General features: G+C 40.6%; 3 protein-coding genes and 2 non-coding genes across 5 annotated transcripts; 1 reads left to right on the top strand and 4 right to left on the bottom strand.

The window, feature by feature from the left end:
• Positions 1-42,789: 42,789 nt before the first annotated feature.
• On the top strand, positions 42,790-100,817 carry LOC122765052 (contactin-associated protein-like 4). The gene is made up of 14 exons (XM_044019117.1): positions 42,790-42,967; positions 66,146-66,256; positions 73,334-73,527; positions 77,427-77,574; positions 80,820-81,029; positions 85,713-85,888; positions 85,981-86,127; positions 88,486-88,753; positions 89,713-89,862; positions 90,378-90,549; positions 97,052-97,158; positions 97,829-97,948; positions 98,806-99,006; positions 100,783-100,817. The coding sequence occupies exons 1-14, from the start codon at positions 42,883-42,885 to the stop codon at positions 100,815-100,817; spliced, it is 2,124 nt and encodes a 707-aa protein (XP_043875052.1). The 5' UTR covers positions 42,790-42,882.
• Positions 92,679-92,766, bottom strand: trnal-caa. The gene has a single exon. It is a non-coding gene; the product is annotated as a tRNA-Leu (tRNA).
• trnal-uaa lies at positions 93,087-93,169 on the bottom strand. The gene has a single exon. It is a non-coding gene; the product is annotated as a tRNA-Leu (tRNA).
• A 731-nt stretch (positions 100,818-101,548) lies between the features above and the next one.
• On the bottom strand, positions 101,549-117,414 carry LOC122765614 (aspartate--tRNA ligase, cytoplasmic-like). Its single transcript, XM_044020008.1, has 9 exons — positions 117,283-117,414; positions 114,808-114,910; positions 111,992-112,021; positions 111,223-111,280; positions 109,631-109,723; positions 108,390-108,492; positions 104,677-104,779; positions 104,110-104,190; positions 101,549-101,638 (listed from the first exon to the last, which is right to left on the bottom strand). Exons 1-9 carry the CDS (start codon positions 117,303-117,305, stop codon positions 101,558-101,560), a joined length of 675 nt encoding a protein of 224 aa, XP_043875943.1. The 5' UTR covers positions 117,306-117,414; the 3' UTR covers positions 101,549-101,557.
• Positions 117,415-120,454: 3,040 nt separating this feature from the next.
• Positions 120,455-122,430, bottom strand: LOC122784942 (C-X-C chemokine receptor type 4-like). The gene is made up of 2 exons (XM_044050388.1): positions 122,321-122,430; positions 120,455-122,035 (listed from the first exon to the last, which is right to left on the bottom strand). Exons 1-2 carry the CDS (start codon positions 122,333-122,335, stop codon positions 120,911-120,913), a joined length of 1,140 nt encoding a protein of 379 aa, XP_043906323.1. The 5' UTR covers positions 122,336-122,430; the 3' UTR covers positions 120,455-120,910.
• Between the last annotated feature and the right edge of the window lie 11,016 nt (positions 122,431-133,446).

Below are 133,446 nucleotides of genomic sequence, written 5' to 3'. Positions count from 1 at the left end.
GAATATGACGTGTTTGTACTGTATCTTTCCTGGGTAAATGACAGCTTTGCTTTAGAGTTTAGACACTAAGCGAGAAAGACGTTAGAGGCGGAACAAGGAGAAGGGATGTGGATTATTATTTTACAAGAAAATCTTTTTGTCTTTCAGTACTCATTGTGTTCCCATTTTTATTTTCTGTTTGATTTTAAAAGATTTTTTTCTTCTCTTTCTCTCTGCATCCATCTCTGCCCCCTTTCTCTTCTTTCTCCCCTGATATACTGGACTAATGCTCTTTTGAACACATCAGGTTAAAGGGATCATTTAAAGGCGCTAACCCAGCAAGCTTGCTGACATGGCTGCAAGCAGTGACGCTAAGAAGAAAAGAAAGACTTATCAAAAGGCTGACCTAATAAAATCTATGCCTGATTTAGACTACGATATGTTTGTTTGAAAAAGAATGCCACTTTATCTTGACGTCAGACAGCCTTTTTTCCTGGAATCTGAATTTGAATTTTATTTTATTTAACTGCTCACTCCCTGCACCAAAGTCCATAGAGAGAATGTGCAATTTTACATCACAGCACACAGGCGTTGCTGATCCACTGCTGATCAGAACGCTCCGATATCTTATTTTGTGACTTCAGTAAGTGAAATCCTTTGTTTGGATTTACTTAAGAGACACAAACTTAGCTGATAACAAGGCAGCAGTAGACTAACAACTCCTGAACACTAGCTTTCTATTTGGAGAACGTGAGAGTGAACGGTTTACAAACTTCTCTTTCCAGTCAGAAAAGTCTGCCTGACCGTGAGATAAAGCACTGTGCCTGCCTTAAACTGGTTCTTGGCACAGTTGGGTCTCTGTGTGACGGCACCGCATACAACCACACTTCAACCAAACTTGAACTATCCCTTTAACAGAACTCCGTATTATATATCTGCATGCCACCTTCTCCTCTTGGCTTTTTAGAACAAATCATCTCACAGTGGTCAGAACATAAACCTGAAAACCAACACTGGTACTCAGCTGTTGCTTTTCTCCTCATGGATACAAAGCAAACGGCCCTTGAACGTGTCTCCATTGATACATTTGTACAGTGTATATGTTTGTGTGTGTGTGCATGTGTGTCTGTGTGTGTGGGGGGAGGGGGGAGGTTGGATGGATGAATGAATTTACTGACAACATGTTGTACAAATAGTAAATATAAGTACATTTGCCTGGAGTGTTAAGAATAAGGTAAAGAGGGTGAAGTGACGTGAGGTGTGAAGTAATGAACTGTGTATGAGGTGGTTTACCTGTGAATCAGGTAGATGGAAGGTTGTGAATGTAAGTTTGCAAAGTAAATGCTGTCGGCTTTATCAAACTGGAATAAAGACCTTTAATAGAGGGGCATATTCTTTGTGGTTTTTTAATGGGTTTTACTGTGTCAATCTTCAGAAATCACTGCAGCCAGATACATGATGTGGAATTTTGTGGATGACATGTTTGGCTGTTTTTCTTTTTTCACAGGTGAAATGGGGAGGCTGCTTTTTTCGGTGACATCTGAAAACACCAGTTCTTTAGGCCTCAGAGCGGGAGTTGAGATCCTCATGAATGACGTCGCGACCCGTCGCCACTTTGTCTGAACGATTGTGGACTTTTAAAGGCCAATAGAGTGACAGCAGTTTGAAGCACGAACAAGCAGAGAGCAGATGAATCAGCCAATAGCCCTGTAACCCACCCACCCCCCACCCCACAAACACACACACACACACACACACACTCCAGAGGAAAAAAGTTTCACTGTCATGGTATTAGAAAAACATTTGCAATTTTCAAGTTGCAAACTGAACACTACGTTCATTTTTATACAGTATAAAAGTGTCATGAGTGAAAATGGAGCGTTTTAATTTCAACACCAGTTCCATTTAAAACACAATAAAATGTTGCATTAGAATATGTTATAGCAGTCTTTTCCACCTTGTGTTTGCATGTTAACTGCTGTTGCTGTTATTACCTACTTAGTCTCAGAATAGTGTAAACCTTCACTGGAGGCACAACAGAGTTTTTGCTTTCCTTGCATGTTCTCATACTTTTTCCTTCTTCTTTTTTTAAGTGCCGCCCTAATTGTAAATCGCTCCACTTATAGTGTTGCACCTTTAGAAATGAGGTCAGGACAACCGCAGATTCCTCTGGTGATTTGACCTGAATAAAGTCTTATTCAGAGGAGTTTTAATTCTATTCAGGTATGTGGATTTTTTTTTTCTCCTACACATTAACCAGATAATATCATGTACACGTGCATTATGTGGTCATTATGATCAGGACGCATTCAGCAGTCACACTCAGCATTCAGCAGAGAAATGTATCCTGGATGGTTTATAGAATTGTTGGCTTGAATAAAAGCTGAATTTATATTTTGAAAAGGACGTAAAGTCATGATAAGAGCCTATAACTATTACTGTGGAATACTCTGGTTGTTTTGGGGGGGGTGTTCAGTCCACTGCATATTATACCAGACAGAAAAATAATACAAAAAGCAGCCGCCGATAACCGCTGTGAATTATTTAAATGTTATTGCAGTTCATGTGAATATTCTGTATTTTAATGACACGAAGGTATCAGACACTGGCGATGGAGCCGAGAACTTTACGCCTCATGTAGCCACCTGCAGCGTTTATGTATAATTAATTTCATGTTTTTTTAATTGGGACAGATACAGTAACATCTATTCTTTGTGAGCTTGTGCTTTACAGAATGAAGAGGATCTTTTGTTAATGGTAAAAGTACATAATATTAATAAAAAATAACTGTTGCTGTGGTTGTATGTCCAGGTTCTCCAGGCCCAGTTTCAGGCTCTGATCGGTCAGTGACTCCCTGCAGGGCCTTTTCCAGCTCAACACCCACACTTCACTTCCTTTCAGCCTCAGTGCTTCGTGGCTCCTGCTGATAGAGATAAACTGATGCTGTATATGTGGCTGCATGGGGAATGTCAAACACAGGAATCTGGCCTGGATTGCTGGAAAGGTTTGAGTGCACATCACTAACAGTTTGTAGTTCTTAACACTGACTCTATGCTCGAACTGTGGATAGTATGTAGAATACACTGCCCAGTTCTGCTGGAGAGCGGTCTGAACTCACCACAAACACAGTCCAGCACAGGTAGCAAGAAGTGAACATGGAGGTTTTTAAAAACAAGGAGGCAAAACAGTTCTGACAAGACGAGGTGAGGGAATTGAAAAAAACGGGAAGAACGGGAATGAGGCTGGCGCAGATTCAGGGATGGAGAGAGGTTGAAAACACCAAACAACCTGGCAGCTGATGAGGGGATTGGGAGCAGGAGAGCAGGTTCATGAGCGAGAATCAGGCGATTGCAAGGAAGGAAAGCTGCAGGACAGGAGGGACAGATTTCAAGACAGGCAGACCTTTATTTACTGAGATTGAGAACCTATTTTTGGTGACTTGGTGATTCTACCCCACATTACAGACAGAAAAGAAAAAAAAAAGGATTTGAGGAATCAAATTTCATAACTCGCACGACTAAAAATAGTGACATCTTTGGGAATCTGCCTCCAGTTTCTACATACAGTACCACAGGATTTTTAAATCGGACTCCAGATCACAGAAACTCATGTGATTTACCGTTTGCAAGTTACGGTTCTAATCAAAGGTATGCAACATCCGTTTCCCGGTCAACTCACTCTCATTGGTTATTTGCTCGTTTCAGCTCACACCCCAATTTGTGTTCAGTCGTATATATATCGATACCTGACACTACAGGATCGTTTGGCCAGATAATCTGTTCAAATTGGCCTAAAATCACAATTGTCGGAGGGGACTGATCGGGACTGAAATCTGGCCAATTGTCCTCTAATGTGGGACGGGTTTTAGGTGTGAAAGTTGCAGCTCTGAATGTAAGGAATGTCTGTTATTCGTGTAACTGTCCAACGGTCACTTGACAGGCATCAAACTGGACTTTGACGTTGTTGGATCAGAAATGCAAGACATAGCAGTAAAATAACAGCCATGCATTGAACAGGTATTGCACTTTGAGGTGTTTTCTGACTGAATGTCTGACTGTCTATTGCATTAATGAACACGATTTCCCACATTCATTTATCTTTCATTGAACGGCCACAGAGGACGAGAGATGACAGTGACAGGTTGTGTCTGTGTGTGTTCAGAGGAACTGTCCCTTCCATCCGTACACGCAGATCCAGACAGGACCTCCGCTGTGACGACTACTTCTGCATGGTAATGATGACATCTCCCCTTTGGAGCTCCAAACACGCACTCAAACTCACACTGACTGGATCTGCTGCAGAGGTTCATCTGTGACTCCTGTTAGCAGCTCTGCATGATGATTACACTCCCTCCCCACAGACATCTCTGTTGCCAGCACCAGCTCACCACTCTGCTCTTAACACAGGCTGAATGCCAGAGCAGCCAGGTGGCCTGTTCTGGCATTCAGGTGTGTTAAAACACAGTGCACTTCAACTCTTTTCCACCAAATACCCCCAAATCCCTGTGACCTTGACGCTATCTTGTTAACCAGCCTCTGGTTTCTACCAGTAATGGTGCGTTTGGACAAGATGTCGACCAGTGACAGATTTTCAGAAGGCCAATAGAATACCAATTTGAAGCATGAAGAACCCCATAGAGGATGATTCTTTTAATGGCTACTTCACATTGTCAAAGGGAATAAAAACAACATCAGTCAAGAAACTGAGCAATGTTTCATCAGTGAATAGAACAATACTACCTAATTAGCATAGCATCTATGTCTACATGGTGGCAGCAGCAGCAGCATGTGTTTGTTTCGTGGACAGCATGCGTGTTTGCAGAAGTATTAAAACTTCTGAGTGTCACTGAATTCACCTCACAGCCTGGAGTGTGTTTTTGTTTGTTTTCTTCAAGTGGAGAATTTAGTTTATCTATCTTATCTATGTATTGTTTAACAACATGGTTTAACACCATTGATAATTATTGTGCGTCATTTCAGTGTTTAGAATCACTGCTTCTTCTTTGAGCCGAACATATTCTAATATAATTTTATGGACATTTACTCTCCGAATATGGCTATCCATTACAACTGCACTGTTTCATTTTTATTTTTGAAATCAGACTTTTATCAGCAACATGAATTCTCATTCATATTTTTGTTTTTCAGAATAAAAGCTCTGAATTCTTTAACAAAAAAAAAAAAAATTAAAAACTTTTTAATTCATCTGCCAGGCAAGGTGCTGATGCAGTTGCTGACCCCTGTGTTAAACAGTTGTTTTGGTTATTAATCATTTTCAGCTAAAGTGCCTTTTAAATGAGCAAATTTGACCCATAATGTGTGCGAGGTGTGCTACTTACCTCCATGCAGAGCAGTGATGTGCGTCTTTACATGTCAGGTGCAGTGCAGCCAGGGTAATTAATCAGTCATACTGCAAAACATTTGCATAACTCAATTTATTTATTTATTTTTCAATGCAAAAGTGGGAGTAAATGCAAATGTCATGTCAGCCGTACCAAAAAGTGACGTGAATCTTAGGACGTATGCCAGAATTGCATCATTTGCTTTGTTTCAAAACCAAACTATGGCCAGTTTCAATAACTGATATTAATTACTCAGGCGATGCTTGAAGGAAACAAAAAAACACGGCCACAGCAGATTCTGCTCAGGATGTTCTCATCCTCTGAGCACCGCTCTGAATTTCCCCTTCTATTTATCGCTTATCAGAAAACTCTGAATAAATCTCACACCCTGCTCCTTCAGACCCGTGTTCTATTTCCCCTGAATCTGCTCTCCTTCACCGGAGCGACTCAAAATAACATCTATTTCTCTTTTCAAATGAAAGTCGTGGCGTTGCATTTTTCCACATGTAGAAAATGCAAACGCACAACTTCCATTTGCCCACGTACCGGAAAATAGCATTCAGGTGGTTTTAACTGCTGCTGGAGAGGATTTCTGCAGAAAGGAGGAGCAGGTGGAACCTTTGTGGATGTTTTTGATGACCTGCTGATGCAGCGGTGGGATTTCAGGTGGTCATTAACAAGTAACACAACACACAGGTGGACTCGTGTTTACAAGTGCTGCAACTAAAGGTAAATAATCACTGACTTTCAACAACTGCATTAATCTGCAAATGCTTCATGTAAGATTAAAAGAAGACTTGCTGAGGTTTGGACAACATTAGGCTACAACTTACATGAATGAATTATGTGTTGATTCATTTCTCAATTATGAGTCGTTTTGTCCATGTTCATCAGTTCTCACGACATTACCAAATGTCTTGTTTTTCCTACAAACCAACAATTTTCCCATTTCTAGTTTCTTTGTTGCATGGAGCAAAGAAACAGGACAAAAATATAATTAAAATTCATATTTAACAGGCTCAAATTTCAAAAAAGTTCCATCCAATCAATCGTGGAAACAGTTGCTAGTTTTTATCTATGCATTTTCATGATTTTTTTTTAACTTCTTTCCTATGTTTTGTTTGTTTGTTTTTATATTAACTATATTTCAACCCTATTTTAAGCACGTGCAAATGTGTGCTATAAATAACCCTTTGACCTTGATTATAGACAATTGCAAATGAATGAACTGTTAAAATAATAGTTTTAAAACCTATTCCAAATGATTAGGTGTCTGTGTTGTTGTTGTTTCATTGTTCAGTGAGTAATATGAAGTAGTATAATCCCTGCTGTAGGTGTTTGAGCAGTGTACTTGTTTCGCCGGCTGAAAATGAAAACACGCACGTAATGACTTCACACAGAAAATCGATTGGCTCCTAACTATTTAATTGCTTGGAGCAAAGGTGGCAAGTTTTCTCCTGACATTTTGGTTTGATGTCATGCTCGTCAGCGGAGAGGTGGAGAAGCCGAGTTGCCGAGTTAATGAGATTCATCAAGAAAACGCCAAGCTGCTGATCCACTGTGACATTTGTGGCGCTGCGGGTTGATCGATACGCGGATACAGACCCTCCCCGCAGACTGAGCAATAAAACAAAAACACAACAGAAGTGACTTTAAATGAGTTTCCTGTCGGGAGAAACTTTTTCCTGGTAGAGATGATGCGCAACAGAATGGATTGAACATTTGGATTATGTGAAATGATGCATGGTTTTTTTAAAAAAGCGTGGTTAAATGAGGCTTTGGCATATGATCAACACTGATGCCGTCGTGCTTGTCGCTGACAACATACCAACACCTGCCAGCAGTGACAGAAGGGAAAAACTGATTGTAGCCACTTAAAGCAGAACTTTGCAGGATGTTTACTCGGATTTAACAGCGTTGGGAGTCTTTGTGATGGTTAAATGTCTTGTAGTGGGGAGATTGTGGGCTGTCTAACACTGTCTGTTAGAGGAAAAGCAAGGTCAGAGTCCTCAGAATCACGAGGAAAGAAGCAGGGAAAACCGAAGTGAGCGATCTGAGCTGTCCAATAAAATCATTCGACTTAACTCATCACTGACTCCAGAGGTTGCATCACTGGTCATCTCACCTGATAATGACAGATCACCATAAAATCAGGACTTCAGTTCTTGAAGACGTTTCCCCTCTCATCCCTTTGGTTTTCAAACCCTTGGTGGCGCCTTGGGGTCATTAACTTACCGCCATGTGAGTTGCTAAGGTCATATGATTCATTAGGGTCATTCTTGATTACCATGAGAGTCTTTAAAGTCACGTGGTGTCAAAGAGCTTTGTAGGTGGCTGACAATCAGTGTTTGAATCCACCTTTCTGTTCAAGGAAAGTCGCTCTGAATGCACATAGATGGCTTCCTCTACTCTCTCTCTCTCTCTCTCTCTCAAACCATCTGTCTTCTCTGCCCAAAATACGAACGTTGGCATCCTCGAAAGAGTGTCCCTTTTCCTGTAGATGCAGGTGTACGGCTGAGTCTTGTCCCCAAAACATTGGTGTTGGTTATTTGTTATAAAAAGATTATTTAAATACCACTGTGAAAAGAATATCTGGAACACTTTTAATGACATGACAAGTCGCTGGCTGCTGCTCAACAGACCGTGTTTTCTTCTACAAATCAGCCGAGCGCTCCAACTGTACGAAAGACTCTTAACCTGAGGTCAAATTAAGATGTTCAGTGATGGTGGTGGTGGTGACGCAGTGAATAACACTTTCTGCAGCAGCCGGAGAGTAAAACTGTCTCCGTCCATGTTAAACATTAGGAAATAATAGAGCCGATTAGCACCAGTGTCAAAAATCTTCCGGATTTATCCCACTGTAATTCCACTATGTACTGCACAGACTAATGTGAGGCTGATTGGTCACTGCTCATGCTTTGCTTTTGTTTTTTTGGTGGTGTTGTTGTTGGAGCCGTTGAACCTCGTGTGAAATCATTAAATAAATGCTGCATATCGTCACAGCATCTGTTAACATCGCACGCTCGGTTAGATCGCTGAGCTTCCTGCTCCGCGGGGAGGCTGTCGAATAAAAGCAGGACCAATTGACACGTTGTGATTTCACATGCTCAGTTAAGTTTGTCCACGGTGTCGGCGTCGTGCCGCCGCTGTCTTGCCTGATTACTCCCGGCAAGTTCCACCTCACCAGTCCTTTACTGTCAACAAGTGCTGGCAGCAAATATCACACGCTTTGATTCCTGGAGTCATTTACATAATGGCTGCCTCTCTGACACATTAAACCGTCTTTCTTTGCTCCTGTCCTTTTAAAAGTACAGTAGCTGTAGCACAATAACCTCACGGCACAATTTAAATCTCTCACACCGACTCGGGCAAAACCCAAAAGCAGTGAGAGGAAAGGTGATTTCAAAACACTGTCATGAAAGTCTTTAAATGTGAAGCAGCTGACAGGTGACTTCCTGTGCTGAGGCTGTGCAGGTGAATCCTGGAAGAAGAGATTTGTCTGCGTTGCTTCAGGCTGACATTTACTATTAATAGTTGGAGAAAACAAATGTGCTGTGAGCTGAAGAGCTTCCCCTCACAGCTATTCTTCTTAGGACACCGCATTGACTTCCATTCATTTGGACGGCCTCAACAAAGCCTTATCCCGTTTAACCCTTACCTTAACCTAACCTCAACTCAAATAAGCTTATCCAGAGGACTGGTCCTGACAAGGTCAGTGTTTCAGTGCCACAAAAGGTTCTAAAGCAGAAACAAATTCCCTCGCCCCTTACCCTAACCTTAACCATCACTTAACTAAGTGTCTAACCCTTATCCTAAAACCATGTCTTAACCCTGAAAAGGCCCTTTAAAGTTGTGGGGCCCAGACAAAATGTCTCCACAAGCTCGAAAATGTCCTCTCAAACATAGGTTACAGACATACACCGATTTACATTCATTTCCTGGAGACTTACTCTAACCGTAAACCATAACTACTACTGGCCTAATCCTAATCCTGACCCTTATCTTAACCTTAACCTAACTTTAAAACATGTCTTCACCTAAAAATGTAGTCATTTATGTTATGGGGACTGTATTTTTGCCCTCATAAGAAGACACATAATGTGACTGTGTAAACAGATGTTGGTCCCCACAACATGAGGAATACCAGGTACACACACACACACAGATGATGTAATGACAGTGACCCGCCCTTCCTCACCTTCAATGTCTTCTTCAGACCATGAAGTGGAAAAGACAGACAACTCTTCTGTGTGTTTGTTTGTGTCTGCAGAGCCGCTCTGAAAGGAAAAGACATTTCCCTCCATGTTTCATTCACTAATCACAGTTTAGCTGAATCCTTCCAGAGCGCGACACGACTCTCCTGGAAATTACAGCAGTGTGGATTAAATGAGGGAGACTCTTCTTCTTTCTTTCTTTTTCACTCTGTGTAAAGCAAGTTAACAGGTTTAACTCTGGAGCCAAGAATAATGCTGCCATCAAAGCTGCAGGATCAAACGAGAGAAATGAAAAGAAAAGCATGCGGAGACACAGAGAGACAGAGAGAGAGAGAGTCAGTCTCCCTGAGTTATGTAAATTTCCACTAATCTTTTTTCCATTATAGATGGTGATGCAGCTGTGCTGCTGTTTACTGCTGATAATCCTTTGAAAGAGTTTATCAGTTGAGTCAGACAGAAAGTGTTGGCTCTAACTGGTTTTACTGGGAGCTGTAGTTTTACTCTTTGTCTCTGCACCAACAGGAAGGGGCGGGCATGTGAGGAGGAGGAGGAGGAGGAGGCGACAGGAGCAGCAGAGAGAGACGAGCATCACTGCCTCGGTGTCACCGTACGTACGAACATGCTGCTCACTGCACTCTCTCATCTGCAGCGGCTCAGTGTAACAGACAATCCCAGTGGAAACAAAAGCACAGAGCGTAGAGGAGATGCTCCACCTGTTGATCTCGTCTGTCACTTCATCAGAAACTTCCTTCAGACTTGAGCTCAGGAGACTAAAAGTTTCAACACAAAGTAAAAAGCCCCTGATATCATCACTGTTGTAGGTTGTAAAACTCGCGGCCTGCTGACCACATGTGGCCCCCCCGTTCTATCTTTTGCGACCAACCACTTGAGTGAGACCTCCACATTAAACCTGCCAACAAGGAGCTAGACTACTGACGAAATTTAAAACGAAATATGATTTTTGGTACGATTTTTAGTTCACATCATCCACCTCTATTTACTATTTCACATAACTGACCCCCTCACGACCAAACATGATTTTCATTGACCCCCCCAGGTCATCTGAGTTTGACCCTTTAATGAAAATATTGATTAGTTTCATACTTGGAGGTGCCGTCATTGGAATTGTTGAGTTATAAACTATCCTTAATAGTGTGTGCTACATACTCTTAATATTTATTGTGCATTATTTCAGTTTTAAGAATTACTGCTTCTTCTTTGAGCCTAAAATATGCAAATAAACACTTGAATTTATTTGTCAACATAATTTATTTCAATCAGCACTTTTTTGTGAAGATAATAAAATAATTTAATCTGGTGGACCAATTGCTGACCACTGATTTAGAGTGTCTAATTTACATAATCCCCTAATCTGCATGTTTTTGGACTGTCGGAGGAAACCCACGCACACACGGGGAGAACATGCAAACTCTGTGCTTGTTCTGACCGCGTCGTGAACCCGGGTCTCCACTGTAGGGCACTGTTTCCTCACTGTTTCCTGTGTGGGGGGTTTCTCTGGGTTCTCTGATTTCCCTCCCACAGTCCAGAATCATGCAGAGATTAATTGGATTTCCCTTTGACCTGTCCAGGGTGTACCCAATCTTGTACTCGCCAGTCCAAGCTGATACCGGCAGCCCTGCGACCCTCATGTGGAGGATAAAGCGGAAGACGATGGACGGATGGATGGATTACCCACCGCAATCATCAAACTCTCCTCAATTCAGGTAAGAATTTGCATAATTAATGATTTGAATGTCTGCCGCTTGAAGATTCTCTCATCACTTTGTTCACAGTGAAAGACAAAGTGTTTCCATTGAAACCTCCAACATGTACATGTGAGTACAGTGTGTGTATGTGTGTGTGTGAATCTATTTTCTGATTCTTTACATTCCCAACAATTGTCAGTTCCTTAAATTCAACGTCTGCCATTCCAGCGAGCCATGAAATCCTCACAGTCAGCTCTCTCTGTATTCAGTCACTTTTTAAAAAAAAAAAAAAAAAAATCCAGTACACTTTAATCAGTGGCTTTCGGGGTAAATCCTCCTCAGTTACTACACTCACTATATGGCTTCCTCTCTGTGTGTTTGCTCAGGCGTCGCATGCAGGACAGAGACCGTTTGATGACTTAAGCCACTCGTAGTGCAGATTATAATTACTCCTCAGGACGGTCGCAAAATGAAGCCGAAGCAAAGCTTTTAATGCTTTTACAGTCTTAGACTCTTATGTGAATTGTAAATCAAAGATTTTATTCCACACAAGTACACAGCAGTAATATTTACTGTTAGAATGTGGAAACGATCTGTATGTGTACAATGTTATACTGTTAATGCCAATAAACAACAGAGCTGGACTGATATCAGAGAAATAAAAAAAAACACTTGAGTGCTTTTACTTTGAAACAGGAACAGGGCGTGCTGTGTTTGTGACACATGAGACAGAAATATGTGAAGAAAGATATTTTTACTTTGCAGGTTGTAGTTTGACTGAAAACTCAAAGAAGTGTCTGCGAAAAAGCTTCAGAAGAGAATTCTCAGGTTGTCTCATAGTTTTGTTTGTTTTCAGATGAAGGACGCCGAGTACATGCTTTACAAACACCACACAGACGCGGAATAATAAGGCCAACAACACCAAAAAACATCGAACACTTCCGCTCTAAATTAAGAAGATAAATGTACATCGCTGTAGCATCCAGTCAAAGAAAGGGGGAGCCATTACCGATGGTAAAAAAGTTTATTGATTTCGAAGAAAATACACAACATTAGCATTTACGTAGCAAATAACATAGCAGTGATATCAGATGGAGCTCCATCACTAAGTAAGCTAGCGGACACAAAAGTTCACATAGCTAGCATTAAATCAAAGACACAAAACAATATTTACCTTGTTGGCACTCTTGATAGATGCTAATAATCTTTCTGACTGTTATCTTAAATGCGTTGTCTCTTAATCTTTGTAATGTTTATCCTGTAACGTTTCTCCGTTTTCTTCGTATTTTTTCGCTGTTAAGTTGCATCAACGCCACACACCTACAGACTTTCAAAATAAACTTCCGTTTAAACAGGAAATAGCGAACTGTCACGTCGACGATAGCTAAAAACACTTATAACTTGACATATTAACATGCAGATGGGCCTTTACAATTGCAATGATCATTATTATAATATAAATAAAGATATTAGCGGTGCTAACCTGGTCCCCACAATGCTGGTCTAAACAAAGACATTACTTTACTGTGCATTACTGAAGGTAATGTTTCTATTTTGACATGCTAAAACATATTGGACCTTTAAAAACATGTAATCCTGTTTGTAAAAGCAAGGTACTCTAACTGCGGTACGTGCTGTGAGCTTCCTCTGGTGGTGATTGGAGGAAAATCAGAAATACTGTTCTCGGGTGAAGCGGAGAAATTTTGAGGTGAAATGGAAACAAAAAATAATAATAATAATTAGAGTCACCTTATCTCACGATCCATCCTGATCTAATTTCACTATACTAGTGTGTGTATACAAGTATACAGTATGTGAGGTAAAATCAAGATTTTCATGTGGACAAAGCTGAGACTAAAATGCCTGTAAACGGCTCATATTGGCTGTTTTTTTTTAATTATGTTTTGTTTTTCTTATCAGCCGACCCATTCATGAGTTGATTTAAATAAAGTTACTAGCAACTGTTGAGGCATCTGTGCTTTAAACAACTCAATAATAAGCCGCAGCTCTGAAGCTCCACACAGACTCACTGATGCCGCAAACGTGTGGCTCTCCGAGGACTTCAATATCGGCGGCAGCCGAGTGTTGATAGTAAACAAGACTCGTCATGAGCTTGATTTCTCATTCTTCCTGCACAACAAGTCCAAGGTCGTTTCATCGGCAGCAGCAGCAGCAGCAACAACAACAACAACAACAGGAGGTGTTTGTGTCCAGTGGGAGTTGGACTTACTCGGTGACTGCAGCCTGCCTCCGAGGACGGACATTCTGCAGGCGTCTCCTTCGAGAGTCACTTAGCATTCACACAAGCTCGCCGTCGCTCTAACTCGGGATAATTAGACAAATATTTGGAACAGGAGAACACTTTCACGTACGCGGTGCACTTTCAGAACTTTCGCTGACGTCCAAAGCTGTTTCTCCTTTTCAATCTGTGGAGGAATGAAACAGAGTGTGCTGCGCTGGAGAACAGAGGGAGGATGGTGATGTATCCCAAACCTGCTGTCTGCCTGAAGGAAGCCTGAGGCCAGTTACTGCTCACTGCTGTGGACATGGATTCTACATAATATACACTGCATAGACAAAAGTATTTGGCTGCACCTGTTAAGTATTCAGAAATCACGCGTTTTAATCAGGCTTTGGTCTTTTAGCCTCTGATCTCCAATGAAGGACAGTCTCTTTTTTTGGACAATTTTATACTTCAACAGTTTGAGGAAGGTCCTTTTCTGTTCCAACATGACTGATGTTGGAACAGAAACAACATCAGTCATGACAAAGAAAAAATACTGGTTTGACTTTGAGTTTGGTGTGGAAGAACTTGACTGGCCCGCACAGAGCCCTGACCCCAACCCCATCGAGCACCTTTTGGGATGAACTGGAACAGAGATCGTGAGCCAGGCCACCTCGTCCAACATCAGTGCCTGACCTCATAAATGTCCTACACAATGAATGGACACAAATTCACTTCAAAATCTTGAGGAAAGTCTTCCACCCATGTGAAACCCATGCTCCTGGTGGTTTGTCCTTTCAGGCTGCTGTAGAGAAATTATTAAAGCTCAACATTAGCCTGAAGTGCACATAAAAGGCTTATTCTAAGGTTACAAAAGCAAAACAATATACATTTTAAAGTGATTATACACTTATGAAAATGTACTTCTGGGTAGTATATTCAAGTTGTGCTCATAAACTAAAGTGTTGCACACTGGACCTTTGAGTGGTGTGAAGAATCTCTGTCTTCAGCACCACAATTCTCACAGACGGGAGATTTGAACAGCCACACAGCGTCTTACAGTTTTGGTATTTGACGCAGTTGTGCTGTGGGGTTTATTTCCAACTGGAAATATAATGTCTACAGTCTCGAGATGCGGAGGAATGTTGCATAAAAGCATCCACTTAGCAGTTTTAATTCTCCTTTAAGGCCATTTTTGTACTCGATCTTTCAATTTAATCCCCCGTGGTGGATTTTAAACATTTTTTTTTTAAAAAATGAGAGGACATGAAAAGAGAACAGTAGGGGAGGGGAGGGAGAGGAGTGGATGGTAAAATTAGGGAATAAACCAGGGGGGAAAAAAGGAAACAAGAGCAGGAGACCAAAGAGCAGACGCTGAAGGGAAAGAGCGCACAGGAGGAGGTGAGGAGAAGCAGCATGTTGACTTCACTCCTCTCATTATAAAGGTCATTAGTGGTTCCTCTCCTCTGGTGCTGATTAATAACATAATGTAGATTAAAGACTACTTAACACAAGACCTTTGAATTATAGTTTAGAGAAAATAAGGTCATCACAGGGAGAGAGGCGGCGAACACAACTTTCTCCCCTTTAATAAAAACTGCAGATTAGTACAAGTCTGCAGCTACGTGATTTTCACTCGACGGTGAGATGAAAGAGGAGGAGTGAACCGATATTCGGTGAGAGAAGTCCACTGTTTTATCGACATGTTAAGTCTCTGCATTTTAATCTCTGTACCATCACCACAGCTACACCTCAGGTGCTGATGTGGCTAAATGACGCGGACTGATTCTCACCTCGTCTCCATCTGGTTTGACGCTCAGTTCCACCATTTCTTCTCCTCGTTCTGTCTAATTTCATGAACACTCACGGCACATTGGACTCTCCCCCTCTCTCTCTAGTATTCAGCAGAACACCTGGCTACGTTAAAATTTTAATTCCACTCTCGGCAGTGTTCATCGTGTGTGTAATTGTCCTCTTTCTTTACTGGCTGACTTTGCCTGGAGCTCAGAGTAAATAGAAAACTTCCGCAGTCACGTTCAGACTGTGTGATATGACCAAAAATGTCACCTCGCGGCTCCTGTATGTCCCTGAGAGCGGTTTCTCCTCCGTGTAAACTGGGTCTAAATAGCTTTGCAGCAGCAGCTGTTGTCCTTCCATCTCTGTGATTATTTACCGTATCTGTTTGGAGATTGTTTTGATCTCTCTCTCTCTCTGCTTTCATGGCTCTAATTCACAGACACTTGCCTCGCTGGTTGACACGACTCTTGGCTTTGGTGGAAAAAAAGGACTCGGCAAATTTGACCGCGAGTGTGAGAGTGGATGGGTGTTTGTCTATATGTGGCCCTGCGATGGACTGGCGGCCTGTCCAGGGTGTGACCCTGCCCATCGCCCTATGTCAGCACCCGCCGCGACCCTCATGTGGAGGATACAGCGGTAGACAGTCTCGTATAAAGTACTTGAAAGCGATACTTGAGTAAAAGTACAAGTATCTTACCAGAAAATGACTTTGGTAGAAGTTAAAGTCACCTTTTAGAATATTACTTGAGTAAAAGTCTTAAAGTAGAGACCAGAGCCTCGATGTCAGACATGGTGCAGACAACGAGCCGCTGGGAAACACCCAGCGTTGGTTCTTACCGCAGGTGTGGCGTCCTCGGATGTATTAACCAAGCTTTACTACCCTACACACCTCTGTGCTTCTTTTGCTTTGGTATGGACATTTACGTCATACTTCCTCTAGAGGGCAGTGCCAAGTACCAAGTTGTAAACATTGGCGACCATTGAAGAGGTTATTTTATTGGGCTTGCTCCGAAATAGACTGAAACCTTGCGGTGGAATGTAAGTCGTCCCATTAATTGGGAATATTAATGGTACTTTTTTGAAACCCTGCATATAGGCTCTTCTTTATCATTTTCCAGCGTTATTACTCCATCCTTGCGAGGCATACGATGACAGATGAAAGGCTCCTTTCGTCTCCGTCTGTTGTGTCGAGCCATGGGAGCTTCCTTTGTATTTTAACGTTGCAGATAATGGTGGCACTTTGAGAGCTTTTCCCCACCAAGTACCACCAGAGGAACAATTTGAGAACCATGGGTTTAGATAATCCACTACAAACATTTATGCTAAATGCATGGCATAGCATTGTACTGGGAATTACCGTATATATCTTTGCAAAGAATCGAGCAGACGCTGAAGAAATTATGTTCAGACTGATGCCCGTCGGAGCCAAAGCCAACAAAAACCTGGAGCGAATGCCGTTTAAAAATATAACCACATTGAAAGAAATGCCTGTTTAAACCCGGGATAAAAGAGTTTTTGTGATGAATGGGAATGGGATATTTGTCACAGCAGGTGCAAAGAAACCCAGTATATTATATTTCCTTCTTCTTACTTTGCCTGCGTTCCCTTTCAAATCATTAATTAAACCTGCATCTAATATACACCCCACGGACAGAGCGCTCTCATGTTGTTCATGTTGTTGTGGTTGTTAAATTCTCCACAGGGAAAATGTTGGCACTAAATTAAACACAACAGGGATTCTAACGTCTGCGTGGAATCTAAACAAATATTTGATTGATTGCAGAGAATGCAAGTTTCTCTCTTTATTATTATGTACTGTTACAACATCTTTCTCTCAGAGGATGTCAAATAGAACACTGCTTGACTGCTCCAGACATTTTTATGTCCAAGTGATTACTAAGTCCGACACACCTGAAGCCAGCTGGTATTCTGGTTTTTGTGTGTGGACCAGACACAGTTAAAGTGATTCCCACCCCATTACACATGGTCAAAAAACCTGTAAAACCCCAGGCTACTGTATTCTGTCTACAGTACTCTGTTGAGCTCTACAGTAGTATTGAGGAGCTCTAAAGTGTACTGTATTCTGTCTACAGTACTCTAGAGCTCTATAGTGGACTGTACTCTGTCTACAGTACTCTGTAGAGCTCTGCAGTGTAGTGTATTCTGTCTACAGCACTCTGTTGAGCTCTATAGTGGACTGTACTCTGTCTACAGTACTCTGTAGAGCTCTGCAGTGTACTATATTCTGTCTACAGTACTCTGTTGAACTCTACAGTGGGCTGTACTCTGTCTACAGTACTCTGTAGAGCTCTACAGTGGACTGTACTCTGTCTACAGTGCTCTGTTGAGCTCTATAGTGGACTGTACTCTGTCTACAGTACTCTGTAGAGCTCTGCAGTGTACTGTATTCTGTCTACAGTGCTCTGTTGAGCTCTACAGTGGACTGTACTCTGTCTACAGTACGCTGAAATAGATTTCACCAGTGGGATTCACTCCTGATGAATCCTGGCATTTTCAACTTGGAATATGATAACTGTTATTCAGTATTACACTGTAGTACTGTACTGTATAGTAATGTAGAACTCCACATTGTACTGTAATCTGTCTACAGTACTACTGCAGGAGCTCTACAGTGTACTGTATTCTGTCTACAGTACTCTGTAGAGCTCTACATTGGAATGTACTCTGTCTACAGTACTCTCTTGAGCTCTACAGTGGACTGTACTTTGTCTACGGTACTCTGTTGAGCTCTACAGTGGACTGTACTTTGTCTACAGTACTCTGTTGAGCTCTACAGTGGACTGTACTCCGTCTACAGTACTCTATAGAGCTCTACAGTGGACTGTATTCTGTCTACAGTACTCTGTAGAGCTCTACAGTGGACTGTACTCTGTCTACAGTACTCTCTTGAGCTCTACAGTGGACTGTACTTTGTCTACGGTACTCTGTTGAGCTCCCCAGTGGACTGTATGCTGTCTACAGTACTCTCTTGAGCTCTTCAGTGGACTGTACTCCATCTACAGTACTCTGTAGAGCTCTACAGTGGACTGTATTCTGTCTACAGTACTCTGTAGAGCTCTCCAGTGGACTGCAGACAGAATACAGTCCACTGTAGAGCTCTATCCTTGATAGGATAAGGTAACTCAAAATAGTAAAAAGGTGAACAAAATGTCCACTATAGAGGACACAAATGAATGGGCTGGGTCTCAGGGGGAAATGAAGTATCAGACGGTGCATTTGTTCTAACCTGGCCTGCTCTCTTTGATCCTGGTGAGTAACTATCCTCGATTATATGATGTAATTTGCTCTGGTCTTATTTATGTTTCTCACCGGAAAAAATGAGAAGCTGCATTTGAACATTCTGTGCCAAACTAAAATTAGATTTAGCCTTTTTCTTGTATATCCACATTTCTATAGTCACTGAGTTTTACATCACTTTAGAAACGCTGATAAATGTAGAAGTGGTGATAATGTAAATGTCACATAACATCACATCATATGAATCTCTCACCTGGACGTGAAAAAGAGGGTTGGTAGTGAGCTGTAACACAAGAAAGTGAGACGTTTGTCACACAGTGGTCCACAGTCAAAGACGAACCACTGAGGAAAAAACACAATTCTTAACATCACCCTCTTTTCCCTCTTCTCAACCAAAAATGCAACAACCACAACAACAAACGATGACCACTATCATATTCATATGCACATCTATAGACATTAAAATAAGTAACATTCAGGAACATAAGCTCGCATGTAGCCAGGGTTTAACCGAAATGTACAAGTGCAACTGAGTTTTAATCCTGGACAGCATCCAGGAGGTGAAGAGCTAGATAGAAGAGGAGACTTGTGCTGTGCTTTAATTATAGAAAACTAAAAAATAAATAAATAAATACAATGAAATGCATCGATTTCGGAGCTGTACCAGCTAGAACTGTTTAGAGATTTACTGATTAGTTAGGAATATGCTGTCATTAGGTGTACCTAATAAAGTGGCTGGTGAATGTATCTCACTGAAACACTTGTTTCCTGGTTATTGTTCCAGCAGCTGAATACAGTGGGGTCACATCTCAGCTTCTTTTACACTGACACAATGGCAGCCTTGCTCGTGGGCTCCTCTGCAGTTCATCTGTCGACTGGACGAGTGACATTGGACCTTGATAGTGTGTGTCTCCCAGAGGAACCTGCTGGACACACAGCTTCCAGTGTCTCGTCTGCTCCGCCTTCTATTTCCTACACAAACACCTGGACAAAAAAAAGAAACCCCACCTGTATTCTTCCTCCGCTGTCCTCCCTCTGTCTCTGCCACTCTTTCATCCCGTCAGCGTTGGAATAAGGGACAGGAAAGTTGTCTGAATCGTTCTAAATGTCTCACTCGTCCATCTCGCATTACCTTGCGCTCTCTGTCCTCCTGTTTTATTTTCACTGCCGCTTCTTTTGCCCTAAGTTGAAATCCATTACTGCACCTGAAAGCGCTGGGTTTCTATACTGTGTCTTTATGAGGTCATCGATGCCCTGATATCTGAAAGGAGCCATTATAACCTTGGAATAGTTTTCACTCAGATGCAGCTAGACATCGCCTATACAAGAGAAATGCAACCATTCATACTCATAAATGATGTTATTGAGTTTCTTTGGCCGCGTGTCAGCCTCTGAAAGCACCTGAAACAAAAAAAAAAGCCTTATTTAATTAAATGATGTAATCACCATTTATTAAATACAATCTGATTGGGATATGAATTCTGTCTCCCAAACACTATTGCTAAAATATCAAAATACATCAAACCATCACCTGTTGAAAGCAATATCTGAAAATTTAAAGTTCATAACGCAAGTCTATAGAGAGCATAAGTGTTTTTAGCTCTCGGGGACAGAAGAACTGCTGGTTTACTGTTTCCTCTCTGATAAGTTTGAGTCAATGACGTTAATTTGAATAAAAAAAGATTTTAGACGCAAAAGTTAACCTTTTAGTTCCGCACAGAATTATGAACTCATTCCTTGTGCAATACTGCAAATTATAACGCTGTCTTCCCAGAGTGCACTATTGTACTTTATCTTGTTTTCATATTGTTTTTGTTTCTTATTTCATAGTCTTTATTTCCTTACCTTATTTCGACCTTCGACATATTTGTGATTGTTGGCTGCTGTAACACTGCAAAGGATCTTATCTTATTTTATTATACATTTCAGCTCTACAGCTCTGTCACAGGAAGCGTCATCGTGATATTTGACCAATCAGCGGAGGCCTGCAACTCTGGAAACTTCAGTGCAGTTCCGGAAGGCAAAAATTACGGCCATACGTCTCAGTTTTCTCCTTCATCTAAGGTAAAATCTCAAAGACTAATGATGTGAAATTGATGAAATCAGTGTTTTGGAAACAGCTAAAACATGGAGGACAGGGGTCTCCAAGGACCAGGACTGGGTAACACTGTTCTAAAATGATCTATAGTGTTCTAAAATAATGTTCTTTTCATTTTATTTGTGTTTTTTTATATATATATGTACGTATATATATATATATATATACATATATAAAAATGTATATATATATATTCTTTTTGGATTATTGTTATTATTATTTTTCCACAGATAAACAAGAAACCATATATAGCACCTGGAATGTTCCTCTAATAACACAAAGGGTTAAGAAGTTTCGGGACAATATCATGTACCCTATCGATGGAGGCAGCAGTGGGTCAACATCACCTGTGTCCTTTTCTCTGTGGACACAGGTGGAAGGTGAGTGAGTCAGTACCTGTCACACTCTGGACCACAAATGCTTTTTCTGCTCTAGTATAGTTGAGTCAGAGTGAGTAAGTGCCCTGAGCAATTACACACAGGTGTGATAATGGTGGAAGATACCATGTCTCAGTGGGTCGTGGGGGTTGTTGTCTGTCTGATTCATTCATTTATGTTCATGTTTCGAAGTTATTTAAGTAGTGATTTCTATCATGTCATATCTTGTAGATAAAATACAGACACTAAAGGGGTTTAAGGTTTATAACACCTGACCTGACCTTCTTTCAAATCCTGAAGCGAGACAGTTTTAAACACAGTTTTTTTTTTCTACCAGGAGAGCGACAGAGAGAGGAGAAGACTGACAGACACTGACAGACAGACAGGTATTTAAAAGCTCTGCCCGCTTCATTCTCCGTGCCCTAATAACAAAGGTGAAAGCTTTTAGTCAGGATGTATTTTAATGGTTGCTTTTTATTTTCCGATGATGAGCAGCGCAGTCTACATAATGAACCAGAACTATTCTTTATCCTTTATGTCTCATGAGCCATGTCTGATTTATGTCTTCAGCCAGAGGTCAGAAGTGTTATGTCTTCAGATATTGTCCTATCTGTCCACAATTCAAGGTCACTAAAAAGATATTTATTAATTATAAATCTGTCACAAACATTCACCTGGATACAAGGACGTAAAAAAAACTTTTTTTTTTCCCTTTCAAATTTTACTCGACGTTCGCACGGACTCAGAAATGATTGGATTTGGTGGTCGAAGGTTCAAAGTTAAGGTTACACGACCTCACAAAACATGCTGCACTGTCACAGGAATGCTTTTGATTGACTTTCCTCACATTTGGTACAGAAGGTCACTGGGTAAATGGTCAAAGATGCAACGCCACGGTGACCTGAAGAACACCTGTAGAGACTTGAATCATTCACTGAGACATGAGGATAAACTGATTACAGTTAAGGCCACGTGGACCCTGTAAAAAACACCTTTTGTCTTTGTCAATGCTTTATATTTAGAATGTCTCAAATGTGGTGTTTTAGTGGGATGTTTGTGGATGTTGGCCTCCTAACGAGACTGCGACACATTTGCCCTCATGGCTAAGATAAAATGTACTTTTATTGATCTCCTAAAGGGAGAATTCAGATTGACACAAAAGGTCTGTCACTTAATGACTTGAGGTTAATGAGGGTGTTTGAAAAAGCGTGATTTCTGTTGCGTTTTTAGCAAAGGTCAGTAAATAGGATGTGATGAAACAGATTCCCAGCAGTAAAAACACACTAACGCAAATCATTAAGCTTTTATTAGCTGAATTGCTAAAAGCCCTACACATCAATAGCAGGTCTGGGCTTTCTGCCATGTATAGATGTATAAATAGCCTCCATAAACCTGGGACCGGCTGCCTGATAGGTCAGGATTTACAGCGGGAAGAGAGTGCCTGAAGATGTGAAGAAGCAAAGTGACCACAAACGAGATAATTGCTGTGTGATAGCTGTGTGAGGACGTCGATGGCAGTCGAGGCGTTGATAATTCTTTCAGGTTCGAGACTGCTTCGCTGTGATCTGTTTCTTTTTTTTAATCTGGCTCCATCGTAGACCAGACGAGACACTCAGACTGTGTCAAATATGTGATCATTACACGGCGGGTGGAAAGACTCTGTGATGTCCACAGACCCACAGTCCTCTGCTCTAGGTTTATCACGTGGTGAGATGAAGCTGTGAATCCATGCATTAGATTAGAGCCACAATTAAATGATTTCCATTATCAATAAATCAATCAGTATTTAGCCACGTACAGAAAACACAAAGCCAATGACAAACAGCGCAGTTTAATAACTGTATCCCAGCTGTTTATAGTTTGATTTTATCTCTCTAACGTTAATCTTTGAACCGTCAGGTCAACAGACTGGAAGTTCTTGTTTGGTCACCGTCATAAAGACGTACGTTACATAACTGGTGTTACGCTCTGACATAACAATAACTCCTGTATGAGAAACACAATATCCACCAGGTAAACACTTCTCTCTTTATTGTTTTGCACATAATAATGCAATTCTTATGAGCTATAAATCAAGGCGCTGTTGTTCTGTGACAACCTCATACTCGTGGTGGAGAGAATCAAAAGCAAGACTTATGCCGGGATCAGACAACACAAATTCAGGCTGATTTTTCAAGCGATTTGATACAGATTTGGACGGAATTGAAGAACAGAGATTTGGTGTCTGGGACACTCTGCGACACCCTGATGAGAAGTCTGGCATGTTACCATTTCTTCTGTTTTCTAGAGCCGCAACTAACGATTGTTTTCATAATCGATGGATCTGTCGATTATTTCCTCGATGAATCGTTTGGTCCATAAAATATCAGAAAACCTTTAAAAATGTCGATCGGTGTTCGTCACACCTGGAAATGATGATGTTCTAAAATGTAAAAAAATGATTAACTTTTAATGATTTCTTTCTAATCCAGAGCAGACCATGAAAGATGGATTTATTTAAACTCGGTACTGTGTGTATTAGTTGGTCGTCCCTGGGTTCATTATATTTCAACTTTGACTAATTACTAGTTTGTGATTGCCGCACTCAAAAAGGTCTGAACTATTTAATGTCAGTAACAGGGTTCACTTCGATATGTATTCAAGAGAGAAAAACACGCATGATGTGGGGTGAGATATTTCCTCTCTCTCGGCTCGGGTCAGGGCTCTAATTAATTCTGCTGTGACAAAAAGGGAATATTAAGCAGCTTATTAGTCCTGAGTGAGTGTAACGATGAATAAATGAGGCGCTGAGTCACGGCTGTTGTTTAAAATGTGTTTGCATCGAAAGATTCAGGAAAACCAGGACGATGTCAGTAAGAGGAAAAGGAACACGTAGAACAAAAGAAACCACTTTCTCTTCTCTTGTCTCCAGAGAACACCATATTAGCACATTATTTGCCTTCCTGCCCCCGAAGCAGAAATGATCAATTAAGCGTTTGAACCTGCAGCCGCTGGAGCGCAAAGGGCTGCAGACTGATTCAGTGGAGTCATTAGTGTCTCCATTTATTCCACACTCAGCGGTTCAGCTACCAACTTTCAAACAGCTCGCGGACTAAGCGAGCACGTGCAGAGAAAAGTCACAAATGGAGCTGCACAGGTCAAATGTTAAGTTACCAAATCAATAAGTGACATTTTGATAGTGAGCGTTGTGACGGTCCTGAGCTCTGGGAAACTGCTGCTGTCTGAATTGTCTGATGATTGCTTGACCTTTTGTTTCAATTGTTCTCCGTCAGTCTGAGCGTTAGTGTCAGTGTAGATGGAGTCGGACCTTTGATGGGCCTGAGCAGGAATTACAACACAGAATTTTAAAAGAGGTTCAAGGACAGAGGTGGAAGTTAATGGATTACATTTACTCACGTTACTGTAATTTACTAGTTATTTCTTTTTGTATTTGTAATTTGTAATTTAACTTTTACTCAAGTATGGTACTATAAGTACTTTAATTTGCTACATTCTAAATCACATCTGTTATAGAGTAAAAAAAAAGCCTGAATTAAAAAGATAAAATAAATCATGCACTGGAAACACTGGCAAGTAATGATGAGGACAGGTGAACTGAGGACGATGAGGACAGTAATGATGAGGACAGGTGAACCACCGAATGATGTGAACAAGTGATGAGGACAGGTGAAGTGATGAGGACAGGTGAACAAGTGATGAGGACAGGTGAATGAATGATGAGGACAGGTGAATGAATGATGAGGACAAGTGAATGAATGATGAGGACAGGTGAATGAATGATGAGGACAGGTGAGCGAATGATGAGGACAGGTAAATGAATGATGAGGACAGGTAAATGAATGATGAATGATGAGGACAGGTGAACAAGTGATGAGGACAGGTGAATGATGAGACAGGTGAATGAATGATGAGGACAGGTGAGCAGTGATGAGGACAGGTGAACGAATGATGAGGACAGGTGAGCGAATGATCAGGACAGGTGAATGAAAGACAAGGACAGGTGAATGAATGATGAGGACAGGTGAATGAATGATCAGGACAGGTGAAAAATGAGAACAGGTGAATGAATGACGGGGACAGGTGAATGATCAGGATAGGTGAAAAATGAGGGCAGGTGAATGAATGATGAGGACAGGTGAATTAACTTTAATTAAGGTCCGTCAGTAAGTGAGAATGATCAAATATTTGTGACCTTTGACCCATTTAGACTGATACATTATGTTTACATGTTATATTTTGTAGCACTTTAATTTGTGAAGGTTTGTTTGCCTTTAGTTAAAAACAATTCATGTGAGATTTGTGTTCCCTTGTCCTTTTTGTACTACACAAGAAAGAACCTTGTTAAAAAAGTAACTTTAACTCTTCTTCACTTTAACTTGAGTGCATTTTCAGACCAGTACTTGTACCTGTACTTAAGTAAAATGGTATCAGAATAGTGGAACGTTTACTTGAGTAGAATATTTCAGTTACTTTTTCCACCTCTGTTCAAGGATGATTTGTAAGCACTAACGCATGCACACGTTTACTTCTGATCACTTCAGTCATTCAGCTGCTTTTTCTCTTGTTGTCTCACTTTTATTTGGCGCAGACGTGTGAATGTGTTGATGTCATTTCCTGTCGGGATCCGCCGACACAAACCTCTGCTGAAACATCTGTAATGGAGGTAAATTACTGTGTGGAAACATCCTCACCTGCCGTGGAATTAAGGTCACAGAGACACCTGAAACCTATCAGTGGTGGTTGCACTGACAACCGGCGGCGTCTGTCTGTCAGTGCTCAGTAATGGATGTTTTCGTGGGAGAAGCTGTTTGCTCGGATCAGTTCTGCCGCTATGGGCGAGAGATTTGGTGAAGGAGGAAACATGTGGAATATGTGACGGGAAGAAACTCAGCAGAGGAAAAAAACAAACAAAATGACCGACGCATAGTGGAAGAGGAGGAGTGAGCGAGATGAAAGAGAGGATGAGCTCATGGACGGATGAATAGAAATGGACTGAATGAGATCATTGTCGACACAGTGAAACGAGCAGAGGAGAATATGGACAGTGTTGCCTGAAGGAGCTGTCAATGTTTTTAGAATTGTTAGAAAGAAGCACAGGCGGGAAATAGTTTATCTGTTATTCATCTAATTTTTGATTGTCTATTATTATCACCATCATCTATCAATCTGAGAGAATAATGAACACGTTAATCCCATTGTTTGAAATTCAGGGACAGCTGTTGTACTGAACATGAGCACGACTGTGACGCGGTCACAGGTGTCACAGCTGTGTTTATATTCAACACAACAGCCCGACGTCAAGTGTGATATTGTTTTTCTGCTTAAATCTTTCAGAATTAGACGCTGCAACAGATGATGATGTATCACTCTTTTTACTTTAACCCGTTACACTGTACAAAAATACGTCCAGAACTGGACCAACTGGTTTGTATGTTTCCAGTAACTGAGTATAAAAGCCAAAGAATTCTTTATTCTATAATATTAAGACTTTATTCTCATAACATTAAGACTTTATCTCGTAATATTTCCCGACTTTATTCTCATAACATTACGACTTCATTCTCATAATATTACGACTTTATTCTCGTAACATTCTGACTTTATTCTCGTAATATTACAACTTCATTCTCATAATATTACGACTTTATTCTCCAAAGATTAAATACTTATTTTCTCTTCAGTTTGGCTCTAAAACGTCGTAACTGTGCAACCAGAAGAAAAATGGTCCTTTTTTAAAATGTGTTTTAGTAAACCTGCACATATTTCCCACATGTTGCAATAGTGGCTGAGAAATAATGACACGATCATCATAGCATTGCTAAAGCAACAAATCTTATGGTGGACTTTTGCACTAAATTAATAAAACGACCCTGTGACATAAAACCCTCAGACTTCTTGTTCAGATATTTAGTGAACGGATTAAACAGAGAGTATCTTGGTTAAATCACATGACAGAGCAGTAACTCTGTCATCATGTTGTCCAGTGATCTGTGGTTAAATTCTGTCATATTAGCAGTCTGCAGATCCGTAGTCGCTCGGTCCTAATAGCAGGTTATTAGCCCGACGTCGTGGCAGCTTCCCTCTCTTAGCAGACTTGTGTTCTGGATGAGAGCATCCGTCAGTCGCAGGTGATGGATCTGAGATGCTCGCGCGCTGTCAGGACTCTGAAGATTCCCACTGTGAAGCTCAGGGTCTAATATCACGCTTCACAGCTCCCCTCAGGGTTTCACAGCTGGATACAAACCTTGAGAGTCAGACGTTTAATAGTACGGGCAGGTGTTTAGAGCAAGATGAGAGGCAAGGCGGTCCACAGTCACAGAGTCTGAGAGCATGTAACAGAATGTAAAGAAAAATCAGTCAATAATACAGAATCTGGAGCTGTCTTTAGCTCTATTCAGAGAGGATTAGTTTTACATGGAGAGGTTGGATTAAAACATTATAATCAGAGCTTCTCAGTGATTTCTGTCCTTTCCATGTGTTACTAATCTTTGTCAGTAAAGACTTTTACCTTGGGGTAAAAATATCATGTTTACAAGTAGTTTTCTGTGAATTCCCAAGCACCGAGGCTCTTGAAGAAGCATTCGTTTGGCACCAAGCACTTGTCAGAGGACAAATCACAGGATTTCTTGTTGCTGTAGGTAAATAAATGGTGTGGTTATGCATCATGGTTTTCAAACATTTCCTTCATGGTCCACTTTCACGTTTAAGGCGTTTTCCGCTTTTGTCAGCACTACGTTGACGTGTGTCTGCGCTTACAGTATCAGGAACCAGTGTAGCTGGGTCAATAATTCATTCAATCATGATTTATGTTGTATTTAATTTGATATATTTTGGATGAACTCAATTCAAGAAATGACTGACTGTGCCTTTAAATAGCCTGTACCTAAAATAGTTTGTTATAGTTACATTTCTTCATGAGAATGTCTAGATGAGTTCCTACTTTATCTGTTGCAGCTGGGGCCTCATTTAACGGCGCACCTGCTGACGGTTCTGTGTCTTAACCCAAAGTACTGTGGATGTTGGAAGGGGGAGAGAGATTGCTGCGTGTGTGTGTGTGTGTGTGGGTGTGTGTCACTGTTCACAGTGCTCTTTGCTGCCTGGGCGCAGAATCAACTCTTTAGTATCTCCGAAATTCTGTGTCTGGTGTATGGAATTAGATTTGTGTCAATACTTTCAAACAACACTTTTCACGAAGCAAATAAAATATTGATTTAATCATTCAAAAATATTGATTTATTGTTTGAAAATACACTTGTTATTTGCACTCCCTCACTTATTATTTGCACTCCCTCACTTGTTATTTGCGCTCCCTCACTTATTATTCACTCTTCCTCACTTGTTATTTGTGCTCCCTCACTTTGTTATTTGCCCTCACCGCTCCTCGCTTGTTATTTGCCCTCGCTATTATTTCCTCGCTTGTTATTTTCTATTTGCGCCTCTCTTGTTATTTCTGCTCTCACTTGTTATTTGCTCCCTCACTTGTTATTTCTGCCTCACTTATTATTTGCACTCCATCACTTGTTACTTGTGCTCCCTCACTTGTTATTTCTGCTCCCTCACTTATTATTTGCACTCCCTCACTTGTTACTTGTGCTCCCTCACTTTGTTACTTTGCCTCCCTCACTTATTATTTGCCTCACTTATTATTTACTTATTATTTGTGCTCCCTCACTTGTTATTTGCCCCTCACTTGTTATTTGTGCTCCCTCACTTATTTGCGCCCTCACTTGTTATTTACTCCCTCACTTGTTATTTCTACTTGTTATTTTACTTGTGCTTCCCCTCACTTGTTATTTGCTTTCCTCACTTGTTTCTTATTTGCCCTCATATTATTTTTATTATTTGGGCTCCTCACTTGTTATTTGTGCTCCCTCACTTATTATTTGCCTCACTTATTATTTGCGCTCCCTCATTTAATATTTGCTCTCCTTCACTTATTATTTGCGCTCCCTCACTTGTTATTTGTGCTCCCTCACTTATTATTTGCGCTCCCTCACTTGTTATTTGCGCCCTCACTTATTATTCACTCTTCCTCACTTGTTATTTGTGCTCCCTCACTTGTTATTTGGCCCTCTATTTGCATTCCTTATTTGCGCCCTCGCTTGTTATTTGCACTCCTCACTTGTTACTTGTTATTTTATTTGTTATTTTGTTATTTGTGCTCTCTCTTGTTATTTGCCCTCACTTGTTATTTGCCTCCCTACTTGTTATTTGCCTCACTTGTTATTTGTGCTCTCACTTATTATTTGCGCCCTCACTTGTTATTTGCTCTCCTCACTTGTTCTTTTGTGCTCCTCACTTATTTGCGCCCTCACGCCCTCGCTTATTATTTGGGCTCCCTCACTTGTTATTTGCACTCCCTGTTTTGTTCTTTGCGCTCCCTCACTTATTTGTGCTCCCTCTCTTGTTGTTTGCGCTCCTCACTTATTTGCCAGGTTCGGCAAGTGTGTGCCATTGAGATAAATCCAAACGGACTTTGGTGCCAAGATAAAGTGGCAAATATACAACACTTCAAAAGACTTGAAGAAATGGGTTAAATAATTTTACATATCAAATGGTAATTGTATACATCAAATATATAACGGTGATATTGGGGATGATGTCATCTATCTGTGAACATGAATGATTTCAAATAAAGAATAGAAATTTGCAGATACCTGTGGAATTACACAACAATATTAGTAACAAGTATGAAAAGAATACAGAAAATGGATATAATACAGTTTATGAAACATGGTACTACAAAGAAATGAGAGTAAATGTAAAGTAAAGGCAGTAAAATCAGAATGTCTTTGTCAGGGAGTTTTGCGGATTGTGAGAGGAGACGCAGCAGGAGGAGTTTGTGCTCCTCTGTCCTGCTGTGATGCCTCACTCACTGCTTTTTCTTTTCACTCCATCATCCTCTTCCTGCCCCGGGTGATTCTGACATTCCTGGCACATGGTTTATTTTACACAGTTCTTTGCTTTCGTCTTATTAAAACGATTTAATTTTCCAAATATTAAAGCCACTTCTGTCAAATTACAAAGCAATGGGTTCAGTCGGTGAGCCTCCGAGGAGAAGCCTGTACTAATTATTGAATTACTCTGTTGTATAATAAACCCAGGAGCTTGAAAATGATGTAAATAGTGCACGAGAACTAAATAAACACCTAAAAATCGAGCATGTAAACATTATTTATTGGTTCTAATTGGGGGAAGTGTCCAATGAGATGTTTGTTCCACGGCTCCTGGCTTTGAATTTCAGAAGAAACGCCTCAAACACTCTGTCTCAGCACAGTTGTCTTGTTAAACAGCTCAGATGGTGGAAACAGGGACTCGTCTGCTGTTTCCTCTCCGAGCAAGAACCAAGAATCTGTGAACGCTGAGAGTCTGTTACCCAAGGTTTTATTCAGTGTTTGGCAACAAGAGCCACAACCACGAGCTCATAAATAATATCACGTTAGAGGTTTTTCATTAACTCACAAACCAGGCTCAAGGATATTATGTTAAGATTGTACTTTTCTGCAAATAGATATGTATGCCCTCATGTTTCTGAATGTCTGCAGACTTCCATATTACTTTGTTTTAACCGCTTTTTCTTCATTTTAAATTGTTAAAACTGTATTTTATACAGTAAATTGTAAATAACTGCCAGATATTGAAAGCTATTCTGGAAATATGGGCAAAAACACTTACTGACAGGACATTCTCTGGTCTTGTTGTTAAATTAAGCAAAGAATTCCAGAAAAGTATAAGTATCTTAAGGACTTGAAGTCACATTTTTGTTATTTATTACCTATTGCTTGAGTAAAAGTCTTAAGTATATGATATTTACATTAAAAAAAACATTTTTTTTTAAAACAACAGGAGGTAGAATTGAGCGACAGTAACTTGGTGGTAGAGTGAAGGTTGTGGGTACAATTCCTGACTTGGCTCGTCTATATGCCGATGTGTCCTTGGGCAAGACACTTAATTGCTCACGTTGCTCCTGACAGCTGCACTGTGGTGTGAATATATGAAATACTTTTACTGAAGTAATATTATAAAAACACTTCTACCAAAGTCTGGTAAGATACTTTTACTCAAGTATAACTTTTAGGTTCTTTATACAGGACTTTTGAAAATGTCCACAGGGGGCGATAGTAGATCCGTACTGGAGCTTTAAAGATTAACAATAAACGGCAAGAAAAAAAAAAAAAATTAAGCACCAAGATTAAAACCAAATAATGTTTTTGTCACTGCAGCAACAAATTAAAATGTCACACGGTAGAAACAAGAATTACACGCACACCTGAGGCAAAGCGCTCAGATCAACGTGGCATTTCACTCTTCTTCAAAAGGTGTTCATGAATCACTCGGGAACCGGTTGTCACTGCCAGATCTAAGATAAACTGTGATTGTATCTCCTTCACATGTTTGACAAAGCTAAGACGCTCCGCCGCCTCTTATCTGGAGGAAGACCGTTCCGTTTCTGAGGCTGTGACTGTGTCAGTGGAGATAAACCAAACTCTACTTTCTTGCTCCTGTCGGACAAAACTGTGTGAACAAAGTGAGGAGAGATGTGACATTTTATCATGATATTTATAGACTTAATTATTGACAGAAGTGACAGGTTTTGATGGCACCACTTGGATCCTCCGCCCCCTGGTAGATCTTGGTCAAGTTGCTGTCATTTTTATTGTTGTTTAATTTATTGTATGGCTATTACTTCTACCCATCTTTTATGTCTTTCAGTGTAGGTGTATTTTATTGCCTCGTGTGAGCTTTTATGCCTTTTATTTCTTGTTGTGTTTAAGCCTTTAAGACACATTTGTGCAAGTGCACTACGGCAATTACATGACGGTTTGAGCTAAGAAGTGGCACTTCTGTTTTTCTGCTAAATAACTGACATATATTGAAAGGTATTCTGCAAAACTGTAACAGGACATTTTTGTGGCTCTTTTATGGTTAAAATAGGCACAAAAAAAACTTGAGGCTTAGCTGTTAAAGGGTTAATTGCACGCTGTCATTGTCATAAAGTCATGTCTAACTTTTTATAAACACAGACATGCTGCATACCCATAGGAAGGTCACAAACTCGACTTAAAGCTCATAAAAAACATTCTTATGATCACCAAACAGTTAAAACCCAGTCAGTCAAAGCGGCAGGTGTAGAAAACACAGTAATCGTGTAAGACCTGGATCAACAGGATAATCTGTGTGTATCTGAATCAGTTCTGTTCATCTCAAAAATCCCTGGAGTGTGTTCCCGGTGGCTTCATGAGAACCTCAGCAGGTTTCTCCTCCAGAGTCCAGAGCCTGGTTTACGTATCATCGTGGTTTCTGCTCTGCTCTGCACTCAGCTCAGCTTTTCCTCAGCTCTTTATCTCAGGTATTCTGCTCAAAGGTCTGGTGTGGAATAGTTGTTATTAAGGTTTTGGCAGGAAATCAAAAGGCACTGAAAAGAATAATTTCACCCCCTGACTCTGCTGACTGGCTGCTTCTCTGTCGCCCTGTCTGTCTCTCTGCTCAACACATTAGCCAAGCAATATTCTGGGTAATTGAGCTACTTTGGATAAAGCTTCTCTCCTCTTGTTCACTGCACTACACTTTTTGCTGATGGTGAATAATTAGCAGGGATAATTGATAATTACCAGCAACGACTGAAACGATTTTACAGCAGCGTTTGCAGTGTTCTACATGAGTGATGCTGTTTTCTTTGGCCTACGGCTACTGTTTATTTTTTCATATTATTAATTTTTATTTTAAATCTTTAATTATTTTAAACTGATAAAGTTTTTAATCAGTCAATATGATAATGATAATAATAATAGTAATAATAAACTGTATTTGTGCAGCACCTTTCATATAGGATTGCAGCTCAAGGTGCTTCACAATAAAAGGAAAATACATTTTAAACAACAATGTCCAAAGTCCAAAGTCAAAAAGTAAAAACCCTGTCTTAACTTTGAAATAGAACAAAAGGGTTAAGGCAGGGTGCTGTGCCAATCTCAATCTACCCAATCCCAAGTTTTAAGTCTTCTTTTAAAATATCTAGTGAGCTGTCTCCCTGATATCGAAGGGTAGTTTGTTCCAAAGTTCTGGGGCAGAAGTAACAAAGGCGGCATCGTGGGGAACCTTCAATAAAGGTTCAAATTTTAAAGGTTCAAAATACAGATTTTAGTGTTGCTTGGCTCCAGCTTCCGCCTCAAAGCATAATCAGTAAAGATACTGAATGAATGAATGAATGAATGAATGAATGAATAATGGAAAGGCAACGCTTCATCAAATCCCTGATGAACTTTTGCGCACATGAGAAACTGACATGATTAATTTCCTCGGCATTAACGAATGGCTGATTTGGACTCGTCTCATAAACATTGAAGTGAGAAGCTATCTTCAGAGTTTAATGAAGGTCACTTCTTTCATTGCATTAACGCACAAACATAGTGACACTCTGGTCAAATCAATGCACTGTGGAATCATCCACAGAGCTCTGATTGATGATTGATGGACTGATTGAATTCATGTCCTCGCGGCAAAAATTTGACGCCGTTCTTGGAGCGACAAGATTCCTGGACTTCCACATTTAGACTAATGTCTGCTTGTCGACCGCTAACGTATTTTCATTCAAGGTAAATGCATGTGTCTTCCAGTAAGTGCCCAGTCGGTGGTGATCAATGGGTTATGAGCAAGAATATCATCTTACTGTAGTAAATGGATGTTTGTGTGCAGGGGAACGGCAAAGTCACACTTTCTCACATGTGTAAATAATACCCCTTCAATCAAAAGGGGAAAACTACTACTTCTCTGTACATATACATAAGTATCATATACTCTCATCTGTAATTAATACCAGCATAATATATGAAGGTTGCAGTAGATTCAGTTTTTTTTTTACTTGGCAACACCAAACACAATTTCTTTGCTGCACCAAATTGGTTCCACTTTTCATTCGAGCCTCCAGCTTAATTAAAGTATGACTGCGATCCAGAGGAAAAGGCTGTTTGCTGTTTAATGTAATGATCTCTGAGACTTATTTTAACTTCTGTATTTATAATGTCTAATTGAGTTTTGAGAGAGTGGAGTAAGTATTTTTCTTTCCTGGTCTCCTGGTAGAGACGGTGAAGCTGCCGTCCTGTGTGTTGTCGTGTGGACGTGGTCTGATCAAGTTTGTTCCAAATCAACGGCTCTGAAAGGAAAAACAAAGAAATTAAGGGGAAATACTAAGGGAAAAGTGGTATTGACTGGACTTTGAATTCAAGTTGGAGCTCCTAATACAAAAAGTATTGCAAGGGAGCGTAAAAAGTATTGTGAGGGAGCATAATGTGAGGGAGCCGTGCCGTAAAAAGTATTGTGAGCGTGTGAGGGAGCCGGGCGCGTGTAAAGAGGCTGCGTAAAAGTGAGAGCGTGCAGAGCCGTAAAAGTATTGTGTGAGGCGTAATGTGAGGGAGCGTAAAAAGTATTGCGAGGGAGCGTAAAAAGCATTGCGAGGGAACGTAAAAAGTATTGTGAGGGAGCGTAAAAAGTATTGTGAGGGAGTGTAAAAGTTTTGCCTAAAAATATTTGCCGTCATGACTCAAGGCTCCATAGAAAAATGAAGTCCAGGATGTAGCGCAGAAATAGTAGTTCACCACCAGGGGGCGACCCTTGGTTTGAATGGAAGTGTATAAGGAAAAAAACCATGAAGCATAATTAACTGTGCTCATTATTGCCTTTAGTTGTGCAGCTAAAAGCAAGAATCCCTCCTGTCGCCCTTGAAGTTGTCAGATTTAAAAATGTCCAGGAACTAAATAAGCTTTTTCTTTCTCGTCATGGTGATTAATTACATTTAAATTTACTAACAAATCAAATGACTTGTGCTCAAATGCTGACAGAATAGAAGGTATGTTAAAGTTCATCATCTATAAGTTTGCTACCCAACACCTGGAAAACTTCAGGAAGCTTTATTTTTGTATTTTTGTAATATCTTTAAATAATGTTGCTCTTTTTGTTCTGACCATAGTTTCATCTTTTGATGTATCTATGGTACATTTTTAATAAGGATTCGTTATTCTTTTATCTTGTAGTTTGGAAACGATAGGGTGGATCTTAATGTAACACAACACTTTGATACGTTCCCTGTAAAAGACATTTGAAAATCAATTAGTGAGTCTCAAACTGTGGTTACAATTACAACAGTGACCGCTGTGTGACCTCCAAATTCTCCAGATTTCTCTTCCAGGAGCCTGGGGGGTGATGAAGACACAGAGCTGCAGACAGACAAGTACCTGGGAGCTTAACCAAACCTCATTTATTTCTTCTGTGAGAGCAGATGAAGAGCGGTTCACCTGTAGTCCACCAGGCAGAGGCATGAAGTGGCCTCTCTGAGGAAAGCTGCCGCTGTTCTCGTCCTCTGACTGGCAGCCTGCGGCCATTTCACACCATCTGTCAGGTATGGATTAAACAGCATGGACCCAAGGCTCTTCTTTCTCTACCTTTTCACACGGCACAAAATAAAAGATGAGGTGTTTTTTGTTTGTTTTTTTCATTTTTCTCCCCACCTATTAACCATTTTTTAAAAATTAATATTACATTTTCAGAGAGTGTTCTATCTGAGGGAAGATACTGGATACAACTTTATTGAAATTGACTTCAGCCACGTTCAAGTTAGGACACAAACTAAACACATTGACATGTTTCGTGTGACAAATAAGAACTTTATTGTTTGGACCACCATTAACCTTTAATGCAACTTGTATATGTGAGACCAGTGTTACACCAGTGAGTCGCCCCCTAATGGCCTTTCAGCAGAATACAGTTTACAGGCTCCTCCACATTAGGCCTTATTATCTACAGTATATCTCCGTCCACACGGAACACCCTGAAACGACTCAAAACGCTGTAGTACGTATGACAGGACTGTAAGTGGCGCTGTAACGTTACACCATAAGACCGAGAAGAAGACGTCGTAAACATTATTATTATTATTATTATAATAATAACAGAGACAGACTTTGGTTAAGTTTACCATAGTGGCCTTAGTTTCACTCTTCAGACGTGGAGGTCGTGTCCATTACTTGCTCCGTTCTCTGCTTTCCTTCTTGCATGGAGATGCCAGTCACGTCTTTACTATCCACCATTTTCAGGCCCAGTGACAAGATATCGACAACCGTGTAAATGCACTGATAACATGTTGGACCCGGAGTGGACAGATTTTTTTTTTGTCTTTGTTTTAGTTTGGTTAAGCATTAACATTCATTCAGAGATATTGTCTTTTTTTTTTTGTTTTTTATTCAACACATTCTTCTGCCCCGACAAGCTGTCAAAACTTTGTGCGTATATTACCCACAATGCAGCTCAAGCCTTGACAGTTTGGCTGGAGATTTGGCTGCGATGTGTTCAGAGAAGCTGATGTTGCCTCAGGCGGAGACGAGGAGAAAGCTGTTTTTTCAGCCTCTACAAAGCAAAGCTCTCGTCTGAAGTACATTTAAAAGGCTTATTCTCAGGCGATGGACATTTTACAATTACTGCTTAAAACACACTGTGGGTATTATGTTTTAAGCTTTTCTAGGTTGCATGGTAAAACATGACTTTGCACCTTTTGAAAGTATGTTAGTCAAATTTCTATTTGACTTAAATTAACCTTACAGATTTAAGGGTAAACCCTTATTTTCAAATGCAATGCATCACTTTAGGCTGCACAGAGGAGTTGCCTCCTCTCTGAAACCGGCTGACTTCTCTTTCTTTTCCTACACCCAGCAGCTTGATCTCTGCTCTGGTGTCTAAGACACCCTGAGTGTCGGTCAAGCGGTCAAGCAGCGGCTGACACTGTGAATATAAAGCAGAGTCAAAAGTGCATCGATCACCAGCGTCCATGTGCTCTTCAACATACTAGTGAGGACAAAGATGGGGGCAGCGGCAGCAAACGGACCCATCGTGTTTTCACATTGTTGTGAATGGGTAATCACGCATGACCCCAGAGGAATTCTGGAGCAGTTTGTCTCCCAAAACTTCAGTCAGTCAGTCAGTCATCATCTAACCGCTTTATCCTCCACCAGAGGGCCACGGGGGGTGCTGTGCCAATCTCAGCTACATCGGGCGATAGGCGGGGTACACCCTGGACAGTTCGCCAGTCCATCGCAGGGCCACACACAACTAGAGACAAACAGCCGTTCACTCTCACACTCACTCCTATGGTCAATTTAGAGTGTCCAATTTACCTAATCCCCACATTGCATGTTTTTGGACTGTGGGAGGAAGCCGGAGAACCCGGAGAGAACCCACGCACACACAGGGAGAACATGCAAACTCCATGCAGAAAGGCCCTTGTTCCAACCGGGGCTCGAACCCGGGTCTTCTCGCTACAAGGCAAGAGTGCTAACCACTACACCACCATGTGGCCCGTCTCCCAAAACTTAAAAATTAAAAAACAGTGATGTTTGAGGAGGGCCTTTCACTCATGTGGAGGATAAAGTGGTAGAAAATGGATGGCTGGATGTTTGAGGAACAATTCTCACAGTGAAATGAAGACGTTGGTGTCCACCAAGCGTCAGACCACGAGCCTGAGGAGTTGCTGCACTGTCATGAGGACATTCTGGTGTCTTGAATGGAGCGGTTGGAGATGTTTATGGACAGGACATAACAGCGTCATACAGAATTACCAACAAATCCTGAATCAGTGTTTCCACTACAAATAATAATCCCCGTCTCAAAGTGCGGGAAAAGTTCTCAAACATGTTGATAAAGATTGTCTGAAAATGGAGACATTTATAGAAAATAACGATCCAATTAAAAAGTATTTTAATATCTCTTGCCATTTTCCTTGCATGTAAAGTTGCTGCCTCTCCTCTCTCCTCATTCTCATGCTTCTCTCCTCTCTGTTTTCCAAAAGTCCATTCAGTGCTGGTTCAGATGTTTTGGAAGTTGCCATGGCAAAGGAAAAAAAAAAAAAAAAACAACACACATTTGGACGGCTGTGTGCTGCAGAAGAGGCGTGTTGCTTCTTCACAGGGGATCTGTGGGTAAAAATCTGACGGCAGCTCAGAGCAGTCGACTGAACAGTTGAGGAGGAGGAGGAGGAGGAGGAGGAGGAGGAGGAGGAATGTTGTGGATGGAACAGAGAGAGCAGCTTGGTGAGAGCGAGTGGCTGAATGAATGTGCAATCACATAAAGACTTTGAAGTTTATTCAATCTCGCCGCCGCTTATGACTTCAACGTGGTTCATTTGACTCGGAGAGAGAAAGCGTGAAGCCATGGGCAACCCAACATTCTGCATGTTGGCTTTATACTGTATTTTCTACAATATAGAACATTTTGGAAATGTTTTTGTGGCCATTTAGTGACCATATTTTGGTCTTAGTGAACAGAAACAATGGGGAACTTCATTACTGATGAATTTGCACCATTTGGGTTTTATTTCATTTCATTTTTAGCATTTTACTTAATATTAAGCATTAATTATTTGCACTAGACACTAATATCAATTGGCACATGTGCAGGTTTGAGTATTTACTAAATGTTTGTAAATGTTTTGTAAAACCTTTTTAAACACAAGCGGCTCCTCCTGAAAACAGAAGAATTAAAACAGGAAATAACAATGTTTGTACAGATTCATGTCTGAATTAATGAGATAGTCATTTGGTTCCTTGTTCCAATATTTGTTATGAGTGTTCTATAGTTAACAAATGTTAAAAGGATTCGCAAAACACTCACCTTCTTCCTGGTGTTTCATGTAAAAGAGTCCCTAAGGGAGCAGGCACCTGTTATGGTTCCGGGACAGACCAAGTGGGAAGATAGGAGGGGGGCATTGTGGTAGATGGGTATATATATATATATATATTTATTTTTATCCTAATTGTGATTGTGTTGTTTGTTTGTTTTTAAATAAATGATAATACAATTGTTTGTAGTTTTTACAAAAAAAAAAAAAAACATGTTTAAAACATTTGTTAACAATAAATGAGTTTATGTGAGTTCACCTGCTAATGGTAGTGCCAGAGCTGACAATCAGGGACACGGTATAAAAAGGCGCCATTTTAGATGCTGGTCAGAACTCAGGCCCTGGCTCTTCAGCAGCTTCACCTGTGGAAATTCAGAGGGCATTTGGAATGGCTGCCGTGAAGAAGACACGGCGTTGACGTGGAGTTAGTTACCACACCCTCAGAGAAGATCAGTCAACCTGGGCGACCTGGTCACGACACAAACCGAGTACCTGCTGGTGAGTTACTCACATACACACACACTCAGAGAAGTTCAGGCAATACCATCACGTACAGTAGATGCATGGTTTTCAAACTTTGGTACGTGTACCACTGGTGGTACTTGGAGGAAAATTCAAAATACTGTTCTACCGTATATACCAGTTTTTAGAGTGTGTAGAAAATTATTGTTTAATTCACCTTATCTCTTGCTCCATCGTAATCTAATTTCAGTGTTCAAAGTATATGTGAGGAAGAGGAAATGATCGTATGGCACTTGTTGTATTATTCTATAAATGAACAATTTCTTGTCCAAGATTGGAAACGGCAACAGTCAAATATTCAAACTCAATACAAAAAAACTACATTAAATGCCAGCTGTTCTGGTAATTGGATCGTTTTTCCTAACTTTAATGAAAGTATGTACGCAAAATTGCCAACAAACATACTATTACATTTTTGTATATTTGCATGTCGCCTAGGGGAAGTAGGACCTGATCACAAAATGTCACAGGAGACGCATCCATACATTTAAATGAGTATTTAATGTCGTCCAGTCGTGTTTAGATCCTCTGGCTCTCAGTGTCCGTGTTTCCATTTCAGACGTCGTCATCTGCTCTCACCTCCCTGTAAATGTCACGTTCAGCTTCATTTTACAAACCTGCTCTTATTTGAATACTAAAGTGTCAGCTGCTTTCTCTGCGTGTGGCGTCTCCTCGGGGCCAGCGAGTTGTGTGACGCTCGTGTTATAACTGTGTGTGTTATTGCACCGCGGGACTCCTTGTTCCTCCTCAGATTCTCGCTGTGCCGTTATCTGATTCTCCCCTGCTGTGTTTTGCTCTCTCCAGTTTTTTCTTTTATTTATTTATTTATTTTTTGATCACCTGATTCTCTTGCTGTCTATACTCTCAGTAGGTTTTCATTATCCGATTCCCAGCGGATTCTCTCTGCACAACTCCCTCGTCTCTGCTCAGGCCTTTCTCTCCGCCGCGTGTCGTTGACTGGAAGAAACCAAAAGGTTGTCTCTCATAACCGTGGATTGATGTGTTCAGTGTGGCACCGCACTCCTCGTCCTCGGGCAGCTCTGTTCTGAACCTCCTGCTGTGAGTTGAATTGCGGCGGCTTTGATCCACCTGTTCTAATGACGAGCAATTGATAAGTGAAAAGAAAGTAGCTCAGCTTTCATCTAAATAAGGTGCAAAGTTTGACCGCATTTCCATAAAACTGGCCCAAAGAAATCTATCTTGGCTTTGCAGATTTTGGAAAACAAAATCACGATTCTGGAAGCTTTAAAACTTGCTTGGTAGCAAGTAGCTTGATATTTTTCCAAATTTCAAGTTTCTTGTCTGCTTTCTAATGAGACATGTGATGTTCCTCAGGAACGTGTCTGAAAGAAAGCGGGACATTAAGTTAGATTAAAAACAAAAATAAAATGGCTGCATCATTTCTTTTATGGAACATCCAGCATCATCGCCGGCTCTCGTCTCCTTACTTTGTGGAATCGCCGACGTCTCCTCTATCATGTTGCAAAGCTCAATTTCTTTCATCCTGATCTGGAGCTCACACATCTCGTCCTCCTCGCTCCTGTAAGCCGCTCCTGGAGCTTCTGCCTTCGCGCTGAAGAAGTCCTGATGCTGACATGCAGGCCTCCGGAAAATACCTGATATAGAAAAGGCTGCTTCGGCATCGGGCCACTGTGAGGCTGACCATGATGGAGAAGCAACATCACACATGATCTACGTTAGTTTGTTTGCAGAGGTGTTTAACAGCGCTTGGGATCCATGTTGGTGTGTCACCATCTTCTTCTGGACCCAATGGTATTGGTGTCGATAAGGTGTAGATATCAAAGGATGTGACATTAAAGGACCATGACACAACACGTTAACCAAGAACACCGTGCAAACTAATATTCAGTACAAATGAGTGTTGCCACATGATGATAACTGTTGTATTTGTACGATACAATCACCCACTGTACCATGTATGATCAGTCATTCAAAGAAATGTACGATCATTTGGACGTTTTATTGAACACATCACAAGGTTTGAGAGGAACTCAATCACATCAGCAGGCATGAAGTCTCTTTGTGCCTCTTTGTGTTTGCAGTATGCATGAATTCATGTATATGCATGGGACTGAATATTCATGTAAAAGAGATGGCAGACTTCACCCCACGCAACAAGCCTCTGTCGGCCTCTTTTGGTCATATTGGCAAGCGTGGAAACACAAACCGTCCAATTTGTTCACTTGACTGTTGTATAAATGAGTTTTCTGTATGATTTCAACATTTCTATGGTCAAAATCGCCAAATTTACGCATTTCCTGTTGTTCTAATACACCGGAGAATGGTGAGATGAGGCAGCGATGAGCTGTGCCTCCAGAATTAGGTGCATGGACTTACTATATATATAGAGATATATATATATATATATATATATGTATATGTGTATATATATATATATGTGTATATGTATATATATATATATATATATATATATATATATATATATATATATATATATATGTATATATATTTTTTTATTAAAATTTTAAATTGTGTATGGCTAATATTAATATTTAAAAAAAAAAATCTAATTTGACCTTATATTAATAAATATTATTTTGTTGTTCCGACTATTGTATTGTTGATGGAATTGTTTAAAGCATAATTAAAAGCTTTTTAAACAACTTAAAGTCAAAATTGAAATATAAGCTTCTATTTTAGGTTCATATCACTGGGAGGCTGTTTTACTGAGTTGTGTCCCTTCTATTGTGTAGATCCTATGGCTTTTATTTTGAAGGGTAAGATCTGATGTGTTTGTGGTGTGACATTATAGACCGTTTAACTGTGTGACACAAGGAACAGTTGTTTCCTATTCAAATGACCGAAGCTTTGTGTTAATGGCATAGTTGTGCTACAAAATGCACAAGTTGTTTCAGTGCGTACGATAGATACAGATACAGCTTTTTATTCTGTTGGTTTGAATAATGGACATTTGTGTTTACTGCTTTAAGCCACCAGTTGTTTGAGTGTAAAACTGCATGTATTCATCATCTCTAATCATCAATTACATGACTAGTGAAAGGTGCTAACCCTAACCCGGGGCACTTCAGGGGCCAATCACATTTCATCTGGGGCCAGTGTCCCCTTTGTCCCATTCCATTGATCCACCAACAGGTCCTGTTGTTAGTGCCAGATCTTCTCTTCTGTCCACTGGACACTGAGTGCGTTGGAAAATGTTAACTCTTCAGTATTTGGAGACCGTTTTTGGACATTACTGGTGAACATGGCACTTTTTAGGGGTCTGTTTGGTCTATGTTGTTGTCTAAAATGACAATGCCCCTTTTTTTTTCCCCATTTCCTGCCACTGTGTTTTGTTTGTTGTTGTGTTTGATTTTTTTTTATCTATTCATTAGCTGGGGATTTTTGGGCAATTCACAGATTGGTAAATCATCATGTTTAGACATTAGACATAGCTTCTCATTCATGTAAGAACATCTGTTGATAGCCTTATGTGGGTTTGCAAATCCATAGAAAAAGACAATGTTATGTTCATGAGGAGAGGAGGAGGTCGTTGAAAGACCATCTCTCTCTCTCTCTCTCTCTCCCTCTCCCCCTCTCTCAGTGTGGTGTATGTGAGAGGAAGGAGCTGGAGAGCAGAGGTTCTGTCGTCTCTCCACCTCTCCTCTCTTCTCCTCTCTCTCAGTCGCCGTGGTTTGTCTCTGCAGTTTTCCCTCCGCTTCTCCATCATGGATGTGTGGACTAAAAGAGTCGCTGGTATTATCGTCGCTCAGGTTCTGCTTCTCTCCAGCTCGTGCGGGACAAGAGGAGAAGGTAAGAGACTGCGCCGCTGTGCGCTCTGACACTTTTCTCCCGGAGGAGAAGGATCCGGGCTGCGCGCGGAGAAGCCATTTGTCGCGTTGAGATTTAATCCGAGTAAAGTCATTTTTCCTTGAGTCTAAACTAACTGCAGTATTTGGTGCCTGTCGTGTGTGCACGCGCAGCACAGTGAGTATGATGTGATCTATTTTGTGTGTGATCTGGATCAATGAACGTATGTTTTGGATTCAACTTTTACGCAGCATCCACGCTGCTGCTGACATGTGATATGTGCGTAATAGTAGTAAATATTAAATGTAAAATAGTAAAGTGTCATGAAATGTTCTAGTCTTGTTGACCACTCAAAGAGCTTCTCATTCACAGCTGGTGGCTTTTGCTATATGGGGACAAGCAGAGCTGGAAATTGAACCTTCTAGTTGGTAGTCGACCCAGTCTGCCTCTGAGCCACAGCATCCCAAATTAATCTCTGAATGTTTTGTGGTTATTTTGGTGCTCAGAGAAGCTTGAGCCAGACTGTGCTTGCACAGTTCCAGAGGACTGAAAGGTTGTCGGTTTGATACTGTGATGCAGAGATGAAGGTGAACACAGTCTCTTTTCTTTCCTCTAAATGCCACTGAACACTGTGCCACAACAGAAGCAAAGCATTAGTGTGTGTGTGTGAGAGAAGTGGGGGAGTGTCTGTCACCCTCTTCTGCTTAGGAGAGGGAGGAGAAGGGAGGGGAAGTGAAGGAGAGGAGCAGGACAAAGTAAGGAGAGGAATAGAGATGACGTATGCGTGTGTGTCTCCATCCACTTCCACGACACAAGTCTTGTCCTCCTGCTGTGTCTTGTCCCTATTTTCTCCTGCCTGTCCTGTAACTTCAAAATTGACTTCACACTAACTCGTTTCATCTTTGCTCACTCTGCTCCTTTCTGTCTGCTTCTCCGCCTCCCTTCTCCCACACTGGCTCTCCTTTCTTCAATATAACAGCAATCCTGCTGTGCAGCCAAGCATTTGTCAAACCTGAGTGTCATTTCAGCTTTGAATTGAAGAGTCATTATTTCCAACAATATGCATTTTCTAACAGTTTTCTATATATATATATAAAAAAACCCTGATGTTTAACTTTATTTTAAAACATTTTATTGCTTTTCATCCTTCAATCCTTTCTCCTGCCTCCCTGGCAGAAAGAACATCATCAGCTTCACCTGAATCTTTTATATTCTTTTATAGACCATGATGGAGTAATTACTTTATGGTACACCGTTGCACTTCTAGGCTGTATATATGTATGTATATCTATATATATATCCACATATATGTATGTATGTATGTATGTATGTATGTATATCTATATATATTAGGGATGTAACGATAACCGGTATTACGATGAACCGCGGTAAAATTCCCGCTGGTTAGTAATACCGTTTCAAATTTTAATTATCGGTAAAACCGTGATTGATTACCGCAACTGATTACCGAAAAACTCAGTGATACTGCTAATATATAAGCAGCAGCACCTGAATGCCACTCGCTCAGAAGCGGGTACGCATGCGCAGTTTGCACTGTCTGTCCCGTGACAACATGGCTGAAGCGACCTGCGCTCAAGAGATTTTCTCCCCCAGTAAGAAAACTAGATCAGAAGTCTGGGCATATTTTGGATTTTTAAAGGATGTTAACGGGAAAATAATCGATGACAATCTACCTTTGTGCAGAAAATGCCAAAAAAAAATCTCCGCGAAGGGGGGTAACACCTCCAACTTGATGAGCCATCTACATGAACACCACCCACTACTTATAATAATATATTATTATTTTTTATTATATATAATTATACTTATATATAATATAATAATTTTGGTCACGATAACCGTGATATCAAATTTCCATATCGTTACATCTCTAATATATATGTGTATATGTATATATGTATATGTGTGTATATATACATATATACATACATACATATATATACATATACATATATATATATACATATATATATATACGTATATATACATATATACGTATATATACATATATACGTATATATATGTATATATATATATATATATACATATATATTTATATACACACACATCCAAGCGAAGTTTGAACATCCATCCATTGTCTACTACTTTCTCCTCCACCTGAGGGTTGTGCGGCTGCTGGTGCTAATCCCAGCTGACATAGGGCAGAAACAACCGTGATTGACAGTCTTGGACTGTGGGAGGAAACTGGGGAACCCAGAAAAAAAAAACACGCCTGGACCAGGACGCAAACCAGCAACCGTCTTGCTGTGAGACAACAGTGCTTGCCACATGCGTCACTGTGTTGCCCCCATGTGTCTAAGGCCACACATCCATCCTTCTCTCTCCATTCCTGTTTTCTCTTTCTTCTACCTGGATGTTGGACTTCCCGCTGTATATGAATCAAAAGAATCCTCCTGCTGCTCTCCTCCTGCCTGTGCAGCAGTCTGACAGTTTCCATATGAACGTGGTTGTACTGGACGTGGTTGATAGTGTTTCCGATTGTAAAAGGTATAGCAGCGTGTGTTTCCTGAAAATAAGTGTGACCGTAAAGCGGGTTTTCACCACGACACCACTGTCGGCTTGTTTCTTTGTGCCAGTTAAATAATCGAGTTTAGATGTTGACCAGTTTTTCTACGGCCGATGCTGATCTTTATAAATCAGTGCAGCTGTCAGCCGTGATATAATGCACTTTTGTTTTTTTAATCTATATATTTGGCGTAACACACGATACACAAAACTCCAAACTTCAGTGCACTTCTGTATTTTAAGGGTGTAGTACATAACTTTTAAATGAAAGCAAATGTCACACCATGATAAAATGACCTCACGCAACACTGATTAATCCTATTATCACCGCTCCACTCTTGTGTGTTTTGTGTTTTCTTTTTGTGTTGCCCTGTGACATTACACATACACACATTGCTATATTTTGCATATGACTGATGGAGGTAAAGCAGAAGCGCCACAGCTCTGTAGAGCTCGACGAGTTGGATGCCAAGACGTTTCACAAAAGGTTTCAGACGTGGATTCCACTGCTTAAAATAAACCCGGACGTTCAGTAAGACTCCACATTATTGGGTTTTTATCACAATCACAGATTTTAGCACGGTCTGTAGGGATGGGAATCGTTATCGGTCCGATACCGGTCAACATCACTGGAGTAGATATGGGACAGATAAAAATGACTGGAATGACTCGACAGCTTCATAGTACAGAAACGGGCTATAATGACCATATCGGACTTATATGGTATCGGTAGATACTTGAGTCTGTGATATCGGTACAAGTGTCTTGCCCAAGGACAGAGCCAGGAGTTGAACCCACAGCCCCTCCCTCTACCACAGAGCTACCTGAAGATAATGACATCACTTGGCATGATTCGTCTAACAGTCCTTAAATGGAAAGATGGCTGCTCTTGCACCAACAACAGCTGCCTGTGTTGAAATGAAATTGAAAAGGTTGGACAATAAAACAGAGAGACTTTCAGAAATAGAACGTTTGACCCTGGAAATCTGTCGAGCACACAAATAAAGGCATTTGTCTGTGCTGTGACAATCAAGACAAGTCATTTTCTGGTGATCTCGCTTTAAACTCATGAAAATGGAGAAAATCATGAAAATTAAAATAGACTAAATTAAAGTATGATTATTGTACAGTATATTGTGAGAACGTCATATGAGAGAGTCACTCTCTCCTCTAGTTTTCTCTCGTTCTGTGTACTTGTCTCCCACTCTCTATCCGTCTCACGCAGTTGGAGCCAGCAGCGCACACATCATGCACGGCCCATAAACCACAGCACCTCAATAAATAAAGTCAAGTCTGTGGCAGTGGAGAGATCTCAGCGGCAGGTCTCACACGGAGCTTCACGTCTTCATCTCCACCGGAGACAGTTCGCTGTTCATGACAGAAATGACGACGGAGCACAAATACATATTTGAGCAGCCACAGACGATGACGGGTTAGCAGAGTTAACTCGATGAGGCTCGAGGAACTCGGTGGGAACAACCAACGGCCGTGAAAAGCCACCGCGCATCTAACACACCCGCTCAGTATTACAACATGACAGCACCGCTTAGAGAACGGCAGACAAAAGTGTGAGTTTAAGCTGCCACAAACGGTTATTTACTCCTCCGTCGTTTGTGCTACAGGTTAGTTTCAGTGTCAGTGTTAATTGGAAAAGTGTGAGATGTTCTTTTCTCAGAGAGGAAAGAAAATGATTCAAAAAGCTTTCAGCAATTTGTGTTTTGTTGCAGCGGTTTTACAGTGTTTTCTTTGTTCACTGGGTGGATTAGTGTCCAACGAGTGCCTCACTGGCACCGGTTCCTAGTTTGAATCCTGGTGAATTGAAGAAATGGTGATTTCTATGATTCCTGATCACATGAAAGCATGCTATGTATGTGGGATGATCTTAAAGTAGTGTACTAAGATAATATTATCATATTATCCCCATATTATTGTAATCGTTGATTTGAAAAATGGTTCTAAAACACAGTGAAATCATTTTTGCACAAGTTTTGCTGAGTTGGAGCTGGAAAAGTGATGATTTATGTGAGTGGGGATGAAGCGGACATCACTAACAGGACAAATTAATAATTTGACATGAGGTTAGCTGACGTCGGAGGATCACCAAAATGCCCTGTCCTCAGTTCATGATAATCCATTCAACAGTTGTCAGGATTATTTACAGAGACGGGAGAAAACATCGGCAACAACAAAAAAAACAAGCATCCCAGGAGTCTTAGGTATTGAGTTATGCAGATGACCGAGTTAAATTAAAAAAAGATTAAGTGACCTCGATGAAGTCGATACTTGTTGGTCTGCTTGTGGAATAACATTATTTCTCCTGAAGACAAAGTACATTTGCTCTGAATTATTTAACACCGGCGACTGCAGCGACTTTATTAGTTAAATGATTTCAGCTAAAGCCAAGAGTGTCAGTCTGCTGGTGACACTGGAGGGAAAGTAAAGCCCATGAGGAAATGAATCTACTTCCCTTTTGATTTATGACATTGTTGAACATTTTCCTGTAGAGTTAATGGTCTCACTGGTGCGTCGTCTTCTAAATACTTTTAGTTTTGTTCAACTGTCTTTAATCTGCCAGCGCGGTGTGAAGGGGTCCATGTCTGAAGCGTTGTTGTGACATCTTTGTCAGGAGCGTGCGCTCTGCGATGCAAATGTACACGTGTAGGTGGATGAGTGATTGACGGAGTAATGAGCTTCCACTGGAGAAAAATGAAGTGCACAGACAAAGAGTGAGAGTGAACAATGTCACAACATGCTGTTTCCCAGTGGTTTGGATTAAAATGAGTCTTTTGAAGCGAAGACTTTGGCTGTGAATTGGTCTCCTGGCGGTCGAACGCTGCTCAAGTGTGAGTTGCTACAAAACCTCTTCCTGATTTTAGATGTTTACAATGGCTGACTCATTTCCCTTAGACGTCATAAGAATATGACACTGCTGTTATGTTTAGCGTCACTTTTTTTTTTTTATTATGATTTATTCGCTCACAAATTTAATTTTACATAACATTCTAAATAACGAGCAAAGGTTATCTTGTTTTGGAAAGTATGACCCGGCCCTTAATCACACCTGACATTGGGATCATTGCAATAATAGAGGACTAGACCTCAGTGTGTGGTGCATGTAATGTTTTCTGGGAAATTTTACCTTCATGGCATATCACGATGTAATTCACATTCATTTGGAAGAGCCAAACCAAAGCAAGGTTGGAGCAGAGTGGACGGTAAAATCGACCATGACCAAACTGTTTCTGAAAACAGGCTCAGAGCGATATTACCAAATGAAAAATTGATTTCCCAAAACTGAAAATCAGGAAACACGGACCGAAACCGAAACACCGAAAAAAAATTATTGTGCCAATTCTAATCTAATTTTCTTGTTATGGCTGGGACTTTGTGTACTTACCTCACTTAGGTCAAGGCATTGCAATTATAGTGTATTCTATTATAGAGTATAGATTAGTATTCATGCTTCAAAGAATAAATCAATTAAGAATCCATGAAAATATTTAGAAGGATCTCATCACACAAGGGTGCATGCCCCTCATCTGGTGCAGACAGACAGGCAGACAGACAGACGGACCGCTCCACTCCCTCTCAACCTCTGTGTAGAAGACGCTTAAGTGCTGCAATTAAGGGAATAACGTCTCTTTAGTTCATAATCTGCGTTGTATGCAGCAAAGTGTTTGGGTAAGTATTGACTCTTATATATTTATAAGGTTGAATAATGCTTTTATTTATCATGACATTAGTAGTAAATTACTAGCAGCTCTGTAGCGCCTCCTCTCTTCCACTGGTCAGTTGGAAATATGACGGCTATACAGTGCGGTCCTTGTAGTGAAACAGTGTGGAAACCCGAGGTTTAAACTCTGAAAACCTGGAGATCCTTTACTTTACATTTATGTATGAAACAGTGGTTTTATTGTATAGTTGTTAGGATACAAGAAAAATATGATAATTATATATAATGAGGTCCTAGAATGGCTGGACTCATCCAGACCTATGTTCGCCTTTGCCGTCTTATCATTGATAATGAGATTCTGAGTCTTCCATACTGAGCATGAGGTCAGAGAAAAATGTGTGGTTTTGATCTGAAAAGACAGAAAAAGGGAAAACTAAATGAATACTAATCAGCTCCATAAGACCGAGGGGAGAATTGGGTGATAAATCTCTGCGGGCTCCAGAAACTTCTCTCACACTGTGAGTCATCAGATCAACTGTTAATATAAGAGTGCTGAAAAGTGCAGCTTTACAAAAAAAAAAAGAGTAGAATTCTCATTTCATTTTGTGTCTGCACTTGTGCACCAAACTCTACCCAGGGAAATGGAGAATAAAGCATGCAGGAAACTATTATTTCACTCCACTGATCTCCATAGAAAAACTAACTGTAACAGGCAAAGTTGGGGTGTGTGTGTGTGTGGGGGTGTGTGAGGGTCAATTCAACACATGTAAGGACTTATGGGAACACCAGTGATAATGAAAACAGTGGATGCACAGATACACTTTAAGGCTTTATTGACAAAAGAGGATTCAGGGGCGGATCAATAAGGAGAGGAACGCCAAGTGTTCTCGCAGGGAGGCGAGAAAGCCGGGATCAGAGAGGATGAGAAGAAATTAAACTTTAATGTTCCCGCTGGGTGGAAGAGGGTCACTACCACTGCAGGAGGAAAAACAAACAAACAATAAAAATGACGCATGAATTAAATATGAGAAATATTTTGGACCCGAGTGTGGGAGTGTATTCCGTTCACCTGAAAAATGATCCAGGAAAGGGTTCATTCAGAAAAACTGAGGAGAAGGGAATTGTTTTTATTTAGAAATTGGCAGATTAAAAGAAGGAAGATATGATTTTTAAACAAAATCATATCTGTTGCACTTAGAGTTTATACTGTGTTACATCAATATTTTGTGTATCTTTCAATTTATCCACGTTGGGATAATAATGTCACTCAAAGCTTTTCCTGCTGATTTTAAGTCTCGTGCGACTTAAATATAAATGTTTGTTGTTTACTGATTTTCTGGGAACCCAAGTCTCATGTATTGAAAAGGAGTGAACTGCACATGCACACTTTACGATGGCCAGAGATGACAGAAAGTACATCACAGACCACGTAGAATGTTTGAACTGCAGATTATGATTCAAATATAGATCTTAAAGGGCTTCATGTTCACGTGTGGTGGTTAGTGCTCTTGCCTCTGCAGCAAAAAGACGTCCTTTCTGCAGAAGAGTAGGTAGAAGTGTTTTTAGAGTGGATGAATGGGATTCTTCTTCTTCATAGGGCGGTGTCCTAGTGCCCCCTATTGATGAGCTGTCACTGGCCTTTAGTGCCCATGTGTACCATGTCCACCTGCAGCTCTGTTGCTTTTTAGACTGAACTGTCTCATTTTTGTTCGACATAAACTGCATATTGCCTTGTGTGGACAAAAGTGTTCCGTGGATTGAAACTTTACTGCGCCTCCTCAGAATGAGGAGAATCTTCCGGTTTGTCACACATGAGCAGACGGAGGTCAGTGTTCACAGCTCAGTGTCAATTCAAGTCAATTCATCGACTACTGAATGAATCAGCAACTATTTTGATAATCGATTAAGTTCTCTGAGTTTTCAGCTTTATATATATATAGTTATATATATTTATATTTATATATGTATATATATGTATATATATATATATATATATATTCTGGTTTATTTGCCTCATATAACAAATAATTCAGAAAAAGTGAATTATTTAAAGTTCTGGGGAAGATTGATCAATATTTTCTGACATTTTATGGCCAAAACATGTAGTAGATTTATGAAAATAATTGTTTGTTTCCGTCCTATATGTAGTAGTGCTGTGTATTATGTTAGTAATGTAGTATGTCTGGATTGAATAATCATCATAACAAGTTAACTTATCCTAAGGTTTAGCAAAACTTAAAAAGGAGCAATATTGAGCAAATGAACCGTGAACTCTTCAAAGATAATTCAATCCTTCACATGCCTTTTACAACACTGGGTAAAAGTGAATTATAGTTGAGGGTTAGGACTAAAAAGTAGAGATGATTGGAAAAGATTGGCACCACAAGAGCACAGAACCACCAAATTAAAACTAAAGAAAAAGCTTTTTCGACCCAGAGGAATGTCATCCATTTAAAATCCATACACAGAAACAAAGAAATCATACCAAAGCTCCCTGAAACCAATAAGATGTCCTTCAACCATTTACTCCCCAGCGAGTCCACCTATAATACAGTACATCATTCACTTAATCATCGTGAGCAACAGCGTTTCTCTCCACATTTCATGTTTCAGAGCCAGAGCCAGAGCCAGAGGCGAGGTCAAGTATTTATCAGAGGGAATTTAGGGCGCTGAGTATTTTGTCCTGAGGGTTTTCATATTTGTGTCTCTTCCCTCGCAGTCAATCTGTGCGTGAGCCGCCGTGCCGCTTTTTCATTCCAGTTTAATAGAGAGGCCACGTGGAGCTGGAATGGCTAAATAAATAATGTAAATAATGCTCCATCATGGAGGATGGATTTTGGTAGTAATGTGTAATATTTGAAACACAAATAACCGAGAGACAATCTGAAGCCCAGGCCGCACCACGTCAATGGTCAGTCGTTGGTAGAGATTGGTGGGTAAATGGTAAAAGTATCATAAGTATCTTAAGTTAAGTTCATCCTGTTGAATAAGTGGAGGTTTTTTTGTTTTACCTTGGACTTGATGGCCAGTGTCTCAGCTAATTAGGTTCAGGGATCTGCATGGTTTTGTTATGAAGGAACGGTTTGATGATGAGGCTGCTGCAGGCTGTGGACAGGTTTAATTTGAGTTACAGTAAATTACTGAGATGCTGGGGGCATGTTATTACTCATCCAATGAATGCTACTTTGTGCCTTTTATTTAAAAACAAAAACTGGTTATTTAAGCTGAAAGAGCTCCAGGGAAATATTAGTGGTAACTGTTTAAATAGCAGATATTATGAAACCCCCTAATCTCTTACAGGATTAATCCAGTGTTGAAATTGCTGAGGAGTCTATTTGAAGTGTGGCAAAGCTGTGTCTCATGGGATTTATTTCCGTTTTGTGAGCTGGTTGTTTGCACTGGGAGCGAAGCAGTTGCCATTTTTGTTTGAATATGGGGTGAGACTACTCGCTGCGGATAAATCTGCTGCATCTTTCTTCTTTAGCGTCATTTATGGAAATGTGTGTCGGCAAAGTGGAGCCATTAATGGGATCTGATGAAGTCAAGGTTACAGAACCAATGTGGCGTCACTGGCCATGAATCTGTGTTTATTAACCCAGGAACAGGTAGTTACATGACGAGCACATGACTGCAGTCCATCTATTTTCTATTAGGACCTGCCGGACTGATGTATGCTGTATATGTTGGAGGCCGTCCCCCTGGAGAAATCTGGATCGTGAAAAAAAATCAACACATCCATCACGCGGCGCTGTCGTCATCAAAGATGACTTGTTGTCTCTTCAAATATCAGAGCTACTGCGGAGGTCATGATGCTTCATCACTGTGAGACGACAGACTCCGACAATAAATGGATTTTACTCTGACAACTCTATTTGCCACAGCTAATATATTAGTTATGGCCGACCATAATTCCACATTATATCGGGAACATTAAACTTAGCAACTGTAGCTGCATTAGCTATCAAGGTCACCAGGCTCTTTCAGTCTCAATTACAGTAGAGGATCTTCTCAGAGTGGACACATCGTCCTTACACACAGAAAAGAAAAGTAAATAAAATGTTAGTGAACATATGACGCTAAGTTACAAAAACATCATCATTTTTTCATTTTTTGAGTTCTAGTCACTGACGTCACACAATTCAATCTATATATATAACAGTTGGAATGAAAACAACTCCTTTTTGGCAGGAAGCAGTGTTCCAATCAGGTTTATACCAGCCAGAAAACCAGGAGTTGGAACAACGGGAACAATAGGACATGGATGAGGGAAAGTTTATCAAAAAGTTGCAGGTGTCGGGATATTGCAAATCTGCAATAATGAAAAATCAACCTGCAGAATGATAAGGGGCAGTGTTATTCACGCTGTCAAGTCCTGTGATAGATTGCTTGATACTTACTCAATTGTGCCGTGTGCAGTGAACCCCGGTGACCTGAAACAGCCAATGATGCCGTTCACTTTTCTGGAAGCTTTTTCTTGCCACCGTGGGACCGTAAAGACACTGAATCATGTGATGACATTGGCTGAGACACAACAGGACACAACCTGGACAGCTTACCAGTCCACGACTGTGCCAACTCACAGAGCCAACCGTTTCATACCATTCATATTAATGCTAGGGTGTGTTCACACCATTACTTGTGCGATTGTATTCAATGGATGAGTTTTATTTACTAAGTACCGACAAAAATGCTAAAGCCAACAAGTGACGCATGCACTTTCAGAATTCCTTGCTCACTATCTGCCAATAATACCCTCTGTCACGGGTGAAAGTTTGTCTTCCAGTGCTCCACTGATATTCAAGCTTTGTTTTCCTTTGGTGGAACTGCATCACGTATGCTATCTCCACACAGAAAGGCGGCGGACAACCTGGGAAACAAACCGGGGAAGTTCTTGCTGTGAGGTGACAGTGCTAACCACCACTTTACTCTGTAGCTCACCATGAATATTACATGGGTTCGCATCCGTCAGCTCTTTGAATGGATGGTTTCTCTCTGCGCTGCACTTTGTAACTGTAGATAACTCAAGTTTTTTCATGTTCACAGACTTGTACCTTTAACTTCTGCTGATACTTTGTGCTCATTGTTTGTAGCCACTGATGATTCAGCTGGAATTGTGTCACACCAACCTAAGCTGTAAAGTGCACCAACCAACTGAGAGTCATGAATGATTTAATTTGGATCAATGGCTTGATGGGCTAGTGTGTATTTCAGTTGCCAGAAATGGATTTTGGGCTCCTACCTTGTGGCTGAGGGGATATTTTTCTGTTAATATAACTATGTTGCATTGGACTATAGAATAGTTTAAACACTGGAGGTCTCTCACCCCATTGTACCTTACCACTTAAAATATATGTAAAGATCGAGTGCAAACTGTAATGTGCAGTATTTCAATTGGCAGAAAGCAATTTGGGTTCCTGCCTCGGGGCTGAGTGGATATTTTTCTGTCAAAATAACTAAGTTGCAGTGTCGGTGGTGTCCTCTTTACACACTGAGATATATGCTGATCACAGTTTAATGTCATGTCCTGGTGACCACAGCTGTGCAGCCTGCTGCTCCAGATACTCTGCAGCCACCGCTGATGAGAAGAAGCAGGGCCAGTCGGTTTGTATTAGAGCAGAGGACAGAGAGCTGAGTCAGTGGCCATTAAAGACGGAAGGGAAAGGCTTTATTTCAACACAACAAGACAAAATCAGAGCGAAGCCCTTTGAGGTGAAACAGAGGAGGGCGAGCGAGAAAAGGAGTTACACAAATCATATGAACGTTAGAGTCCCGTTCCCACTGGTCAAAAAAACAATTTATTTGCAGGTTTAAATGGCTTTTTAACCAGTGGTAATGCACGTTGGTTTTAATTGGCTTTGGCTCCAATTCACATTGGATGGTTGCACACACTGATTTCTTTGTAGGGATGACACGATACCACTTGTTGTGTCCGATACAATAACGATACAACAAACTCGATTATCTACTGATATCAGTCCGATATACAGTCATTTTTAGCTATGTATTGAACAGAATAGAACAGAACTTTATTGTTTCTTTATTTACTTTTCTCATGAAGCTGTTACCAACACATTTGTGCTGAGTCATTTCAAGCTATATCTATACTGAGTATGTCATCAGCTCATACCTAGCGCTTACACAAAGGCTACATCCACACTACACTTTCATTTGAAAACAGCACTTTCACATTAAAACAGTCAGTATCCTCATACAAATGGCAAGATTCCACTTTTTCATGTCCGATACCAGTAATGCTGTCACAAAATCGAGTATCTTTCGATACGGTTATCAGTCCAATATTCATTGAAGACCAACTGTTATTGCTGAGTCATTTCAAGCTATTTCAAAGACATAATTCTCCATTTTCATCTGTCGTGATCCCATCCAGTGATTCGGCTCATCCCTACTTCTTTGTCTTCTTCATTTTTGGTAGCAGTGCGTATTCCAGTGTCATTTCTCGTCCGTCCGTTAGCATAGCCGTTAGCCATGAATGTTTTTAGCACACCTTGCTTTTTAAAGCTCGGGACAACTCTCAATACTCTTTGATTTCATCATCAGCATCACTGTGTTTCCGGTGTGTTTATTATGTCATAATTCATGCACAGCTGAAAACACCACAGGTCAAAACAGTCACAGGTAACAGGAACTGTGTTAGCTGGTTCACCTAATCATTTTAGAAAGAGGTTATAGAGGATATAACGTATAAGGAGATGAACTTTCAGGTCTGCAGGCTGTCGACTTGTATTCCCTCTGGGTTCCTCACAACTGCAGTGACATTTTCAACTTTTCCCATTTTATCCCTCAGTGACTCTGCTGCGTGTGTGTGTGTGTGTGTGCATGGGCACAGGAGACACGAGGAGGAGGCGGGAAAAAAAGATGACGGGGAAAGTATGGCAGGTGTGATGAAAAGCAAGGGTCATGGCTCAGAACAGGAATAAGCCAGAGAGGAAGGAAGGAATGGAGGAAGAGGTGGGAGACGGTGATAGAAGCATGGGCGTGGAGCTAATAGTTTCTCCTGCTGAGACGTTCTCTCCTGCCACTACAATTCCACCCCCACTGGTTGTTAGAGAAACAACGGTGTGTTCTTGTTGAGTTCTGCAAAGCCCTTAGAGAACCGAGTTTCTGCAAGACTGCACATAATGAATATTAATGTCCGCCCCCCAAAAAGTGTAATGAACAGCTTTTCACCTTTGGTGTGGAGCCATGTTCTTTTTGTGTTACTTTGAGTGATACTGAGAGAAACATGGAGTTCACTCTCTTAGTTGCAGGCCCAAATGCATTGTAACAGTTGGACTGCATGCGGCTGAGGATTCTAACAAAGACTGCATTGTAAGCTGTTTTCATACACTCCAAATGTCCTTCAAACATGGACATTTTACCAAGGCAACGCAGCAGGAGATTGTCCGTGTTCATAACAGCAGGGGTTGCCATTATCATCACGCAAACAAAAACACTTTGAGCTCCAGTGAAAGATTTCATTTAAAGCTGCAGTGGATACGTTTTAAATGTCAACAAACGTGTGTTACAGTCAAACCCAGCGAAGTTCACAAAACGCTGAGTAAGCCACAACTCTCTTCTCAGTAGAGCAGTTTTTAGAGCTTGTGTTGCTTGGTGCCATTACTGCACTGCACACAGGAAGTGATATTGGTTTATGTCAATAGAGATAGATAGATAGATAGATAGATAGATAGATAGATAGATAGATAGATAGATACTTGATTTATCTCACAGAGAAATTCACAGCTTGGATTGGCACCAGCGCCCCCAGTGACCCTCATGTGGTGCATAAAGTGGTAGAAGATGAATGAGAGTGAAAGGGTTTCTCAATCTTGGCCCTGAGGACCCACTGTCCTACATGTTTGAGATGTTTCAGGTGTGTTGGAGCAGGAAAACATCTAAAACATGCGGGGCAATGGGTCCCCAGGGCCTACAGTATATCACCAGAACCAGCATGTGTCTTAGGAGGAAGTAGGAAGTGTCCTCGGCATGAAGAGGAGGTCTTATCAGTGTGTGTGTTTTATCTTGTCGAAAGGTTGTTATCGTCCGAGAAGAAGGTGGCCAAGAAGCTGTGATCGGAGAAATTCTGCACCTGATCCTCCTTTGCCGAGACAGGGCACTAATTGGAGTCTGTTGGGATTTTCACCCCAGCGAGCCATAATTACCCTGCTCCACAGAAGTTCAGCAGTTCAGGCCAAAAGTTGTGTTTGTGCTGCTCTCGACAGTTTTTTTTATTTATTTTTTTTTGCAAATGACTGTAACTTCTCTCTTGGGTGTTTAAGCAGGTGTTGTGTTGCAGCCTCAGGAAAGCTGCGTTGTGAGTGTGTGAGGGGAAGATGGAGAACATCACATTCACTGCAGAGGAGTTTTTTGTTAAGACCATTTATCTTGTAATGTCTCCTGAGGGGGGGATGGCTGTAAAGTAAAACTAAGTAGATGCTTCAACTGTGGAAAGTGTGAAGAGACTGCACACACACACATGAAACACCCTGGTTTTGTGTGTGTGTGTGTGTGTGTGTGTGTGTGTCTGTCTCCCTGCTGTTACAGTGCAGTTGTACTGAAGTGTCATTGTCAGTTTTCCTTCACTTAAACGGTATTTCTCTTGTCCCCTGAGGACCTTCACGTTCAGATTTCAGAAGCGTTTTACTTCCTGTAAATTTGCGATTGTGTGTTGACAGGATTAGTATTCCAACCTAATAGTGAGTCCTGAATTGAGAAAATCGTTCATATTTGACAAGATTGACTTGAATATTATGTTTATGTTTACCTCACACCATACAGTCCTAGTGATGTATCTGGAGTAGCTGTACCTTAGCAGTCATTCCTGGACCACATTTCTTATTTATTTCACTATAACATGCTCACAAAAAGTTAAATGTGTTATACAGTCAAACTTTATGTTACATTACATTACAGTATAATTTGAATAAAGGTATGAGAACTGTTGTGTTGAGGAACTTTACCATGAACCAGCAGGTTCAATGTCAATGAGCAGAAAGGTGAACTATTTGTATAGCAGCCTGTGAGAGAAGGCAGAATATTTTATTTAAAACCAATCTGTAAATAATTTGTACCTTTTACAATGAAATGTGTTGAAATATTAACAATATATATTATTAAATGTTATACTAACATATTAATGGAGGAACCACTGCAACTGTAATTTTCTTTGGTGTCTTATAGACCCTTGATGGTTAAACACTTTTGTGCGCGACTTGTAATTAACCCTCTTATGACCGTCATGATAATCAGGCCGCCTGGATTAATTTTCGATTTTATGGCTGTAGAATTTTCAAAAAATGTTCAGTGAGTGAGTTCTTCTGCCCCTTTTTCCAAGATAACTTTCACTTTCAAAATCTGGCAGAAGAATTACAGTACTGAGAAGCTGACGTCACAAACACTGGTGAATCTCTTCTGTGATTGGACAGTCGTTCTTCACCGTATTGACAAGTGCATGGGTGCAAAGCTCTATTTCTCTGCTTTTCCGTATCCATCCATCCATCCATCTTCTACTGCTGTATCCTCCACATGAGGGTCGCGGGGGGGTGACATGAGCCAGACAACAAAAGGCAGATCACAGTTTTTGAATTTTCTAGATATCCTACACGGTCTAGGAGTTACAGTAATGAGAAGTACACATGCCAAATACTGTGGGCGACGAGAAATGATCCATCAATCATTACTTCTTGAGAAACATCTCAACAGTTTCTTCACTTGTCACATTAGTAGCACTAGTTTATCTGCTTTATTTGTCCATATTGGTGCACATTAAATGAACACTTTTAGAAACCAAATGAAGGTGGATTAGAGGACAGAGGACTCCATCTGTTTTATGGTTAAGATGGAAGACAAAGTTGTTATGTTTATGTTTTCAGTCTTTTCTACATCAATGTGTGTTTTCACCAGCCACTGTTTTCTAACATAATATGTTGGAAAGTAGTGGCTTAGAACATGTGGAAGGAGTGAAGAGGAGAACTTCTGCATTTTTACACGGACTTTTAAAAAGTACATTTATTAAAGCATATTTTGCAATGATCAAATCATGTAATCCCAGCTATTTTGGGAGTGTAATCATAATAGGACATATAAAAATGCCTACTCCCACTGCCCTCCAACAGAAGGTACTCCATATTGCTCAGGCTGGCTGTTGCACAGAAACTGTTTGTAGGGTACAGTAGTAGTTACTGGTGCATTGCAGAGTTTGGAGTTTTATGAATCCCCAGTGTCTAATTCAGTGTTTCATATTTGAAATGAATTAGATTTGAAGAGGATGATGCAAATGTCCTTGTGCCTTGTATTTCATTTAAATGACGGACGAAAAATGATATTTTGTGCTTAAGAGACTTACTGTCCTGCTGCTCTCTATTAAGAGACATTTAGAGGCAAATATATTCAAATTATTTACATAGTGCAGCCTGTGAATACGTAAATGTTTTATGATACATGTTCCGCCCTGGAGCCATTTGTGTAGAGTGATGTAGTGTGCAGCCGTCCCTCTGAATCTGCATCTGGCGTTATAATTCACAGTGACTGTTTTTAAACCCAGGCCCATGTGAAAAGCCCGTTTCTCAGCGGCAACTCTGTCTGCGCTCACACGAGTCAAATCTGTCAGTCTGAAGATGAAGAGGCTTTAAACGGCGCTGTGATGATGCGGCTCGCCTCTGTTTTCATCACTTCATTTGCTTGATGCCTGGCTCCCACTCAGACAAGCACTCCGCTGCTCACTGCGATGAGCCGCGGAGAGGCGGAGGACAATAGTTCCCTACTGTGCATTATAGTTGTGTGTACATTAGGACGCTGTTTGTATGGATATATGTGTGGGCATGTACATAATGAGCTTATTATGTATGGTGTTTTCAGACTGGATAATGCTTGAAGGTCGAAAGGGAAGTTAAATTATGCAGGAGTGTGTGCTTGAGTCGATCAAAGAACTGAAGAAGATATTCTTGTTGTTTTTGTGCAGCTTAAGTTGAACGTGCTGAGCTTTCTGACGGCGTCCACATTGAAGAGGGAGGAAAAAGACATTATTTCCAGCTGTTTCGCAAGAGAAATCTCTTAATTCAACATGAACGACTAATTAGGTTAACAAATAAGTGACTCAGACAGAGGTGTAGTCCAATGTGTCCAGTTTAAATAATGTTGTATTGATAAAGTAAATGAGCAACCATGAAAACCCCCACAAAGAAATCAAGTTAACAAAAATAGTACTTTTGTTTGAGTTCCTTATGTTGCAGTTCTTGCCGCCAGTTCTATAGTTTTTCTCCAGTTTTTAGTTCCAAAATTCAAGAAAATTCAACATCCTACCTGTCAATTTAGAGTGTCCAGGCAGGGGAACTCAAACTGGCAACCCCTCAGTCACAAGTTAAGTTCTCTTTCCACTTGGCTATGTGCTACCTTTAAATTCCCAATCATATAATAATACATATTATATAAAAACTGATTTACTTTTTGTAAAATTCAAGCATTTGAATATTGATTTGGATGCTAATAACCACCTGAGGTATACACTCACCAGCCACTTTATTACGTACACAGAGCACGTAATAAAAATGTCAGTAGTAGTTCCCATTGTCGTCCAATTTTTGTTATATTAAACTGTCTCTCTCTGTCTTTCACCCACAAACACACCCATACTCTGTACACATGTTGGTGACCACTGCTTTAGTCCTTCTGCTTCAAGGTTCCACTTGTTGTGCATTCAGAGACACACTTCTTCATACCTTGGTTGTAACAAGTTATCTCTGTCAACTGGAAGCAGCATGGTCATTCTCCTCTGACCTCTGGCATCAACAAGGCGTCTCTTATCCGAGACAACTGCTGTGTGAAAATCCCACTAGATTATTTCTGAAATACTCCGACCAGCTCGTCGACACCTTTCTTTTTCATTCTGTTTGAACCTCAGCAGCTTGTGTTGACCGTGTGTACATGCTGACATGTATTGAGTTGCTGCCATGTGGCATTATTTAACAAGTATTTGTTGTTCATTCTCCTCTATTATCCTGCAAACATCCAGTTTCCTGTTTCCTACAGTTATTCAAATGTTTGCACACTGTGAGATATAACGTCAGCTTTGTGAAATGTTTTCATCTGCTGATGATGAAGTTTGAAACATAACTCTGATGATTCATGTTATCCATATTCGCCTTGGCACGGTGCGGTTTATGTTGGTTTTCCACTACAAAAATACCTACTCAATGTGGGCGGAGTCATCACGGCATGGCTACATGAAAGTGCCGTGACAGTGCTGTCACTAAATACACCAGACTCCTCTGTTAAATATTGAGATTTTAGACATTTCCCTGGTAATTATTGGAGATTGACCCACATTTTTGTGATTGTTAAGTCTTTTTAACTGATCTACAGTTCGCCATTGTTCGGCTTGATTCTTGTGCCGGACGTCTCTTCCTGTGACGGCACTCTGACCAATCAGTGGCCAGCAGTCTGGTGAGGTCCCAAGCGTGCTGAGGCGATACTATGCGTGACGTCTCCAGACTGCCGGCCACTGATTGGGTACCAGATACTCTTTTTATGCAAGTGGAAAAGCAACTTAGCCATGCTGTGCCGTGCCGTGCCGTGCCGTGCCGGTGGAAACACGCCACAGTTGATGCTTTTTATGACTGTCACCAGAATGCAGCATCTCAGTTTATCATGTCTCGTCTCTGTGACTGTGTTGTTGAGTTTAAGAACACCTGAAGTCAGTCTGTGACTGCGGGCTGTTCTGAATGCTTCGCTGTCGGTGGGAGCAGTCTTGAAACCCACTGGAGGTAGAGGTTGTGCACATTAATAAAAATGGACGTTGATGTTTTCCTGCTTGAGGATGATTGTTGTCACTTGCTGGCGCCTCATTATCCTGCCCACCGCTGTGTGCTGTGAATGGATGAATCATTCCGCTCGGGTCTGAACTCTGTGTGTTTGTGTGGCTCATAGAGCTCTGAAGTGCGGGAGCCTGAGTTCACTGCTGATGGATGGAGCTCATCAGTATTCAGGGTCTCCGGTGCGGACACTTTGTTATTCAGCAGAACAGTAAAGAAGTGGACAATGCAGGTGAATGAGCTGTGGCCTTCCTCCCTGTCTCTGGAGTTAGTCTGCTATGTCAGTGGTGATTAAATTAGTTTGACGGTGTTTGTATGTGTGGGAGTGAGTGAGAGTGTGTGTGTGTGTGTGTGTTGCCACACTGTCCTTGAGTCTCTTGATGATTGATGGATATTAGAGCTGAAAAAATCATTTCTTTTCAAATCAAAATCCCTTAATTGTTAGGGTTTCGTAGATGCTTCAATTATTAATTGATTCATTAATTACTAAATGAATCACCAACGACTTTGATAATCCATCAGTGTCTCTGCTCCTCACGACAGTAAACGCTTTCTGTATTTTATCGACAAACGCAAATGGATTAATCACGACATTTGTCAAGAGATTACGTCGGTAATGAAAACAATGGCTCGTGTGTGTCTGAAGCCGTTTACATTTATATGCTCTCGTCCTTGTATTAGAGCGTAGCAGTTAATACTTTGATGGTGTCGTAAAGTAATGCTCCATTTTGAGATCAAATGAAGTTGCAATATCTCACCTGAGGTGAAACCATGTTGTTTTGTGAGTCAGTTACTGACCCAAAATAAATGGCACGCAATTATGAATAACTTGGAGGTGAATTCCGAAGCTCTCGCTCACTATTCTCATCATGAAACAATATCTAGTGATGATGAGCTGGTGCTCAGTCATTTTCACTGAGTCGAAAAAGAAAAAGAAAATAAATACCTGTTTCTACAGCGGCTCAAATAAACACATGTGTTTGGAACCAGATTCTTAAAATGCAAACCAAGAATAACCACATTCATTCTCTTGGGAAAAGGGGAGGTGAGTAGACGGAGCCGTCTGTTAGTTGCAATCTGCAAAGTCACCATTAGATGTCACTAATTCTTACACACTGGACCTTGGCTTTCGTCGCTGGTCGCCTGCGATACGCTCTGTGTTAAAGGGTTCAGTTGAATGAATAGACCTTCTATCTGATGTTGATAATTGTGTGTCCGACAGCGTTGCAGGGTCAGTGTCGACCCTCGGTGGAAACGCTTGTGTTTGTGCTTCACTGCCCACACCGTCAGAGACGTCCACTCTCACAGACCAAACCCCCACTAAGAAAAACTGGCCCCTGTGGTTTTTAAACGCCGCTTTCACTGAATGTTACCACAGCAAGGCTGCACTCTCACCACACATTATCACCTTGGGGATTACAGCACTCTGCGCTGGAGAGCCCTGCCTCTCATTCCCTCTCTTCACACCACTGTAATTCCCCTACTTTTTATGCTGATTGCTCAGTCAACATCCACACGAGCAAGTGTCTGTCAGCCTAAGGCCTGTAAGTAGAGCTGGAGGAACTCTGATCATTGTCTGCTTGTTAGACCAGTGAAATGAAATGTGCTTGAGGCTTAAACCCACTTATGGTCCTAATTATAAAAGCATTGAAGTCGTATTGTAAAGGATGTGGAAGTGATACCTGCTGCAAAAACAAATGGTTCTTAACTAATATTAAACTCAATTACCCTTAAATAACTATAAGTATATACATGTATGTATATATGTGTGTGTATAGATACTGTATATATATGTATATACACATATGTATGTATGTATACGTTTTTCTAAATAAAATGTTTTGTTTTTCTTCATTTTAAATTGTTAATGCACTATTTTAACATTGTAAATAACTGCCAGATATTAGTTATAAGTTATTCTGGAAAAAATGGCTAAAACACAGGACATTTTATGGTTAAAATAAATTAGTAATCATAGTAATCGAAGCTCCAGCCCTGTTGTCAGAGCTGGGCGTCAGTGTGAATCACAGTAATTGGCTCTTGTCTGAATGATGTAGATTAGAACAACATCCATTAACAGAGAGGCTTCAAATGTAGGCGGCGTTAATTTGGCTTCACAGCTTCAAGTATGAATATTTATTTGGCTGGTGTTCATGAAAGTGTGTGTGCTTGTACAGTATTTATCTTTATGAGATCCAAAAAACGTACAAACGTTTACATTTCATCTAGATTTTTAAGGGGCTTTTTCAGGGTTAAGACCTGGTTTTAGGGTAAGGGCTAAATGGCTAAGGCACTTAGTTGTGATGGTTAAGGTTAGGTTAAGGGGCTTGGGAATGCATTATGTCTATGAAAAGAAGTTTGTGTTTCTGTGCGAGACACAATTACACTGTTCATAGCACAGAGTGTCTCACATGTATCATCTACTCTATTCTATTATCTATTGTAATTTCACAGTTGAATGAAAAAAATCAACAAACAACTACAAAGTATGACGTTTCTGTTCCAGTGGTATTCATAATTGGTTCGACTGATTATTTTTGCATCCAAACGGTCATATTCATGTAAATAAATAAATAAATAAAGAGAATCTAATCATGAAGAGCAAGAATTCTGAGGCCAGTAAATTCCTGCAGCACTGCTGAATTGAATCAAAATGCTGTTTTCATTTCATCTCTCTATTTTTTTCCACATTGCGATCTTGACTATTTTGGGATTTATCGCGCCGTGCTAATGATTTCCATCACGTGTGCATATTTATGGCAGAATATGAAGAAGAGGCCAATTAAAAACACACTCAGTTACTGTTAATTAGCGCATTATGTGTGATATTGTGTTGTAATTGCAGTCGTTTGTCCGTAAACGATGAGAGTGTGTTCACACATGAAGGTTCCCTCTGATCCGTCGAGTCGTTCATCACCACCACGTGACACGATTACAACGCTCATTCATCCATCAGCGCCAGAGTTACGCCATCCATTCATCAAAGTGGACGTTATTACACTGTTGGTTCATTCATTTACTGAGCGTCCTGTTCACACCAGGGCCGCGTTGAACTTCTCCTCGCACAATTGCGACTCACAAACAGGGTTTCGTCTGTCGTTTATATCACTTTAAAGGAAAAGTGCCGCCTTCGCTGTCACAAGGCCGTAAAAAAATCCCACTCTGAAACTTTTCTCTGGTGAAGTCCTGTGATAATTTAGAGATATTACACTTTTATCTCACAACATCAGTGAGCTCTTGTCCTGCAGGTTTTTTTTTCTTTTTTTAACACCTCAGTAGTTTCTCACTGAGGCTGAAAGACGGAGAATAATTTGTCCTCCTGCTGAGCTCAGTGTGTGAGGTTTTTTTGTTTCTCTGCTCTCTGGAGTTTGAATGGACGCTTCTATTCGGTTATGTTCATGATTTATTTTGACCCGTCTATATCAGGATATTTCTGTTCCACCCTGCTGTTGTGGAGTGATCAATGTCCACCAAGGTACTGAATTGTAAAGTCAAATGTAGGGCTAAGAACAATTGATTTAAAGAGGCTGCAATTAAATAATATTCTAGGGATGTTGACAAAACGTTGTTATTATTAAAATTCAATTTATGCAAACTTGTGTTCATATAATTTGAATTAATATTCATATTCTATCCCGTGTCGTATTCTATGTTCATAAAGTTCATAAAGTCCATTTTTTGTCCAAACATTTTTGTTTTTGTTTATTACACAGAAGTTAAACAAAATAATAATTAAACAATCAGTGCAAAATTAAACTACAGTGACATATTTTCCCCCAAATCATTCAGCCACACTTGAATACTTATTTTTCACTTTAGTGACGTCAAACCTGCAGCTGCTTTTACTGAATCAAACTGAAACTCTGTGCAGCTTCTGTCGGAAAATGTGCACTTTTCAAAATCTCTTAAATTTGCTTCTCTCACTCCAAATGAGTGAGGCCATGTCTGAATATAAACATGTCTTAGCATTAAATATCAACCCTCGGTTTCATGTCTTTGTCCTTTAATAACGACATCTTACTAATCACTTTATCCTCTAACACTTATATCAGCCAACGTATCACAAACGTTGTAGTAACAGCAACCGCCCCCCCAAAAATACTGCTTCGAAGTTCTAATGTTCTCTTTTTCTTCTTTGTGATTGGCTGACAGACGCATGTGACCGCGCACTGGTGTCCAATCTGCCGCCATCGTCCTTCCGGAGCTCCTCGCAGCTGTCCAGCAGCCACGCCCCGGGCTTCGCCAAGCTCAACAGGAGAGAAGGTGAGCCGGATTTTTCTTTTTTTCCATTCAAGGGTTGCCGGTTTGAGTCCCTGTCAGGTCCCCATTGCTCATTGTTAATTGGAAACTTGAAATTGACTGCCGCCACAGTGGGGCCACATCGTTGTGCAGGTCGAAAAGTGTCTGTAGCGCCCCCTAGAGAGGGAGAAGCAGAAAGAGGAAGCAGAGACTGACTGACTGACTGACTGGATGTCAGCGAGGAAGAGGAACATATTCATCTGCTTCTCAAAGAATGACGGGTAACTCGACGTAGACAAGAATATAAAGAGAATCAAAGTCATTTCACAGAGAGAGAAAAAAAAAACAGGCTTCTATATATTTTTGTCCTGCTCTTCGTATCGAGGGTAAATTTACTTCTCTTTTTCCGTCCAGCATGAAAGCTCAGTACGGAGTCTTGTGCTGGATTCAGATGTGAGGCTTTGACAAAATGAAGATCAGGCTTTGTTGTGGAGATTCCTGCTTTTTTCACTGACTTTATCTAAGGCCAGACTCAGCTGGGAGGAGAATGATGCGGGAGTGATTTTCACCAGCGCGTGGAAATGAAGTTGAGTCCGCAGAACGATGCAGCCCTCGGGTTAACTGTTGACTCTTTTGTCTGTCTTCTCACCCTGGGCCTTTTTGTAACACACCATTGACTAATAACACAACACATGTCACAATACTGTGCTTTTTGCAATCATTTATATATAGCAAGACACAGTCTCTTCAGTTTAAATCAGTTTAAAGTTCATACTTAAATTTAATTTGGCACACATTTTTTGGCCTTTTTTGGCTTCTTAAATATTAAATTTCTTTTGTGTTTGTGTAATTTGCCCCTAAAAAAAAACTTGACAATGTGCATTAATATTTTGCCAGTGCTTCAATGAACTTATCTCACAAGTCAGAGTGATGATATTTGACCTAATATAAAATTAATTAAATTGAATACATTATTAGATCAATAAAGCATTGAATTATACGCTTATATAGTGTTTTACAGTTGAATATTTCATCTTATATTTAAATCTGTGGGGTGTTTTTTTCTCATTCATTTGAAGTTGCTCAATCCATAGCAAAGCGAACACTTTTATTTTGAAATCTTGTTATTCATGTCATTATTGCTCATTTCCTGGATGATACAGCACTGTACAAAAGTCTCCGTCCACCGCTGGCTTTGTTGTTTGTCCGCAAAATCCGGATTTATGGTCTGTCAGATTCTGTGCAGTACGATGCCATAGTCTGAAGTTCATATTTCCCACCCGTCCAAAATATTACATACATCAATTAAAGACGTGTGATCACTGCTTCAGGGTGACATTCAGTATATTAGTGGTGACGATAAATGTTGTACAGTCTAAAGTGTAGAGTCATTAGATTTACCTATTGTCAGTAATTAGAAATAATAGGGTCAGAGGTCACCTTAACACAGTAGGTGAGGAAGCAGCGAGCTAATGTTTTCTTCACTAAAAGCACACAGCTGAGATGCAGCTGACATTTTCTGCTCTTCCATTAATTGAAGGAGGATGAGACGATGTGAAATGATGTCAGAGACATAATGCAAACTGAACCTTGAATATTTTCATATTATACAGTAAATAGATGGAAATATAATATAAAGAAGCAGTAGATTTAGATTATTTCAGAACAATATTAGACAGCAGACACACACACACAGAGTGGTTTAAGAGTGTTCACATATTCTCCTAGTCTGATATGTCGTGCGTAGATTAGGAAAGAGGTGTGCGTCACGTTTCCGTAGGAACATTGGCACAGCGGAATTGCAGGGAGAGCGATCCCAGCCACTTGCTGAGAAAATCAATGGATAAATGAAAGTCTCCGTCTAATTTCCACCACCTGCTGCCGCCGCCGCTGCCTCCATCACTCTGCCTCCTCCAGGTCTCTCTCTCTCTCTCTCTCTCTCTGAGGAGCAACTTTGCTTTCAATTCATTAACCCACCGAGTTTATCAGAGTCTGAGAAAACCACCCACACAGCACCTTTACAAGGGATTTAATCAGACGCTCCCACAGTGTATCACATTACACATGTTCAGCGGTTGTTGTGGTTTATGTCCACTGAGAATCATCCAGGTGTTACACACATTACATTATGTACCATCATACATTAGTACAAGGAAGGTAGATTTAAGAAGCTGTACACAGACAAAAATAATATAACACATAACAATTAGAAGGGAACTTTTTAATGGGCTGTCAAATGATGCTTTTCTAAATGTAAATGTATACTTCTGCGTCTCGAGTGACTGTAAAGAAGGAGGGCGGCTGTCACGGCGGAGCTGCCAGACTGATGTCAATCCAACTGTTACACGCCGGGCGACGCCTCCCTCTCGCTGTGGGAAAAGTCACAAATTATCAAAGTTTTTAAAAATGAAAAGGAAACATTCGTGGAGAATAAATAAGTTGTGAAAATAAGACATTGTGAATTGTTGTCAGCAGAAGGAGATGAAAAGCCGTGATAGTCAGAAACCTGGACTATTTCAGTCTCCTCACTCGTGTCTCTTATTCATCAGTTCCACTTAACCTAATTAGTTTTTATCCTTTTCTGATTCTCAGCTAAATCTCTCATGCTCTTTTCTCCACGTCCGATTTGTCCCCGTCCCCCTCGCTGTCCTGTACTGTACAGTTTGTCCTCTGTTGCAGTCATTAGTCTCACTCTGTCTGCTGTCCGATTTCCATTTCCATTGGCAAGAACTAATTTAGTCAGCTCTGCCTTCTTGCAAAAATGTTAATGGCTGTGTCCATGTTTAAACATTTTCTTTGTTCGCCGGGCGACGCTGACAGTTATCGCAGATGCAGCTGCAATTACGCTGGAATGGACTTGCAAAGAATTATTGCGCCACATTAGGCATTTGTCCCCAAAGACTGAGGTTTGAAGGTGGAATTCAAGTAAGTTGGAGCCCGTAATGTGGTGTGAAATAATGGCTTGTTAATCAAGAGTGGAAGTTTGGATTCAGTCATTATCTACAAAAGGTTTGAAAGTTAATTTCAGATAACCGATATTTGACTTTTTACACCCATGCAATTTAACTGTTTTATCCTGGCCACAAGTTCCCAGTGAAGTTTATTGTTATAAATTAACAGCGTTCAAAAAAATTTCTTAAACTACAACAACAAGAAAAATGGCAACTCAAAACGCAGGTATGTACATGTCGCTTAAAAATAGAAATCTTTTTCACTATGCACATGTTTCCCAGATAACTCACCAGTTAGCTATGCCCTGTTTCCATCATGGTTTGACTCCACTCGTACCGTACCGGACCGTACCATTTTACTCTGGTACTATTCCTAATGGAAGCGCAAGAAAATAAGTACCGAAGCTAACCGTTCCACTCAGAATAAGAAATAAAACAGGTACTAAAACTAACATCAAATCGATTTAACAAACCAGGTCAAAGAAAGCAGTTAGATTTTGAAGGAATGGAAAGATTTCCCGTGTCGTATTCTGCTGCTGCTGCTGTCACAGAAGCAAGTCACCATTAGCTTCCTGTGGGATGCTCTGTTCAACTGACATTTTATCAGGCTGCTGAAATGACCCTCCAGACTTTGTATTCTCATGCAAATGACCAGCGCTCATTCTTTGCCCAGCACTTTCAGCAGGCTGCCTGTTACATGTCTTTACAAAGGCCTTTCTCTCCGTGTAAGCTGCTTCTCGCTCGCTGTGCTGCGTTTCTTTCAATTTATTTTTCTGGCTTTTGTGGTCTTTTCCTTTCCACCTGTCTGCTCCCTTTTACCTCACATCCAACCGTGTCTGTCTCTCTCCAGCTGCCTCACAAACTATCAATGCACTGTTGACGTTGAAACAGTAATTTGCTTGGTTATCAATCTCTTTTCTACTCATTGGTGAAGTGGTCAGGCTTCGTCCGCTGCGCCTCGTTATTTTACAGTCAAAACATGGAGGGATTGAACTTTTTTTTGATCACTTTAATGAGGAAAGACTCACCAGTCTGCAGGGATGCAACCATATCAATAACTGACTGGTAACTCTTATTATGGCCCTTAGAATAATCCATTCATCCGTTATCTACTGCTTTATCCTCCACCAGAGGGTCGCAGGGGTGCTGTGCCAGTCTCAGCTGACATAGGGCGATAGGCGGGGGACAGTTCACCAAGAGACAAACAACCATTCACTCTCACATTCACACCTATGGTCAATTTACCTAATCCCCATATTGCATGTTTTTGCACTATGGGAGGAAGCCGGAGCACCCAGAGGAAACCCGGGTCTTCTTGCTGCATAGACAAGAGTGCTAACCAACCAACCCACCGTGTGGCCCCCTTATTAATATTATTGATAATAATAATACTACTAATCATAATAATAATGATAATGTGAGACAAGCTATAAAAACACTAAACATACACTGCATACTAATGGGCCACATTAAAACAGACAATAATTAAGAGGCAGTTCTGAAGAGGTGGGTTTTAAAGGTTCATACTTCAGTACAGTCACGGATGTATTTGGGGAGGAAGATCCAGAGAGAAGGTGTCGTTTTTGTCAGGCTTCCTTCTTCTTCTGAGTGATAGGTGATGAGTTGATGATGCAGGAAAAGACCCCACTGACACAGGACTTGTACCGAACAAAGGGATTTTATCTAGTTACAAGTCAGGCGTCAGAACCAAGCCGCTGCAGCAGCTCGGGAGAATATGTTCTTGCCGAATCTCCAAACAATTCTGCCTCAGAAAAGCAAAACTAACATTATATAGATTCTCCAGCCTTCCTACTTGCAGGCATCACATGTTTCGACCCCCGCCTTTCTCCTGTTTCCATAATGCAACGACTTGAAAAACAAGTCGGGTCCAGATATACCATACTGTCCCATGATCTTTACCTTGGACAATATCACCATTTAGTCAAACAAGAGACATCTATTTTCCTAACTAACCATATCCAAGACAGACCCTCAAGCTTCCTGTTCTATACAGGATGCCTATTGTACGTATGGTCTGACTTGTCATGTGACCCTCTTGTCTCATGTTTACTTATTAATGTAAATCTTCAATACGTTTCAGTATTAAACATTAGCTGTGTTAACGTGTTCTTCTTTGTTCTTTGTTCATATACTTCAAGGGGACAGAAGTAAGAATGAATGACCTCTTATGGTGAGACTGCAGAATGCACCACATGGAGGACTCCTCTGTGTGCCCCTCCCTTTACCAATCATGTCAGAAAGAACATTGTCATCAGTAAGTGTGTGGTGTGTAGTCAGGTTCCCATAGAAAGAGATGATTTAGAAAACCTTTATAAACACATTCCCCTTAAGATGACTAAAGCCTGTACCGGGAGCTGTGGGTAGAACATATTCAATGTCTGCTAATAAACCCATATTAGCTATACGTTCCTACACAGACGTCCTCATTGTCCTCTTATTTGTTAGGCTGAAATAATAATTTCATCCCACTTTCGGCCATTTAACGTGACGATGTCACACTCTTGACCTCCATTAACCTGCACTCTTCTCAGTGGGTGGTTTGTTCTGGTGGTGCAACAAACACTGGGGAGAAAAACAACGAGATCTCTGTGATTCAAAGTGACAGCCGTGACAAAAAGCATTGAGGGCGTCAGCCATCACTTCACCTCAGTTATATTAGCTTCAGTTACACTGACAGGCTGGACACACTGTATCTTTGTAACGCCTCTCAATCTCCCGATCGTTTCCCTCAGATCTCGTTCTCTTTTTCCTCTACAGGCTAATCTCCACGGCTAAATGTCAGAGCTCCTGCTCTTTTCTGTTTGCCTGTCACTGGACACGTCTGTTAGTCAAGTTCTTATTAGCTTTGGCCTTTAGCTCTTGAAAGATCATGTTCCACCAGCCACCAGAGCGACACTGATTTATTTATTTCACTGCAGAGCTTTTTTTCCTTGGCCTACCAAGACATTAGTGAAGGTTTGGTGCCTTTATAGTTACCAACAATTGGCAAATTCAAGCCATTAGTCAATTTTCATTCACACAAAGGCTCCAACAGTGTTGTTAAAGGACCAGTGAGTGTGATTTAGTGGCATGTTTGCAACCAACAAAATACCCTTTGCCTCACACTCCTCGTTCAAGCAAATATGAATGTGTAACGTGTCACTATAAAATGAGCTTGCTGATTAACATTCCCACTGCCAGTGATTAGTCAAAGTTTTAGTCAGAGTCAGATTAATCAGAACTGGCTGATAAAAACCTGCATCATTTGTGCCAGATGGGAGTAAACGCCGATGAAACATCAAAAACCTGTTCAAATTCAGGATTTAGCCGGGCTTTTTTTTGCCCAGTGAGAATGGGGGTATAAGTGAGAGCGCACACAGAGTGTGGGGGGGAACTTGAAAACTGCAACCGACAAAATATCTGTTGCCTTTTCTCTCCTCATCCTGGTGTGTGATATCATTACGGTGATATTCAGACAAGTGTTTGCAAAATACAAAAATGAACAGAGGTCAATACAGAGACGAAGAAGAACAGTTGCTCAAACCTGCGTGTTTGCGTGTGTGTGTGTGTGTGTAGGAAAATGCTTTGTCAGGCCAAAATGACAACACAGAGCTCAAACACCAGATGGACAAATTATGAGAGCGGAGACTGCTGACTGGCATCCCACTGAGCACACACACACACACACACACACAGGTTTGTGCTTTCAACTCTGACTCTGTACTGACTTCTAGTTATTTAGATGGAAAAATCAAAGCCTAAACCCAACCGCCTTTGTAATCTTAGCCCTAAACTGAAGCGGTTCCTCAGAAATGAGGTTCTGACCTCATCAGGATCAGCCTGTTGGTCCTGATGAGGTCGGTGTTTATGCCAGAAAAGAAGACTGTCGAGAGGTTACAAAAACCTGCGACACATACTTACTAACACACAGTACTTCCAGTAAATATCAAGAAAAATATAATAGAAAAAAATATATATATCGTAAAAAAAAGGAGAGTAAATGAGATACATTCAGGAAATGTATTCTTATTTCATTTCAGTTTCATAACAAAGCAGATTTGAGCGAGGGTGAAAGGTCAGGCAAAAGGTTATTTCATTTCATCCCCGAATGTTTGAAAAAGTAACAACAATCCTCTCTGTCTCTGTGCAGGAGCTGGAGGTTGGTCGCCCCTCACCTCAGACAGGTATCAGTGGTTGGAGGTCGACCTCGGTGAGCGCACCAGGATCACCGCCGTCGCTACTCAAGGTCGCTACGGCAGCTCTGATTGGCTGTCGTCGTACCTGCTGATGTTCAGTGACACGGGACACAACTGGAAACAGTACAGACAGGAGGACAGTACCGGGGTGAGTCCATGATTTAAGGCGGCTAATTATCGCCGCAACAACAGACAAGTTACACTTATTCTCCGTCCTTGTTTGGTCTTTATATCCCCTCAGGGATCAATAAGCATCAGCACACATTGTTTTGTGCTTCTCATTTTGGTGATGTAGCGTCGAGCAGTGCCAGAGTGTGTGGCTGTCTGTATGTTTTATGGATAAAGTCAATCAGCGCCAGTTTACCGCTTCATTCATAAACACTGAACCCTTGCAGGAGCTCGACTGAGCACACAAATAATTCAGCAGCTGTTGTGATGATGAAGGAGAGATGCAGGAATAGACTTGTCCGCTTCATGTTTGTTTTTTGTTTCTTTGTCTTGTTGTGCTCTTTGCTGTCTGTACGCGTTTGGCTTATTTTAACCATAAAGGGCCAAAGAAAGTCCCATGAGCTTTTGCTCATTCTTTCAGAATTATTTTTCGATATATGGCTGTTATTTACAATTTACTGCATGTTAAAATAGTGTATTAATATTATTTAAAATGAAGAAAAACCAAAACCCACTGTAGTTGAACACTTAAGTATTAAACATTTATGTTTAAAATGTCTCAATGTGCAAAAACAGGCCAGAAAATGGAAACTATTTACAGTTGTTTTTCTAACTCTTTCCTCTCAGTAGAACAATATTTCTCATTTTCCTCCAAGTACCACCAGAGGAAGCTCGCGTACCACTGGTGGTACACGTACCACAGTTTGAGAACCATAAACCGAGATAAATCCAAATGAATCTCATAATACAAAGCTAAAATTCACTGATTTTGGTACACAAACTGTGTCCATTTAGAAAAGAAAACAACTTATTCTTAAGCTGGCTTAGAGGATGCATTATGCATGATTCTGAGTTGAAAACCAAAAGGACTAGCACAAGAGGAGGTGCAGTATTTAGCCTGCCGTCCATTTGTCTGAACATGCATGTATTCCTGCAGAAGCCTAATTTTCTTCCAGTCCTGCTGTGAGAAGCCTCTGATTAGACCCCAAGCTGTGGCAGCTTCCCCGTTCTGGGAGAATCCAGCTAATCTCAGCACTGAGGATTGTCTGTGAGAGAGTAGAGAGCAGCTTAAAAAACATGTCCATGTGACGCTCTGCACGTAAACCGTGCACGCTTTCCAGTTACTTTCCAAAGTGTTTGTGAAATTGTTTGTATTAGTCTGTCCGGATTAGGATTACTGAGGCTGTCAGAGGAGCGGGTTAGTACCAGAGCTGGTGGATCAACCGCAGCATATCACCTGCTGAGCCTCTGTTTGCAGGGCTGAAGAACAGGGATGACTTTTCCTCATTTCCTCTTCTGTTTTTTTCCGTCTTTATTTTTAGTTTCTTGGAAATAAATCAATCCCTGGCTTTATTTTCCCCCTCTCATTTTTCTCACTGTGATTTTCCTGCGCCTCTACAGTACGTTGTCATGTCTCATACTCTTTGCCCTTTCCTTTTATTTGTCTTCCTCTCTTTATTATTCTCTACATTTCTGTATTTCCCATTGACAGTTGTTTTCACTCTGCTCTCTGTGACTGCTGATGGAGAATTCCCATATCTCTATAAAAAGGTGAATGACATTCTGTCCACTCCTTAGTGCCATTTGCTGTTAAAGGCCTTTCTCCTCAGTTCAGAGCGTCTTTGTTCTTCTTCTTCTTTGGTCATTTGTAGAAACGGTCACACAAGCACATATCCACATAAACACTTCTCTTGTACTCGACCATATGGGAGTGTCGTCAAAACAACCTTCCTTAATGCAACAGTCGCTTACATCGACCTATGTTTACGTCTTCCTGACAAGGACCTTTTGTAGCTGAATGAATTAAGGTTGTTCTCCATGTGGGAGACAAGGTTGACGATGTGTTAGGAGAGCGAAGCCAGGTTTGTTTTGTTGAACTTCCACAGAGGAGATCACTGAAATCTGCATGTGATCTGTAGTGCAGCGGTCCAGTTTCCTGTAAAAGAATATTTCCACAAACTGTACAGAAACACCTAAAGACAAAGTCTGTTTTCCGCTGAATTAGTGGGAGCCCTGAGCTTGTTTCATGAGGCTTCATATCTATATATTTGCTAGCCTGTTGCCACATATTATGCAGAGAAGGCTTGGTCCGTGAGAATCACCTGTTGCGATAAACCCGTATTTTAAATAGGAATCTTGATATTGTCCATTAAATGGAGTTTTTTTTTCTTGGAAGTCGAAGGCTCTTCTTCTGGCTCCTGCTTGGGCCTTTTTTCCTTTCCAAAGACGTTTTAAAAGATCGTTCAGACTCTGGCGATCAATGAAATATATTTTTTTATTCAGTCTTTCTGTGCATGGTTGTGGACCTCTGATCTAGAGGAAGCACTCAAGGAGAACAAACATCCACTGAGGCCGCTAAGCTATGAACGTAAATGTCAAAAACTCTCCTATCTTGCAAAGATAACGACTGTTTTTTCTAAAACCACCACCAAAATCGTATCATCTCCTCCTTTAACCATACCTACATCCCCAGAAAATGTCATCATAATCTATCCAGACACCAAACATTACCTTAGCAGTGATAACAAACAACAGAGAATATATCCAGGATATTCAGGGGAAAGAAACAACACACAATATTACCTACATTGATTTAAAACGCTCGGTTCACAATGAAACCAAAAGCATTCTGTGCGACTTCTTTAACTCGGGCCAGTGCTTAAGTTAACTATGTTAATACTCATGTTTGACCAATAAAAATCTCAATGATGATTGGTGTTGTCTGACAAATTTTATATCAAATTGTTCCTTTACATTGTATCAATGTGCTTGAGTGTATTTTTGGTATTGAAAGTATGCAGAAAGTGTTTTAATAGTGAGACTTTTGGAGGCAGAAGATTCCAATCCTGGAGCCACAGGCCCGTGTACTGTATGTTGTGGGTGTGTTTCTCTGGAGCCTCCTCCGTGGTCTCCTGGCTGTCCTTGTTTCCTCAAGCATTTGGGTCCCATCCAGTCATAGCTGCTGCCAGACAGTGTGATTCCGATCTGATGTTACCCACACAACAAATCTGGCATCCTCATCATAGTAAAACACCCTGGTACCAATTAAGCTTATAATTACAGCATTACAGCAACATTTGCTGCAATTTTCTGTCTCTCATTGACTTGAAACTGCTTTTGTTCCGCAGTGAGAGTTGCATTTGCCACTTTCAGGAAACGATTGAGTTATTAATGATCAGAAGAGATAGAAATAGATGTGGACGATGTTTGTAACCTTCAGACTTTTATTTTTTTCAGTTTGGAGTAAATGAATGGAGCAATCTAAATAAAAAACACCACTGTGTGACTATGAGCTATGTCCTTATCCGGGGACTACATCCTTCAGGCTGATTGCATCACAGCTATGTAACTCGGCTGTCCCTTTTCTGGTCCTCCCTCAAATGCATCCTTTTATTGATGAAGAGTAAAGGTCTCAAGGGCAGGTTTACTTTAAAAGAGAAGTACCAGCCTTCAGCTCAGAAGAATAGCTAACATTAAGGAAAAGCTTGAAAGTTTAAGACATCATCTACCGTTTTATTCTCCATATGAGGGTCGCGGGGCCGCTGGTGCCACGCCCAGCTGACAGGCCCTTTTTCTGACCAGGTCACAAACTCTAGGTCTTCTTGCTGCCAAGGCAACAGCGCTAACCACTACACCAACCGTGTGGCCCAGTTTAAAACATTTTTATTTTATTCTACAGACCAGACCATCTTATTGTGACATGGGCTGCAGACCGTAGCCTTCAAAGGATGCTCGCTTTTAAACTGGGACATAATTGTGGTCTGTCAGCCGTCAGCAAACTCAACCATCATCACTAACGAGCAAAGGCGAGCATCCTAACATAAGGATGTTGCTCTGTGCATATGTGTTTTTGTAAATGAGATCTCTGTGTGTTTTCAGTCTTTTCCAGGGAACACTAATGCAGACAGTGTGGTTCAGTACAAGCTGCAGCAGCCGGTGATCGCTCGCTTCCTCCGCCTCATCCCTCTGGGCTGGAATCCCAACGGACGGATCGGACTCAGGCTGGAGACATACGGATGTCCTTATAGTAAGTTGGGTTTTTTTTTTTATTAATAACCACATTGCCATTGTGTGATCTGAAATACTTATAGATTAGTTTATAATGTAAACATTTATCGTCAAATGATTCAAGGACCATTGCTTATGTTTTCCCTTTTGTACAAAACGACAAATGCCTGCTGGCAGCAATTTCCTGGAAATAATGACTGTTTTCCACTAAATTAACACTCTTACCTTAGTTATTACCAGTGAAAAACAGCATGTGTTGCATTGTTTGTCTTTCACACAAAGCCCGCTGTGTTTCCCTTTGTTCCATTTTAATTCCTCTCATACATACCTACACCTGAATGATCAATAACTGATGTATTCACACTATGCACAGCAGGCTTTCATATCAGCAATGAAGCCATCACAGAAAATACTGTTTTGAGATTCATTTGTTATATTTCAATGAACTCATTTTCAACCTCTTACTTCCTCTCACTACAGCTATTTAAATATGCATTTGCTTTATGTTCTCATACTAGAAGGTTTTATAGTAAAGAAAAGATTTAGATGCATAATTCTGTTGGACTCCCACTACAAAGTGGCATATTTTACTGAACGAGCAGGTGTTTGTAAAGGTTTGTCCTCTCAGCTCAGTGTCCTGCTGCGTCTTTGCCCCAATTTGTGTCTTATGTCATATCTATGTCCTGTCATAAAAGTACAACATGTCAAATTTGTCTAAAACCTAAAAAAAAAATTACATTTACAATGAATTGTTTTTTTAAAAATACATAAATGTAATACTTTGCAAAATAATCTTCACGTATACTTTAGCTCTTGTATTTTCTAGAGTAATAACTAAGAGTTTACTGGAACTTAAACTCATATTTAACATATCATTTATTCAAAAGATAAGCCGTTCCTTAATATTATGCCCATGTGACAACCTTTCTGAGTTGTCGGTGAATTTGGGAAAGTCATAATTTGTTTCAATTATTAAGCACCTGCTCAAGGAAAAACGGGAAATGTAGAAGCTAAGTGAAAAAGTAACTCACAAATGGATGTCAGGGTTTCCTACTCTGACAGGAAAATATTCAGGTAATTGCATATGCCTGTCTTAAAAACATCCCAGTGATTTACAGCTTAATGCCGTTTAGTTCCCAGGAAACACTGAGGGAAGTTTCCAGGTGATTAAAATAATAATGTGCAAACTTGTGTTATTTTCTGACTTTTGCTTTAAATCCCTTTGCAGCTGTTCCCTCTGAGATGAGATTGATTAAGAGACACACAGTAAAACATCTAACTACCTAATAGCTCAGAGATACTCTGGAGTTGTTCAAGGACACACACAGTGGTTACGGCCACGGAGTGTTTATTAGGCATCATGACAGTGAATGTAGCTACTAATGTAGCATGCAAAGCAGGATTCTCCTCAGAAAAACAAAAGGAAATACACTGATGCAAGATGAAGGAAAGACAATGTAAAGAAGAAGGAAAAAAAGATGCAGCCAATCAATCTGAAATTTCCTCCGCCGGTGGTGCGGGGCGAAGGTGGTTTACGGCGAACCCCCGCTTGGACCTTGCCAGGTCCTGGGGCCGCAGACATATGCGCAACCCACCTGACCCGTCTTAAAACACGGACCAAGGAATTTTATTTTTTCATTTAACCATTACAATAAATCAGAAGCCGTTAAATTAATGGTAAGCTAGCGTTGGATGTGCAGCTTGTTTCTCTTTTTTTCTTCTTATTTTTTGAAAATAATTAATTTATACCTGTCCAATCTTGGGCTTTTATTCTTTCTGGATAATTATAATGATGTAAATCATACATTTAGTGTGAATTAGGGTGGAGTGGATGAATGTAGATGATCAGAGCGGTGAGGTTTTTTTTTTGTCTTTTTCAGCTTTGCACACACAGAGCATGACTCAGCGCTGTGGAGCCTCAGCCTGCTGCTCAGTAATCAGCAGGAACTACACTGTACAATCCAATAAGAGCATTAGCACAAGCAAAGTGGCTGAGTCTTAACATGAGGGAGTTAAAGACTTGCCAAGTTCATTAAAATACGTTCAGATAGAAATGAGTTGAAAAGGAAATTGAAGCCAAATTCCTGCTGCTGCTGCTGCTGTTGCTCAGCCTCAACCCTAATTCCTCAGCGAGCAGCAGACAATAAAAGTTCCATTTCTGATGAAAAGATGAAAATAGTTTCCGTCTTGTCTACCTTGTGTAACCTCTGCTGCGACATACACTATCAGACAGGTGGCGAGCATGTTTTCAGCCAGAGGCGTTGTGTGTGCGTGTTGTTGCTCCTTCTGTCTGTCCCACTCTTGTGAATATCAGAAAATGCGATATCTCGGAAACGCCGACCAGCACTTTCCTCAAATCTGTTCACTCGCAAGGTTATTGTGACATTTCACAAAGCATGTTTTTTTACCTCAGGACTTTTATTACAGCAAAAGTGCAAAATGCAAAAAGGAGCAGCGGCGTGTCGGCACAAAACAACCATCACGCTGTCTGGCCATTAAGAAAAGACATGTGACATTATCTATGTATTAAATGACTTGACTCACTCCAAATGTTGAGGTGTGTTCACGGTCAGTCAGTGAGGGCTTTCAGACCATTTCAGAGGTCTGATCCAATCTTGACCACTTTTCTCTCAGACCCCATCATTGCAGACAATGTTGCCCCAGGGAATTACCCACAGTTGACAACGTTGAGGGTATAAACCAATCAGCAACCTGGCAGCAACTAGGGATGTCCCTTTACCACTTTTCTGTATCCGATACCGATATTGAAAACTCAGGATGTACTGATACCGATATTATTCCGATACAATCATTTTAGACCATTTATGAACCATGAAGCTGTTAGCAGCACATTTGCGAAAAGACATACTCAGCTAAAATGTTTTTGCTGATTTTTATTTACATTTTTACCATCTGTGCATAGTGAGGTGTGCGCGATATTTATAGGATTTTTGGATTGCATCAAACCGATTTGCGACTTGGGAAGCTTTGTAGAAGCTGCTGTACATTACGCTTATGTGCCACACTTTGCACCAGCTGAGGAATTTGCCTCATGGCTCATTATGTCTTGGTGGCATGTATTTAAAACTACTGTATTGGACTGATATTGATTGATTCATCCATGTCGGACATTGAAAAGTAGTATTGAGTCATTCCAAGCTAGTTTTGGTTGATGTTGTGGTTCTGATGTCTCACTATGATCTAATCAGTATCTCCTGACTTGTGCGTCTGTGTTTATTTATTCCCTTTTTTTAATTTGTACAGCCTCTGATGTGGTGAGTTTCGACGGAAGAAGCAGCAGTCTGGTGTACAGGGCGAGTCCCGGGCTGAGGCAGGCGTCCAGAGATGTCGTATCTCTGAAGTTCAAAACCCTGAGGAATTCTGGGACACTGCTGCACGCTGCAGGAGAGGGAGGACTCGGCATCAGTCTGGAGTTAGAGAGAGGGAGACTCCGGTTGCTCCTCAGACAAGGTGGTACTGTACACATCCAATCATTTAGATTAAAAAAGAAAAATCTTCTTTTCCTTGTGTCTTTGGTTGCAGCAACATTTCAGTGAGAGTTAGCCTTTAGCTCAGGGGGGCGTGGCCACTGTGTAAGTACATCCAAACACACCCCAAAAAACCTGAACTACCCCTTTAATCAGTGAGGACATGTAACACAGTTTAAAAATAATTTCAACCCCTTGATAAAGTCAACACTGTAAAAAAAAAAAACTCTATCACCTAAACTCTTTTTAAACAGAAAGACAGCTCCACCATAAATTCTGTATTAACTTGAAAATCACTGTCCATCATCAAAATGACAGACTGGAGTCATGGAGAGGAAATTAAAACTATCCATTAAAATGAGAACTGGGAGGACTGGGAGCCGACACATCAGTCCTCTCTTTCAGTCTCATCTGTTTCTATCTCTGTTTCTCAGTTTGTTTACATCCACATCTCATTCTCGCTTCAGTTTTTTTGTGCCGTTTGTGTTCTAATTGCTAATCTAATCTAAAAGTTGTTTGTCTGCAAAGTTCTCCAGTCTTCGTTTCTCAGACATCAGAAACGAGAATTGTTCTTTTTGTTTCTGAACTGTCTTCATTTCTTTATTCATACACGCACAGAAGATCCTTTTAAAATTCCTTTCCCACCTCCTTCTGTTTTCCTCTTCATTGTTATTTATGTCTGTCCTTCTGATATGCAGACACATAAGCCCTTTTCTGTTTTTTAACTTCAGCGTCCTTCATCTTTATGTCTCACATTTTCTTCTTTATTCCCTCGTTCTCTCTCTACATGCATTTGTAGGTTACAGCTTCCGCAATTGAGGTCATCTTCCCTGTGTGCGCTGACCCTGAGCTCACTCATGCTCCGCTCTGCTCTGTTAACACGAACACATCCAGGTCTAACCTCAAATCTCCCAACCCTCCCAATCCTCCCTCCTCCAGAGCAGAGACAGTTTGCTTTATGAGGCAACTCTGAGTAACAGCGCTGCAATATGTCCCAGAAATCAGTGACGTAAACACCAGGACAAAGTCTTTAACTAGGTTGTATAATGTTAAGTTGAATTTGTTGGAATTTCACACAACACACTCTCCGCCTTTGGTAAATAATTTTCTTACATCACGACTTCTTTTTCATTACATTTCCAAGATCACTCAGCCAACCACATCTTTGACAGTCTTGGCCTGTAGCGGTGACTGTTTCGTCCGTCCCTGTTTCTAAGTTATTTTATATATAAACCACTTCTGTGTTCTGTGAAACAGGCTAGTTAGCATAGCACCCAGCAACAATAGCAATAAGGAAATATCAAATGTGCAGTTGAACTTGAGTGACTTGTCTCTCAAAAAATAATAGGCACGTTTTAATAATAAAGGCACAAATGACAGCTGAACATCAAGTGCAGTGATTCATTTAAAATGACAATACTAACCATGCTGCTTATCAAGCATTTGTCATGATAAAGACGCTCTTATTGTGAGAGCTAATTAAACGGTGAAGGATAAAATTATAATGTTAGGATTATAAAGGTAAGTACACTAAAGATGTACTAACAGCTCTTCCAAGACGTTTGTGTCTTGCTCATGGGAACACAAGATACATTTATTTATCTGTACATCCATTATTTCATGCGGGTACAAGCAGCATTGTGTGGGCCCTCGAAGCCACCAGGTGACGCTATGCCCTTGACTTTCACCTTTGGGGGCACTACTGAGCCTTGTACTCTAACCCTTGTTCCTTGTTACAAATAGAAGGTTTTTGGAAAACTCTGTGTTGTAATTCCAAGTTGTCTACTCTTCCAAACTCAAGATGACCGCTCAGACCTAGCTGTAATGCTAACATCAACCTCAGTGGTTGATTGTCTGACTGAAGTTGAAGTTCTGCACTTAACTTAGGTGTGATGCCATTCCAAGTCTCAACTTCCAACTTCCAGGGCAGCTTTTTATTCTTCTAATCATTTCCAACAGCTCAAAGTTCTGGAACACTTGAAAGTCCGGAAAGTCCTAACAATGTGATGCTATAGCAGAGTGAAAAATGACTCTGTTGCCAAGAAGAGAGGAAATAGACAGTGGAAGACAAAGAGAGACGCAGTGATGGTTCTATAGATTAATATCAATAAAGATATTTTCTATTTGTTTACCCTCAGACCTCCATATTGATCCCTGCTCTCTCTTTCCAGGCAGCCTGTAATGAAATCATCCATCCAATGAAACACTCACTCATGAAGTCCTCCCCCTCTCTTCTGCACTCCATCAACATAATAATAGTTCCATTAATCAATGTCGCTCAAGTGATAATATGTGTTTTTAAGTCTCACCATCCTTCTTCTCATATTGATTGGACCATCTCATTCCAGTCACTCAGACTAATCAAATAAGTCATTGCAGTGAATGAAGAGACTTCCTCTGCATCATGAAGTCCACATCTCAACTCTGTGTGTGTTTGTGGACGGATTCTTTATTCCCGTCATGTCACCATGAAATACTCAATATTATCTCACAAACTTTGCAGAAATATCAAAGATACATTTGTCCATCACCCTCCAAACTGTCTCTGTTTGTGTCTTTGAAGCTGGGATTGTCTCTCCCCAAAGAATACTCAATACATTTTTAATGACTAACAGCATTCAGCTCTTCTTTTTAAAAAAAAAACATTTCTTTCTCTCGCAACAGAAAAGTTTCTTTTCCAAGTACTTTGGGGGATTGGATCCACATAGTTGGACTTTCTGGTGTTCATCCATCATTAATAATTTCTAGCTGTGTTTGGTCTGTATTTTCAGATTAGAGTTTATCTCTTATTTGTCTTTGGTTCTCAGTGAAATGCAGATACCCGGAATTTTCCTAATGAGCCAAGAGGATGACATAACTGCGCTCCTCTCTGGGAACCAGAACATTTTCACATCTAAGAAGCTTAACTCACTCACAATAATTAAATAAGTGATTATTAAACCATTAATCAATGAATTGTTGCAGCCGGAGTAGTAAACATAGATGAGCTTTTATGCAGCACAGGGAAGAAGTCAAATTTAAGCTGTATTCAATGGTGTGAGAGTGTGTGAGTTATGAAATTAAATTTAAATGTGTAAACACAAGATGGTTACAGTGTTTGAAAAAAAAAAAAGTGATTCTATCTATTCTAATGTAGCCACTATGCACCAACAGATGTCTCATTGAATTCCTGTTTATTATGTTTCCTTTGTACACTGCTTAGTGGTTTGGAGCATATTGTTGCATGTTCTGCACCAACCATTAACTCCACAGGAGCATTTATGGTTTGTGCTGTACGTATATATATAAACTAAGCTTCAGTTTGCCCTAGCAAATAAAGGTTATATAGACTGCTACAATCATTGTCTCATGATGCTAACCAGTCAAGTTGCCAATCTAATTTGGTAAGTGTAGTGAAGACTAGAGTTGTAGTCAAGACCACCTAAACCGAGACCAAGTCGAGACCAAGACCACAGTGTATCGAGACCAAGACAAGACCAAGACTTAGAGGGGTCGAGACCGAGACAAGACCTAGACTTTGAGGGGTCGAGACCGAGACAAGACCTAGACTTTGAGGGGTCGAGACCGAGACCGATCTCAAGTACTACAACACTAGTGAAGACATTGAAGGAATTGTGTCTAGTGTATGTTTTTTAATGCTGCAGTGACAGCTGTCTCAGTGTTGGGTATCAGGTTTATTGGGCTACAAATTCAGGTTGTGTAGGACTAGAGGATACAATCCTTTGGTGCTTGTATATCCTTGAGTGCTTGTTGTGAGTGGCAATGATGATGGCATCATCCAACAACTTCTAATCAATGAATGTTCGTGGGGGTGTGGGTTCATCTGGGTCATCAGGTGGGCACCTCCTTCCCTGGTGTTTTGATGACAGGCCCAAGACACCTCCAGAGGGTTCATCTGGTGTCCCAGGTGTACCTCCCCTTGGCTTCCACCCATTCAACCCCTGCTGTTTGACTGCCCATGAGTGGTCTTTCCTCTTGATCCAGAGCCACTGACTTGGCTGCTCAGCAGCACTGGAGAGGTCCTTGATGGTTCACTGTTGGGCTTGGGCCCCTGATTCCCAACTCCTTAAGCAGCAGGTTCAGTGTACTGTGTTCTAAAAATCTACTGTAGCAGTTCTGCCTCGAGTCCAGTGAACATTTGTACCAAATATGTAGGGATTCCTTTGTGGGATTCTGATGAATTCTCATTACGAGGCAAAAAAAACTGTTTTGTGAGGTCACGTTGACATTTATTTTAATGTTCTTACCTCCAACTTCTAATCATCTTTGATTCGTAGTGAACACTTGTTATCTAGTATCACCCAGTATGAAATTGTGTCAAACTTTATGAAGCTCAGACTCAGTGGTGACTGATGCTGTCCATTTTTGGATGTGTGATTAGTTTTTAATAAACGTCCTCCCTTCTCACCACCTGTTCTTCTGATATTCACCCATCTTCCTCGTTTCTTATCCACCTTCCTGTCTTTCTTCTTATTCGTCCTCCTGCCTCCTCTACACTACCCCTTGAGTTCCAACTTTTTTTGTCACTTATTTTCTCCTGGGGCCATCTCTGGGATCTTCAACATCTTCATGTGTTTCCAATTCAAATTCTCATCCATCTGCTTTCACATCTTCTCGCTCATTAACTCCTCCACTACCACTTATCTACTCCACCCCTCCTCTCTTCTAGGTGGGGCTTTGTCCTCTGAACCCCAGTGTCTTGCTTCCCTTGGCAGCCTGTTAGATGATCGTCACTGGCATCATGTCGCAGTGGAGCGGCAGAGTTCCCACCTCAACCTCACTGTGGACAAACACAGTGAGACAATTCAAATCCCTGCAATTTTCAGTCACTGGGACATAGAACAGGTGGGGTGGAACACAGACACACACGTAGGCACATTTACACTGCAAATATATTTCATTTTTGCTGCATTATTAAACTTTTCATCCCAACACAGCTGAGTGTGGGGGCATCCCTGAGTCTCAACCCTCTGAGACTGCTCGACTCCAAGAGGAACTTCCACGGCTGCCTGGAAAACCTGCTGTACAACGGCCTGAACTTGATAGAGCGAGCTAAACACAAGAACCAACAAGTTACTCTCTTGGTAAGAACTTTCAACTGTGAAGACCAATTTTGTAGCATGCCTGTTACAGTAAATACTGTAAAGTAATTTAAAGTTGCGGCACAACCTCTTATGTTGACTATAATTTTCATTTAGCAGTATTCAGCTGCAACAAACTAACAAGTAACATAAAGCTCTGATAAACCCGTTAACCCATATGTTTTGTTCTGGAATTAGTAGAAACCAAACTTGAGTGAAATCGAGAGGAAATATTCAAATTCAGTTGTTCATGTTGTTAATGATACAGGCTGATGATGTGGGCCTGACACTTTATGCTGGAGGAGGCTATCAGAGGTTAGCAGAGCTGTATCTGTCATGGCCTACTGCTAATGTTGCTATTGTTGGCTGCACTTTGTCTAACAAAAATGGGAGTGAATGGCCTTGTGCAAAGGCTCCTTTTGAACATTTTTGTATTTAGTGTTTTGACGTGATTTGACTGGCTCGTGTCTGTGTTGGAATATCTCTATGACCTGTCTTGATTGGCTGGTGCTCACACTGTCGCTTAGGAAACTGAACATTTCTCAATTTCTGCTGCACACAACATGGGCAAAGCAAAGCAATGGAGCCAAAATTCAATTTGGCAACGTCTTTTCAAAGTGATTGAGAAGCATTTCAGTTGACGCCTCCATGTGTGAGTCCCCTTTAATTCGCCCTCACACATATTTGGGTAGAAGCACTGCTGCTACCCATACTCCTCTCAGTACACAGAAGGGATTTATAGTGTTCTCTCTCATACATGTCGACTTTCTCATCATGAAGGCTCGTCAATATCAACGCCAATATTTAACTTTGTTTGGGCCTCAATAACAATAGATATTCATAAACCGTATAGATCTGTTGAGAGATAAACAGTAAAGATAAATATTTGCCTGCCTGTTGTTTTCAACTTCTTCAATATGGTGATGATGATGACAAAGTAGTCATTCAGCGAAAAAAGCAAATTTGACATCAAGCTCCTGAGCGAGAATTGGGCATTAGGAGCTGGAGCTGCCACCCACAGTAAATAAGACATACTGCTTATGTTTTGTTTTTTCTCTCTTTTGTGACTTTCTTCACAAGAAACATCATGACACACAGTAACTGAAGCTGCTGCAGTCTCCCATTGTTTGCAAATCGCCATTTAATAGTCACAACTAAGAGTATTTAGGCCAGCAGAAGGAACTGTATTTGAAAGAATACATACTGCACTTCATTGTTTATTTAGGAACATCATTTGGTTTATCATAGAATAGAATAGAATAGAAAGAAGATACGTACTAGAAGAGTCGTCCCCCATTCAAAAGACTACAGGGTTCAGGCACTGGTATTGGCTTCACTTTCATTATTTATTTACAAGCTATGGTTGATACTTTTCGGAAACCATCGGTAATCATGTGTCGTCATCTGCTAATTAGCCCTTGGCCTAGTTAATGATGATAACAAGCACTTAACGAGGACAGTGAGTGATGAGAAACCTGAGGAAAGTTGCCGATTATTAGACTTTCAGTCATGCTTTCTTATATTTATCATTAGAACGGTTTCTATAAGAGGACAAGTGGAGCGAGCTCAGTGGAGAGCAGCTCTGAACCATTTCTGATAAACGGTCACTTGTTATATTTAAGGACCACAGCACAAGGAAGCAAGAACTCTGGGTGATTTGCATGCATGGATGGCAGTTTTAATAGAGGCTGTTTTAAAAGAGCACTGTAGCTCTTAGCGTCGTTGAGTATTAACACAGTTATTGTCCTTTTTAATAGAGAGACCGCTTTTGGCCTTTCATAAAGGCATGGTAACAAAAAAGAAGTGGAGCTTTCAATGGCATATGTCTGAGTGGAGGATTTTGGGATTGCATGAGTGGAAGTGAATGGTTTTTGGAGGTTTTGTTCACTTTTCCCCTCATATATTCCAGCACTGCTGCATCCTCCTGTGCACTTTCATCTATCACTTTAACAGCTCTACAAAGGGCTTTTAGATGTCATCTGTGTTTCCAGAGCATTATAAAGATAGCAGGCTGATATTCCCAGCTGAGACTGAGCATTGTAATATATTACTGCTGCAGCTTTAGCAATGGACCCAGTGTCATTACCACCACTCAAAATAATGGACCGCAAAGGAAATGTCTGTATAGAAATGTTCACATACATATCCAACACTCCATGCCGCTGAGATTGTGACACTGGTCTCTTCAGTTTGATGGTTTCATGGTTGTTCTCGAGGAGACTTGCTGATGAGATCATGATGACATGAGGCCACATGAGCAATGTCCTCCACAACTGATTAATATTCATGTGCTATGTCACTTTTTAACACAATGGTAATCATTTTTACTTTCACTCCACTCGACTTCTCTCTCCGTCTCAGGGCAATGTGACCTTTTCTTGTGCTGAGCCAGTTTCCGTCGCCGCAACGTTTCCCGGCCCCCAGAGCTTTCTCCAGTTGCCGGTGGTAGCAACATCCGACTCAGAGGGCGTGTCCGTGGGGTTTCAGTTCAGGACGTGGAACAACGCGGGGCTTCTGGTCACCTTTGCCATTCCTAACGAGGGCGGCGTAGTCTGGTTGTACCTGAGTGAGTCTAGACTGCGGCTACAGATTCATAAGACTGGCAGGGCCGTGCTGGAGCTGAGTGCAGGTCAGTCTAACCACCTAAAAAAAACTCAATCTGTGAATGTGAATTCACACAATGCTGATTCATCCGCTCCGCTCCATACAACCCTCTTTAGTTCTCAGTTTTGCAGTGTTTAGATGTCACGCGGCAACATTCCCCCACTGCACACAGGAAGCAACGTTGTGCTCGTAAAGCGAGACAGCCAAGTCAAGAAGTTTCAGAGTTTAATTCTGCCGCTTATTTTACTGTTTGACAGAATAAACCCGTCTTGCTCTACTGCTGTATAAACACAAATGCTCCCTCAGTCAGGTTCGACAGTATTGCTTGTTTTCAAATGAGGGACAGCATACAAATCATGTTACACTGATTCTTTTACAAACATGGGCAATAACAATAAGAGCATCAACTTGTTGCCACTAACTGAAACCTACAAAACCTTGAGAAGATCCTTGAATGTGTTTCTTTTACATCGAACATGCATTAGTTCTCCATCCTTGCAGAGACTTTGTTACATCGCAGTTGAAAACCCTTCAAGTGCTTTATTCACGACAACCTTGGACAAGGTTGTATCATATCACCACATGAGAACAGTAAAGGCTCATTTATGCTTCTTAGATGAATGGACGGAGCCTTTTCTTTGTACTCTGTATATTCGGTCAGAATGGATCACTACTACAGTAAAGTCAAAAGCAGCTCAACCGCAGTGGGATTTATTTATTTTTTAAAGATCCTTTGCAAGTTGATAAGACACTTAACACCAAAAGGCTGCATTTGTCTGTACATTGTTACAAACTCCTCCACTGTCACGCGTTTGATTGTTGTCAGATTCACAACCACACCCCTTTAGCCTGTAGTATTGGGTAGTGATGGTTACGTTGTCATTCCATCCTTTGGAAATGTTTAGCGTACTATCACGTTGTTTTGAACAAATATGTGTCGTAATCACTAGTGCTTTTTTTTCATGCTCGACGTCCGGTCTTCAGGTTCAGCTCTGAACGACGGTCAGTGGCATTCAGTGGATTTCACCTCTGGACGAGGACGCGTGGCTATCGCTGTCGATGAAGGAGGGGGAGGTGTCGCTCACTCCAGCCCCTCGTTTCCTGTCGCCATAAGACATCAGCTCTTTTTTGGGGGTAAGAGTGGAAAATGTTTTATACAAATATCAGTAAAAATACAGTATACTGTATAAACATCCAAAGTTGATCCACTGCTGCCTCAAATTTTGTGACATTTGTGACATTTCAAATCTTGCATAAGAAACTACCTTAGTGACACAATCTTACCAAACTACCAAATGAGACAGCATAGACTTTGGTGCAAGAGTTAAGAAATAAGGGTGAATCCCAACATATTCTGAGGATATCATAGACTTAAGCAGCTATAGATTGCTTTCATTACAGTACAGAAACCACATGGTAATAGTATGGTAATCATTTTGTTAGAAAAAGGTAGTGTTACAGTTCTACTGTCTTATTTCTGATGCAATTTCTATGAATTATTTTATTACCCAAATGGTAAAACTCGAAAACTGTTGACCTGTTTGTGTACTTCATTCTTGGCTTCTCCCTGCATCTGTTCCTTCTTTTTTGATTGGATCACTGTGACTTTTGATCTCTCATCTAACTTCTCCACCACCTTGCTCGTCTAGGTTGTCCCGCTGAACACTACAATCAGGAATGTAGAAACCCCTTTGACACCTTCCAAGGCTGCATGCGTCTCCTCACTGTGGACGACCAGCCAGTGGACTTGATCCTGGTCCAGCAAAGGCTGCTGGGAAACTACAGCTACCTGCAGATCGACATGTGTGGCATCATTGACAGGTCAGAATCACCGAAATGTAACCACCATTTTATCACACTCTGACATGTCCCTGCTGATATATCCACAATCGTACAGACATGTCTTTTAAATGATTCACTATAATGTGACAATGAAACTTTATTTTAAAATTGATGTTAAAGCTTATTTTCACAGCTTTTGCAGCTTTTGAATCATTGGTTTTCCTTTTTTATGCACAAGCACCACAAGGATTTTGTTTCCATGTTACAATATACAGTTTATCACAACTAGCATCAGTTCAAATACTTTTTTACGCCAAAATGATCAGGTTTATACATATTATGAATACAGGTTAACCCGATGTAAAAAGGCCATTGACTCATTTCCCATTGTAAGTAGAGTAACATGCCCTTCTTTTTTTTATCCCCTTAAACAAATGTAATAAATGTACATATTAGGTGCCTTCAATGGGTATTTAGTGACAGTTTTATTTAAGACAGTATGTCACCATAATGGTGACATAATCAAACACTTAGAATAAATATGGATATAGCCTTCTACTTGCAAAACACACTCCCACTTTGTGATTTGCAATTTGAGCTAATTGACGCCACATGCAACCAGGCTCCTATCAGATTGTACCAGCTGTCAATCACTGCCGTGCTCTACAGTCTTATTTTCCTATAAGTCGGAATACTATTTACGAAAGATTCATCATGTGCTATGTAAGACGACTTGAAACAACTGAGATCATGAACTCCTGAGAAAAAGTGTTTACTGATGTTATAAATCAAGTGGAAAGTAGAAGAAAGAATGAATGAGCATGGTAACCTGATTGTCATATTTACATTACTGACAATCTCCTAGGACTCAGGGACTGATTACACCTTTAAGTCTCGTTCAGCCTATTGTGTTACACACAATACCAGAGGGGACATTTGCCCGTTGGGTCTTAAGTCCAACACCTTAACCTCTGAGAAAAGAGGCTTAAAAGACCAAGAGCTGAAATCGTTTTCTGTTCTTTTTACAGTTCTATATGAGACACATCTGTGGAGGTAAAGTGTAATGTTTCTTTTTCTTAAACAAAAGTCACAAACAAGCTTTAAAAAAAACAAACTTAAAAGTAAGTGCTCACAGCATTTCTATTAAAAATGGACAATTTGTGTTCAGTGAATATCAAAGGCTTTGAAATAACCACTGAAATTGATTTATGTTCTACCTCGTATGTAATAAATCAACGTTCCTGTTCATTTTGTAATGTCTCACTGCAGTCTGCTATCCTCACTCACAAAGTATGTTACACTTCCTGTTAATGATGGAGATTTAACTCTGGTTTTATTTATTCTGAATCCGTTTCTTTTTATTGCTCCGTCAGTTTCTTTGGCCTCTAAAGAAGGTCGTAAAACTTCAGTTTTATAGTCATATTTTTGATGGGCAGCATTCAACCGAGGACCAACCGAGGGCTTGTGGCTCCACATTTCACTACCACTTTTTTAATTAAATTTCACACATCGTGTTTGTTGGATATGAACAAGTCAACTCTAATTTACTTTAGGCCTAGTTTAAAGTCACATCACAAACAACTTGGTCAATAAATCAAAGTTGTTGTTTTTTTTGGTCAGGTCTTGGTTCAGCAACATTATGAGCTCAGCTGACCACCTGAATATACTGTGAATATGACCAGATTATTCCATCAATGGATTTTTTTCTTCCCGGGCATATTCCAAGATGACAATGCCAGGATTCATCAGCCTCAAATTGTGAAAGAGTGGTTCAGGGAACGCGAGACATCATTTTCACATATGGATTGACCACCACAGAGTCCAGACCTTAACCCCATTGAGAATCTTCGGGATGTGCTGGAGAAGGCTGTGCGCAGTGTTGTGACTCTCCCATCATCAATACAAGATCTTGGTGAAAAATTAATGCAACACTGGACGGAAATAAATCTTGTGACATTTCAGAAGCTTATCGAAACAATGCCACAGCGAATGAGTCAAATCAAAGCTAAAGGCCAGGCAGTGTATAAAGGAATCTGTCTAAATGTCCACACAGACATTTTTTTTATTTCCTCTGATATGGTGGGTTTGCTGTTGCAAAGGTGTGAGTCCATAATGTGCCGTACTGCAGAGATATAGGTGCAACATCCACCGGGAAATAAAGAGGTGAATACCAGGAGTGGGATTTGAACCCACGCGGACTTACTGTATGTCCGTTGCATCTTGAGTGCAACGCCTTAACCACTCGGCCATCCTGATTACATGAAGACTCTAAACCATCAAGATAATGGACCCAGTCTCTGTGCAAAGACACAAAACAAGCTTATCTTGTCCCCCGATGACTTTACACCTGATAACTAATTAAATTCAGCTAAATAGACCAAATGTTAGGTCTCTAAGAGAAACCCACTGTCGGGAGTGGGGTTTCCTTCTTCCTTTGATGCTATAACAGAATCGTGTTTGCGTCTTATTTGTGATATAATTGCAACATTGACTAAAGCCAAATCCTGTGACAATGACCCAGTGTTTGTGATCTTTACCCTGTTTTTATGTTTCATGTGTTTGCTGCTTAAACACAATACCAGGAGTGGGGTTCGAACCCACGTGGGCATTTGCCCATTGGATCTTAAGTCCAACGCCTTAACCTCTCGGCCATCCTGGTGGTGATTGGTTTACTTTCTCGCCTGGTTTTCGCGACTCTTATTATTTTATTAGCCAATTAGAGCTTGACTGGCCCCACCCACGACAGTCAGCTGATTGGGCGACAGAAAAACGTCACTCCCTTGCGACCAGTGTCTGGTGTCCTGTTGAGACAAACAGCCACAAACTGAGCAGGGATAAAAAGTGCTGCTGGATGTCTAGCGTTGTTGTCATTGTTCATTGTCGTCACACCGGTACGACCGACCAAGTTAAGGTACTGTACTACAGACCCAGGGCTAACCCTTTCCAAACTGTACCATACTGTACCAAACTGAACCGTACCATGATGGCAATTGTTTTCCCCAAAACTTCTCCGAACTATAGATTTCTGATCCCCAAATAGAGGCTTGATCCAGCACACATGAGACTAATATCATACTGTACCTTCATGTAATTAGACTATTTTCAGTCAAACATTCTGTATTCTCTGCTATTGACATTTTATGCTTCAGGCACAAGTATAATAATGCCAGTAATCCATGATTGAGGGCAGACTGTGCCCAAGTGGAAAGGGAGCTTGGCTTGTAACTGGAAGATCACCGGTTCAAGTCCCCAACAGGGCGAAAAGGCTGGGGTACCCCTCAGCAAGGTACCCAACTCCTGTCGCTGCTCAGTGTGACAGCCCACTGCTTATAATTCTAGGATGCGTCAAAATGCAGAGAATAATTTCCCTGCAGGGATTAATAAACTATCTAAAAAAAAAATGTTGATGCTTTTTGTTGCAGCATGTTGAAAATCTGGCAAAAACATGTCCCATTTTGTTGGGGTAGATTTTAACCCCTGCCCCTTGTAACGCAGGGTCAAGCAATTGATGGTATATGGTATTTGTATTCATGTATTTGTGTCATATACATGAACACCAAACTTACGGACCAAGAAGTGCTGCAATGTGAACTCGAAGTGAGTCAAAGTTCTGAGGTTTCTCTCAGATCAGCACCAGTGTATGTCGGTGTGATGAAGGAGAACCACATCACAACAGATTGGCCAGATGCTGAGTCATGGCTTTTCTTAAAGTCTTAATTAAAGGAAGGCTGAATTTTTTGTACAGTCACCTCTTTTCTTTTCACCATTTTGGGCAAGTAAACATAATCAGCAAAGTGTGCATTCAAGTAGCACGACATACACAGGCTCATACCGCCTTTTTTTGTAAACAGCAGTGACGTAAAATAGTGTGTGTGTGTGTGTGTGTCAAACCCCTTGGAGGTGACAGCTGGTCCTACAACAGATGGAGTCAAAGCAGTGTGGATAAAAACACGATTACTCATCGTCTTCTGTCTGTTCCTCCATCTCCCTTTTACAGAGTTGTGGATTCATCTCTGACTTGTATGAACAGTTTTGACTGCCTGACGCAGCGGTGCAGTTGTTAGTATTGTCGCCTCATGGAAGACACACCCCAAAAGGCCTCCTTGTGTAGAGGTTGTGTGTTCGTCTGATGCCTGTGTAGTTGGGTTTTATGTGGTATTCACATGTAGTTTGATTAAAGGGTAAGAGAAAGGAGTACACTTAAGAACGCAATTGCTCAGATTCTGCTATCTCCTCTCTTGTGCTATTTATGTGCTAATCCTTTCCCGGAGTCACCTGATTCATCTCAAACAAGATGATGTATCTTCTGTCTTCTATTATCTACCTCCCATTTATCATAGATGGATGGCAGGATGACCTGAACACGCAGACCACATACCTGAACTTTCCCAGCATTGCACCTTTAAAGCTACAGTGTGTTAGCATTTAAATTAAAATGAAAGTCCGCTTTCAAAATCCATTTGGCAATGACTTTATTTTGTTTTCTTTCCTTATTTGAGAGATCTAAAGGAAGGGGTATTTTTTGTTTTTGTTCCGTGACTCGGCTGCAGTAAAGAGAGCAGTTACAAATTTAGATTGAACTCAAGGAATGTGTACCTTCACAGATGCCTCTCTCAATCTCACTTGTAAAGTTTGGGTAGTGCACGCGCAGCTGCTTACTTTTAATCCTGGACGAGTCACCAGTCCATTACAGAGACCAACAACCATCCACTCTCACACCTGCGGTCAATTTAGAGTATCCAATTTGCCTCATTCCCAAAGCTGTATGTCTTTGGACTGTGGGAAGCAAACCCACACGGGGAGAACATGCAGACTCCATGCAGAAAATTCTGCTTCTTCTGAGTGGGCAAGAGTGCTAACCACTCCACCAACCGCGTGGCCTCTCTTAAACCATTTGTTTTTTATCGAGAATAAAACACTATCACTGGCTCTCCTAAAACACGTAGAAAAGCCTACAGTAGAAATCAGAGTCCCAAAAATGTGTGAGCGTGCCAAAACATACAAATGGACAGTTGTGGATTTGAACGCATCTTCTCCATTCCTTTTTCATTTTATCTTCTGACACCACTTTGCTTCTGACCCTCACATCCAGTATCTGCTGCACATAAATCGCCTATTCACTCATATATAAAACCTGGCCTGTTTATATGCAACACAAGGATAGTTTGCTTCATATGTTGTTGTTTTTTTATAATCCAGATACAGTTCCCCCATTTGCTTCCCTCGCGTCCCGTTCCTTCCGCCTATAAACATGATTAATGTCACGATGGTCACGGCAGCAGTGGGATATTTATCTATAAATACGCGCCGAGGCTTCAGTGTCATCTCATTGCAGCTGGGTTCATTTAGAGAACTTCTTCAAACAGCCTGACAGGAGTGAAGCTCTGCTGCCGAGGAGAAGTGAGTGGATACTTTCTATTCAGGCAAAAGAAAAAAGAAAAAAAAGCTTTTATGTGATATGAAAGAAAAATGTTAGGAGAGAAATCTGTGAAGTAATGAAATTATTCTTTTCATCTCTCTGGGGAAAGGGTAGGAAGGTATTCTTCTGATGTCATATTTCAGTATAATAGCAGATTTTTTATTTTATTTTTTTTTAAACCAAACTCCCACAGTACAAACATGTTGGCCGTCAAATATATAACTTTCAATAGCTGCAACTAAAAGGCTATTACCACCTTGAAATAATTAATAATGTCACAATAATAACAGCAATATTTACTCTGAATAGAGGTTTAATTTTTCCAAACACAGCTACAGCGAGAGCTTCGGAGAAAAACACAGTCAGGCAGCAAAAGGATTAAAAACAGATAAAAAAAAAAATAGATGTAATGCATCATTTGCAAGGTAAATATGTCTATGTACTGTATGTGAAAAAAGAAACGAACTTTCTGAAACACCAGAAAGAAAATCAATAAGTGCATTTATGGGGCAGAAAGGGAACATGTGAGCAAAGGGTTGCTAGTTCAAGTCCCGACCCGATCAAGGGCGGGGTTACCCCTGTGTAAGTTACCTAATCCCCATTGCTCTTAATCAGGGGCGTCAGACATACTTGTGCCACATACTGCACAATTTGGAATAATAACCTGTAAACAACAAGAATTTATCAGATTTTTTGTTTTACATTTAATGAAGTATCTTTTTACAAAACGTGAAATTTGCTTGAGAGAAATAAGTGCAATTTAGTAAATAGTATGGCTAAATTTACCATTTACACATTTGCATTACAACCTACACATCACAGTGGATCTATGGACATTTAGTCACAGGTATCTGGAAGTGGAAAAATATAGTATTTCACACTATGGGAAGATGATTCTGGGCTGTTTCCCCTTTGATGAGGTCATTTTCTGTGTCCAAATAAGAACATTTTGATGACCTGCAGAGTTATTTTTATTATAAACAACCATGGAGACTCTTCTTTAAACTATAGCAGGAAAAGAGATTTTCAATATTCCTGCTGGGAATGACTAAAACCGAGGATTTGGTGACGACTGCCTTCTTCGACCATTTTCCTTGACCCAAACACATTTTTTTTTCCCAGGTGTTCTCCCAATCGGTGTGAACATGGAGGCCACTGCAGCCAATCGTGGACTGTCTTCCACTGTAACTGCTCTGACAGCGGCTACAGCGGAGCAACCTGCCACAGCTGTAAGTCTCCTGTCGGGCAGATGCCGCCACGTTATCACCCGACATGAACAAGACGGCAGGGAAACAGGGAGCGATGACAGATGAAATGCAAACAAGGGAGCCATGTGTGAAACATGATAATGAAGGGAGACAGTGAATACTTCCTGCATGAATTAAAGCCAGAGGCAAACAGATGGAAGATCGGATTGCCTGAGTTCAGATAAAATCTTATTTGCCACATTTAAAGACCTATTAAAACTCATTAACACATTTTACCCCGTAAACATGGAACTGATTTCAAGGTTATTTGTGTGGCATATTTTCACACAGCTGTATGCAGGATTGGTCAAGACTTTAAAATACTAATATAATTTGCAGCTTTCTGTCCTGAGCTCGGGCCACACACACACACACACAAAATAAATTGTCACAGTGGAACAGAAGGGTCATCAGTGACTGACCTTGAACACACCTCCCGAGTGGAAACAGGGATTTGTGAAGAAAGAGAAGTCATGGAGGGTTTATGGTCTGAGTTCATTCAGTCATTTCTGTTCTGTCCAGTGGGACGGACAGACAAGAAAGAAAGAAAGAAAGAAAGGAAACTCCGGTGAGGATTCAGTGGTGACACATGCAGTGTAGCAGCAGCAGCCTTAATCCTCCACAGGAGCTGATCTCATTATTCTCCTCACAGCTGTGCACGAACAGTCCTGCGAGGCCTACAAGCACAACGGCAACACGTCGGGGCTTTTTTACATCGATGTGGACGGCAGCGGACCAATCAAACCTCAGCTGGTCTACTGCAACATGACAGGTGACGCACACCTTCAGCCTTTCATCGTCACTCAACATGTTATAATGGAATTGTGATCATCCACTCAATTCATTCATCCAACTATTTTTGGTCATCCATCCTTATAAATAAATATGAATTACGATGAAACTCATGCTTTTATTTTCTCCTGTCAGGTTCACGCTCATATGCAAGTCTGGTTTATTCATATAGTTATCATTTTACTGTAATTCCTTGTTTACACAAAGGTAATACGGTTAACCAGAGAAATGCAGGTTTTAAGCGTTTCTACAAGAGTACAATTCAGTATCGATGATGTGGCGGTGATTATGCTTTAATATCTTTCACTTCATTCAGTCCCTCTTTTAAAGTCGCTAGCAACAGAATGATTTTAGAACAGTGCATGTGATAACGTAACCCAAGAAGGAGCAGAGGGATACAGATTCTATACAACTACATAGTGGTGAAATTTGTGCCATGTGAATTTACGTTGCTGAAAAAAATCCACATCTATTGCAGAGTCATTTGACCCAGGATTATAAACCGGGATTATTACTTTTCCACCTGGGACATGATATATGTAAGAAATGCACCAACATTGTCTTCACCGGTTATGTTGGTGCAAATAACTAAACTAAATTGAGTTTAAATTTGTGTTTATGTGATGTTTTTTTTAGGCTGAGATTATGATTATTAATCTCAAGAATTAGGATTCAGATTCAAACCTTTTGAATCTTTAAAGGCAGTTTACATCCCCTCATGTCACAGCCAAGCATAACATGTTGTTCTTGTCAGAGTTAACACAAATACATACGTATAAGAAGCTGTTAATTAACTGTAATTAATAGCATCTCTGTCTATCTATCTATTCGCCCTAGAGGAGAACACATGGATGGTGGTCCAGCACAACAACACAGAGCTGACCAGAGTCCAACCCTCTCCAGGTGTGAACCAGCATGCGGTTCACTTTGACTACTCGTCTCTTGAGGAACAACTGTCGGCCATGATCAGCCAATCACAGCACTGCGAACAGGAACTGTCCTATCACTGCAGGAAGTCCCGCCTCCTCAACACCCCAGGTGAGGAATGTTTGTTTGTGCTAGACATTTTATCCAGGTTTGCCGAACATGTCGTCTGTCTCTCCTGGAACAACCAAGAACTTTGTGCCTTCCTTGTGATATAAATATGGCTATATTATATTTATATATATGTATATGTATATATACATACACATACATATATATATGTATATATATATATATATATATATATATATATATATACATATAAGTTATATAAGTTATGTTTTAACCACTGTAAAAGCATTGATGCCATTTCAGCCCATTCTTTTTCTGTCAGACTGACATCCCTGCAGCCATTCACTCATTCATTCATTCATTCATTCATACCATGGCTAAATTCTGTCCACCACAACTTCGGTAACAGGAGAAACGTTACAAACCATGTTTCAATCACTCACTATGTTCACGTGACATGAAAAGTGGACTGGAGAAGACATTTCTGAGTTAGTCTGTGACTGTATGGATTGACAGGTTTGTTTACTTAGTACATACAGTACACTGCATATATCTACCATTCATTTTTGGTCGATAAAACCTGTAAATGTTACGCACTAGACCTCTAAGTGGTTTAATTTGTCCCCCTTTCCCCATCTAATGCCTGTCTAGCTCCATACAGGTTTCTTGTAACAGCTGGCAGGAAGGAAACATGATACTTTCTGTCTCAATACTGAATTCTAATTTACACTCTGAAGACCTTAATACACAAAACTGCAAAAACGCTTGACGTAATAATGCAAAAAAAAAAAAGACGGCGCTCTTTGAAAAGCAGTAAACCAAATAAATAAAAATGTGTGACCCTTTTTACGCACTGGGCTGTGGCCTACATTAAATCTGTGGAAACGGACCCAAACCAGCATGTGCACAACGTTGAAAAATTTCGAAATCACTTCCTGTTTACAACAAGTCTGCACCAAGTAGGTAAAAAAGTGTGAGGCAGGGGAAACAGTGGCAAACAACAGTAATATAAGACCCAGCTGTGGTAACGATCCACCACAGGCAAGCTTCACCTCAACACTCTTTTCAGTAACAGGGCACATCATCTGTTTCTCTGCACTTAAATATATAATGAACTGAAAGTGTCACCTTTTTTTTTCCCAAGAATAAAAAAATGTAACTACCTGTGAATCCGCTGAAGGATTGAAAAGTATTATGCAACTCTTAAAAAAACCCCAAAATCAATTACCTATTTAAGCTGTACATTTTTTTAGGTGATCGTAAAATGAATCTATTTACATTCTGATCTATAAATCACACAAAAATAAGTAACCTGTAAATGTCACCTTGTCCTTGACTGTGTTGTGATGAGAATCTTCTAGACCTCTCTGATCTTGGCTGGTTCTCATTTACACTTTTCTTACAAATTCTATACTGCGCCAGAGAGACACTGTCCAAGAGTAGATCCAGCTTCTTATGCAGATTCAATTAAATAAACTAAACTGTCCAGTGTTGTAGGGTGAAGCACTATGTTTAAAGATGGTCAATAAGGATGTGCTTCATAGAAACTAAATTATTATTGGATATTTTTATAGCTCCATTTGTAGTCTCTTCAGCAGTGTGGGAACCACTTTATAGTTGCACTGGGCTCCAAGTGTGAAACTGATGACAGGCCGTGAGTGCACAGTGTTATAGAAACAGGTGTTGCTGCAAGGTTTGTGAGCCACGCAGCTCTGTGCCACGGCGTTAGCGCCTTCCTGCCTGTCGCATCATTCACATGGGAGGCACAGATCAAAACAATCAGACACTTTGTGTCTTGCCGTCTTCTGTTGCTGGCAGAGGCTTTGCACGTCTCCCGCGTGGCACAAGATTGATAGCATCAGCCCATTAAATCACACACTACCCACTCTAGAAGTGTTGAGGTTTGCCCTGCATTTGAAAATGCTAACAGTTTCTCATAAAGCTGCCTGCTTTGCCTGGGATATAAAAAAAGATTTTGCATTTGTCATCTTATTGTTTTGACTACAAACAAATAGCACTGTATAAAAGGTGCAGCTTTATTTACCTATATCCCTAAAGCTGAAATAGACAACTTTCTGGCATGAACTCCTCATTATGATGTTAAGTGTAACTGCACAGTGTAATGGCAATAACAAAAGACCATCTGTGTTTATATTGTTTGCCTGCAAGCCTTGCTATTACTGTTATGCTCTTGACCAACATAACGCAGTTTTCACAGCAAAATGAGGACTTGAGTTACAAGCTGCTCGCTTACTGTATTACTTTCTTTGCTTATTTGTATAACACGGTCAACAGGAGTGTCTTGCACCTACTGTGTCACAGTTGTCTGCTGGCTCTTTCACTTTGTTACTGTGTCTGTTTGTGTAATGTAAAAAATAAGTAAATAAACCTTAATATTTTGAAAGAAATGGTGAATAAAGGAAAACTTCAAAAAGGTGTGCCTTCATATATCTGAACTAACAGCTTTATTCATCTCATAAGACAATATCACATGGCCCCAATGTGGCCATGCCACTTGTGAGATTAGATATATCAGGACAAATACTCTGCAGGCTGTGTCACACACACAGAGGTTTTTTTCACTTGTTTTTCTTCAGCTCTGGAATAGACTTACCCTGAGATCAATCACCCTGTTGTCCAGCCTGGTGTCCTGGTTTACTGTGGCTCTGCCTTCCTGAGGGCAAACAAAAACTAACATCACACATCACCAAAAGCTTCCAACTGTGAAATATTGAGTAAGTGTTCAGCCTCTGTTGTGGCCAGAGAAATGTAAATGCTTTTTAGAGGCTTTTCTAACCTCATATTTTTCAGCCTAAATTCCTGGTTTGAACTGCAGCTGAAGAATAGACAATCGGCTTGCAAAAACACTGTGTTCCTGTGCGTTTGTACAAATTCTATACAGGCTACAATACACAACAAACACCATCTGCAAAATGGGACAACAAGGCAATAGTAGAGAAAAGGCAAAAAACACACACAAATGACAAAGTAAATGTTTCATCACAGGAGGAACCACCATTTCCAGGCTCATTGGTGTAAGCCTTCCTCATAGGACCCACTGGAATTAGAATGAACAGCCTGCACTGCCACATCCTGCCCGAAACTGTCCCATGCACAATGACAAAAGGTTAGACAGACAGTCAATGAGACAGGGCTGCTCAAACCCAGGTCTCTAGGGAAGACAGGTGCTGTGACTGACGAGGTGAATCCCAGTAGAAAACATCTGGGATTGAGTTGCTACAAAAATAAAATGTATTGTCAAATGACCAGGATTTATGATCACATTTCACAAACGAACACGATAAGACACAGAGGACAACATTTTGTAAAGTTGTTCTGATCATATTTTTGCAGCAACATGTCAGTACCCCTCCCAAAAAGGTTCAGACCTCTTGCTAGAAATGTCTGAATGGGCCAGAACCCAATTATTTCAATAAATACAATATCAACCTACATATTATTGAGCTTAAATATTGAGCTTAAAGTGAGTGACATACATACATACATATTTATATATAAATATAAAGTGTCCATTGGATTCAAACCACCGTCAAATGGGTTCACACAATGTTGGTGGTGTACTTGGTGTACCCTGATAAACTAACCTGTGTGGAGAGCACAAGCACGCACTGAATCTTTTTCTTTTTCTTTTGACTTGTTTGAGAAGCTACTCAATCTAACACAGTGACTCATTACAACATTAAATGATTGAAACAACTGAAATGAAAAGAAAAATGTAGTAAAAGGTATACTGATCTGACCTGCTGTTAAGACAGTGACTGAAACCCCCAGATAGCAGTGTCACAATTTAGGAACCACCTATACCCTGAAGTTTAGGTGGGAAAATAATGGCTTCTATAAAGCATAATTTCAATTTAATCTGAAATGATTCAGTATTGAGTCACAACTATCCATGATTAGAATTCAAAGGGCTCTGTAAACACTTGTAAGCACTGTAATCAAATCACATTCCACGTTAACAGAGGTGAGTCATAGATATTATTAGGATATTATTCAATAAATGTAATGCTAATCACCATGAGCTATTCTGCTCATGATCTTGTTTAATTTAACTCGGTTTAATGACCCAAATCATTTTGTCTGACAAAAACCACAAACCATATATAAAAAGTGGACGCAGTCTTTTCTTGCATAATAAACACTTGCTGTTTTGTAATTTGGCCGGCATCCACTCATATGTGCTGCCCTTAATCGTCTATTTTTCTCTAAACTGGACCATAATTTACTAAATGTATGACATGTTCTCTTGAAGACGACCTACAACTTGCAATTGAGACCATTAACTCCTCAGGAAAATGTTTACTGGCATTACAAATAAAGTGAGAAGTAGGCAAATTTTTTCCTAAAATTTTCAAATTTACGCAAAAATACTTCCTGGTTAGACCCTGCACACGAAAACTTTATGTTCACTTTTTATAAAACTTCTCAGCCAAAAAAATGCAGATCCTTGTTTTCCTTACTGCCAAATATCTTAATGCTGTGGAGACTTAAAGAGGTAAGTACAGAAGTTAGTACGACTATAGTATATGCACACAGTGTATGCAATTTGCATCAATCTTGCTTTTGATATTGCGTATTAAGATGAACTGGAGCTTTATTATGCCGTTGTCATTGCATAGTCGCAAAGTCAGACAAAACCTGTCCATACACGACAATGAAATGTGACGCCCACCGACAGTCACTTCCTCTTTCTCACCCCGAGACGGTGATGTCAGAATTTATTTAATTACACCGGAGCGGAGGCTACAGCTGCTGTACTGGCTGACATTTTAACCAGGCTGGCACTGAGCTGTCTGATTATAAATATAAACCGATTCTTTCACCTGACAGCAAAAAGTTTCACCTTCAAGAATACACCAAGATTTTTACATTTACATTTTTAATGTAAATGTTACATTTTGTATCCTCAATCATCTACATACTTATTAATAAGTATAGTAGGGGTCCTATTGTGCTCTGCAGTGTTTTGCTTCTTTGATAGAAATGATTTTGGTGAATCAGCCTTGGGTGTCAGTCAATACAGAATCTCACATGAATAGTTACACAGAGGGAAAACAAATTGTCATCAGGTGTGTGTGCACCAGTAAAGATATTGGGTAAAAAATGTCCCCCTTGTAGCCTCACCTCTTCTCCCTCTCCATCAGGCCTGACAGCATCATCTAACTGCAGAGGGAGACGGGGCTCTGCCTGGCTAACGACAAAAATCTGGGGGAAAGAGAAGAAACAGGAAACATTAGAATTCAAATGTTCTCATCAACTTGCAGTATGAGCAACTGTGTTAAAACCACAATCTCTGTGGGGCCAACAGTCATGTACAGGCAGATAATCTGTTGAGCTGTGCTAGTACTGTATACACCATACACATTAATGTCCTTATGAGCACCTCCTTCCTTTAGTTGGAGACTGGGTTTTACAGTTACTACACAAAGTGTAACTACTAGAACTAGGTACAATTGTTTTTGTCCAACTAAGAACCACAGTGTATTGAGTGATATGTTGAAATGATGAGAGTCTGAATGATAAGACACCTGTGCAGTTCATGTGTGAACAGATGTGTGCTCTCTGGCAAACTGTCAAGTATTACTTGTTTTTTGTTAGATGCCAGGGAGCATGACAGGGCACAATAAGAGTCTCGGACATGTGCTCTGTGTTCACATGCACTGATGATGACTGCGGTGAAATCATGCCCACCCGCTCAATGTGGAGCTCCACGTCCTGCTGGGTGCAGCTCTCGATCTTCTGCTCCACTTTCCTCACCATCGCCTCCACATCTATGATGCTCTCCTTGGTGATGCTGTACGAGGCGGTTGGAGGGGTGCAAAGTAAGAGAAACAGACAGCGCTTAGAAAACAAACTTATGTGTGGGAGGCCGTCAATGTGAGACCAAAATATTCCTTTAGAGTCTGATGGATGCTTGTAGACATGCATTTTCATTTTTCATGGTGTGATGACAATGGGAGGTGAGAGACTTTGAGTTTGGTGGTGACTTTTCCCCCCGTCATTTTGAATTGCTTCTCATTCTAAAAGGAGCAAAGGCTGTTGATAGTTGCCAATTTTGAGTAGTGGTGGATGAACAAAACCCTGCCCCCTACTACCGTTCTCTAATAACAGTAGACACTAATGTGTCAACTGTCATTAGACTCAAATTAACATGTTTTCACGTATCACAGTGTCAATTTTGATTGTTATGGGATAACCCGTACTGCACGAGAAATGAACCAGGCTTTTACTCCATTCAAAATAAATCCTCTATTTTGACTCTGGTTGACCCAACATTCATTACACTATAAACAGCAAGCAAGTTATTTCACTTTCATAACGTTTTCTTTTGCTTTCAATGTAATTTCCCTTCAATAACTGTCAGTTATTTTATAATTTTTTTTAAAACAATAATTTTACAGAGAGGAGAAGTTGTAAAAAAGTTACAAAAGGGTAGGAGTTTAAATTACAGTGTGAGCTCGTAAACAGGTTGACTTTGAGAGCATGGTTACAAGTTCCCCTATCAAGTGAAAGTAAACTGTAGTATTTTAGGGGAACTTCTGTTACTATGGATATAAAAAAACATCACCATCTTCCCACACAGGTTCATTGCTGAAACACTGATCTCCACTAAGCCTGTGAGCCAGATGGGGAATCCCACTGAAATCCCTCGTTCCTCTTCATTAGAAAGCAGTAATGAGGGACTGGACGGTGGGGAACTGCCATCCCCACTACCCCAACAGCTGCCACCTCAATCCCTCCCCTCTAATAGGAGATCAGTTAGATAAATAAATCCCCACATTAATGACCTCCATTGAAGGCCCCAGAGCAGTGACAACATATTCAGCAGCACACCTCAAGGGAAACGGACTAATTAATTGGGAAGTGAGACTTGAAAATATCACATGGAGATGAGTCAGTGAAAGAGGCTAATTTCATACTTTATGCCTGTTTTTAAGTTGTGAGTAATGCCACCTGGAATTCAATCAAAAATGTGATAAGATGTTGACTGTTTATGAAGATAATAACATAACTTTGGTAATTATACTCAAGAGTTTATATAGCTTGAACTCACTCTACACATATTCAGTATATGCTAATAAGAGAATATGTTACAGAGATACCTGACCCACAATTTTAACATAGCCAATATAAATGACTGACTGGACAATATTGTCATGCAATTGTAGGACTGTTACTCTCACAGACTACAGTAATAAGGATCTCATGGACACACACAGGCAGAGTCACATGCATCATCTCTGCCTGAATCAGGTGATCCAGAATTTCACTCATCCTACAAATTGCACAGTTGTTATTTTCAGTAGAAATCTAGATATTCCACAAAGGCTTCACCAGACACAGTTCTTTTTCAACTTAACACTCGGTGCTCCTGACGTACTTGAGTCCAGTGCAGATGCTGAGAACCACTTAATTAAAATGTGAGAGTGAGAAGGGAGGGTGTCCTGGATATACAATACAATATACAACATCATCATTGTCCTCAACACGATTATTAGAAGAATCAATTGTAATCCAGGGTCTTACTTAGCAATCTCAAATGTCAATCAGCGTGTGAAACTAGACTGGGCCAGAAAGCCCCAGGAACTGATCGGACCACCTGTTCCTTAATGAATAAATATTTATAAAAACCCATAACATTTTAATCTAAACAGCAACCTTCACATTATCTCTTGGTAAGTTGTTACACTGCAGTGTGACTATGCAATATTTGACTTGATACAAGACCATGGAGTCATAGAAACCATGTCATCACTTTCACTCACACTGATGTCAGGTGATGTATGGCACAACAATTTAACTGTCCAACCACAATATTGCAAAACCAGATTAAGGAACTACTGCACATTAAAGAAATCATCTGACAGTTACAAAACACATTGAAACACAACTGATGTCCAAAACTCACACACCAGAAAAACAGCCTCTTGTGTGGTTAACCTTCCTTCAACATTTAACCCCCTGAATTCCCCTGTCCTTTTTCCAATGCATTCAGTGAGATTTGTAGAGCTACTAAGTGCTACAGGGACCAAAAAACAAATATGAATCTCAATGACGGCTGGGAGCCAGTCAACTGAGTCACTGAGAGGAACTTAGGAATGGTCAGGATACTGTGACATTTCTAACAGAGTGGGGTCAGTGTGGTCTGGGACCAGAGGTCATGTCTCTAGTCTAAGCAGCAGTGGCCTTGCCCTCATTTAAAAAAAACATTTCCTGTGTTTGACTCAAGTTTCCTATCAACCTCATGAGTTTGGCAAAAGGGTACTAGGGTCTCATTTATGAAACATGAGGATAATGAATGTAAGTAAAATGGTAATTTATGCACATTTGGATATTCATCAAACATTTAGTTGCGCCGACTTGTTTACATACGACTCAGGCTGGCGTGTACATAAACTCTCATTCATTATTTACTTCATTAGCACTGTATTGTCTATGCTGAATGGATGACCACATTTACTCAGAGTATTATATGAATTTAAGAAATATTTATGCTGCTGTATATTTTAAATGCAAACAACAATTATAATAACCGAGTGTTCTGCAGTTACTATATTGCTGCTCAGTCCTAAATGATCTGAGGGAGTGAGGAGCTGCGGGAGTAGAGGAAAAAGTCGCCCTCTTGTCAACCCACAGTAGTCTCTGCACTGGTCCAGAGGTCACTGACTGGAATAATGATGGGGCCTGATTTGTCTCCATTGATGTCAGGCACTGCGGTTTTTGTCAGTTAAGTGCTCTTCAATTGTGTTGTTTTAATTATGCTGATTTCTTTTTCAAATCTTGAAGGTTTCCCTGGGAGGCTGAAGTGGCAGGCACAGACAAATTGTCTTCAGTCTTTCTTTTGTGATGCTGCAAGGCTTTAACGGCTGCTACCTAATACAGGGCTTGTATCAAACAGCAATAAGTAACACTATAGTTTCTGCATTGGCCATGTGCTTTATTATCCATTGTCATATCATAACTATCATATTGGTGAGGCAGATTATGAACCTGTGTTCCTTTCATAATGTACTTATTTATGATGAGATTCAAAGTTCAAATGTTAAACTGGTACGATCAGCCTCACCGCCTTTAGCCCTTTTAATAAAGCACACTTCCTCTCATAGTCATGCTCATTCATAGACAACCAATAATGGCATGCAAGTAATGGCTCTTAAGTATTTCTTTCTCCTCTGATCCAAGCTGCTGTATCTGCCATCTCAACAGGAACCGCTCCATTAAAACACTGCTGTATCCCGCCCGGTTAACAGCCAGCTTTTGTTGTCAAGTGAAAAATGATTGATTTCCACACCAACAACCTCACTCAGAATGTGTGAAAATGGATCAACAGGCGATTAGGGCCCAGGATTTTCCCACCATTGTTTTCTGCGCACTCTGACAGGAAGTGGAGTCTCTGTACTCACTTTGCAGCAAACTTGACCATCTGCTTGCTCGCACGATCTCCCACTGCAACAAGTGCCTGCACGTTGAACTGCTGCTGACGCAGGACCAAGAAGCATTGCTTCCCTAAAAACAAAACAACAACATATAGTGCCAGGGTGTTAAGGTCCATTTCAAACAAGCTTCACAGGGCTGTCACAATAAACTCTCTGGTGCTCATGCTGATGTAATGTCAGTCTGTGCGGTCAAAGGGGCTGAGTGTTCCTCGAAGAGGGTATTTGTCAGTTGTAAGGACTCTTCTTCTAATCTACAGGTAACGTGTCAAACATTTGTAAACATGGTCTTCTCTTTGAAGAGGACTGTGTGGTGAAAGGGTGATTGCTACCTTCCTAACAAACACACACCTAAGAACAGTATAAACAAGTTAGCCAACAAAAACTCTGGGGCAGTAGACAGTCAGACCACCCAGGTACTTTGATGTTTGTTGCCTGTGAGAAAGGGGAGGGTTGGGGATAACAGTGATGCCAAAATCCCACCAACATATGCATCTCATCCACAACCAAATCAGGGTGGTGTTCTGCTCACACAGACATCCTTTCAGAGAGCACACAGCAGTGGGAAAGTGACTTTTAACTATGGAAATTATCTTGAAAGGAAATAGGGAGAGGATTGTCACAGATAAATTAATTTGTCCATAGTGACAGATTCAGAAAGGCAGTAAAAAGGTTTAATGTTTAATTCTGAGATGCAATAACCTGGCAAAGTCAGCGGGGTCATTGCACTAAAAAAAAGGCAGCATTACTGCCAAATGCTTTAAAGCGGTCTGATCTTTCAGCTGGCAGTGACATGCTTGTCTGAAAATAGTATTAATCACGCCCTCAGATTGTCAATGGCTGTCTAACATGTAAGGCGGGGGGCGGGGGGGGATTCCTTGTGGAGGCTTCCACAAGGAAGGAATGTTATGTAGAAAGAAAAAAAATTCTCTCTGTGGCATGCTTTTTTTTTTTACTACTACATAACTCAGCCTAAATACACAGTGATGTCAGTCCAATAGGTCAAATAGTAAATCTAACAACACTAAGTCAAAGGTGTTATAATTTGCTCTTGAAGAGAGATCATGATGTGGAAAGGGGGCTCAATAGGTTTTAGACCCGTTAGTGCAGAAGATTTTGGATTAGCACACAAGTCACCCAAACTTTTTTTTTTTTAGCACAAAAGGCCAAAAGACCAAAAACTGGTGAACAAACACGGGGAGTGATCTCACCTTTGGCTCTGCTGGTGTGGACTCGGGCACGGAGCCAGATCAGTTGGTCAGCTCTCTCAGGAGTAAGGTCTTGGATCCGTACCAAGGTCCTCTCTGGCTCAGCCACACGTGCACACGTGCACACACACACACACACACGCACACACACACACACACACGCACACACACACACACACGTGCACGCACGCACACACGCACACACACAGGCACACACGCACAATAAAAATGTTATTACTTCAAAAACAATTTTTCCACAACCCCATGTCTGGTTAAAGAATCTCACACCACCTTCTACTCCTCCTCACACACTCCCCAAGGCAGAAAGGTGTGTGAATCAGCGTGCATGTGCGTGTGTACACATACACACAATAAAATCCTCAAATTACAGACATGCCTAATAAATAAGACACACTAGGAGGGCTGCTGAAAGCTATCAACTCACCTATTCTCTGTGGGCTTTATGACAAATTGACTCTAGTTTCACCTGTGTCACTCAGAAGCATGCTTTCTTCTTATTATCAGTGAGCAGAAGAGACAGACACCAAGGCTACACCAGAGAAAACAGAGCCGCCCTTTTGGCTGGGAACTCTGCTTCAACCCACATAAAAGCCCTCACCCTCCATCCATCCATCCACCCACCCACACACCCCCACCCCATCACTATGGCTGGCTTTGGCATGCAGGTGAGGGTGGCCCCAATCTTGCTGCCACTGGAGCGGAAAGAGTATGCAGACAGACGGACGACGTCGACATGTCCACCTGCTGTTTGTTCATCAGGGAGTTATCGCACACTATTAGTTACCGCAATTATCACTGGCACTGCGACAAGAGGCTCCAAAACCATTTTCATGATGTTTATCAGTGGTAATAGTGTTACATCAGTAACGTTTGACAGCCAGTCTAACGTAATCTAAGGTGCTTTGGATGAAGATGTCGTCTTGTATCAAAACATGAAACATAAGGGATGTGCCTATTCTCTATTTCATCAGTTCACTGTCACTTGTCTCACTTGCTGAGCGGATGTTATGGTGAAAAATGTCGACTCGTATAATTACTTGCATTGTCTAGATTAAGGCAAGGGTCTAACTAGGCGACGATGATCTGAGTGATGAAACAATTAAGTTTTTAAGAGATGATTTGTGGAGGTAAACTTCCACTTCTGGATGATTGACAAGAAACCAATTACAATGCAGATGAGTATAAAAAATAAAACAACTTAACTATTAAACCTAGAAATAAAACTAAGCATTTGTTTCAACCAAAATGATCCACTGTGTCATCTGCATGTACTTCTGTGAATTTTGCTTTAGTGCCTACAATATGTGAGTGTAAATAAATACACTCTTCTAAAATTAATAGTTTTCCATCACTGCACCGATACTATACAGACAAATGTTTAGAAAAGAGAGCAGCCACATAGCTCACAAAGGAATATATTGAAAACAACATAAGAACGACCCATGAGTGCAGTGTGACGAGACAGCAAAACGGAAATTGCAAAAACAATAATGAAAAAACTAAACTAAAATCATCTACTTTTAAAATACGTTTTAAAGGCTGTTGGCCAAGGGAACAGGAGCTTTCATACTAACCCAGTTTCTGCTGGGACTGGAACATAGCTGACACACCATATCGGTCCTTTGCAAAGTCCTGAAAAAAACAACAGCAAAACAAAGCTTTAAAAAACCCCAGAAAAGTTAATTTTACATACAAATCTGAACAGCGGTCTGAACAGCAATTCTAGCACTTAACATACATCAGTCCTTCTACTACATCTGAGATAACAAACAGACAGAGACGATAATAAGGCTTATCAAGATATTAAAGGAAATGTGTTGGGTAGAGAAGAGGCTTTTTTCACTTGGTTTTCCAAAAATAGGGCTCCCAAAATACTGTTTCCGTGTAGATAAAAAGCTGATATGATACAAAACTTTTGCAGAATCTCCTTAACTCTAGCTCATGTGTCTGGACCCTTAGGCCCTCTTTACACCTGGCATTAGAGTGTGTTTGGGATCAGATAGCGATTGGACAGCACTTCACCACAAGCATTTATAGTAATGGGATAGCTATGGGATCTTGATGTGGACACCAGAGACGCATATTAATACCAGCATTTACAGCAGGTATTAATATGCGTCTCTGGTATCCACATCAAGATCCCATAGCTATCCGATTACGATCAATCCCCCCTTATGTCACCTCCCCCTCTTCTTCATCAGGGACTCGTTGCATTAAATGTGGTCACACATTGAACACACATTGGGAGGTGCTCTTCGTCCTTGGGTGTATTTACACCTGTACTTACAAGTGGTCAGATGCTATATAACAGAAAAGGTGCTGTGATTCATATAGGAAACTTACATCTTCCTCTGTGCTTGGTTGTTCAGCAGCCTAAAAACACAAAGACGTGACAGGGGTTTAAAAGACATAGTCAACAGCCAGGAAATAACAATAAAAACTGTCCATTAAATCCAAACATTAAGAAAGTGTTCAAAAAACACTCAACTTCTAATGCATCGATGTAAAACATTTTGCAACAACAGTCATGTAAATTGTGTTTTCATCTTGAGCTCGGAGGGACATGAATAACATTAATTCATCATAGCTCAGTTCTGTAGCAAAGCCTTAGATCCCTGGAATGCACAGCTCTTCTACACATCATACTCAATGAGCAATGGCAGCAGGAGATATTGCTTTGTAATAGAAAACAGCATGAGTGGGCAGATATACTTTATCTCTGAACTGACTTCTTGGCAAATGACACCAAAACTATGATGAGATAGCGTCTTGGCAAAGTTACAGCTAGATTTTCTATGCAAATTGATATTGGAGGGTGAAATAGCTGGTGGCTGTAGAGTGAACATGAATCACCCATCTCTCATATGATAATCCAGTAACATGATGAATGACATTGCATCTAATGATCAACTGAATATGGACCACCTTTGGCCATGAAGCGACCGAGCCACATGGCTCAGCAGAAAAACCACACAACAAAAAATGACACGGTTTGCAATGACTCAATAAACATTTAACTCAGCTTTCAGGTCCTCTCCTCTGTAATGCTCACTATACCTCACCAATATAGGCAGCGATAGCTGTGTATTAAACAGTGACAACAATTGCTTATTAAATTAAACATGCTGGAGTGTTGTGTCTATCCAGCTGAAGACCTTTATGCGTTACCTATAAATGTCACTTGGTGCATTAAAAAAAACAAATGCATGCGGTGTGTAATCAGTTTTTGATGAATGATACTAAAGTTGGAAGACACATTTAATGAAGAATACAGATCTCCTCTTTTATGTCCTGCAGGTCTGGTTTTGAGGGAAAGCCTGAGGAAAACGTTGGGGCTGCATTAATATAAATCTGGTTAATAACCTTTTGTAATGTATTTTGCAAGTCCTGTTCTTCACCATGTTCTGCCTTTGCTGCACTAATCGTATTGTGATGTCTTATACCTCTGTAAAACATCCAGTCTGGCAAGGACAGATTTGTTGACTCCATTTGTGATGAGATAATGCCAGTAAAACTTGATTTCGTTTTTGTACGAGTTGATTTTCTGCAGTTTCTGTTGTTTGGAAACCTTGAATTGATGGGGTAACGTTATATGACAGTTTTTAGTGCTTAGTAGGTTTCAGGTAGACAGCTCATAGAACAAGGAATGACATCTCATTAAGACCAAGCTTCAAACAATAGGAGAATGAGATGTGAGACACCTGGCAGGACAGGAAACACAGCAATGAAGCTAATCATCACAGCAGCTCAGGCTGCTTGACAAGAGTGTACCTGAACTCAACACCAGTGATACAGCAGAAACTAAATATGTAACATGCATGATTAGCTACAATAAAGGTCCTTTCTACAGCCCAAGTATAAAACCCAAGCAACGTAAATATGAGACCCAGGTGTGACGTAAATGTGGGCAAGATATATTGTGTAAGATAATATTGCGATTGTTGTTTTTAAGATATGCAAATTGACATTTTTCAATATTTAAATTACTTCACAAAGCGATGAAACACGCACTGAAACTCTGTCCACTAGTGGGCCTACGTGATCACATGACCTCTTGCCAGCATCCTCCCTGCCACTTAGGTTAGCTGTCCGTGGTTATGCTCTTAGGGAGAAAACATGGACCACATCAGCCCCTGCTTTTCTTTCCTCTGAAACATTGCGTCCCTTGATGAAATCTGTAAACAAAATCCCTCAAAAATATTGAGATATTATTTTTTGCCCATATCTCCCACCCCTAGTGTGACGTGCTAATGTTTTCTTCTTTATGTTGGCAGTCTTGATATTGACTATGCCCTATTTGGCAGGAAGTTATGTTGAGCACAATTCAAACAGAGACCAAAAATCATTCTGTCACTGCTGAGTTTGAAGGAGGGACTGAATTGAAAAGTATAAAAGTGTAACTGCTGTCACTAGTCTGTAAGGTAAAGTCTTCTGAAGTGTGTTCAGTTTTCCACTTCAAACATGTCATTTTCAGAGACATTTGCAAAGTCAAACACAACTCAAGGAAAAAAAACCCTGGCAATGGGAAAGGAGTCAATCAACTTGCTTCAGTGAAGTTTTATGTTAGAAAACTATTTGTTCCTGCTGCTAATCTTGGTTTAAATGGGATACATGACAAGATTAAAATATGCAAAAAAAAAATTGTGTCTGTGAATGTCTGGTTACAGCCACATGTTAACTCCACTGTCACTCTCAAGCATCAAGGAAGTGTTGCACAGATTTAAAATGTAAGAAAATGAAAAGTGCTAGTTTCACATCTGTGCTACGCTGAAATCGCTTGCATCTGTAGCAGTGAAATGCTCAAATTTACTGTGTTATTACATCATCTATATATATATATATACACATACACACACACACACACACACACGTCTGACCTTTGCTGTGTAAACTGGTAAACTGCTTGTTTAAGAGGGGGCAAACATGTTGTGCACTCACAGGAGAAGAAAATAGCACTTTGTTTGGGTGGACTGAAAACAAAGCCCAAATGACAGGAATACCTAAACAATGGACACTCTTACCCCCCTGCAGGCTAATCTACCCTCTTGGACCCACAATGACCAACAGACCCGCACGTTGCAGCCTTACCAGCTGTAAGGGGGGCACGGATGTTATACAACAAACCAAAAAAAGAGGTTTAAAAAAACCACATCACTGACCAGCTTGGCCTGTTTCTCAGCCTTCTTTGCAGCTTTCTCCGCTTCCTTCTGCTGTTTCTTCTGGGCTTTCTTTGACTGAGCCTGCTGCTCCTCCTCTGTTGCCCTGAAACAGGAAGGGACACACAACATAAACATTTAAGTCAACTTCCACCTCTTATTTCTCCTGCATCCTATGAGGAAGTTGTTGACTGCCTGGGAAAATTAACTCTGAGCCATTGTCACCTCAAGCTTTTAAGTCTACACTACCTTTAATCCCATTGTTATTTTCACTTGGCAAAACAGCTGTAGCCTTTTTGAATGAAGAGAAGGGCAAGTGGCAACGTTTGAGTGTTAAACTGGTTAGATAAACATTAATGCTTTGAGTACAGTAGTCTCACAAAGCACCTCGATAATCCATCTGGAACTTGTGAGAGCATCTTATGATAACATTAGGTGTTATCTGAAAGTAAAGGTGTCTTTATTTGATATGTCCCTCCACTAACATGACACAATTCACAACATCATAAAACACATGTGCCTCATGTTAAAGCCATGTTCCTACAGTAGCCCAAATGGACAAACCAATGGACGGCATTATGAAGCGGAATCATACTACATAAACAAAGAACGGCTCACTATCTTACATGACTATGTATCTAAAGTTTTACACAATCATATCATTATGCTACTAGGAAAAGTGATAAGCCTTTATTTTAGGTCAAAGACTAAAAGACTGTGAAAGATGCATTTATGATAAACCAGAGGATCACAGATTTAAGATTACAAACTGTCTAAACTTTGCACATCTTCAGATCACACCTGAAATTACTTGACACAGTTATCGTGTGTTACAGTAACAGCTACTTCGTGCTTCACTTACTACACTATGGTCACCTTCCTTCCCTCCCCTTACCTTTTTTCTTTCTGTAAATGGTAGTTGTGATGTGTGTAATTCAGTTATACATGTCCCACATTATGCATTGCGTGGAAACATAATAAAAAACAGGTAGTCATAAAAAAGATAATAGCGTCCAGGGAGCACTTTAGATTAACTTAAATACTTCCTGTATTGCCAATTTCATCACTAGCACACGCCAGACAAACATCTGTGTCTATTGAACACAATTAACTGCCACCTTGTCATAATACTGATATGTAATTGGATGACATGACAATGCACCTGGGACAGATTGTTTCTGGTCCACAAGCAAGTTGAATCTGTTGAGCTGGATCTACAGACTGCTTTGGCCCCAGGCAACTGAGGTCAGACTTTCTGTCTGGAAAAGTAATTTATAACAAAGACATACCCAGTCTGCGGTCAAATCAGTACACAAACCTGTGGCTTTCAGTTCTATAACATACACACAACAGACACATTCTGTGTTTAATAGTAATACATAGTCAGTAAATTCAATTTGGCAACTGCCATCAGTCAGTTAACTGCTGAACACATGCCATGGTGACATTTGCCCAACAGGTGTATTGTAACACAAGTCTTGTCACGTCTCATGGAGAATAGATAGGAGCATGAGTTGAACATAAAACTAAATCTTATCAGTCCTCACATGAGCTTTATTAATCCAAAGTACACCAAGTCACCAGAACAATTGGTGGCCTTGAATGTGGTGGATAAAATAGTTCAATATACAGCCATTTCAGTCTGTAGAAGCAGGATAACACATACATGAAACTTTCAGTAAGGTAGTATTAAGTGTGCTCGGTTTTAAAACGTACAACTTATCTATTTGATACTTGATCACCCAGTATATTCACAACAGTAACTGAAAAGGTACAATCCTTTATCTGAAAAGCACAAACAGTAATTTCTTTGACTATTTACTCCAACTCAAACAATATGGTCCATGACCAGAGGGAAAACAGCAAGAGGCAGGAGCACAACAGTGGAATGTGGAAAAGCACGAACTGACAAGCTGAGATATGCAAACTGCACATTAAATGATTACAGTGTGCAGTATGCAGCAGAAGAATACAATCGTGAAAACACATGTAATTAATATGTATTAATCTATTCCAACACATTATGCAGTATGTCTTTAACATCCTAACATTGTCCATGCAACAAAGAAACTGTATAAGAATTCACACTTAGTCGCAATAGGTTAAATTTGACAACAAAAGCAGGTTTTTCAACAATGCAACTCACACATGAAGCAAGAAACACATAAACAAACTTTTACAGGGTAATACAGTGATAAGACAACTTGTCCTCGCAAATTCGCTCGCGTTGTTGAAACATGAATGTTTGGACCGTGTCATATTCGTTCTCATAGAGCAGAAATGTTTAATATTAATATCACTCAAAGAGGCAAACGTAGTGACTTTTTGTACTTAGACTGACAGATGATGCAATCTGCTGTATGTTTCGGGCAACGCTAGCTAGCTGCTATCCGCGCTAACTAAATCTTACAGAAGCAAAAGCGTGGTGTGCTGTTGAGACGTGAGTTCTGACACCGACAACTTTAATCTTGTTCTTACCCCTGCACTTCGTCCTTAGTCATTTCGAGCTATGTTGTTAAAAAGTTGGGAGAAAATATGTCACTGTCTTCCAGAGAGACGCACCGCATCAGCTGTTCAGAGCATGGACGGCTGTAGGAAGGAAAGACCTATTTCGATGCAGCACCAAATGCAGAAGGCTAAAGGTTCCGACTAGGAACGAATAATTGGTTCCGACTGAGCAAACGTGAGACCAGTACACGGGATAAAGGAATGATTTAAAGTTAAAAGTATTGCCGTTTATATGGGTTTAAGATTCATTTACGAATAACGTATGCTTTTTTTATTATGTAATATGTTTGCTTCTTAAATAATCTTATTTTTTATGGAGAGGTGCAGATTCATAAATGTAAACGGTCTGAAAGAAACCCTGACATCCACCAGTTAAAAAATGAAATGAGATTTTGTTTTGAAACACTGAAATAACTGATGGATCATGTTTAATAAGGCTTGACTTTGTATTGAGGCCTTTATGTTAACATAGAAATACTCTCTTCTTTGACTTTTCTTCATTTTTGACCAAGACCAAGAAGAATGTTGTGCATTATTGCAAATGAATACTATTGCAGTTGGTAAGTGTCAGCTCCAGGGAAAAAATTGGAGTTGGAATTTCTAACCAACTTTAACAATTTAAATACTGGATATAATCAATGCTTATTTGTGTGCATCCAATGGAAGTGTACAGCGAGGTGTTTCACAAAATAGAATCCTGAATTGATAACTCCTTAATGTCGAGAAATCAGTAAATGTACAATTAAACATGACAAAGTCACTTCACCAATATGTGATACAGATCAATTACATTGAAAATTAAAATACATAAGAAACATACAACAGTAAAATACATCAACACATGGTAATAAGGACAAGTGAGTTTTTAACATGATCGTTACACATAGCACTGAAAATCACTTATTCCCCATGAAATTACTCTTACACCTTTGGTTGAGTAAACCATACAGTACATTCAGTATTCATTGACCAACGCAGGAAGATCCATGCACAGCAAGTGACGGTGGAATACAGTGGGGGTGTCATTAAAGCTTTTCTCAGGCCGTTGGCCACAGGAGCTCCTGGTACAGGAAACTGCCTTCCTGCTGCTTACTTTTCCAGCCAAAACAATATAGCCATTAGTGGAGCAAGTCACTGCCAAAGAGGAACCTGTTGTATTTATATCAGTTTCTTTCTTAGTTTGTAAAAGCCCTTAAATAATCTCTGATGTCTTGATGTAACTCAACAGCAACACTGAAATGAGCTTCTTATTGGGCGAAGCATGAGTGATAAATCACCAGTAAGAACTATTTCCTGTCCATTTCAAACGCTTTGGCCTTTGACCCAGCAAAACAAACAAGGAACCCCTCAGTACTACAACATACAGTACATACAACGGATTACTGTAAACACATGCATTTATTTTGACGACAATGTTAAACATGTTAGATTTTTCTTTGAAACATTCCATAGGGAAATTATGTTGATGTTTTGCACGAGATGACCACAGGATCATCGTCTTAGACAGATTTAGTGTGGCTACAAACACAAATTTGGCAGTGTTTGACATGTGTGTTATTGAGAAGTACAAATGTCTTTAAAGACATTAAGAGAACAAAAGCTTTAATTATGAATGAAAGGAGGCCTCCTTGAACTCCCAAGGGGATTGAGAGTACTGAAATCTGTGCACTCAAGTGGACCCTGAGGGTCCTCAATATATGTTTATTTTATGATTTTCTTTGGTTAATATTTAGAAAAAAGTCAATCATACACATTTAGCCACATAATCACTCACACCCATAAAACAAATGACACAAAAAGCACATGAATGATCTCAGATTATGTTTAATGGATTCATTTATTCTCTGTGTGCCAATATACTGTTTTCTAATTGCTGCATTCAAGTGTGTATTTCCCCACATCTTAATTATTTACAATGCACAATAACTATTCGGTTTAGGTGAATTAGATTGCAATATGATCAGATTACCAAGCATCCCTACAATGTGACTGGACGCCTGTGTTATTTATGGTCATACATATGGTCCTAGTGCAACAACAAAGCTTCCTGATGGCAAGTGAAGAAGATGAGAAGGATTCATTTGAGCTCAGTGAAGTGTTAATTACAAAAGTCTCCATGCACATCTCGCCCTGCTGAGGCAGCACGGCTCATATGCTAATTCTGAATCATTTGGAACATTTCCAACTGAAAAAGCGCCTCTTGTTTGACCATGTTTCACTGTGAGCGAGCAGCCTCTCCAACATCACCATTAACCTTGTGGCATGATGGGGGCACTTCACAGCCCTTTTACATGTAAAGAGATGGAAATCTCCACTGGAGTCTTGAATGCATGCAAACACTGCACTGCAGCCATTTGACGACTTCATTCTCATTGACATCTATTGTTGCCAGCTTCCTTTGGTCTCCAACTTGAGCTGAAGTTACTGCCTTGTAAAGATTATAGAAAGGAGAGGTTGAATGACGAGATTGATGAGTGTGTTCAAACTTGTCATTCTTATGTCTTGGATTGTCTCTAAATAATTCCAAAAGATTTACTACCAATTATATCTTGTGGAAAAATCCACAACAAAGACCATGCCTGCTTATTTGCATATTGTAATATGCGCTACGTGTCTGAAAACCATTATTTCTTTCCTTAGAGTTGGGGAAGGGCTAAACTGACCCATTGAATCTGGATAAAATTGCCTGTCAAAGATAAGGGAAGCCTTATTTCTTGTGAACTGTGAAGAAATGGAAAGAAGTCAAAGAAGAACAAAACATGCTATTTTCTTTGTTAAGCTGCTCTATGGGTGCTAATTATAACTGAGAGTTTTAGCTTTTGTGTAATGGCTGCTTAAGATGTAAAAGTGCACAGATGTTCTTGCAATTACAGGGTCTGTCTGCTCAGTCCTCCCTCTGCTTTATAGCCAGATCAGGTGGAGACGTTTTTTTGTTAAAAGATGCCCCCCCCCCCATACCCACCACACACGCACACACACACCCCTCCCCCTCCCTACAAACACACCTCATCTCCAAGCCCCTGAAGGGAAAGGAGGAGGACTTGGTTTTAGGTGAAAACACACAGCACACTGTCATTAAGAGAAACACAGATTTTCTTTATTTTTTACGTAAAAAAAAAACAACTCAAATTTAAAAACAGTATAAAAACAGCATGCAGTTTCTTTATTTTACAAAACGTCCAGTGTGAATGACAGCAATAAATAATAGCTTTAAGATAATCACACAATTTAAGTGCGAACACACAAATGCTACAAACTATGTACACGTTTCTAAAAGCAGCTACCATCCCTGAAAAAACGGAAAGGGCATTGTATGCCTGAGCTTTGGTACAGTAACACTGGTTATAGAGAGGAAAACCTTGATCATAAAGCTGAAAGAGAGGAATTGAGGTATTGTCTTAACATACAATCTGTTCTGAGGAACACAATATTGCAGTTAAAACCCTCACAACACACACAATTGCAGTACACAAAGCCAGCAACATAAAAATGTATAAAAATCTATTTTTACATGTGTACAAAATGTAGTAAGTTCTTCGAAATGTAAGCTTAGTTTTGTTTTTCTCCTGAGAGTCAAGTTGCAGATGATGACAGTTTGTTAACTTGACAAAACGCTTGAAGACTCAGACTCAGTTGACACGGATGAAATTGGCCCTCTCTTTTTAGTCATAAGAGTCACTTTCTGACTTGACCTGCTGCTGACGGTCAGCGCGGTTCTGGCTGTCTTCTTGAACTTAACACCCAGGAAAGCGTACAGGATGGGGTTAAGGCAGCAGTGAAAATATGCCAGTGCCTCTGTGATAGAAATCCACGTCTCCACAGCTTGTTGCAGCTCACACGAAGTAGGGACCACGTTCAACATCATGAGAGTGTCCAAAAAGATGCCAACACAATAGGGCAGCCAGCAAGAGAAAAAACACAGGATTAGAATGACTGTGGTCTTGAGCGCTTTCTTCTTCAGAGCCTGGCCCTTCGCGCCTTGTGCCAACTTGGCAATGATGATGCAGTAGCAGATAAGGATGACCAGCCCGGGAAGTATGAAGCCCACTAGGATGTGCTGGAAGCGGAAAAAAGCAGTCCATGTGAGGTTGTTTTTCTGTGGGTAGATGCGCTGGCAGATTGTTCTGGAGTCTGCAGTCTCCATGCTTTCATTGGTCAAGTCAAAATTTGAAGAACCCATGTTAAGCACTCGGGCAAACACCATGTCAGGCACAGTGAGTATGGCCGCAGGTAACCACACTCCCACGTAGATCACTCTGCTCGCAAGCAGCTTCCTTGTGGCTTGGCTGTTTGTGGCCCGCACAACTGCCAGGTATCTGTCTAGACTGATGAAGGCCAGGATCAGCACGCTGCTGTACAGGTTGACCGTGTAGATCATGTGCACTGACACGCACAGGAAACTTCCAAAGTACCAGGTTTTAGCTGCATCCACCGCCCAGAATGGCAGTGTGAGGACAAACAGGAGATCGGCCACAGAGAGATGGAGCCGGTACTTGTCTGTCATTGTTTTGACTTTTTTCTGGTAGCCCATCACAACAACGACTAATCCATTACCAATGATTCCCAGGACAAATATTATTCCGTAAACCGTCGGCAGGAAGATCTTGTTGAAGTTGGTGCTCAAAGTACTGCCACATGGCTCCTGGAAGTCCAAGCCAAAGTCTCCAGACTCCTCAGAGATATTGTCAGTGCCGTTCTCAAACATGTCAAAAGTATAGTCGAACTGAAAGAAGAGAGCATTTGAAAAAAGAAAATTAGAAAAGGTGTTGTTCATGCCACTTGACAAACAAAAATGTCTTGTTGTTGTCTAATCATTTGACTTGTACTTTTCTCCACATCATTGAAAAAGTGATACAATATAAGCAAGAAGTGAGAATATGGTGAATGAAACTACTACTAACACAACTGAGAGACGAAAAAACTTTGTTAAAAAATAAGAGTTTAAAACAGCTCCAGGGAAAGACGCACAGAAAAGTCCAGATAAATAACAACAAGGAAAAAAACTCACCTCCATGTTTGCCATTGTGGAAAAGCAACGTGAGGATCAGTGTGTGCGTCTTGGCGTCGGTGAGGCAGCCGCGGTGCTCAGTGTATTTTTTTTCTTTGACTGAGCGCAGCCAACAACTCAATAAATAGACAGAGGTGCGCTCCACATACGACCCTCCCCCGGAGGAGGAGCAGGACGACGCTGCTCCAAAAACAGGTTGCCTATATAACAAACTCCTCTGCTTGTGGTGAGGGCGTGAGTTTGTGAAAGTTGGTGTCTGTTATCTGTCACCGCCAAACGATACAAAAAAGAGAGAAAAAAAGGCGCGAGGAGGCGCCCACAAAATATTACATTTCATGATTTTTGTTATTAAGATTAAAACAAATAATGAATAATCCCCGATTAAAAGCTGATTTCCCCGATATTACACTACTACTACTACTACTGTTAATGATCATAATAATAACAACACTAATTGTAATAATAATAATAACAATAATATTGATTGTAATAATGATGATAGTTATAATAATAATGATAACTCACCACAAGCAAGTGAGTATAAACTCGATTAAATTCAATTAAATTCAAATAACTTTATTTGTCCCCAAGGAGCAATTTGAAAGGTCATGAAAGTACAATTTTAATAAAAGTAAAAAAAAAAAGAAGAATTTAAACAAGATACAGACAGTCAGAAATATTAAGACATGCAAAACATAACCATGGATTACAGAAGTTAGAAGGTATTAAAACAGCAAAATTGAACTCAGTGCCCAGAATAATGTGAACTGTTACTGAACCATGTGGGATTAAAGTCATTCATGATAATGAGGATCATAATGTCAATATTAACCCCTGCAGACATGTAGCCACTGTGTTGTAGCAGGTTACAAACATGATGCACAGCTCTAAAGTTACAATTGTTTGGTGACATAATCCCCACACATGTGCCTCCAGGAGACGTAGTTGGGAAAGTTCAAGCAATTTTCGGATTACACTCACACACACATGCTTCTCTAGTCAAATATATGTACAACTCAGCAGCCTGTCACTTTGCACTCTCCTCCTCAGTCTGCGTGGGAGCGGGGGCTGACATCAAGACTGGTGATTCAGATTTCTCTCTACAAATCACTTTATAACTGTATCCGGTGACAGTTTTCATCAGCTGAGGCGTGCATCTGTCCTCACCTTTGTACACACCCTGTCACTTCTCAAGTGCTATTCTGTCTGCTCTCCCGGGTGCTAAATGAGCTAAAGTGGATTTGAAAGAAGCACACGCCCTGTAACGTTTTGGATTTTCTATGAAACGGCTTTCGAGCCACAGTGTGTTGGACGTTCAGACTCTTGCCAGTCCTCTCTGATTTCAGTTAGGGTAGTGATGACAAGGCCAGGCTGCACAAAACTCCCCGCCCTCCCGTGTAGACGTCTGTCTGAAACTGAATATCCTCCATGTGGCATGCGAATACTACTTCATGTCTTTGATATATGAGAGAAGTGATTGATTCTGTGAGTCGCTCTGAATCATAGATATGATTGATGTCATCTCCATGTCCTTAGGGAGACAGGACAACTCTTAGAAAGCAGTGAAACATCACCACACTATCATACAGGACAAAAGTTGTGTTTATTCGTTATGTAAATCATTCTGCAGGAGCAATTTATCCTTTGTTTTTGTATTTCTTCTTTAACCTTTAGTGTTTACGTTTAAAGGAACAAACATTTCAATGCTACTTCTACAGTATTGGTGTAGGTTATATAAGGTAAGATTATGATTTAGCAACTGAAGCCACTCAGTTAAAGGTATAGTACACTTTAAAACCTCACAGAGCCCTAAACACATCAGGGTTTAACTGGTGTCTGGTGCAACTAACGTCGACAGACATGAGACAAACAAAGTCATTTCTCTTTCCACAGAAAACAAAGGATATGCACACCCCAGTTGTCTTACAAGTAATCTGTCAAAAAGGCACAATGAGGAGCCCAGTTTTAATATAATAACAAGAACAAAATAATAACATCATCTGCTTCAGTAACCACATTAACAACACAGCACTGAATTTGAATAACTGTATTAATTATGCCTTATCAAAGTGGCTGTAGACTAATCCTGTGTGTTTCACATCCTCGTGCAGTCAGACTCCTGAGGAGAAGAAGAGGGGAATCTGCAGCTCAGAGAAAGGCCACTGTATTGGTATGATGCTCTTATCATCGGCATTCAGACACAGACAGTTGCCCTGTTATCTGTCTCAAGGGAGAACTCCTGGATTTCGTTTGCATGCTGGATTACATGCATACATTTTATTTTTCACATTCACTTTCACTGCAGAGGGATTCCTATGATTCACTGTTTGATTTTATTTTTTTTTTCACTGATTACAGAAGCATGACCGTGGATTAGTGTTCTTACATGAAACACAGAACAGATCTAAGTTCAATCGACAAATACATCACAGACACTTTCATTTATCATTTACTACATAAGGAAATACTACAACTACTGTCAGCTTGTTATTTTTTAATACACATGCCAGTTTGATGGCAATTTTATTCATATTATGCATTGTATTACAAAGAAACACAATGTGACTTACAACCGAGGGCATAAATACAATAAAACTTAATGTAAAAAACGTAATGTCCAAACACACATCATGAGTGCACAGACAAAATCAGTCGACACAATAGCATTATACCAAACTCCAACTATAACCAATTAATATTTAACTTTAACCTAAACCCAATTCAAATCTAAACTTGAACTCATCCACACACACGCAGAAAGACACAGTGAAGGCCAAAGATAATAGCTTATAGCTATAGTTTAATTTGTAAATGGTTAAATACATGTAGGCCCAGATTTGGTACAAACTATTGAGACGGGTACCACACAGGTCTTATAGAATTCAATTTGGTGATACCTTACAAATTTCCCACTTGCTGCCTCTTTAAAATCTGCTGTACCTCTTTCAAAAGGAGCCCACAATTTCAAAGTGCACTACAATCAATTAACCTTCCTGCGTTTGTGTGTGGGAGCTGAATGTTTTGTAGAGTTTCCACTGCTCATAATAAATAAGATTTTCTTTTTGTCTTCGCTTCGGCGGGATATCTGCAAGCCTCTACTGTCAGCGTGAGGATTCAGATTGCTATCGTCCCAGAATACAAAGGATCTGTGAGCTACTTAGAATACAAATCACAACAAGTGTGAACGACAGCGAAGGGGGGGCTCTCGAGTGAAGAATGGCTATTGAAATGAAGCAGAAGAATGCCAGCGAGATAAAGAGAAGAATGAGCACTGCTGTTCAGTCAACACCGACCCTCCAGTTCCAACCCATCCCGGCCCCCGTCAGCAAGTTGGCAAGGGATCCGTTTTCATAATGATACCTCTGCTCAACTATCACCTTCACTTTCCTCCTGAAAAAAAAAAAAAACTCATGATAAATAACATCCAGCCTTTGTTCCTGAAGATGACTTTGGGTGTTGCCCATAAACACACAAAAGATTTTGGGCAACTCAAATACCTTTAATCTCTTGTCTGAGCTCTGAATAGCGCATGTGTATTTCAGCTCAATAGACTGTATAACACATAATACAGCATGCGCTTGTCATTTCATTGTGGAGTGCATTGTAAAAGAAGAGGCTTTTTATGTTGTGATGTTTTTTATCAGCACTTTGATTTAATGCATGCTATTAGGCGTACTTTTTGTTCCATCACACATTACAACCCTCGCTATCTACACGGTCTCACTGATATAAAGAATCCACAAGATTATTAAACTTGCTTTGTGGCGTATATTTTGTATTTCTTCTGGTTGATTTAAATGCAGACACTTCTCTAATATTCCCAGTGGGCAAAGTGTGGAAAACTCCTGTTTTTAAAGTGACTTCAGATGATCTGAATGTCCCTGCTTGTTTGTGCACAGAGTTATGTTCATTATTCACCCTGGAATGCATAACGTCTTTATCTATCTATCAGCAGAGAGTCTCTCAGTCTCTTCTTCATGGTTGATGTGTGCAACTCTGCTTAGGGGAGACGGCTGGTTGTGGGCGGTGGTGTGGTCCTGAGTCAAGATGAGAGACCTATCCTTCATGCACCCTGAGCTTTTGTTTGGGTTTTGTCTTGTGTCAAGACAAGACGAATCAAGCCTCAGCGAGTAGAACTTGACACCAGGAAAACCATACGCAACTTATCACAGGGGTTTAATCACGGATGCAGATACAGATACACTCGATTTGAGTGACATATCAGTGCAGATGGATTATTATTATTATTTAGAAAGTTGGCACAGTTGAACATTAAGGATTATATTTCTACACAGATTTTTTTTTGTAAAAAGCATCTGGGCTTCTTGCTGAATGTTTGTGCTTAAAGAGTGTGGATTTGAACAACTGACCCACTTTAAAGACAAAGCTGGCTCCTTATCTTTGAACGACACCCATTTAAACTTCCTACTTTGCTGCAGGGCGGCAAGTGTTTTCTGGCATTTTTGAAAACTATTTCCTTGACCTTGGCCAAGGTCACGATACGCTTGTGATTTCTGTATGAAATGTAAGGCATGTGGAGCATGTCGCTCTGTAGAAATGGCATTAATTATAATGATCACTCTCAGCATCCCATGTTAAACAGTTTTCATAATGAAGTGTGAAGCAATTATACTTTACATATATAATGATAAATTGATATGAAATATTTTGTCATCCTTTAAAAGTTGAAAAAAGTGTCTTTCATTTCACTATGGAATCGCACCCCCAAACCCCTGTGGGAGTCTCATAATCTAATTAAAAAGGCATCTAAGTACTCACATGTGTGGATTTTCTTCATCAGATTAAACAGTATTCATTATTCTGTCTTACTGTGCTGCGGAAGCTATTTCGGGTGAACAGCAGGATGACAATACACAAGGGTCATGCCTTCAAAATGAGGCCCGAGTGATTTATTTTTCTCCTTTTTTCCCCTTAGAATACTAATAAGTACCCACTCCCCTGTCAGTCGTCTAACAACGTTGGTGGGCAAAAACTGGAAGCAACCAATTTTTTCCCCCCTCCTAACTCAAGAGCATTTTCACACTGATTACACAGAATCCTGCCGCTGCCTGTCCTGACATGAAGTCCCTGCAGAATTAGACAACAGGGGCATGAACCAATAAAAACTGAAATGGGTGACACTACCCTCAAGCAGAATATATATCCATATGTGGCACAGATCCAAAGCAAGCCACAAGTCTGGTTGAGAAAGGCAACACGTTGTGGCATAGGAAGGGTGTTTTCTATGAGTCCACGATAAATGCAACACAGGGTTCCCTTTCCCTTTTCACCAACGTCTCCACTGTGGTTTTGCCTTGCGACAGTACAACAAAAACGGCCTCCACTGCCTCATGGAGTTTGTTTGTCATATGTTACCACAATTCAACCCTCCCCACCTGTTTAGATCATTTGAATGTATTCATTTACATGACAGTTCAGATATTCAATTAAAAACCTCTGCCTTTTAGTTTTTCTTTCAGAGACGAGGTTATAAAACGGCCACTGGCCGAGCACATCAGAAGCCTGCTACTAGCACTTCCTCCAGTTACTATATATTTTCTCCAGACACTGGGAGACCCCTGTGTTGCATTTCTATGCGACAGAAGATCACAGCCAGTGTTCTTTCAAGCTCTCTGCAGGTGGAGGTCCTCCATCTGGCCTGTGTGCGCGGTGAAGGAGACTGGAGGATCATCTCAGCCCCGATCACCTCAGATAATAGGAACAATGGGCCAGATGACAACAGATAAGCTTTCCAGAGTCGAGTGACCAGAGGAGGGAAAGGGGGAATAAACCTGCTGTCAAGGCAGACCGCCTCACTGTTGTGACCATAAGGAGTCTTGAGGGAAGGTGTTTTCAAATGATATGTCAGCATCTGCTTCTGTTCAATTTTTATTCATCGTTATGAATTAAAATCTTTTTTATTTATGTTCATATCATCATATCATAAGAAGAAAAAGACCAGGGTTTGTGACCGATGGCCTTTTTTCCTTGTGGAGTTTGCATGTTGTCCCCCGTGTGTGTGTGTGTGTGTGTGTGTGTGTGTGTGTGTACTCCAGTTTCCTCCCTCAGTTCAAACACATGCAGAGGTTGTGAGGAGATTCTATAGACTGACCACAGGTGTGAATGTGCGAGTGAATGGTTGTCTGTTGTTGTGTTTGCCCTGTCATGGACCAGTGACCTGCTCCGGGTCTACCCCGCCTTTTGCCATATGTCAGCTGGGATTGGCTCCAATGGCTGCCGCGTGGAGGATAAAGTGGTACACAATTTTGAAAATGCTTTTATTTAAAAACATAGTATGGCATTTCTGCCCACTGGGGGTCTCTTGATCAAAATAATAACAAACTTATTTATTTAGGCTGTACTGACGTGTCTTTGGGTGTTCCTGTGAGTTTTTACTCTTAGCACACAAATAGGTGTACGTAGTCCTGATTCATTAGTGAAAAATAAACACTTTTTTTTTTTCGTTTGCTTCAACAACATCTATTCGAAGAGATGCTGTGTGTAAAAACCTGTGCGGCTCCACTTTCAGTGCTGGTTTATGGCACTACTCAGTGCAGGAAGACTTCATTTATTATTTAAATGCTGTGATGGAAAACTGACAAGCTTTATTTGTGTTTGCGTGGATGGACAGCTCTTCCTGTGAAGAGTGACATACGGTGCTGGTCTGAAACGAGCGGGGGCAAGTGTCCAGCACCAGACCAAAACAAGACACCAGTGGAGAGACATCATCACGTCTGGCAGAGGAGATGCTTCCCTGCCCCTGTGGTGCCTCCTTGTCTGAAAGATGACACCATCCACCACTGGCTGCCTGAAGCTAACAGAAAACGAATAGTTGTTTTATAAGGAAAGGTCATTGAGTGGTAAAAATTATCACTGTCTTTTTATCACAAAAGAAATGTTGTTGTTCTGATCTCTGTCTCAATCTCAGTTTATGAGTCATATGGATTAATCATGGTCTACTCATCAAAGTGGAGCCACACATGAAGCAATACAAAATCAGGTGCCAACTTTCAATTTCACCTGGAGGTAATGCATGTACACACACCGTTTTGCTGTACTGCTGTGTGTTTCCTCCAGTGCTGGTCGTGTCTGAGCCTTTCAGTTGACACTGGGAATGTGAGAAGAAAGGAGGGAAACGATCTAAAATGTGCATTCTTCCCAAAAGAAGGACTCCTCAATGCCACTGAATGGAACCTGAGACTGTTTCTCTTCATGTTTGTATTGCAGGGAGCGCACCTCATGTGTTTTTTTTGTTTTTAATAACAGTGTTTATATCTAAACAAACCAAGCCTCTGTGCTCCCTCAGCCCTATGATAGAGTTTCCTTCTCGAGCCAACTCTTCGGTCGAATCCTAAAGGTGCTCGCTTGGGACCCACAGCCTTTTGTACTCAGTTGCCTTTGGGTTTATTTTCTCAGCACAATAGAATTCTTTTTTTTTTTTCCTTCTTCTAAAGACTGTAGATCCCTCCACTGATACAGAGTGTTGCCTTTCCGACTCCCCACTGCCCCAAATCTGTGAGGATTATTATGTTGTTTACACATTGTTATGTGTTAACAAAGATGCAGAGTAAATAATTCATCTGGATTTGCTGTGCCGAGATCAGCATCTGGGCTTCTTTCTTTTTGATTAGCAGGTCTGTGCTTCAGAGTTGTTTATGGCAGGAAATAGCGCTGGTGCTGGTTACTTTGTCAGCAGACCAACAGCACTGTATTCCCGCAGGAAGACTATTGATCAGGATATGAGAGGTGCTCCTTGTTCGGCGTCTTATTGTCATTATTCCTCGGGAAACTAAAAACGTTGCCTCCGATCAGCCTCAGTATGCCGTCTTGCGAGATTGTGGTCAGAGGAAAAACAAACTTTCCTCTGTCAAGAGTTTGGCAGGAAATAACTTTCCATTGATTAATCGCAGCACGTGGCTTATCAGCACTGTGCGTTTGAAGGGCGGGATGTGGTGAGGTGTCACTTTTCTGGGGACGGACAGAGGTTTTTCAGGCCTCAGGTGGAAGCAAGCTCCTGTGAAGTCGCATTGTTTAGACTGATCATTCTGTGTCAAGCAGCGAGACACCTGGACATTTACTTTGAGCAGCAGTGGCGAGAGAGGACAGCCATGAGGCAGCAAGCAGGATGAGTAATTATAAGCAGTGTCAACAAAGCTCCTGGGTTATCATCAATAATATCTGTATGGCAGCAAGAGCAGCGTGTGTGTGTTCAGTTAGCTGTCTGCCCCACTGTGTGGTTCTGTTTACTTTTATCTTGAACTCAGACAAAAAACCTTGTGTTTATTGCACAGCGGATGGTGACCTCCACATACACACCCTCCTGCTTTCACATCCAAGTCCTTGAAATGTTCACTTTTTTTATTTTGTCTTCATTTTTTTTGTTACCAAGTACACATTAGGTGGGCCTTTGTGCTCAGTCCCAGAAATAAGCTGTCAGTCAAACTGCACAGACAGTACGTGGGTGCTTCTTTAGACGGGGTTTTTGTTTTTGTTTATTTCAGACAGATTTCACGTGCAGAACACTTCCTGTATACCACAGGGGCTTCTCTTGAACAGTAAACATCTCTCTGCACTTACTTTACCTTAAATTAAGATTGTGGCAACCGAGAATGTAGGAAAACATGCAGAGTATCAATTATATTTACATACATTTAAAGCACTTTTTCTATAACAACTGATCTTGTTAGACAACTGTCAGTGGTGGAATGTAACTAATACAATAACTCAAGTAACGCACTTACTATTTGCTGTTTTATCGTAATTTTGTATTAAAGTTTCAAGAAGAGTCATTATTTCCATGTCATGTTTTCACATTTAACGTTAAAGAATTAAAACAACAGTTCTGCTTAAAAGGTAATATGTCAGTAACCTGGGGTCAAGCAATTAAATATATTTTTTTTTTGCTATGAAACTGAAAAATTCTTAAATGAATAAAAGGAAATAAATACTTAATCTATCCGTATAGCTGCACTAGACTAGATGTGGTCCCTTGAGACGTCATCTTGTTAATAACTGAATACACAAGCAAACAAACGGGTGAAAAACATAACCTCCTTGGCCAAGATAACAAATAACAGTTATATAATTGCTAATAGCATAGACGGCTCATCTTCTCAACCACTGCCTACAGCGTCACCTGCTCAGTTTTTCTCTGTGGTGCTTTCCATACGAAAAGATGACAATAGGAGACGAGAGTCAACCGTTGTAACTGTTCACAGATGTTTTGAAGACGGATTAGGATTTTACTCTGAATTTGTGATTCATCATTTTGTGTACAGGAAAGGATGATTTCACCAAAACAACCCAGCCTGTACAAGAACTTCATCACAAGTATGAGCAGGAGAATTTCAGGTGGGGTGGAAAAAAAAAAAAAGATGCATGCTGTCAATCAAAGATTTGTCAACATCTCAGTTTTTCTAGCTGTGTTTTTTTTCTTCTTTTGGTGTACTTTATTAAATCTGAGAACAAGTAAACAAGCAGAGATTTTTAAGGTCTTCATAACAACGTTCCAGATGTTTTCACCGGGGAGCACAAGCCCTTTGCTTTAATCATCTGTCCAGGACTCTTTACTATACCGTGGGCACCTAACTTTGTACTTATTTATCATTTACGGGCATTAGCTGGACTTCAAATAATGTGATCGCTCTATAAATTCTTTACTAGTAATGTATATTTGATGAGTGCCATTAAAGTAGCCTTTGTTTGCTGTTTGTGTACAAGAATCAGCAGCTCAGAGAGGCAGTGGCGGAGTATAGATGGCAGCTGCGACTGGCTTTTTGTTTCTACTCGGTGAATCAACAATTCATTTCCAGCCGATTTGTACAAAAGGTGATTGTGAGCAGCAGGTCCGGCCTGTCCACTTACAGTTTCCTAAGTGAACCCTCCAGACAGCCATTGCTCAATCACGGTTCACCTCTCTGGCAGAGGGCACGGACGGCGGCTTTCACACTCACTTCAAATCAAATCAATGTCTGATCCATCATGGGCCTCCTGCCTTCGGGGCAGCTTCGGATCTGCAAGAAATACACGCTGTGGTATTAACTAGCTGCTTATGTCTCAGAGTGATGTGTGTGTTTGCGTGTGGCTACACACGCGAGTGTGCCGCGCACAAAGTAATAGAATTAAAAGTGGGCCTCCTGTCCCCCTTGGGAGCGTTCCATCTGGTTTCACGCACACACACAAAAAAAGAAAAAAAAAATGTAAAAAAGTAAGTTTAATTCCAAACCCCTCGTGTCTTGTGGGTCTTCTGTCATTGTTTGCCTCCTACAAGTCATTTCAGTGACACTAAACCCTTTTCTCTGTGTGGACAAAAAAAAAAAAGTGTCCTTTCAGAAACATCTTCAAATGATCACAAGATGAAATGACGTGAAAGTCTGATTTTCAAGTGAAATGTCACTCCATATACATTTTACATGGAGTCTTAAATCATAAATATACATACATAAGTATAAATAAAGCCTTTCTTCCAGGCTTTGTGTTGGGTTAAGCGAAGTGGCAGCTGGTTGGTTGCCTCATTACTCAGCCACAAAGTGTATAAGCGAGCACATTTCCTAAAACGTAGTGCACCGTCTTGATTTGTTTGGTGATTGCGTATTATCAACGGAGACGGTGAGGTGCTGGTTCTTAAGGTTTTAATCATTTGTGGGCATGGAAATTAAATCACCCTTCATCATGCACGCAGTTCTGCTTTAAACTGGATCTTACGCTATGCATGCAATCACAGACGCTGACAATCGGCAGCGTAAATATAGAGTCAACTTTCTCCTGCACCTGTAACCTGACCTGACTCACCATTCAGTTGTTCAAAGGTATTATTAGTCTTACTCACCTAACACGATCTGTAGTCCCTGACAAAGCTCCAGTAATGGTGACTCAGGCAGCAGCAACTTTATTTTATCTTTCACCCTTCCCGGCATCATAACACAGCTTCTTTTCTTTATCGGCTCCTCTTCTCTCAGCCCCGCATGATTCATTACATTTACCGTGTTTGAATGCCCAGCGGCTGGCTGCCATCATAATATACACGGGAAGATAGTTTCTTCCATCATCAAGCTTCTAAATAATCTGCAAGGCTTTTCTATTTCTCCTACGTAGATAATGATAGTGCACGGGCTTTGTAACACAGA

Source organism: Solea senegalensis, linkage group LG2 (genome assembly GCF_019176455.1).
Source record: "Solea senegalensis isolate Sse05_10M linkage group LG2, IFAPA_SoseM_1, whole genome shotgun sequence".
Lineage (NCBI taxonomy): Eukaryota > Metazoa > Chordata > Actinopteri > Pleuronectiformes > Soleidae > Solea > Solea senegalensis.
This window is presented reverse-complemented; position numbering and strand designations above follow the sequence as displayed.

Coding starts and splice junctions, on each gene's coding strand:
- LOC122765614 (XM_044020008.1), bottom strand. CDS start 117,305: ATGACTAAGGACGAAGTGCAGGG. Junction 112,022..114,807: donor CTGAGAAACAGGCCAAGCTG/GTCAGTGATGTG, acceptor TTGTGTTTTTAG/GCTGCTGAACAACCAAGCAC. Junction 101,639..104,109: donor CTGATGGAGAGGGAGAAGAG/GTGAGGCTACAA, acceptor GTTTGCCCTCAG/GAAGGCAGAGCCACAGTAAA.
- LOC122765052 (XM_044019117.1), top strand. CDS start 42,883: ATGGATGTGTGGACTAAAAGAGTCGCTGGTATTATCGTCGCTCAGGTT. Junction 90,550..97,051: donor ATGTGTGGCATCATTGACAG/GTCAGAATCACC, acceptor TTTTTTTCCCAG/GTGTTCTCCCAATCGGTGTG. Junction 97,159..97,828: donor CGGAGCAACCTGCCACAGCT/GTAAGTCTCCTG, acceptor TTCTCCTCACAG/CTGTGCACGAACAGTCCTGC.